Source organism: Natator depressus, chromosome 5, assembly GCF_965152275.1.
Source record: "Natator depressus isolate rNatDep1 chromosome 5, rNatDep2.hap1, whole genome shotgun sequence".
Lineage (NCBI taxonomy): Eukaryota > Metazoa > Chordata > Testudines > Cheloniidae > Natator > Natator depressus.
The window spans coordinates 60,517,468-60,618,762 of NC_134238.1; the positions used below are offsets into that span (position 1 = coordinate 60,517,468).

The window sequence follows — 101,295 nt, forward strand, 5'->3', positions numbered from 1 at the left end:
ATGTCTCAGATTTTAACTCCATAAAGACAACACATCAGAAAGAACTCCAGGTACTGTACAGGGAAACAACTTCCTTTTCTGGTACATCAAATTTAATTTTCTAGCAGCCTTATGAAAAATGACTCACTGTCGATATAGCCCTGGTGTGCACCTCAAGTGCTTTAAAAATGATAGTAGCACTTCAACTACGTAGCTGCACTCAAGACTTATTGAATGCATTTATCAAGCATTTCTACTTGGCCAGAGTCCTACAGCAAAATGTTTTCACTGTATTTGTTCTTCAGTACTAAAAGCGTGAAACTGAGGCTCATTCTCAAGGCACATGTACATCTTTTGAAGTATTATTAAAGCTCATCCATTGAATAATTCCACTTTAAAATCAATAAAAGGCAATACTTTTTACGCCATGTAAAAGTACTTGGTGGAGCTCACTGGCGCAAGGTATTACGGAGGACAAGAACTTAACGGGATTCATTGGGTTAGACCTTTTTATATGGCTAATGATTAGAGCTGTTTGGGAAACTAAATTCTGCAGCAGAAATGGTCTGGAGTTTCTGAAACAAAATATACTCCCCAGAATCAGGCCTCCTGGGCAGCCGGCTGCCCAGGAGCCAGGCAGGAAAGGCTTCTGGGGAGCATACATTGGAAACACCGGAAAGTCCCTGCTGTGAAAGTTCATTTCCCAGCCTTTGACTCTTTGCTTTCAGGCCTTGTACAGATTAATAAAAATGGTGTTTTTAAACCTTTAAAACCCTAGAGTTGATTATAACCAGCTAACCTTTTTAAAGGTGCTAGCATCTAGTATAGATAGTTTTAAACAGTGCTTAATTGGTTAACTAATGTTTTTTAAATTGCCTTTTTCCTTATCTAGACAATGGATTACTATTGCTAGGCCCTTTGCTAGTTAGGTATATTATTTTCTTAGTATCCTGACTAACCTGCCACCTAATCTGAACTGGTTAGTAACTGATAGCACTGTTCAATACTGCCTGGATTCAGAGCACACTACTCCACAAGCCCTGTCTTATCCAGCTGAAGCCAGCCCACAAAAGGTGTTTTTTTGACACACTGCATCTCATATTCTCATTTTATTCTCTAAAGCAGGGTGGTGTGTCAAACATATGGCATATGGGCTGGATCCAGCCCACTAGGCATTTTCATCTAGCCCACAGCTGCCTTTGCTCAAAGACACCTGGGCCACAGCTGCTCCTCTACAGCTTGTCCAAAGGGACCAGGAAGGATCGGAATTAGAGTTGGGAGAAATCAGGAGCTCTTGTCTACTTGGGCCCAGTCACCTGAGGCCCCCCCCCACACTCCCTTGCAGCAGTGGGGACCTTCAGCCTGGGTGCAGACTGGCAGTGGCTCCTCCCCAGTCTCCCCACATCCCTGCCACGACCACTGGACTGTACTGAGTAGTAGCTGCTTCACCGCCAGCCTCTGTTGGACAGAGGCCTGTTTTAAGTTGTCCAATCTGATAAAAGTCCAGCTCAGCAGCTGTTGAAAGTTTATAAAAGGAAATACTGGCTTGTTTAAGTGAAAAGAACTGCGATGGGAGTCTTCAAGGCTCTGGTAAAGTCACGAGTTGGCATAATGTTTTGAATGATTCTAGAAATGGGAGAAGTGTTTATAGCCGACATCCCAAAATGTGTTTGTACTGAAGTTGAGGTTTTCCACCCATGTAGGTATTACTGACAGAGTCAGTGGGATGGGTAGACTGGAAGGAGCATGCCTGCCTGTCCTCACTCTTTCCTGGGACCCAAGCATTCATCATACCAGTATTCAGCATTCAGGGTCCTGATCCTGAAAGGTACCTTAACCAGACCAAGCAAGAGAGGGCACCAAGTGACATCACCTCCACAGTTAAATTCTGATTATTAAAATGTGACTGACATTCCTCCTGCTTCCCTCCCTACTGTATCTTTTTCCTTCCCAAACTTTTTCTCTTCTCTTTTTGCCTTCTCATCTAGTTTTTTATACTGATTATCTAGATTGGTTTACCCTCTAGTGTGGATGCAGTTATACCAGCATAAGGTATGCACACATGTAAAATTTACTCCTGTACTAGAAATCAATATAAGTAGAAGCTATCTCTAAAGAGATGAGTTTACAGCTGTTGTGCAGCCTTATGTAGACCAGCCCTTGCAGGAATCTAGCCTAGCTGGCCAAGACAACTCCTTTTGCAACATTGCTGAGTTTATAATCAGGAAAGCAAGCTAAAAGTAATGCCTTAAAACAGCCTGACAAAAATTTGCCAGGCCTCAGAATGGTTGACAAGTGTGTGTTGTGCCTGTAATTTGCCAGCCATGAGCAAGCTTCAAAGGTAGAAGCTGTATTTCCTAGTGTTGCTGCTATTCTTTTCTCTCCCCCTTGTGTGTTTTATATTATACCTTACAGGGAACAGAATTACACTTAATAGCAGCAGCTCAGGACTTGAGCTAGTCAGGAATTTTTCAACCAAACTTTTGTCAGAAAAGACCAGTTCACAAGAGAAACAAAACTTTTCACAAAAATGTATCAGTTTTGACTTAACTTTTGTCAGGAAGGCTTCTCAGGTCCAGGATGGAATTTCTGGACAAAATACAGGGGGCCGTAGGAGCAACCGAACCTAGGTCTCATATCCCTGCCATGTCCTGATTCAGAGCAGAGACATAAAGCTGTGTCTTCCACACTCCAAGTGAGTGTCCTAACCTGTGGGCTATTCTGCAGTGGTCGCTCTGGTTCTTCACAAACAAACTTTGAAAGGTCTCAGGTTGCCCAGATCCAGAATTGGAAGGTCTTTGAAATCACGAAAATTCACAGAAGGGGAACTGCTCTATTCACCATCACCTAAGCTAACTCTTTTCTTTCCAAAAGGATAGTTAAATGTAGTTAAAAGGTTAAGGGGTGACAGTCTAAGTATCTACACGGAGAATAAATTAGGGCTGTCAAGCGATTACAAAAATTAATGGCGTGATTAATCGCACTGTTAAACAATAATAGAATACCATTCAAATATACTGATTTCAATTACAACACAGAACACTGTACAGTGCTCTTTTTTTTACAGTGCAAATATTTACCAAAAATATAAATAGTATGTTTCAATTCACCTAATACAAGTACTGTAGTGCAATCTCTATCATGAAAGTTGAATTTACAACTGTAGAATTATGTACAAAAATTAACTGCATTCAAAAAACAAAGTCCATTCAGTCCTACTTCAGCCAATCGCTCAGACAAACAAGTGCATGCATCCAATGAAGTGAGCTGTAGCTCACGAAAGCTTATGCTCAAAAAAATTTGTTAGTCTCTAAGGTGCCACAAGTACTCCTTTTCTTTTTGCGGATACAGACTAACACAGCTGCTACTCTGAAAACAAACAAGTTTGTTTACATTTGCAGGAGATAATGCTGCTGACTTCTTGTTTGCAATGTCACCGGAAAGCGAGAACAGGTGTTCTCATGGCATTGTTGTAGCCAGCATTGCAAGATATTTACATGCTAGATGCACTAAAGGTTCAGCTGTCCCTTCATGCTTTAACTACCATTCCAGAGAATGTGTCCATGCTGATGGGTTCTGCTGGATAACGATCCAAAGCAGAACAGACCATCAACACATGTTCATTTTCATCATGTGAGTCAGATGCCACCAGCAGAAGGTTGATTTTTTTGTGGGTGGTTCGGGTTCTGTAGTTTCCGCATCTGCGTGCTGCTCTTTTAAGACTTCTGAAACCATGTTCCACACCTCTTCCCACTCAGATTTTGGAAGGCACTTCAGATTCTTAAACCTTGGGTCAAGTGCTGTAGCTATTTTTAGAAACCTCACATTGGTACCTTTTTTGTATTTTGTCAAAACTGCTGTGAAAGTGTTCTTAAAACGAACATGTGCTGGGTCATCATCCGAGACTGCTGTAACATGAAATATATGGCAGAATGTGGGTAAAACAGAGCAGGGGAGAGACAGTTCTCCCTCAAGGAGTTCAGTCACAAGTTTAATTAATGAGGTTGGTTTTGTTTTTTTTTCAAAAATGAGCATCAGCAGCATGGAAGCATGTCCTCTGGAATGGTGGCTGAAGCATGAAGGGGCATCCGAATGTTTAGTATATCCGGCATGTAAATACCTTGCAATGGCGGCTACAAAAGTGCCACGTGAACGCCTGTTCTCAATTTCAGGTGACATTGTAAATAAGAAGCAGGCAGCAGTATCTCCTGTAAATGTAAACAAACTTGTTTGTCTTAGTGATTGGCTGGACAAGAAATAGGACTGAGTGGACTTGTAGGCTCTAAAGTTTTACATTGTTTTGTTTTTCAGTGCAGTTATGTAACGAAAAAATCTACGTTTGTAAGTTACACTTTCACGATAAAGACATTGCACTACAGTACTTGTATAAGGTGAATTGAAAAATACTGTTTATTTTGTTTATCATTTTTACAGTGCAAATATTTGCAATCAAAAATAATATAAAGTGAACACTGTACACTTTGTATTCTGTGTTGTAACAAATATATTGGAAAATGTAGAAAAACATCCAAAATATTTAATAAATTTCAATTGGTATTCTATTGTTTAACAGTGCAATTAATCGTGATTAATTGTTTTGAGTTAATCACATGAGTTATCTGTGATTAATCAACAGCCCTAGAAGAAATATTTGATAACAGGTTCTTCAGTGTAACAGGGAGAGGTATAACAAGAGCCAATGGCTGGAAGCTGAAGTTAGACAAATTCAGATTGGAAACAAGGAGTGTGTTTTTTATGGTAAGAGTAATTAGTCATTGAAACAGTTTACCAAGGGTTGTGGTGGATTCTCTATCAAGGACAATTTAAAAATCAAGATTGGCTGTTTTTCTAAAAGATCTGCTCTAGGAATTAGTTTGGGAAAGTTCTATGGCCTGTGCTACACAGGTCAGACTAAAAGATGATCACAATGGTCCTTTCTGGCCCCGGAAGCTATGAAAAAGAACAGGTAAGTACCATCTAGTGTAATCTGAAAGGACTATTAAGCAGGGGGTGCCTCCTGTTGAGGCTCTACTGCTAATGTGAAAAGGAATAAGGGCAATTGTTCAAATGAAAGCCTTCATTCTTTACATATCAAATGCTTTAATTGTTGTGTGGTGTTAAAAAAAGATTTTAGTGCTGACTGTTCTTTTGGGAGTTAGAGATAGGTTAGTCTGTGGTTTTGTGTCAAGTTAACGGTTTAATGTCGTAACAATAAAACAAGGTTTTAACAATATTTTATTTCTTTTTAGGCTGGGGATAGCCCCCAATCCCTTTTCAACACGAGCACTATGAAGCCCCATAGCAACAGGTAAAGGAGAGAGCCTCTGTTTCGAACACCGCACCCCCTGCTCCCCAATTTCTACCACCACCAGAAATGAAGGAAGAGGGAAAAAAGGGAGGGGGGAGATCTTAAGGTGGGAAAGAGTGGGGGAGGAGAGGAGAAATTCCCAAACATGAAAAGAAGGAGAGGGCGATGAAGTGCTGGAGTGGGGGGAATGGATAATTCCTCTAAAGTAGAGGATAAGAAGGGGGACTTGACAGCTGCATTTGAAGTACTTCCACAGCTAGAGTGTGTCCCCAGTGCAGCCACTAATATAGTGAACAATCAGAATACTGATCTCCTGCATTGCCCTCTGCAGCATACCCATTAACCGTATGGCACCACCAACATTCCTGCCTGTCTATGTGGTTACACCACAAAAGTGAGCAAATCATTCTGGCGACAGAACTGAGCAGGTTTGTTTCATTGTAAAGATGTAAATAGTCAAAGAAAAAACAAATGTCAGAATTGCAAAGTTTACATTTTATTGAACTTAAATTGGTGTAGAACAGAGGGGCAACAATGGCTCAAGTGTTCATTAGTTAACAAAATGCCCCAGGGTGTTTCACTTTATGACTCTTAACATAGTCTGTGTGGAATTACTGAAAAATAGTAGTTGTTTTAAAACAACGCTTCAAAAAAGGCAGAAAGGGGGATTCCAGCCCTGTTTTTCTTCACATTACCACGGTGCTGTCTGACATTCCCGGTCTTCTTTAGCAATGTCAGTTTGATATCCTTCCCCAAAACTGAAAAGGCTACCAAAGTGCTACCCACATCTCTTCCCATCAGGTACACATGAAGAAATCATTTAGTAACACTTATGAAAATAATTAGCTGTAAGGAGACTTCCAAGTAGCAAAGGCAAACAGCAAGTCTATATGGAATGAATGCACACTTACACTGCCAGAAACAGAGACTGGCTGTGCTATTACTATTATTTCCAAGTAAAAGTTACAGTATTTGAACTGCTTAATCAATCCAATTTTTGTTTAAGGCCCATTAAGTAATGTGCCTCCAACACTTATGTCTGCATATGCTTTACATAGTATCTTGGTTAAATAGTTTGAGGGGGAAATTATTGTAAAACTTGCAAAATCAACTGGATACTTAGAAAAATTAACACCAAATTTTAAAAAAATTCAAAGTAACCAGCAGAGAGAGAGAGAACTTATGTTCTCAAAACCACCACTTAACCTCTACAATTTTAAAAATGCGCTAACTCTCCTCCCCTCAATTCCTCCCATCAGACTAACAACCTAGTAACACTGAAAAATGATCCCCTTTGTGTATGAATTGTTTGCCAATAGTGGGCAGCTATTCATTCCCTTTGACAGAAACTATCAAAATGGTGTTTCAAATGTTTTATCACAGTGTATTTAAATGCAAGACTCATTGGGTTCCCTAAAAGCAGACACACACTGACTCCCCTTCACCATTTCTCTAAAACCTACATAGGTGTTGACTTAACAGTAGCATAACTCAAGCCAAGTTTTGCCACCATTTGCAAAAAGTTGAATCTGTTTGAGTGAGTGGGCAAATTTTACAGGAAGGGCAATACTATTAGAGGCCTTACTTCAACAGGCTCTGACATTTATTCAACAGGAATGTAGACTCCAGGGAAACAGCAGATATGTTGAATTTTGCCATACATAGGCTATTGGGTATATTTGCAAGGCTTGAGAAACGCTCAATGCAAAGAACAAAATTTAAATTAAGGGTTTTACAGTAGTTTGTCAGGTCTAATGATAAACAATGCTGGACCTCTATGAAAGATTAACCTCCAGCTGCAATAGATACCTGTAAACCAGAAGATGTGTGCCAGCACAGGTGACTCCTTTTGCACAAAAAGACAACATGAATGCTTCAATTGCAGTAGGCTAATTTATAAAGTGATGGTATTACAAACAAAGTAGGCACTGAGATAATTACTACACATACTGTCACTGCTCTAGAGTAACAGAATAGATGTTACAAGGCTGTGCTTTGCCCTGCAGTTACATTTCAGATACAAGAACATTTATTGCCTAAAACAGCCCATTTTTAGAACCATACATTATTTGTTCAGCTTGAACAATACAGCCATTGTGATTTCATTTTTGCTGATGGACCAACCTCTAAAGTTGTTATATCAAAACTGAAGTCACGTGACAAGGCATTGTGTTTAAGTTTACACATTACTTTCATAACATGTCTGGGATCTAATTCAGCCCTAAAAGACACATTTATTTCAATGGGAGGCATGCAATTTCCTTTGCATCTTACACTTTTAACATTCAGGTAATTAAAAACTTAACATGGTGATTGTACCAATTACAATTAATCAGGCAAAAGCACCTGAAATCTCAACATATTGTGTTAGAGACTTCAACTCTATACTAAAGCAGTGAAATCTGTACATATCTGTAGTGTAACTGTAACAAAGGTCTGATTACGAGGGACTTGTCCTCTAAGCTATTGAATCTTTCTAGTTAATGTATCAGAAGGACTGACACTAAAGGCAAACTCCACTGTTCCAGTTATTTTAGTGTATACTTTCTGGCAATTCTAGAAAACATTTTCTGGTTTACAGTGATACACAACAATTGTTTTGATGCTGGAGATAAAGTTTATTAAAGATACTACCAAAATTTTGGCAAACATTCCAAAACCAGATTTGTAAACATAATGCTTCCCTTTTCAATTGGCAGCACTTTGAAAAGACAAATACAGTAAGACAAGTAAACAAAAATTAATTCAAAATGCTTAATTTTTTGACCAAATAATTTATGTTCCCACATGATAAAGTGATGGTTTAAATCAAATTAAACCAATAATCTGCATGAAATGAAAGTTTGTGCTGTTTGATGATCACAGTATTTTATAGTTAAATATATCTGTTCTTTGTTATATTCCTGGCACCCAGGAGAAAACTCTTTAAATATACATTTCATGTAGGCAATAGTTTCTTGGCATATCTCTCTTCAAAAAAATACTTTATAGCAGTATATAAATAGGTCACCTACATGTCAAATTTTATAATTTTGCCCAAAAACTATAGATCTGTTTAATTTTTTGTAAAGTATCAATTTCCCCCGACATTAATAAAGCTGACAAACTGTTGAAATGGAAATGCTTTCATCTTCCACAATAGAAGTAAATTTTATAGGAAAAAACCTACAGCAACACTCCTCAGTTGTTTTAACCTGAGCGTTCGGCCTACTTCAAGTAGCAGCTTTTTTTCTCCCCCCATCATGCTCACACCCATACAATCTTGCACACATACAGTACAAGCATACGCTTTCAGACGCTGGTAGGCCACAGAGTGCTTCCCGTTGTTTTAATAAAATGGGAAGCAGTGTAGCTAATAATTTAACTACACTAAGCACACACAAGCAAACACCTTAAGGCAACCATTGCAATGGGGGTTTAAATTGCAGGGGTAAGTTACTGTTGTCGATAAAGAGGCTGTATATAGCTTTCATATATATACACACACACCTCTTTTTAACCCTCCAAAACAATGTTTTCACTTCCTTTAAAAATTTTGTGCAAATTTTAAACCTTCTACCGTTTAAGGCAAAGAGTTTGCATTAACAAGAAAACAGGCTTATATTTATCCAAAAGCATTTCAACTTGCTACATTTTTTTAAATGTGCAGAACTTCAAAAGTCCCCAGTATCTACTGGTAAAATGATTTCCATGGACAAATATAAGTCTTAAGGAAAAGAAGGGACCAGAAAAAAGCAGCTTCAAATATGCAGAGAAGCAACCTCAACAACAAAAGTAGTAACTCAAGTCTGCTAATACTGAAACTTTTGTAATGCAAAAGTTTAATCTTTTTAGAATCTTAGAGCAACTCATTTGGAATTTTAAATAAATAAGCTTAAGTTTATTCACATCATCTGGTCCAAGCAGAGCTTTAGTGCCATGACTCTGCTTGTCGTTGGTCAAATTCACCTATTAGTCTTTTAATATGAGCCAGTTTGTTATGAAGATATTCACATCTGTACTTTTCCTCATGATAGTTGGGACTGGACTGCAAAGAAAGAGAAACAAGTCAGGGCGCAGAAACATTTTTGCAATATTTTAATCTGAATGCCCATCACTAAAAAGGGCATCCAGACCTTGTACACAGAATGATTATGAAAGTATTTAACCTATCCATACTTCCCACCTCCCAGTTGTACACACCTGTTTGATCTTCCGATATTCCTTTAGGACTTCCTCATGAACTACCTGCAAGTAAGAAAATTGAAATAAAGACCACTTGAAGACCATTTCACTGTTGCAAAGTGCAACTGAATATTAAAAGGGTAGAAGAGTGGGATGAAGATTTTCAGTTAAGCCTCGTCTACACAAACATTTAGTTCATGGCAAGCTGGAGTATGAATCTACCCCGCACTAGCCCGCCATGGACTAACTGCCCGTGTAGGTCCTGCTGACGTCCATTAATGCACTTTTAATCCACATGGATAGTTAGTCTGCAGCAAATAGATTCACATCCCAGCTTGTCAAGAAATAAATGTTTGCAAAGACAAACCTTTATTCTCTGGTCACCCTCCTGCTGTGGAGAAGAGCAAGTCTGCAGACAAAGCTGCGATAAGGCCATGGAGGGGAAGTGGCTATGTTTGAAGATCCTCTTGTATAGCCACCTTCTCAATGCCCCCTGTAAAATATTGTGCAGCCACGTGCTACTTAACGTAAGGCCTTGCCTACGTCTAAGGGGAGGGATCTTCTCCCACCCTCCCAAAGCCTGGAAAACCTGTAAGAAAAGTTGTGGAGTTAATATTTCCCGAGACAGTATTAACCTTGGTTGCTCATTGTTCTTTCAGCAAGGTCAGAGAAACTGAGGCCAGTAACCAATAGCAGCATAGCTAATGGTCCTATGGGACTGCTATGGTTGGAGTAAAGATTATAGAGGAACAAATTCCTCTGCACAACAGGACTATATCCACAGTTCAGGAACAGTTTCCTGGCCCATCTGCTGCCAACAACAGGCGCAGGTTATGGGGAAAAATTTAGAGTTGCTGCTCCAGAGACTGTCCATTAATTTATTTATTTCCTCCCACTCATATATTCTGATCCCACACAAGAGCGTGAGCTACAAACAGCACTAAACTTCTCATCTTGCACAAACCTACAATGCCACATACTACACAAACCTAGAAGCATATACTTCATGTCAATAGTTTGTTCGATGATCTGGCACCCTGCAATTTGTTTCAGTGATTAGCCTAGATCTTGGGAGACCACGGTTCATTTCTCTGCTTTGTCACAGACTTCTTGTGAAATGGGGCAAGTCAGAGCCTCCCCATGCCTCAGCTCCTCATTTTTAAATGAGGATAATAGCACCTCCCTACCTTGTAGGGGTGGTGAGAGGACAAATACAGTTGATTGTGGGGCTTTCAAATCATTTGGTGATGGGATCCAAGTACCTGAGACAAAAGATGCTTCTGCCAAATTAAGTGTTTTACTCTACCAAATTATACATTCATCTAAGGATTTTCTGTGAAGTCTGATTTTTATCTTATATATTAGTTTTTAGAAAGTTTGGAGTATTGGGCTATATGCTTAAATATTTGGGGTTTGGGGAGAGGAAGAAGAGGGTGATTTAAAAACAAAGCAAAAGGTAAAACCGGCTCACAAAATGCCTTCTATTCCTCTTTACCTGATACTCCTTAGATCCTGGAGAAAGGAGCTTACGCTGAGCATCAAGTTTCATAAATCTTCTAGTGACATTCTCCATCCTGGCATGTAAGCTTCTGTATTCATCATACTCTGCATTGAAGTCATCCTTGTAACTCTGGCGTTGCTCATATGAGACAATAGCTATATATTTTCTAATGGAAAGAGTACAGTTACACTTATCTTCCATGAAATGCCCTTGGTATAAAATTGTTACAGTTCATTGCAAGTAGCTGGACCATACATTACTAGGCAGTTCACTTCTCAGTAAGTCAAAGATTTGACTAATTTAAAATATACTTCTGTCTTGTTGTGAAAATAGACAAATATTAAACTGTACACTTTGGTTGAGGTGTTTTTTAGAGTCTGTATTACAAATGGTCTTTAATAGAACCTACAATATTTCAATGGCAAATTGCAGTCTATACATGTGTAAGTATTTTGCTCTATATGGTCTTTATTCAGAAGTCATTAGACTATCTACAACTGTAGGTGCATACGCAGAACAGTTAACATGCATTCAAATTAAACAGAACCAATACCTCTATTTAAATAAGAGCGGAGCTGCTGGCAAGTCATTTCCTATGATGGTCCCTTAATTTCAGAATTTGTTTCCCATATTGATCTGCTAGAGCAAAGTGCATTTACCTTCTGGGAACACTGCTTAAGCAGACCAGTTTTTTTCTGGCATTTAGGAGGGTTTGAATTGATACAATAATTTGTTTCAAGATTTGGCAGATGTGTCGCTCTTGAATAGGAATTAGTATTTTATCTTAATAATTGTGCTGTATTAAGTAAGGGTCAAAGTCATCTAAAGAATCTGTGGAACATGATAGGCAACATAAAACAAGCCGTGATGAGGTCTGCAGCTGAAAGGGACTATCACAACCTTGCCAGGCACAAAAAAAAATGCTTCTGCTCACAGTTGCTACCAGATGCCCCAAAGTAGCTGAGGGCCTAGCAAGGCCAAGTTGCCAACCTGTGTGTGTGATTAAAAGTAAGCAAACAATCAAAAGAGCAGATATAATCTTTGTCTTTTTTCCAGGTTTCCCAAATACACTGTTACCTTCGGTCATGTCTGACTTTAGCCTCAGCCAACTGGCCCTCATCCAAACCTTTATTCCGACCAGACACTGGGAAAGCTCATCAACTACTGTGTCCGTGTCTCCAGAGGCACCACAATCCCAAGTGCCCCACATATATCAAGCAGAAGGGAACAGCAGCAGCATTTAGGTCAGATGAGACACTGCCCAGTAGTACTCTCTGGATGCTCTCAGATTAAGTAATGGAGCAGGACCACCTCCATCTATTCCTTTCATGACCCAGAGGTATGTTTATCTTGTGATCAATAATGTTAGAGACAGCTGTCAGATTTTTAAGTAGTCTCTGTTCTACATCCAGGCTCTAAAAAGAATGAGCAGCTGACAGGGATCAAGGAAGTTATTGAGGTTACAGGGACAAACCATCCCGATGCGTAGAAAGAATAGTAAATACGGCAGGCGACCAGCTTGGCTTAACAGTGAAATCCTTGCTGATCTTAAACACAAAAAGAAGCTTACAAGAAGTGGAAGATTGGACAAATGACCAGGGAAGATTATAAAAATATTGCTCGGGCATGCAGGAGTGAAATCAGGAAGGCCAAATCACACCTGGAGTTGCAGCTAGCAAGAGATGTTAAGAGTAACAAGAAGGGTTTCTTCAGGTATGTTAGCAACCAGAAGAAAGTCAAGGAAAGTGTGGGCCCCTTACTGAACGAGGGAGGCAACCTAGTGACAGAGGATGTGGAAAAAGCTAATGTACTCAATGCTTTTTTTTTGCCTGTGTCTTCACGAACAAGGTCAGCTCCCAGACTGCTGCACTGGGCAGCACAGCATGGGGAGGAGGTGACCAGCCCTCTGTGAAGAAAGAAGTGGTTTGGGACTATTTAGAAAAGCTGGACGAGCACAAGTCCACGGGGCCGGATGTGCTGCATCCGAGAGTGCTAAAGGAGTTGGCGGATGTGATTGCAGAGCCATTGGCCATTATCTTTGAAAACTCATGGCGATAGGGGGAGGTCCCGGACGACTGGAAAAAGGCTAATGTAGTGCCCATCTTTAAAAAAGGGAAGGAGGAGGATCCTGGGAACTACAGGCCAGTCAGCCTCACCTCAGTCCCTGGAAAAATCATGGAGCAGGTCCTCAAGGAATCAATTCTGAAGCACTTAGAGGAGAGGAAAGTGATCAGGAACAGTCAGCATGGATTCACCAAGGGCAAGTCATGCCTGACTAATCTAATTGCCTTCTATGCTGAGATAACTGGCTCTGTGGATGAGGGGAAAGCGGTGGATGTGTTGTTCCTTGACTTTAGCAAAGCTTTTGACACAGTCTCCCACAGTATTCTTGCCAGCAAGTTAAAGTAGTATGGGCTGGATGAACGGACGATAAGGTGGATAGAAAGCCGGCTAGATTGTCGGGCTCAACGGGTAGTGATCAATGGCTCCATGTCTAGTTGGCAGCCAGTATCAAGCGGAGTGCCCCAAGGGTCGGTCCTCGGGCCGGTTTTGTTCAATATCTTCATTAATGATCTGGAGGATGGTGTGGACTGCACCCTCAGCAAGTTTGCAGATGACACTAAAATGGAAGGAGAGGTCGATACGCTGGGGGGTAGGGATAGGATACAGAGGGCCCTAGACAAATTAGAGGATTGGGCCAAAAGAAATCTGATGAGGTTCAACAAGGACAAGTGCAGAGTCCTGCATTTAGGACGGAAGAATCCCATACACCGCTACAGACTAGGGACTGAATGGTTAGGCAACAGTTCTGCAGAAAAGGACCTAGGGGTTACAGTGGACGATAAGCTGGATATGAGTCAACAGTGTACCCTTGTTGCCAAGAAGGCCAATGGCATTTTGGTATGTATAAGTAGGGGCATTGCCATCAGATCGAGGGACGTGATCGTTCCCCTCTATTCAACATTGGTGAGGCCTCATCTGGAGTACTGTGTCCAGTTTTGGGCCCCACACTACAAGAAGGATGTGAAAAAATTGGAAAATGTCCAGCGCAGGGCAACAAAAATGATTAGGGGACTAGAACACATGACTCATGAGGAGAGGCTGAGGGAACTGGAATTGTTTAGTCTGCGGAAGAGAAGAATGAGGGGGGATTTGATAGCTGCTTTCAACTACCTGAAAGGGGGTTCCAAAGAGGATGGAGCTAGACTGTTCTCAGTGGTAGCAGATGACAGAACAAGGAGTAATGGTCTCAAGTTGCAGTAGGGGAGGTTTAGGTTGGATATGAGGAAAAACTTTTTCACTAGGAGGGTGGTGAAACACTGGAATGCGTTACCTAGGGCAGTGGTGGAATCTCCTTCTTTAGAGATTTTTAAGGTCAGGCTTGACAAAGCCTTGGCTGGGATGATTTAGTTGGGGATTGGTCCTGCTTTGAGCAGGGGGTTGGACTAGATGACCTTGTGAGGTCCCTTCCAACCCTGATATTCTATGATTCTATGAAGTTTTTTTTACACTCCAAAGTATCAGCAGAACTGCTTTGCCACCAGCTTCTCTCGCTCATTCCTCTTTTTAAGAAACTTAACTGGCAAATTTCTCCTGAAGGAGATTGACAAATTTGTCTATGGTAGATATCAAAAGCCAGGAGAACATGAATCACACAACTGGTCATAGCCCAAAAACTCCACTAGTACTTCCAGAATCTATGAGCCCTGTCCAAGGTTGAAGCAGAAAAGACGCATATTTATTTTCCCAACACTACAGATACAATCTAGTCCAAATTAAGAGCGATTTAGGAAGTAGTTTTCAAATGCAACTAACATTGTTGTCCTAAAAGCTGCTGCTTAATGTTCTTATAGAAGATGCCCAATCAACACAGTTTGTACCCTTCAACTTTTCAGGAAATGCTGATGAAATGGTAATTTTGAATAAGATGAGAACAATAGTGTCTTTCTACATTAAAATTCATATTGTAGGAAATATAGGCAATACACAAAATCAAGACCAACTGTAATCCAACAAAGAATAAGGCAAGAGTTTTGAATGTTGTCAAGACTTTTGCCTATCTACATCAGCTGGTATTCCACATAAGACATCCTCCACATAGACTACTCTTTCTTTAAATTTAATGGGCTTGCTCTGTTTAGTAATATACCTCAATCCATGTTTATTCATCTCCCTTTGTGACCTATTTTTGTATAATCCTAGGTTGTTTTGCTAGAAGCAGTATGTTATACTACATATAGCTGGAGTTAGTATAGTCCATTTAAAGAACCATTTATTGTTAGGTTTTATTGAATTTAACTGGCACAGTAGAGACTGATCCACTGCAACTATGGTGATTTGCAAGCAGGGATTTCATATGGGTAAATAAGATAAAAGCAAACTCTTATTTTGCAGTAAGCACTGAATCGAGTGCTTAAGCAAAGTACTACCATTACTGTACATCAGAAGGAGCCCACCTGAAGAGGAGGGTACACTAGAGTGGAATATAGACCTGTTTTATTTTATTGCTCCTAGATCTATGCAAAAGCAAAATGAAGTCACATAGGTCTTATCAACTCTGATCAGTGTATGAGTGTCATTAAGCTGGACAGTATTTCTATGCTTACTCCATGTATGTGTTATCATTGCCTTAATGTAATAATTATAGCTGGTCAGAAAAATTCCAACTACACAGGATTTTTAATGGAATTTGCGTTTGTCAAAATCAAATTGCTTTGTGTAGACCACTCAATTTTGGAAATCAGGCTGGTTTATGATGACACTGCCTGCTTTCCTGCCAGCTTGCTGATCTGGTTCCTTGACCACAGCGCTTCCAGGGTCTGCCAAGTGGACTGCTCCATCCCCTTTTGCAGGACATTTCTCATTTACATTCTGAATCAGAACAGAAACAAATTTGAAAAAAAAGCAAAATTCCTACGTGAAGTGGAATATCCTTCTCTTCCCAGCTGTAACAATGTTATTTGCACCCAACATGCCAAGTTGTAAGTTAGCTTTGTCATTACCATGCTTGGGTGGTGACTTCATGGCTTCACCCTTGCCCCATATATGCATCTACTGGTATTATGGTACTTGTCTTTCTCTGCCATATTAGTTCTGTTGGAGGGGCAGGATTATCAATTGCTCCAGGGGGCATGGAACTGAGAGAGAAAGGAGTTTGAAAGCTGGGCCAAATTTATTTTCATTCTTTTCATGCATGTTTATCAGATCCATCTTTTATCGTGTTAAAGATGATGGTACAAGTTAAAAAGCTGACTGTTAGAGAAAGCTTGCCCCCAGTTGGGACTGAACTCATCTGCCTGAAATAATGTTGCAGTTATTCCTGGTTTAACTGAGCTATAGCTTAATCAGAGGGCAGGATTAGCAAACAGAGGAGCAGTCCTGCCAGACATTTCACCAGACATGTATATGCAGGAGAAGGGGCATGTGCTGCAGTGACCACAGGGCTCATTGCCAAATATATCAGCTGATATATTTGAACGTGCAGGCAATGAGATTCTATCACTGAAGTCATATGTACACTACAATTAGTCACTGTTTTATATTCTAGCAGCATGCTAGTTAGGGTTGAGTCAGCATTTCAATTCTGGCCACTTTAGAACGGCCACCAAAAACCTCACTCCTTTCTCCTTTAAGTTGAGGAATGAGTTTAAGAAAATCCATGCTGACTTTTTTTGTAGTTTTTGGAATGAAAAAAACTTCACAGAATAGCAAAAGAGTGCTTTGTTAGTAGCACAACTAGCACTGGGTAAGATGTTATCTGATGTTTACATTTTGAAGAAAAATGTAAAGCCACCAATAAAACTGTAAAAAAACAGCTGCTGAGCATCTTCAGAAGCTATATGTAGGATTTTTAGAACTGGTCCAAGGAATTCTGGTAAATATTGATTTTTAAATGTTCTAAAAATACATATTTAGCCAACAGATTGGCTCTGTTACAATAGTTGTTTCAGTCTGAGACAAGTTCTTAAATTCTAGAAAATGTTCAACATTCAGCTGTGCCAAGACAAGAGTTACACAGCTAAATCTTACATTTTTGGCATATTGAAAAATTTCACATAATCTTCTATGGAATGAGTTAAGGAGCTAAAATTAAGATTTATTAGCACTTCTCAGTTTTTCACACCTATTTATTCATTTTAATATGCTCACCACTCTAGTTTCTAGGTGCCATATGTAAGTGGAAAAATGTGTTTGCTGATACATTTTTACTTCTCACTATGTACAGTCATAACCAAGGCTCTCTGTACTCTTCAGAAAGCTCATCCTTAATTCTGAATCAAGGTCCCCTGATTTTTGCAGCTCGCTGGTGAGCAGTTTTATGGTAAAATGGATATTTTCTGCAGCAGTTACAAGTTCAGCCAGTGGTCAGGCTGCATCAAAGCTTTAATAGCTTAACACAGTTTGAGTGGATGACATCTGATGTAGCATTACAATATTCTCTGAAGAGTCTTTTTAATTTTTTTTTTAAATCCAAGGCAAATTTGGAAACTATAAACTATGCCAGGGGTGGCCAACCTGTGGCTCCGGAGCCACATGCGGCTCTTCGTATAAGCACAGACTCCAGGGCTGGAGCTACAGGCGCCAACTTTCCAATGTGCTGGGGGGTGCTCACTGCTCAACCCCTGGCTCTGCCACAGGCCCTGCCCCCACCCCACCCCTTCCCATCCCGTCCCCTGAGCCTGCCATGCCCTTGCTCCTCCCACTCCCCCTCTGAGCCTCCTGCATGCCATGAAACAGCTGACTGGGAGGTGCAGGGAAGAAGGGGGAGGCGCTGATTGGCGGGGCTGCTGGTGGGTAGAAGGCACTGAGAGCAGGGGGGGAAGCTCATGCGGGGCTGCTGATGTATTACTGTGGCTCTTTGGCAATGTACATTGGTAAATTCTGGCTCCTTCTCAGGCTCAGGTTGGCCACTCCTGAACTATGCACTAGATCACAAATCTCCCTCTTTAGAAATACATCACATACTGTGTTTCACTAAAAAAGTGCTGACTTCCAACTATTTTCCTATTACAGGTGGTGCTGCTTTAGTTTCAGTGACCATTTAAAAAACGACCACAAGGGCTTCAGGCTCCTACAGGGCTAAAACCATATGTCACAGAAACAGAGAAGTGTTCCTATGATTTAACTGTAATTGGTGTTCTTTTCATGCCAGATAAACCTAGAACATTCATTCAGGGTGCAGGGAATGTAAAGTTGTAGTTAGATATACGTAGCTCATATAGAAACATACTGAGCTTATATTTCATGATCATTGCTAATGTGTGTTTTGTACAGATATTTTGTACACACGTTAGCCAAAGTTATATTATTTAACTGAAATGCAGCAAGGTTACAGTTATATATAAACTGTACAGACATGCACGCACGTACACACTCTCTATATAATGTTATAGTGACAAAGACCATTAGAGACAAAAAGGTTGACAAATTCAACTTTAACCTACTGTACAAAGGAACTTTTATATTGGTGAAAGTATTCAAACATTCACTGATATCCCTCAGTCACGTTTTAGTTTCTTTCATATTTGTAGCAATACAAAAAGCTATATTTAAGCCAGGATTTGTTTTGTCACAGCCCATCCTCTCCTGTTATTTAATCTTGCAAGGACATCAGTCCTGCATTTATTACATCACAACCTGTTGTGGAAATTGTGAAGTCCTAAACACAGTGTTATGACTTCACTGGAATATCAGAATGCGAACACAGGTGATGAGGAAGACATCTTGCTCAGAATAAATCAGATATATTGAAAGCAGGGCAGAAAACACCACCCACTCCACTTACAGAGTGACAAACTGTTCTTTATCATAGAAAAAACATGAAATGCTAGGCCTCAGATTAGGAGGAGACTCAGCAGGAAGCAGTATGCTAAGGTGTATGGCGTGACTGGCCAGTTCCTTCATTGGCCCCAACACCAGACAAACTTGAGCCACTCTACAACACAAGGCCCCCAGCTATGTGAAGGACAGTACAAACTCCCAAGGTGCACATTAGCCTAGGGGATCACCAGTCCTCAAGCACCTGCCATTGTTCTTTCAACATTTTCATCTATGCTGAGTGAGGAGGAACATTTTGTCTTGTGGAAGTCTTTGGGAATAAATGGAGTCAGTTTAGACGTCACAAAGTGAGGCTTAGCCATAATTTGATTGCAGGTAGGGTTAAAAAGTTAGTAGACAGTTTTATACGTATTACAATTAAACTGTTAAAGGTAAGGGCTAACAGCTGGGTGCAAATAAAGTAAATGTTATAGGGAAAAAAGTAAAAAAAATGTTGTCATCTTTTCTATTAGTGCTTCATCAGTAGGGCCCTACCAAATTCACGGTCCATTTTGGTCAATTTCATGGTTATAGGATTTTAAAAATCATACATGTCTTGATTTCAGATATTTAAATCTGAAATTTCACAGTGTCGTAATTGTAGGGGGCCTGACCCAAAAAGGACTGTTAATCCCCCAGCCCACCCCCTGGTATTTTTAGTAAAAGTCAAGCACAGGCCATGGGCTTCCATGATTTTTGGTTTGTTGCCTGAGACCTGTCTGTGACTTTTACAAAAAATATCTAGGACAAAATAACCTTAATCACAGTAAGCATAGGACTTAATAGATTTGAAATTTCAAATATAATGTAAGGCAGATTTTAAAAAAATATAATTCAGTTTTTAATCCACGCTGTCTGTAAACTCTTTGATGCAGAATCGTTTAACTATACATGTTCCATAAAGAGTATTTAATATAATAGTAAAAAATATTCAAAGCCAAAGATTCCAATATTTAAACTTTCCTGCTGGGCAATTTAACCACTAAGCTGGGAGCAAGTCTACCACCCACTTTGTTGCTTTATTTCAATACCCTGTCTGCTCAAGAACTTCACTTTTTAAAGCACTTCTGAAAAAAATATTCTTAGATATTTAATGCATAGAGTGGCACTACTTTTAGAACCAGCAGCACTGACATGGCCCTTTAAAAAGTTACATTTTGGTAACTCTTCCATTTTCTAATTACATAAGACCTTTCACAGTTGATTCATGAACTGCCTGTTGGTGCATGGCATGAATTTTGTCAATCTTAGGCCTAATTTTACTTACACAAAGTAGTCTGGTAGTTCACTTGTTGATGAAGGATCTGTAGAGTCAGTGCAAGTCTCTTTAACACCTATATGGAAATAAAAGGCTGACATATAAAAAGATTCTAATATACCTAATGTGATCCAAATCTGAAGCGTCTGGAACACTTCTTCCCAGGAATTCTATTCTGTTGTCTCACCATGTAATCATGACTAAAGCGCACAACTGTTTACAATAGGGGCCATACGACCAACTCTACAATAGGCAATACCAGGAGTTTAAAGCACATTAGCTACTGTAGAATCTGTACAACAAAATAATGCAATCTTAACCCAGGGTCAACCTTATATCATCAAGATAAATTGTGGCATCTGCACAACAATTCAAAATCTGAGGTGGCAGATGTGGCCACACAATAGGAGCTAGAAGTTTTACATCAATATGCAACTCTCACGGGACCAAACTAAAGGACAATAGGGTGGAAAGCCAAAGTGCTTTTCTTGGTGCAAGAATGGTCCCTCTCCTCTTCCAACTATGGGTAAGCAAAGTTTATAATTTAATTTGAATACTTTCTATACAAAAGAAGTCCTTATAGCATTTTATGCAAATCTAATTAGCATTCAGACTTTAATTCTGAACAGAAGATTTCCTCATTAATATGGCAACATTGGTTTTTACAGGTAAAAAAGCAAGTCAATATGTTGCTCTTCAGGAAGGTGTTATGAAAGTAATGTAATCCCTAAATAATCCATCTGTTTGCAAGCAATACAAATGGGACTATTTCCTCTACTTTAGGAAGAGCCTGTGTTTTAAATTCTTCTCATATTCCTAACAGAATGTTAGGAACCATTAGGAAAGGGTTAGATAATAAGACAGTAAATATCATAATACCACTATATAAAACCATGGCAGACCCACCCCATGCATTCTGCATGCAGTTCTGCTCGCCCCATGTAAACAATGATATATTAGAATTGGAAAAGGCACAGAGAAGGGCAACAAAAATCATTAGGGGGTATGGAACAGCTTCCATACAAGTAAAAAGATATGGACTGTTCAGCTTAGAAAAGAGACAATTAAAAGATAAGAGAAGGGTCTATAAAATAATGGATGATGGGGAGAAAGTGAATAAGGAAGTATTATTTACCCCTTCACATAACACAAGAACCAGGGGTCGCCAGATGAAATTAACAGGCAGCAGGTTTAACACAAACAAAAGCAAGTACTTCTTCACACAGCACAGTCAGTCAACCAATGGAATTCGTTGCCAAGGGATTTTGTGAAGGCCAAAAGTATAACTGGGTTCAAAAAAGAATTAGATAAGTTCACAGAAGATGGGCCCGTCAATGGCTGTTAGCTAAGATGGTCAGGGACGCAAGCAACACCATGCTCTGGGTATCCCTAAACTTCTGACCATCAGAAGCTGGGAGTAAAAATAACATGGGATGGGCCACTCAATAAATTGCCCTGTTCTGTTTATTCCCTCTGAAGCATCTAGCACTGGCCACTGCCAGAAGACAGGACACTGGGCTAGACTGACCACTGGTCTGACCCAGTATGGCCATTCTTATGTTGTTATTCATTAAGTATATTTTCATATGTGGGATTGGTATTTAGAACTTACTGGCAAAACACAGTTATAAATTTAGTTTTGCTAGCAAGTTTATGAACATACCACCCCACATATGATAAGTTAGTGTTACCCTTAAACTGTAGAACACTGAGTTATTTTGAACAACAGAATATTCTGGCCAAAGCACTCACTCAGGCTCCAACAGTTAGAGGTCTGTAAGAATATATATGATTCAGATCAGAAGTATGTGAGTAAAGCAATTATATTTATACCAAGAGATTACTCTTCCTATAAATGGCATTCGTTGTACTACAGAATCAAAGGACTGGAAGGGACCTCAAGAGGTCATCTAGTCCAGTCCCCGCACTCATTATCTAGATCACCCCTGACAGATGTTTGTCTAACCTGCTTTTAATAATCTTCAATGATAGAGATTCTACAACCTCCCTAAGCAATTTATTCCAGTGCTTAACCACCTTGACAGTTAGGAAGTTTTTCCTAATGTCCAACCTAAACCACCCTTGCTGCAATTTAAGCGCATTGCTTCTTGTCCTTTCCTCAGCGGTTAAGAACAATAATTTTTCTCCCTCCTCCTTGTAACAACCTTTTATGTATCTGAAAACTTATATCCCATCTCAGTCATCTCTTTTCTAGACTAAAGAAACCCAATTTTTTCAATCCTTCCTCATAGGTCATGTTTTCTAGACCTTTAATCATTTTTTTCTCTCTTCTCTGGACTTTCTCCAATTTATCCACATCTTTCCTGAAATGTGGCACCTAGAACTGGACACAATATTCCAGTTGAGGCCTAATCAGAAGTGCAAAGTTTAATAGGAACTATCAATTCCGTGAGAGATACAAAATAAATAAATATTATACAAATAAAACCTATGTTATCCAAATTTCAGTACTATGAACAAAAATCCAATTTTAAAAAGGAGTATTTTTTTAAATAAAAATTTTTACACAACGAGGTCTTCCTCTGAAGGTGCCCAGCAGGTTGTGGGTGCCCTAGCAACATAAATATCAATTTAAGGCACAGTATAGAATTTTACTAGGCATTTAGAATTCTGTAACTGACTGACAGTACCCTGAATGCTACCATATACTGGTGTACTGAGCACAAAGATTTTCAGGAACATATATTCCACCCCTGCAATGGCAGCCATATTGTGTGTCTAAATGAATCGGAAAGATCCAGGTTTATCCATCAGCAGTCTACAAAGAGAATCCAATCCATACAATCAGCTCTGTTTCCAGAGATGAAACAGTTTTAGACTAGGTGAGGGCTGAATCTGACTTCTGAATTAACAAAAGATACTTGAAACGTGAAATGCAAGGTTAAAGGAATTGCCCTTACTTACACCTGATATTTATTAAATGTCAATATTAAAAAACTTTGTAGCTCCAACTGATATCTTATGGATTTTGAGTTAACAGCCACATTCCACAACCTTTTAAAAAAAATAGTATTAGGAAAGCAAATATATTTGGTAAGCTTTCATTTGGTTTTACAAGCAGGATTTTAAGATTTTTTAATATCCTCTCCACTACTGCTTAAAGTAGTTGTAAGAATAATTTCTGGAGCAGGAAAGAGGAAGGAGAGAAGTGTCCAAATTGAAACTTTAGTTTACATCTGAGTAAACTGCAAGGTTTTTTGTAAAGAGAAAACAGTCTCTTCCCAACTTTCAGAGATCTGGAATAAAGATTCACAATGCTAGATTTTTTTTTTTTTTTTTTAAAAAAAACACAAAATTACTCTACAATTGCTACTGTACTATAATTAAAAATAATTTGCAGTTAAGTGTATGTTATGCAACATTATCTCTTCCTTTAGTATGTACTTTTACTTGTTAATTGCAAAATTCATTAATTTTCTGTGGGTTGGTCTTCCAGCCACTGAAATGAGAACATTGTACTGTATGATTCAATAACAATGTTTACTGTATGGGCAATCAAATTTCAGTTAGTTTGCTTTTTCTTTAGAAGTCATTTCACAGCCATGAAGTCACAGTTAGTTCTCTGAAGAATGCAGTAAACATTAACAGTACTGATGCCCATTGATAAATTGATTTGACCTAATACAGTTAATAATTAAACTGCCCTGCATTCAAAGTGGTATGTGAACACCTTATAGTTTATAAAAAAACCAAAGTAGTATTCCTTTTTGTTCTCTCCTTTTGACTACCCAACACTCCATCCAACAATGAATTGTTTATAATTTTTTAAAAATATGAATTATTCCTGTTATTCAAAAGCTGAAGTCAATCTTACCAAAAATAAAATTGAACAACATTTTGTCTGGAGTGCCAATATAGCTGTACTTGTGTACGTGTCATTCCTCCCCTTTGTTTTTGTATAGCCTGAAAGCTTAGTAAGGTAATAATTTGCACTTTGGTTCAGGTGAAAATTGCTATATGTAAAGGCAGGTAACTATCATTATTCCTATTTTACAGCTATGGAAGAAGGCAGCAGAGAGAGGTTAAGTAACTTGTTCAACATTTAGTGAATCAGTAGCAGTTAGGAGTGGAACTAAGGCCTTATTTCTGGTCCATTGTTTTACCCACTAGATCAGTCTCACTTATCCATAAAGTAATTTAAAGTGCTGCTTTTTTAAATACCTTCACTTGAATCCAAACTGGAATTTTTCAGCTTGACAATTTCTTCTTTCTTAAGGTCTTTCTCCTTTTCTTCCATACTCTCCATGTTATGTTTTTTGATTTGGTCCTTTTCCTTATGTTTTTTTGACTTCTTTTTGGACTTTTTGTGCAACACTGAATGTACCTCATCTGTTGACTTTGGACATGCTAACTCAACTGCAGTGGGTGCTGGCATTTCCAAAGGAGTCCTAGAGGTATATTTTTCTTGCTGGTCCTCAAAGATGGTGTTGCCATTCTGACTAAAACTATCAACAGGCAGGTCTTGAGTCCCTCGGCCTTCAGGAGTGCTAGGGGAATTGGAGTTAGAGTTCACCGGCTGAGGAGGATTTGAAACAGGAAGGCGAGTTGAAGGAAGCGTTGGAGGAGTTGGGGTGGCAGCAGCTGCAGGGGGTGGTGGTGGTGGTGGTGGTGGTGCAGTAGCTCTCTCGTTGGAAGCAGTCAAGTGACCATTTAATGTTGGTTGAACTCTATTGGTCAGGTGAGATATTCTTGGTTTTTTATTCATTAAAGGATCAATAAAATCTGAATCCAACAGCCGTTTCTGCAATAAAAAAAGACCATTAGTTTCCATTTAATCCAATTCTAAGGTATGTCTACAACAAACTGATTAAAACCTAGTCTCTTATGCTTTCTAGTTTATCTTTAGATAAGATGAAGATCATGACAGCTAAACATGTGCTTTGTTTCATGCTTAAAAAATAAATCTAGATAGCTTTAAAAATTTGTCATCCTGAGAAGATCCCCTTCAGATCTGTGACCAAGACTTTGGAACCACATAAGACATTGTCTGGGGAAGTATCACAGTCCATGCTGGAACATGACAGGTTAGTCAGTACTCTAGATATTTGTGCAGTGCAGATACATTCAGTAAGTAAACAGTTGCTGCCTCTATATAGTCTGTTTTATTCAAGCAGTTCCAACCCATGTGGAACAGTGCGCACATCAGAAAGCCTAAACCTCAAAGAGGGGCAAGGAAAAATCAAGTTTCTGCTATAGGGAGCCTGGGGTCTAAATTATCCTCAGAGACTACTGGAGTTCTTTTGAAATACTATCTGACTCATGTCAATTTGCTTAACAAGCATATATTGCTTATGTTTCAGTACAAAGCAGTGCCTCTGCCCAGAAGTGCCAAGCAGAGCTCTGTACCACACAGCTGAATTACTTCCAGATTCGGTGTGTGTGTGTTCGAGCAGATGAGAAGACGGAACCACACAATTTATACTATTTCACTACCATGAGAAACAGTAGCCAAAGTTGGCAAGAAACAGGTATGTATTTATTTCTCCCTGTCCCAAATATGTTAATGACCTCAGTACAGGATGTTCAGTACTTCGTTTCACCTGTCCCAAAACAGCAAATGAAAGCACCACCCAATAATTTTTAGAATGCTCTTCTACTGCCTTTGCTATAGTGCTATTTTATATTTTTACTGCAATCTTAAATAGTGCTTTTCATCTGAAAGTCTCCCAGTGCTTTATTAAAGTGGGTATTATCTCAATTTTATAGATGAACAAGGGAAGCATAGAGAAATAAGTGATTTATCCAAGGTCTCAGACATCTGCAGCGAGGCTGCATCTAGAACCCAGGTCTTCTCACTCAGTTCCATCCTTTAACCAGTGGACTACACTTAATCATAACTGATATCTGAACAACACCCACAACAAAAATAAAATATTTTTTCCCAGAAACAATATTGCTGCCCTAAAACACCTTATTTCTGTCCTGTCCAGCGTAAATACTGCATTTAAACTAAGGGTTAAAAGGCTGCAGCATAAAAATGCCTGCATGACAGAAAAATCAAATATCAAAACAATATGACAGTACAGATAGACCGAACACCCACAGCATATGCCAGGGTTCCTTCCCCACTCTGAATTCTGGGGTACAGATGTGGGGACCCGCATGCAAGACCCCCTAAGCTTATTTTTTACCAGCTTAGGTTAAAAACTTTCCCAAGGCACAAATTCCACCTTGTCCTTGAACAGTATGCTGCCACCACCAAGTGATTCAGTCAAAGAATCAGGGAAAGGACCACTTGGAGTTCCTATTCCCCCAAAATATCCCCCCAAGCCCTTACACCCCCTTTCCTGGGGAGGCTTGAGAATAATATCCTAACCAACTGGTTACAAAGTGAACACAGACCCAAATCCCTGGATCTTTGGACACTGAAAAAAAAAAATCAGTTCTTAAAAGAAGAATTTTATTTAAAAAAAGAAGAGAAAAGGTAAAAATCCCCTCTGTAAAATCAGGTTGGAAGATAACTTAACAAAAGATGCACAAAACACAGAGGAACCCCCTCTAGCCTTAGTTTCAAAGTTATAACAAAACAGGGATAAACCTCCCTCCAGCAAAGCAAAAATTCACAAGTTGAGAAAACAAAGATAAACTAATACACCTTGCCTGGCTGTACTTACAACTTCTGTAATATGAGAGACTGGTTCAGAATGGTTTGGAGGACATGGATTGATGTCCCTCTTACTCCCAAGAGCAAACACAGAAACAAAGAACCCAAAACAAAGCCTCCCTCCCCCGCCCCCAGATTTGAAAGTATCTTTTGTCCCCATTGGTTCCTTTGGTCAGGTGCCAACCACGTTATTTGAGCTTCTTAACCCCTTACAGGTAAGGAGGAATTTTAGGCTACTCTTATGGTTATGACAGCATACAACAGGGTATAAGAGTTAAGTAATACAAATATCTTGCCTTCATTTGAAGTACCAAGACACACCAAGATAAATTCTTTGGCAATATATGAGGTATATTTTTTGTCTAAGTATTTAACAACCAGAAAGTGATTGACACCTAAAAAGTTAAGCCTTTGAGGACAAGTTCAACCGTGAGTAAGGACAGAACTTTTGCCAACATGCTATTAATAGTTATATTTTGTATGGTCACTTACGAGTTCAGATACCATAGCAATAGGCTATATTTGAGAATCTATGTTCACAAAACATTTTATGAGCCATCTACGTAGAAGTCTGGTTTACTACAACGCTATTTGATCTCTAAAAACAGGGTTATTAAGTTGAGGTTCTTAGGAACTACATGACAAGAATTTTTTAAAAAACCCACACATCAGTTCCACAGTCTTCCATGGTGCAACTATTTTTTTAAGTTTTATTCTATGCCACCATCCAATTACCTAGAAATAGTTGCTTCACCTTCTTCATACATTAGAAGGGGTACGGGTGCTTCTCATTACATGATTAAAGCTTTCACACCAATATAAAACTTGTATGTATTAAGTCTGACTGCATCATATTGCAATATAAAGAAAATCACAAATTAAATACCTGGGAAGGAGAAGCAGATGCAGCATCTTTAGAAGAACTTAGAGGAGATTCCAAATGACTGGTGCTGGTGGCATTCTGAGATGAATTTAGTTTTCTGTAAAGATCACCCATATTCCAGGTTACAAGGAAAAAAATCAAGAAAAAGATGCTCTAATAGATCTTACATTATTTGGGAAGAAAGAAGCCTGTTACTTCTCAAACAATGTATTCTTTTATTGTTACCATTAAAGAAAAAGCTTGAACTTACCTAGAAAGTACTAACTCCAATGACTGTTTGTCTATCTCATTGTATCCAGGCCAATCTTTTTGGATCTCTTTAAATACATAATCCTTCAGAGTGTAAGAGTTGTCCTTGGGATTCAAGTTGGCTACCTACAAATATATATTTAAAAATACAAATATTAAAGCTATCTACAAGTTACAATACTAGAAAAGATTGGACAGTTTAAATATAGGTTGAAAATATAACCATGAAAAAAATGTATTCTGTATTTTCTAGCCTTCGGCTTTAAAGGCAATAAAGGACAGACCTTTCATATAGTGAAAATTTTGGCATACAAAAAGTTTCAATCTTGGGTGTGTGAATTTAGGTACTTATAAAAGAATGGCCTGATTTTTCAAAAGATCTGAAGGTCAATGTACATTAGTCAGGCTTATTCATATTTACATGACTAAATACAAATTTAGAATTCTAACTTTAGGCGTTCAAGTTCGAACATTATAATTCAAGTGTTTATTTTTCCTGTATTTCTAATGGAATAGCAGCCAACACAGTTCTGCTGACATCAATATTAGATCACAAAAAAAGAAAATTGGCACAGCTTTAGGAATAGTGGTAACTCATACTGCAGTGCCAGCAAGAGCAGCTTTTTTATCTAGCCAAATGACTATGACAAAAATAGGTAGCTTTTCTTGTTTCCCAGAGACTGGGTCATGGAGTTTAGTACATTCACACTTCCTAGAAACCACATGAAGTTGTTGCATTCCACCGGAGAGTGTCAAGATAGTACAACACAACACTAAATTTTCCCTTTAATGAAAAAGGGACCAAAAACTGTTGTAAGTTTAATGAGTGACCTTTTTTTTTTTTTTTTTTTTTTTTTTTAAAGTATACCTAAAACATTTTGGTTTAATGAAGATGTAAGGCAACTTCAGCCATGTGTATCAAACACATTTTAGTCATGCAAGAAGGGTACAAGTAAAATTTTGCAGAAATGTAACTAAGAAGGGATGTACATGCCCTGTTCCACACCTAATTCTATGATAAGCCCCAAGCATACATGCAAAACAGATATCCATGAATTCCAGGAAAAAATGTTGTACTCATAATTCCATACTAATTAATGCCTTGTTGTTTATTAGCCTATACATCCTATTAATGATCTGCTTTAAGACAGCTTCTGATAGGTCCCCCTTCCTTTCCTGAAGAGAAATACATTGTGTATTTGAAAAGAGTCATGTTGGTAAAAATCCATGCTCACTGATGCCTGCCACATCAAAGCATTAATTTGGCAACTTTTCCCCTTCAAATCTCATTTTAGACCTTCAAACTGTACTATTTGTAACAGACCTCTGAAGTTCAGAAACCGGGCCTTTGCCTGTTACTCCTAGTCAAGATATTAAAGAGAGCCTTGTAGACTGAAAAGCATATGACACAATCGTGATTTATGCAGATTTGCCCTCCCCTCCCAAAAAGTTTGGACTAAGTCTCAAAGAAAGAGGGTATCTGAACGTGTGCTAGTGGATCAAGTACATTAGGTATGTTTTGTATTGTTCCATGTCTCATTTTTAAAGTGTTTTATGTATTCTGTCATAGCTGGTTGTGATATTGTATTTCAAAAAACAAGTAGTAGGACTTGTATATGCCTATATTTTGCCTGTAAAGAGTTTTAGTGATCCACCATATTGTCTGAAACAAATAAAATCAAACTAAAATCAAAGAGAATAGACCCATTTGTTAGGAACAGCAAAGTAATAGTAGTACTTTCAATAAAAAAATGTTTTCTTACATGTGCAAACAGCAACTATGTTTAGCCTCCCAGTTTCAGCCCCTAGCTAAAAGTTAAGACACTTGCGTACTCAAGACCATTTATGGCAGGAGTGGGCAAACCTTTTGGCCTGAGGGCCACATCGGGGAATAGAAATTGTATGGTGGGCCATGAATGCTCACAAAATTGGGGTTGCAGTGAGGGAGGGACAGGGGATGAGGAGTTTGGGGTATAGGAGGGTGCTCTGGGCGGGGACTGAAGGATTTGGAGAGTGAGGGGGCGGGGGAGAATCAGGGCTGGGACAGGGGTGTAGGTTCTGGCTGGAGGTGCGGGCTCTGGGGATGAGAGGTTTGGGGTGCAGGAGGGTGCTCCAGGCTGGGATCGAGCGGTTTGGAGAGTGGGATCAGGGCTGGGGCAAGCTCCGAGTGGCACTTACCTAAAGCAGTGGCATGTCCCTTCTCCGGCTCCTATGCAGAGGTGCAGCCAGGTGGCTCTGCATGCTGCCCCATCTGCAGGCACTGCCCCTCCAGCTCTCATTGGAGCGCGTAGAAGCCAGAGCGGGGCCATGCTGCAGCTTCTGGGAGCTGCATGATGCAGCCCCTGACCCTGCGCCTGGGCCGGAGCAGGGCTGAGCCATGTGCTGTGGCTCATGGGCCAGCTTAAAAAACAGCCCGTGGGCCATAGTTTGCTCACCCGATTTATGGTGTAACACTTTCTAATAAAAGGTCTATAGAACTTTGCTGATGAAATGATAGCATTACTGAACTAAAAATAAAAACTTTGTAGTGTAGAAATAAGATGAGTTAGCATTATACTGCTGGCTTCTGAAGGCCAAGTAGTAATTAAAGCGCTTTGCATGGCACACTTTTCTGAGAGGTGCAAGCGCTGGGGACGTAGCAGGCATTGAGACAGCTATTCCATACCACAGTCATGGAGGAGGATGGATTGGAGAAAAATCACTGAACCCATCTCCTCCTTCCCCCACTGTGCACTTATGCAGGCCTAGCCTTTAGAATTTTACGTTAGCGTCAGTAGGTTCTACAAGGGGACGGCAGTGTTATGGTAAAAAAGATACAAGTACAGCTTATGACTAAACTATACAATTAACTGACATCTGACCTCAAACATTTTAACAAAAGCACTATTCAAACTTGCAGTTTATTGTTCTGGCAGATGTTCAAAGTTTATTAGCGATCCCTTTCTTTGATCCAGGTTAAAAACATGTCAACGTTTCATCTAGGTCCAATTTCTTTGCTATGCAGCTACACCATGGCTGACGATTCAGAATCTGTCATCCTAATCTCTTAGAACTATTACAGTAAGATACAGAAAATGACAATTGCTAACACTTTAACAGTTGCATAAAAATACTTCAGTCTACATACACTTAAAATTTACATAAATTTAATCTTACTGTCTGAAAAACTGATTTAAGCATATTTATTATTGCTCAATTCACAAATGGACAACACTTATTCCTGGTTTAAAAGTCAATGAATTAACCATTATGGAGATGGAAGTTACAGTAAATATGTATGAAAAGAATTCTGTAAGTGGTGGATTAAGCCATACCAAAATTTTTTCATTTTAACTAAAGCCTATTTTAGAGATGAATAAAATGGAGAGACTAAATTTACAGCATTCTGGTAGTCAATGTGGGGATAGGCAAAGCAGAGTGTTAAAAAGGTATCCCAGCAAGCATTTTTTTCCCCAACAACTCTTTATAATGGGACATGAAATGAGAACTCAACCCTTTGAGTCCAGGAGTCCAAGAGCATGCCTAAAATTACAGAATGCAAGCTTAAGGATAATTTTGGTGAAGAAAAAAAATCCACTACCCTCTCCAAAAGAACTAGAACTCTGCTACAAAAAAAGTTACGTTCATGGAGAGAACAAAAGATGAACACTATATATTGGGGAAAGTCAACATGGCTTTTGCAAAAAGAAATCAAGCCTGTCCAATCTATTAGAATACTTGGAGGGGGTCGACTAATATATGGACAAGGATGACCCAGCATCTTGTATCTGGGCTTTTCAAAAAGCCATTGACAAAAAGCCACACCAAAGGCTCTTAAGCAAAGTAAGCAGACATGGGATAAGAGGGAAGGTCCTCATGGATCAGTAACTGGGTTGAAAAAGATAGGAACCAAAGGAATAGATGGTCAATTTTCACAGTGGAGAGAGAAAAATAGCAGGTTCCCCCCAAGGATCTGTACTGGGAAGAGTGCTGTTCAACATATTCCTAAATGGTCTGGAAAAAGAGTAAACAGTGAGATGGCAAAGTTTGCAGATGATACAAAATTACTCAAGACAGCGAAGTCCAAAGCTCACTGTGAAGAGTTACAAAGGGATCTCACAAGACTGGGTAGCAAAATAGCAGATGAAATTCAACGTTGGTAAATACAAAGTAATACACATTGGAAAACATAATCCCAACTAACTGTACAAAATGATGGGGTCTAAATTAGCTGGGGTCTAATTAGCTGTTGCCACTCAAGATAGATCTCGGAGTCATAGCTAATTCTCTGATAACTTCTGCTGAATGTGCCGCACCGGTCAAAACGGCTAACAGAAGGTTAGGAACTATTAGGAAAGTTCATAATAAGAAAATATCATAATGCTACTATATAAAACCATGGTACACCCATACCATGAATACTGCATGCAGTTCTGCTCACCCCAGCTCAAAAAAGATATTAGAATTGGAACAAGTACAGAGAAGGGCAACAAAAATCATTAGGGGTATTGAACAGCTTCCATCTGAGGAGAGATTATGAAGAGAGGGACTGTTCACCTTAAAAAAGATGACTAAGGGGGGGATAAGATAGAGGTCTATAAAATCATGAATGGTGTGGAGAAAGTGAATAAGAGTGTTATTTACCCCTTCACATAACACAAGAACCAGGGTCACCCAATGAAATTAATAGACAGCAGGTTCAAAAACAAACAAGAGGAAGTACTCCTTCCACAGATTGTGCATTATGTGAATTTGTTGCCATGGGATGTTGTGAAGGGCAAAAGTATAACTGGATTCAAAAAAATAATACGTTCATGGAGGAGGATATGTCCATCAATAGCTATGAGCCAAGATGGTCAGGGATGCAACCCCCTGCTCTGGGTGTTCTTAAACCTCTGACTGACAAAAGCTCGGAGTGGATAATAGGGAATGGATCACTCGATAAATTGCCCTGTTCTGTTCATTCCCTCTGAAGCATCTGGCACCGGCCACTGTCAGAAGACAGGATACAGGTTAGATGGACCATTGGCCTGACCTAGTATGGCCATTCTTATGTTCTTAATAGAGGTTAAAGACGTGAAGGAATAATGATGACTCCAGACAGAACTGTAATTCACTCAAGGGGCTCCGACATCCAAAGCTACCAGTGCACAGCTTAAGCAGTGTGTGAACAGTGCAGTGTAAAAAGGGATTTCTTCAATTTCACGGCTATCTTTGCATGCATATACATACAAGAAAGTGTGCAGTACATGTGTAATGTTACAGATATATTTTCTTTTGCAAAGAGATATGAAGTTCCTTCTAAAATATCATTCATGTTTTTAGTGAAGAATGAACTATTTAAAGAAAATTTTCTTTGACAGAAAGCAAACACCAATATTTTCATTTACTGTAACATTTAAATAAGAGTTTCAATCCCAGGATAGCTAGTTAAATATTTTGTAATAGAACTCAATGAGGTTAGGCACCAACTTATAGGCCACTACACTTGATTATGCAGATTTTTTCTCATTTTAAACATCACCCCCAAAACAGCTTTCCTCTTTATAAAAAGGGCTGGTAAACTCGTCAATGGAAACAGAAGTTCCTTAGTGAATTAGTCTGAACAGTTAAGAGAAGAAAAGTTAAGAGAAACTATGTTCACCAATTAAGCAGCTTGGAGTAATAAGAGTAAGCCTCCTGGGGAAAAAAACTGCAGTAGGAAAAAGATAGCTAAAAATATACCCAGCAATTGTTCCCTATCACTCATGAAGAGCTTTAGAAGTCTTCAATAGTACAAACTTCCCCTATAAACTCATTAAACTTCCAGTTTGTTTTGTTTTAAGTACTTACAAAACAGGGCAGCTTTTCAAGAAGACTGTCAAAGAGCGAATATCAATAAATGTGTCTGCCATTCACCAAAGTGAACCCTCACTTTTTTAGATGAAATATGGCAGTAAAATCCTGAACTGTATTAAGAAACAACCAGGAGAAGGAGCAGAAAGAGCAGAAAAAGACATCCTATCCAGATGTTCTCACCTGCTGAAGGATAGCTGCAAGGGAGTTCTTGTCTTTTTGATTAACGCCATCTCTCTGCAAGCGAGCAAGTAGCTCTGGTTTCTTGTAGGTCTTCAGTGCCAGTAAGTGAATCACCCTGTCTCTATATGGTCGCTGAGAAACACTGTTGTTTACGTGGGTCTTTCGTATTGTATTTGCAGGATTGATGGGTGTTGACCTTTTCCTCTCGGGCGCTGCATCTGGAATACTTTGTGGTGCTTTCCGAATCTGTACTCTTTTACCTAAGTCCAGAATTTAAAAAGGGGGGGAAATTAATAGCTCGTCTGATTGATAAACATCTGATTTTTCCCAAAGTTTAACTCAGAGTGTTATATGTACAAGTACTGTTTAGTCCCAGGAGGGTATCATAAAATGCATCGTTTTAAGAACTCAAGAAGTTGGATATGAAATTACTCAAATATAAATGATATTGCTAGGAGGGCAAGATATGTTGCTTTGTTATACAGAGGCATGCCTTCAATATTTTCTTAAGTAATTTACAGGCTGAGAAAAGTTCAACATCAAACTAATGGGATATTTTATATTTTAAATGAGGACAAAACTCATATGAAACTAAAGTACTTCCTGTGACTAAAATGTTCTCCATTGGTGCCTAAGGAACCCAAATCTACATATTAACAGCACCATAACTTGGAAGTGAATATACAAGCCTGGTTGTGAAATTGGGGGAAAAAACAAAAAACTTACATTCAACACCAAGTACTGAATTGATTAATGGAGTGTCACCAATCATTGGTGCCACACAATTTCAAAAATGAAACTATTTTGCCTCCATTATCCAAACAATCCATGTAACTGACCTGACATTTCTCACTAGAAAGAAACTGTCAAATGCAACACCTTTGCAAATCAAATCCATAGACGTTTCAAAAATGCTCTGTTTCTAATAAAAAGTTTTACATGCCTAGAAAACATTGCTTCCCAATAAATTCAAGTGATGCTGCATGTTTGTAAAGGCACCCCTCCAAAGATAATGAAGTAAACATGTTCAACAGCTTACTTAATCAAACAGGCTATTTTTCCATAAAGATAAATGGTTAGTAGCAATAGCTCTTCCGCACCAGAATCAAAGCGAAGTGGCCAGGTATTCTTTTTTTAGCACTTAAATATTTACCACTACAGTCAGGACTCAGCATCAATATATCTAAGAACTTTACTGTAATAGGTTTACTATTTTGGCTCCGATCAAGGAGTAAAGTTGAGACTTGCTAAAAGCTGATCATTCCTCCAAACCCAATTCCTTATAAGTTTGGTACATAGAAGAGACTTTCAGGGACACAACAGAGTGGTCCCATCGGCAGTCTGACACCTTCTGTGCTGTTGAAGAAAACGAAAATATCAGGGGAAAAAGATCATCAAGCTGGAGCGGAGGGAAACTCTCCCGTGGCTGGGACCCTCCTTCCAGATGTCATGTCATGTCATGTCATGTCTCTCAAACGGAAAATAGACTTCTGAGAGGGGACTCCAGTTATTAGAATGAGACAGGTAATAGTAAAGGTGGATACGATTATGACAAATATAGATAGTTTGGTTTATGATGATCGGGAGAACCGCATGGTGAATTGCCTGCTGGGTGCAAAGGTTGCGAACCTTTAGACATATCTAGATAGATGTATGTGCAGTGCTGGGGAGGAGCAAGTGATCATGATACACATAGGTGCCACTGACATAAGGAAAGGTAAAAAAAAGAGGTCCTGAAGGCCAAATTTAGGCTGCTAGGCAAGAGATTAAAGTTCAGGACCTCCTTGATAGCATTCTCTGAAATGGTTTCAGTTCCACACGCAGGGCCAGTTAGACAGGCAGAACTGCAGGGTCTCAATGTGTGGATGAGATGATGGTATTGGGAGGAGGGTTTTAAATTTATTAAGAACTGGGGAACCTTCTGGGAAACGAGGCGCCTATTCAGGAAGGATGGGCTCCACCTAAACCAAAATGGAACCAGATTTCTAGCATGTAAAATTAAAAAGGTTGTAGAGGAGTTTCTAAACTAAGGGCTGGCGGAATGCCGACAGGCATAAGGCGTATGTGGTTCAGATGGACATCCCTTAGGGGAGGATTTATTGATGGGGATACTATATATCCTAGGAAAGAGGTGAGGATAGAAGTTGATAAGGTACAGGCAGGAACTGAAGAGAAACAGTCAAACAAAAAAAGAATCCCATTCAATTACATCACATGAAGGCAGACAACTAAATACTGACAAATATTGTAAGTGCTTATATAAAAATGTAAGTCTAAATATCAAAAGGGGTGAACTTGAGTGCCTGTTATTAAATTAGAATCTTGATCTAACAATAGGCGTCATAGAAACTTGGTGGAATGATGATAATCAATGGGACACAGTAATACCAGAGTACAAATATATAGGAATGAGAGCAGATTGCACTGGTGGGGGAGTGACACTATATACGAAAGAAAGCACAGAGTTGAATATACTGAAAATCTTAAATGAAGCAAAACTTCCATAGAATCTCTCTGGATAGAAATTCCATGCTTGACTAATAAGAGTACAGCAGTAGGAATGTACTGCTATATCAACCATCTGACCAGGATGGTGACTGACTGTGCAGTGCTCAGGGAAATTAGCTACAAAACCTGAAACCCCAATAATAATGGGGGATTTCAACTATCCCCATATTAACTGGGAATATGTCACCTCAGGATGGGATACAGAGATAAAATTTCTTGACACCATTAATGACTGCTTCTTGGAGCAGCTAATCTTGGAACCCAAGAGGGGAGAGGCAATTATTGAGTTAGTTCCAAGCAGAGCATAGGACTAGGTCTAACAGGCGAACATACTTGAACTGATCAGTATTATCAACCATAATATATTTAAATTTAACATCCTTGTAGGGAGGAAGAAACCAAAGCAGCACACCACAGAAGCATTTAACTTCCAAAAGGGGAATAATAATGAGGAAGCTAGTTGAATGGAAATTAGAAGGAACAGTCACAAGAGTGAAATGTCTGCACGCTGCATGGAAACTATTTAAACACATCAGACCAGGGGCTCAAACTAAATGTATACCCAAATTAAACACACAAAAAAAGTAAGAGGACCAAAAAAGGCCACAACAGTTAAACAGAGTAAAGGAAGTGGGTTTTTGTTTGGTTTTCTTTGGGGAGAGGGGAAGGAGAGGGAGAGAATCCTTTAAAAATCGGAAGTCAAATTCTACTAAGGAAAGCAGAAAGGGGCATAAACTCTGGCAAGTCAAGTATAATTAGGCCAAAAAAGAATTTGAAGAGCAACTAGCAAAAGATAACAAAAAATCTGTTAGTTTTTGTGAGTACTTCAGAAGCAGGAAGCCTGCCAAACAATCAGTGGGGCCACTGAACTATCAAAGTGTAAAGGAGCACACAAGGAAGACAAGACCATTGTGGAGAACCTAAATGAATTCTTTGCATCAGTCTTCACTGCAGAGGATGTGAGGGAGACCTATTCTTTTTATGGTGACAAATCTAAGCAACTGTCCAAGAGTGAGGTGTCAATGGAGTAAAAATTGATAAATTTTACAGTAATAAGTCACCAGGATCTGATGGTATTCACCCAAGAGTTCTGAAGGAACGCCTATGAAATTGCAGCACTACTAACTGTGATCTGTAACCTATTGCTTAAATAAGCCTCTGTATCAGATGACTGGAGGATCGCTAACGTAAAACTGATTTTTAAAAAAGGCTAGAGGCGCGATCCTGAAAAGTACAGGTCAGGAAGCCTAAATTCAGTACCAGAAATCTGGTTGAAACTATAGTAAAGAACAGAATTATCAGACAACACATGAACAAGGGGCCACCCAATGCAATTAATAAGCAGCAGATTCAAAAACATACATAATGAAGTATTTCTTGACACAACACACAGTCAACTTGTGGAACTCATTGCCAAGGGATGTTGTGAAGCAAAAAAACAACTAGATTAAAAATAATTAGAAATGTTTATGGCTATAAACATCAATAGCTATCAGCCAAGATGGTCAGAGATGCAACCCCATGCTGTGGATATCCCCAAACCTTGATTGCCAGATGCTGTGAGTGGATGACTGGATGGATCACTTGACAACTGTCCTGTTCTGTTTCTTCCCTCTGAAGCATGAGGCACCAGCCACTGTTAGAAGACAGGATACTGGGCTAGAGGGACCAATAGTCTGACCCAGTATGGCTGTTCTTATGTAGGAACATAGAAATCTGAGTGTGTTAAGACTCCTGAGGCTCTGGCCTCTTCCTTCACACAGGTTAGATACTCTTTAATCCAGAAAACAGGTTCTTAAATACTTTCTTTGACAACAAAACTTCACACAAAACCACTCCATTTACCGTATGAAATCAGCTATGTTGGCTGTCATCTCCTGGAATAGTAAAAATGTTTCCATTTTGCAGTGTAGACTAACCACCATTTTTAACTATTCCTAGAATCACATTAATGTCTTAGATCTGCACTTCTGGTTTCAAAAATAACCATAACTATGTGAACAGATACATCTTTGCATTTTTAGCACAACAGTATTAATTAGTGAGTCATTTTAGTTTCACACAATTGTGATCAGTTAAATTCCTCATTGCAACCTAGTCTTAAATCTGTAGCGTATTAAGATCCTTCCATACCCATACTAAAATGTCGGCCTATCATAACAGGAATTAGAACTATCCTTGTCTCAGCTTCTTCAAGGAGGGAATAGCTACGTAAGGTTGAAAATTCAGTGGAGCTGGGGATATACATCCTGCGAGACTGACATAGGGCTGTTGAACCTAGTTTTTTATTTCTTTGTGGTAAGCACACTCATCTAAAAGCTTGACGACACGATTTATAAGGCTTATGTAGCCAAAGCGAATGGTGTGTTCAAAAGAACACAATTTTAAGTAAATAGGTGAATATCCCCTCAGAATGTTGAAAACGGAATAAAATAGTAAAAAACCCACCGGCATCTCAGTCGGTAAAGCAACAAAAGGCTGTTCTTTGAAGGCAGTCTACAGGAAGAAGGAATTTTGATCCTCACTGTACAGAGGAGCAGAAGACAGTTCCGGTACAAGCAAATATGCCTTCCTGGAGTCTACAGTTCAGACAGCATATATTCAGTTTTGCGTTTCAACAGGCCAGGTAGGTGCCTATTTAAGATGGCTTGCTGTAGGCCAACTCAGCACTGCAGTATAACTGGACTTGAGTGTTAAATGCAGGCAGCGAAGTACTGTTTTAAGATTTAAATATCTTGCTCTTTCTTTCCAGATTTTCAGAGGTCACTGCTGGATGAAGGAGGAAGAAGAAGAATGTGGAAGCTGGAGCACAGCATGGTGAGAGTGCCTCCTGAGGTCATTTGCTCTACACGTGTTAAGGGAATTCTACATTCCAATATGGCAAAATTCACACCCAGATATTGTTACTAAAGAGGGTCACTACAGTTGACTAGATCACTAATATGAATAAGGGAGCAGGGACTTCAGGCTTACGTTATTAACGATCAATTTGTAAGCACCTAAAGGATAATAAAATGGTAAGTAATGGTCAACATGGATTTGTTAAGAGCAAGTCATGCCAAACAACGCAATTTCCTTCTTTGATAGCATTACTGATCTAGAGGATGGGGGGAAGCAGTAGACATGATCCCGATTTTCACAAGACTTTTGACACGGTCCCACATGACATTTTCATAAGCAAATTAGGGAAATGTGGTCTAGATGAAATTACTAAAAGATGGGTGTACAACTAATTGAAAAAACACTCAAAGAATAATTATAAATAGTTTACTGTCAAATTGGGGTGATGAATCTTCCAGTGGGATCCCATAGGTGTCTGTCCTAGCTCCAGTACTATTCAACATTTTAATTAAAGAATTGGATAATGGAATGGAGAGTATGCTTATAAAATTTGCAGATGTCACCAAGCTGGGAGGAGTTGCAGCCACCTTGGAGGACAAGATTAGAATTCAAAAGGACCCTGACAATTGGAGAATTGGTTTGAAATCAACAAGATGAAATTCAATTAAGAGAAGGGCAAAATACTTCACTTATAAAGGAAAAATAAAATGCACAAATACAAAAAGGGAAGAGTTGGCTAGGCTTTAGTACTGTAGAAAAGGATCTGATGGTTACAGTGAATCACAGACTGAATATGAGCGAACAGTGTGATTCAGTTGCAAAAAGGCTAGTATTATAGGGTGCATTAACAAGAGTGCCACATGTAAGACACAGGAACTAACTGTCCTGCTTTTGACAGGAGCACTATGTCCAGTTTTGAGTGCCACATTTTAGGAAAGATGTGGACAAGCTGGAGTGACTCAGAAGAGCAACAAAAATGATAAAAGGTTTAGAAAAACTGACCCGTAAGAAAAGGTTAAAAAAACTGGACATGTTTAGTCTTCAGAAAAGACTGAGGGAGGGACCTGATAATGGTCTTCAGATAGTGAAGCGCTGTTTAAAAGGGGATGCTGATCAATTATTCTCCTTATCCAATGAAGATAAAAGGGAGAAGTAATAGCCTTAGTCTGCAGCAAGGGAGATTTAGGTCAGATATTAGGAAAAGCTTTCTAACTATAAAGGTAGCTAAGTACTTGAATAGGTTACCAAGGGAGGTTCTGGAATCCTCATCATTGGAGGTTTTTAAAAAAAGATTTATTTGACCCTGCCTCAGCATGGGAGTAGGGGGCATAGACAAGATGACCTTTTGTGGTCTCTTCCAGCTCTGCATCTCTAGGTTCTGTGATCTTGGTACTATTTCAAACCAGCTTCAGACTCTGCCTAACCACCATGCATGGAATGGTTTATATTGTCATGGATCTCTATATAATAAGAGCAGACTATTTGAAGCACAACAACCTTCAATTCTAAGTACTACAAAATCCATAGGAAGGCATCAATTCTGTGATCCTGTCAGTGTTTTCACGAAAGCAAAGAATTACTGTCCCTGGTAAATCACTAAATCTAGCTCCCATTATAACCCTGCTAATAAGGTGGTCAAGCTACTATCAGAGGAAACTGCGTTCTTGTTAAAAGGATTTTTAAATCAAGATACATGCATCACACTGCATACAGAATTCACTTTTCTGTTGCTCCTAGGTTTATGATCTTGTATACCAAACCTTCACTGTGTCACTTTTCCAGACTACAGGTTAAGGCAATATTGATAGCTTTATGAATTGAAACACTGTAGGTCAATCCATGAACACATGTACTATTTAAACAACTTGTAATGGTAGTTACAAACAATGAGACTATTAAGTGTCTAAGAAGGGAAGGAAATAGTCAAGGAGCACAGAACTGAGGAAATGGATGTACAGGGTTCTGGGAAAGAATGCAAATCCAGGAAGCATGTACTGGGGAACAAGGAGGAAGCATAATAAGGGAGAAAAAGGAGAACGAGTGAGTGGGGCACTGTGAATAGATGTGAAGCTGTACTACCAAAAAAACTGAGATGCTCTGATGTAAGCAGTGTCAGTAGACTAAACATTTATGATCCTGAAGACGGTCAGAATTACTACCTTCTAATTGTCTATTAGATTAAAAAGTTAGATACAACCATACCTACAAATGGCCCACCAGGTTTTATGACCTTTGTACTGCGGTTGCGAGATTCTTCTTCTGCCTGGGTCATGCGTTCTCTTGTCATCTGATAAGAGTCGTTTGTTGCACATACTGTAATTTTATCCTGTATAAATCCCAGACAATTGAGCTGCGAGGCTCCAGAACTATGAAAGTATTAAAAGAAAATACAGTTTCAAGAGAATAAGTACTTTATTCTGAACTCAAACGTATCAATACAGAATAAAAATTAGGGGCATTTATGGCAAACCTTAATGGGCAAAAAGGTGCATTTTTCAATCCCTCTAGGCTACGACACAGCTAGCTATCATCTAACACAGCTTCAAATGTGTTTTATGGCATCTCTACACAGATGTTATACCATTAACCAAACAAGTACAGTTAAATGGTAGAACCCCCCCAATGTGGACACAGTGATGCTGGATTAAGACAACCTTATACTGCTATTAGAGGTTGTAAAACAGGATAGCTATTTCAATTAAAAAAAGTCACCTGTCTAACCAAAAGAGTTATATGGTACCAGAACGCTACATAAAGCGTGCCTTAGCTGGTGTCTTAAGCATTCAGAAGACTTTTCAAATTATGCTAAACTCACTCAACTGAGTTAACGTAAGTGAAAAAGTGACTTTTGGCTGTCAAAACAGGGCCTTAATCATTCATGAAGTTCTAGTTAATTCTCTCCAACCTTTTAAGGAAAACCATCAACCTAATTCTCAGTGTCAATTTTACCATTACCCGTAGCCTAAGATTTCTCTAACCCTTCAGTTATTAAACAATTCTATTTCTCAACTTGCTTAGTTTGTGCATTTGACTGCACATCAGAGAGTCTATTTTCATAGTTTACACATTTGTTTCTGTGGGTCTTACATATAACAGGGGACAAATGTGAAAAACAGTGACGTGTAATAACAAAACCACAAAAACTCAAGGCCAGGTGTAGTACCTTGTAACTTGTGTATTAAAAACTGACTAGATGTGAAGTTCAGTATCCCTTCAAGCATTATAGTGTGCTTTAAGAACAATGAAGCCTACATACCTGGATTAAAACTGTGCTACTCCTATAAAAATATTTATAGAGACAGTTGTTCCTCAAAGAGTTTTAATATAAAAGTTCCTGTTCCATACTGGGCAGGGAAGACTATTCAAATTCAAAACAATGACGATGTTTTAAACACTCTGTGACAAGTACAGCATAAATGCCTAGTTAAAACCATGCTAGTTCCAGTGGTATCTGAGTAGCTCTGATCCCACAAAGGACAGTGACTCTAGCTGACCTGCAACATTTCTGAAAGCAACTCCACAATTCTCTGCTTAATGTTCCAAACAGAATGGGTAAGGAACATTCAGCACATCGTTTCTCCTTCACTTACCATTTTATTTTTAACTCCCCTGAAGTCATGCCAGCTAGGTCAAGCTCAGCTTTAACAACCCAGAATACATTTAAGATTTCACAGCTACTAGAGTGCCCCACTAGAGCAGGGTGCCATTTCTACTATGGACAAAATTTAGTTGTATTTTATAATACTGTGTAACTTCCAAGTTCTTTAGTTTGTTATATCTCAAAGAATGCACTAGAATATTGAAAAGCCAAGGTAATATCCATTCCATTACCCAAGGCAAATTGCACCCCTTGGGCTTGACTTCTTGAATGCTGTCTCTAGCCTTCAATTGGGCACAGTATATTTTTTCAAGTTATGATTCAGTTTATCCTTTGGCATTTTAACACCAAAATGTTCATGTTAACGAATTTCTTGATAAACACTTTAGTTATGTCTTAAACAAAAATAAGTAGGGCACACTATCACTTACAAAATGGCCACTAATGGTTAATAATTGTGTGTGGCCTAATGAGAGTGGAGTGGGAGAGAGAAGTAAAGGAGACAAGGGACCAGAGAAGAAAAGGGACTGCTGGGTAATTCTGCAGCCTGGGTTGACCAATTGGCAACTCCAAACCATGGCAGTTTAAAGTTTAAGCTTCTCAACTCCAGTGATGAAACTTCAGGAATTTTTTTTTTTTTAAAGTGTCAGTTGCATTTTCCATCATAATTCATAGGATCTTCTCAAAACTGAACAAATTAAACATTGTGTGAAATTCCAACAAGAAGAAGTTTCTGCACAAGTGTTCTAAAATCATAGAAGAACTGGTATGTTGACTCTAGTAGTTTCTCTACACGGGTTTAAGAACTTCAGACTTTTAGCACTGCCTAGATTGAGAGTAGAACTATGTCATCTATGCCCATGTATAAGCATAGCTGTTTATTTGCAGAGTTTTAGCTCAATTTCCCTGATCGGTATGCATAGCTGTTTGTCTGCAATACATGTTCTAACACTGTAAATTACCCAGGGAGTTGGTCTATAAGACAGGATTCATCTACAGTACCAGAAACACCATTTTCTTTGGCCCACTTGTAAGTTTCTACTCCAGAATGGTACAGCAATCTTGCCTGCATAGATGCAAGTGAATAGTATAAGCCTTGTTGCAAACCCAACCATACAGTGTCAAGGAATTGCTGTGTTGCAACCAGCTCCTGAAACAGGGTAGTCATGCAATTGTGGATAAGATTTTTAACTAGTGTAGTAGTTCTTAAAATCCTTATCCATCATGGTCAGAGAAACCATGCTAGAATGCTGCCAGGTATAACAATATTTAAACAGTAATAGCACTGATCTGATCCAAGCATTGACAATACTGCCTACTTTTCAAGTATGGCACTAGTGAGGTGAGAAAGTACTCAGAGGTTAGTTTTTGGAAAGCAAAAACAAAAAACAGTGATATGTAAAAGCAGGTATTTATAGTTTATAAGAGACCATACTCTTAACTAGAGGTTATATTTTACTTGTAGTTTGAAGTTTTACAGCCTTTCACTGTTTCTGTTCTATAACACACAACCAACGTAGTATTTTCTTTTAGGACAAATTCAAGTATTGCTTACCTTGAGACAGTTTGCTGGACACAATCAAAGCTTCCCTGAGGATTATCTTTGCCAACATTTGACAAGTAGAAGTTAAAGTTATGCACTTCATTTGGGAGATCAGCTTTAGGAATTTTGACAAGCTAAAAGATAAATATAAACTGAAGTTTTACATGTGCCCATCAATGTGATTTGTATAGTACTTTTTTTTTTACACTTTAAATCCAAGCGCAATGATAAAGTGTACTTAATATTTGTAATATGACTGACACTCAAATGATGAAGATATAATAAAATGAGTTAACTCTGGCACACTTTCCTCTCAAAAATAATCTTATCAGGACACAAGACTATACCTATAGTTATACAAGTTGAACCCTGCTCACGTCTACAAAAAACAGCCCTAATTCAGCATGGCACTTAAACACTTATTTAACTTAAGTCATGTGTAGAGCCCAACTGACTCCAACAGGACTATTAGTGTACTGAAAGTTAAGCATTGATTAGGTGCATTACTGAATAAGCAAAAGCCTTACTGTTTGGCCAAGCAAGCAAACAGAACAACATAAGTAGAACCTACAGTACCTTGTTTCCTGGCTTTTAAATGACAGTTAATCTTAGCAGAATTTAGACAGGACTAGATTTCTAGAATAAAAATCAAGGCACAAACCAAGGATGGGAGGAGAGAAAACAAGAACATTAATGATGATAAGACTTAAAAATAGCTTAGTTATATGGATTTGTTTAAACTCTCCTGGACTAAAAGCCGGTCAGACAAATACTTATCTATTTTAAATCACGTTGCTTGTAAAAATACAAAATACACATAGCTTTTTGTACAAGAAATCAGATGATAAAACTTGCTTTCCTGGTTCAATACACTCATCCTATGCTTTGTGCATAGTACAGAACATTCTGTATTCTGGAGATTTAAAAAGTATCAGTTTCACGTGATCAATAGAAAAGCAAAGCCATGTGATGCATGCTTTAACATGACGTTCTACAAAAGCAAAAATAAAGCAGATGTTTTTGAGTAGTATATATTTTAAGTTAAACTTATTTTGCAGTTTGACAAACTCTTATTTAAGAGTGGAATCTATTTAAAGGTTCAACACATTAAATAACCTATCCTGAAGGAAAACGTTTACTTAAAAGCAACATTCACAATGCCCTTTTTGGAATCCTCCTCTGGTACACACCTTTTATTTTGCTTATAAAATTGGCCAATAGTCATGATTGGTGTTAAATCACACATTGTACTAGTTGTGTAAATTTCTTCCTTGAAATGAAAGCCTAGGAAAAAAGTCACTGCCATTTATGATTTGATCACCCATGTTGGACAGAGCACAGCAGCATCTTGGGACTACTGCTGGCCTCCAGAGAGAAAGATAGGGACTAAATCTGCACACTACTCAGCTATTTAAACTCAAAACATGTGTATTTGTCCTATTCAATAGAGCGCTATACACTAAAGAGAAAGGATTTAAGTGAAGTAGTTTAATTAGCAGATACAAATCTTGGATTATGTATCAGAACCTGTTATAACAGTTTATCTTCCCAATTGGGAGATTAATAATAAAACATCAGCTATATAAAGACTTATTGTAGAGGCCATTTTTGATCCCGTATCACAGATTTATCTTAAGAGTCTGCAAGACTACTATAGAACACTAAAAATATTACTATGCAGAATTTTTTTCAGCCTACTATTGTCCACTAATTACTATAATTGAAATAAAAATATTTTCCCAAGTTTACTGTGTGTAATCTGATAGCATTGTGTCGAGTCAGTTTCATGATTTCCCACTTGTATGGTCCTTTTCACATTTTAAAGACTGATTGTAAACTCAAGAATTGGCAAAGTTCAGATACAGGCATGGTACCTGGAAATATTTAAAAATAAAACAGACTAATTTTCATTTGCGTGTCCTTTGCATGATTGATAATTCTGTATGAAATTCTGTTAGATTTTGACCTAAAGAGTAAGTCTCCCCCTCCCCACACACAGCTCCATGTACTTTGCAGACTGTTTTGGCTTTCTCCAAACTCTCCATTGATGAGAATCTTCCTTCCATTTAAAATTATACTTCAAGAGTATTTCCCCCAAAAACAATGAAATAGATGGAAGCAGATGACTGCAGCCACGTATGCTTCGAGTTTACTTTGAAAGTGTATATACCTTAATATATTAATTCACAGTCTTTAAAAAGTGCCTGGTGGAGACACCATATTAGACAGTAAAAGCATTTACAGAATTAATATTCCAAAACAGTTACTGTGGATAGTACAGAAGACAATACCAAGATGACACATCTATCCATTCCTTCTATTACAGTTTGAAGGTTGATGCATTTAATAGAAAGAACAGTTATGCAGGAGTTGTTCATTACGTTGCTTCCCTCATCGCACTAGCATTACTTCAGTCTCATCCACATTAACTGTCAACCAGCTTCTCTTCATCCACATGATGATCTCAGCAAGGAAAGCTTGGAGGTAGTATTTTCAGATGTAGAGACTATACAGAATTGGGTGTTATCCATGTTACTGCTCACACTTCAATCCATGTTGTCTCACTAGCTCTCCCAATGACTTCAGGTAGCCATTGAAAAAGCTGGGAGAGAGAATAAAGCCTTATAGAACACCATAAGGCAGAGCAGTTGCCCAGGACAACCCTTTGGATTAGCTCAGGTGCCGCTTGTCTCTGAAATGTCACTCTGGCTCCTTCTACTCCACCCTTAAACATGCAGTTGACTTCCATATCTCTAAGCAGCATTCCCAGCTGCCTCTCTTTTCTCATACCTCCAGGCTCTTTAGTGGGTACCACCACACCTTCCTCACTTCCAATTCCCTTCTGACTCTCCTATCTGGGATCTGGTACCCCAAATGTTATATTTCTTTTTTTACAACTTCAAAAATCGTCTCTGCCTTTGTACCCACAGGTAAAACTCTGGTCTGTTCCTTTAGTATCTCTCTCATTTCTGGTCTCTTGACTTTCATCTGTGGTTTAGTCAAGATACTACAGCTGATTTTTTTTCCGCTGGCCATTCTGATAGTTTTCAGAATGGAGAGAGGTAAATAGTGTCCCCCCCAGTCCTATTCAACATATTCATAAATGATCTGGAAAAAGGTGTAAACAGTGAGGTGGCAAAATTTTCAGATGATACAAAACTACTCAAGATAGTTAAGTCCCAGGCAGACTGCAAAGAGCTACAAAAGGCTCTCTCAAAACTGTGTGACGGGGCAACAAAATGGCAGATGAAATTCAATGTTGATAAATGCAAAGTAATGCACATTGGAAAACATGAACCCAGCTATACATATAGAACGATGGGGTCTAAATTAGCTGTTACCACTCAAGAAAGATCTTGTGAGTCACTGTGGCTAATTTTTGAAGACATCCACTCAATGTGCAGCGGCAGTCAAAAAAGTGAACAGAATGTTAGGAATCATTAAGAAAGGGATAGTTAATAAAACAGAATATATCATCATATTGCCTCTATACAAATCCATGGTATGCCCACGTCCTGAATACTGTGTGCATATATGGTTGCCCCATCTCAAAAAAGATATAATGGAATTAGAAAAAGTTCAGAAAAGGGCAACAAAAATGATTAGGGGTATGGAACAGCTTCTGTATGAGGAGAGATTAATAAGACTGGGACTTTTCATCTTGGAAAAGAGATGACTAAGGGGCGATATGATTGAAGTCTATAAAATCATGACTGTGTGGAGAAAGTGTTATTTACTCCTTCCCATAACACAAGAACTAGGAGGGTCACCAAATGAAATTAATAGGCAGCAAGTTTAAAACAAATAAAAGGAAGTATTTTTTTTTTTTTTACACAACACAGTCTGTGGAACTCTTTGCCAGAGGACGTTGTGAAGGCCAAGACTATAACAGGGTTTTTAAAAAAAAAAAAAAAAGGTAAGTTCATGGAGAATAGTCCATCAATGGCTATTAACCAGGACGGGTATCCCTAGCCTTTGTTTGCCAGAAGCTGGGAATGGGCAATAGGTGATGGATCACTTGATGATTACCTGTTCTGCTCATTCCCTCTGTGGCACCTGGCATTGGCCACTGTTGGAAGACAGGATACTGGGCTAGATGGACAGTTGGTCTGACCCAGTATGGCCGTTCTTATGTTCTCACTATCCCTTGCTGAGTCCCGTAACTTGACTTCCTACTTCATTCCGTACAGAGTTCAAATCAGTCCTCACATACGGAGCCTTGACTACTCTATTGTCATCTTTTCTTTTCCCCCCAACCTAGTGCACTGTACTCTGTCAGCTCCACTAGCCTTACCCAATAATTTCTCTCTTCCTCCCATTTTGGTTTCATGGCTTTATGCTGTACCTTCACATGGAACAGCTTAACTCCTCCAATAAAACAAGTGACCTCTCCTCTTTCAAGAAGCTCCCTTTCAAACTAGGCATTTCCCTAAGTCAGGATTTAAAGTAGTAACGTTAGAACATGTTGACTACTGTGTGCTGAAAGCCTAGTGTAGAATAGACCGTGTCTACTTTAATGTGAGCTAAAATGGCTGGGTAAAAAGCCTGGGCTCTTAAAAATTAGACGGCTAATTTAATCTGTAATACACGTTCTGTTGCAGCTGATCTGTTAGTTATCTGTCCTGGTTTTGTAAGGAGATGAATTTAAAGTCAGACTGGTACGTAAATGTCAAGTCATTGTGAACTTCACAGAAACTTTACTACACATTTTCTTTTTATTAGTCGTGCTTTCTTTAAAATTAAATAATCCTCAGAGAACTTCAGTGCACAAGTCAAGGACTTCTGGGTAATCAGAATGAAAGTACAATGTTTCAACGCAAGATAAACTTTTGGACATTTATACTGTTTGTTTTTCCTATTTGATGTACACTTAGCAGAAGGTCAGAGAGCCATAATTTAAGAATTCTTCAGTCAACACTTGTGTTAGCAGGAACAGCTTGCATGTTCTATTCCTTGCTATCAGGAAGCAATATTTTTTTTGGTTTTAAGTTCTATTGAAAGACTACTGTATATACCAAACTGATTAATCTTTTTTACAATAAAATAAATCCATGTAGATACTTGGTATGCAATGCATTTAAAAAGAATGTTGTCTTATTCCCCTTACATCTCATTCCCACAGATTTCCAGATTAGCAAGTACTGTATCTCCATATGTCAGAAAGCATAGATCCAAGGTAGTACAACCACCAAAATACATTATCTTTACCTCCTTCTGAAAACAATGAAATCCTTGCCTCAATAGTTATTAGGCCTACTTCGTCCTTACTAGTTCCCAGCCCCCCAAAAAGGCAATAAAAGATTAGAAAGTTCTGCAAAGTCTCTGGATGCACATTCCATACTATCACCAAGGTCTTGTCCAGACTAGGAAAATAAGTAGTATTTATATACAAGTTAGCTAACATGTTTTTCCCCCTAGTGCACAGTGAAATTAACTGTCTATCCCTCTACTACTGTCCTCTCTCCTCCAGTTCATACTTCAACAGGTGGGTCTCTTCAAGGGAGAGTTATTTAATATGACATTTTCCCAGCGAATAAGTACTAGTGTGGGAGACCAGAGCCTTTATTTTTTCCTCCTGCATCATTTCCTCTCATCCCCACAAACTTATAAGTGGGATATATCTTCCTTCCCATTGTTTTCAATAAACATGTATTCCAAAGCATGGACAATTTCTTCAGTTACCATTGTGTACAGTGTACAACTGCTACTCCTCAGAAAGATTGGGCCTCCATCAAAGTACCGGAGGGGATCTCCCATGACCCTTTGCTCTCCTTGGACAATTTCTAACACTTGAAGCAGGAAATTCAGCCTTTGTTTCCAGCTGCCGCCGCCTCCTCCTCCAGGCAAGTAACTCAGCTTCTCTTCTACATTCAGCCCAAGCCCACTGCCAAGACCTTGTATAAGTGCTTCTCTCAGTTCATCTTTTGTATCTACATTGTCAGCTAAACTGTGCCCAACAGCACCCAATCCTGAAAGCCAGGAAATTTTCCTAGACAATGCATGTAAATACAGAAGCAGCTTAAGCAGTACTGCTGCACTGGGGTATGTGAGAAGAGGTAAAATTGGACCTACCCCACTTTGGGACTGAACTATATAAGGGAGACACCCATTTTACCCGCAGACCCCATTTGGTGCAGCCCCTCCCCTTAGCTATACGGTGTTTTGGAAAGACTGCAGGGAAGAGCCAACCAGAGACTGAAGCCAGCAGAGCAGCTGCACAGGCACCTTCAGCTGGGACCAATGGACAGATATTATCTACAATTTTGACTGGACTTTTTCTGCCCTGTGCCAACTGGCTGTTTGCTTCAACCCCCTCTAATCCTGTCTCAGGCTTGGTCTACATTAGCAATTTATGCTGGTATAAACTATGTTGCTCAGGGGTGTGGAAAATCCACACTCCTGAGCGATACAGTTATACCAACACAACTCCCAGTGCAGAAAGCACCTCTTAGGAAGGTAAATTATCTAGGTAGTGTCTTCACTGATATGCCACAGCAGCTTTTTAAATGTAGACAAGCCCCCAGTCTCTTCACCCTAGCCTCATTCCACACCTCTCTTCTGCCTTCCTTTCCTCTCTTTTCTCACCTGCTCTTTCCCCCTTGCCACTCTCCCTTCCTTTCCCCTTGTCTTTCTGTTTAGACAAATCCCTCTTAATGAACACCTAGTTAACCAGTGGAGCAACTGTGGAAGGTAAAAGAATCTTGGGCTGATTAAAGACAGTGTGTCTAAACATTCAGGGATTACTAGAATCACAAATTTTTGTATTACTTTGATTAACAGAGGAAGAGTATGCAGAGGTGGCCAATTACAGGGTATTAAACATTAATTAGTGCTGAATTTGGATCTTTATAGTTTACTGGATATGAAAAAGTTTGTATTTTTCTGGAGGTGACAGGATCTATATAGGAAGTGAAATGAAACTAAACATGAAAAGGGAGAAATCCGAACTTAATTAGGCAGCAGGAGAAGAAACTGTTTCTGGTACCACTCACTCCTAAAGTTTGCAATTTGGGCAAGGCGGAGGAGAAAGGAAGGTAAGATTCAGTCACATTTGTATGGAGATTCACCACACCAATGAAATTAATCCCCTATTTACTCACCTACAGGAAGTGTTGAACTGGAGGACTGAGTTCCTTGGTTTAAAGAAGCAAATCTATTTTCTCTGCATGACTTAAGTCCTTTTAGAAAGAGAGAGGAATGGGAGGGTGGCACACAAGGAGCTTGTGGGGTAGAATGGAGGAATGCAAGGAGCCCCTGGTGTATGTCATAAGACTGTCCTACAGAAGATACAAAGTGTGTGATCCTCTAGTGCAGTGCAGGACTGTGAGAGAGTGAGACTTATCTTGGAAAGGTAGGAGTTTTAAAACGTAGACAAAATTGGAGGGTATAGAGGATAATGAGCAGACCCTCCTTTTAGTCATCTTACTGCACAATACCGTAACAAGGAAAAAATGACAATATAGTTAGGAGTACTCACTATCATAGGAGATCAAAAGAAGCATAACTTCTTAGAAGTCTAGATAGACAAAGGCATAAGAGACATGTGGGATTACTGATCTTTCTTATTAAAAAGTTTTACTCTGAACCCTCAAGTGATGCATACAGCTAGTCCTTGTAACTTGGGACAGTAATTCAGCTTCTTTCCACAGTCTTGGTTCCGTTTGTGCTTTGTGGCTGCTTGCTCTGTATATAAGAATTCCTGTACTAGATTGGATCCAGTATCCTGTTTGACAGTGGTCAGTAACAGCTGCTTCCGAGGAAGGTGCAAGAAACCATGCACCAGGCAGTTCTGAAACAACCTGCCTCCAAGGAAAGTTCTCTCCTAATCTCTATTAGTAAGGAGTCGGTCATACCCTGATGCATGAGTGTTTATATCCCCGACAAAACTCTTGCATATACGTTTAACATTTACTCTAGCAACTCTATAAATGCTTATCCATTTGCTGATCAATGATTTTTCAAATCTTCCTAAACTCTCAGCATGATATCTTATGGCAATCAAATTTACAGGCTAATTTTGGGTTGTGCGTGAAAAAGGATTTCCCATTATCAGCTCTGAACCTGCAACCTTTTAATATCATTAATTGTTGTTTTGTATTAGGAGAGTAACTAGAAGTTGCTGTACTTTCTCCAATTACTGTGGGCGCTAGACTCCTTCAGTGCAATCAAGTTCTGCTCTTCAGCTGACATTTTGGTGGGGGCTGTGGCTGCACAAAGTAGAGAAGTATATCCCCTCAGGTTCTAATGTTAGGACACCCTTTTGAAAATAGGTGATATAACGAGTGAACATAAAAACATAAGAATGGCCATGCTGGGTCAGACCAAAGGTCCATCCAGCCCAGCATCCGGTCTACCAACAGTGGCCAATGCCAGGTGCCCCAGAGGGAGTGAACCTAACAGGTAATGATCAGTAATCTCTCTCCTGCCATCCATCTCCACCCTCTGACAGAGGCTAGGGACACCATTCCTTACCCATCCTGGCTAATAGCCATTAATGGACTTAGCCTACATGAATTTATCCAGTTCTCTTTTAAACCCTGTTATAGTCCTAGCCTTCACAACCACCTCAGGCAGGTGCACTGTGTGAAGAAAAACTTCCTTTAATTTGTTTTAAACCTGCTACCCATTAATTTCATTTGGTGGCCCCTAGTTCTTATATTAGGGGAACAATAACTTTTCCTTATTCACTTTCTTCACACCACTCATGGTTTTATATACCTCTATCATATCCCCCCCCGCCCTTAGTCTCCTCTTTTCCAAGCTGAAAAGTCCTAGCCTCTTTAATCTCTCCTCATATGGGACCCGTTCCAAACTCCTAATCATTTTAGTTGCCCTTTTCTAATGCCAGTGTATCTTTTTTGAGATGAGGGGACCACATCTGTACGCAGTATTCAAGTTGTGGGTGTACCATGGATTTATATAAGGGCAATAAGATATTCTCCGTCTTATTCTCTATCCCTTTTTTAAATGATTCCTAACATCCTGTTTGCTTTTTTGACTGCCGCTGCACACTGCGTGGATGTCTTCAGAGAACTATCCACGATGACTCCAAGATCTTTCTCCTGATTAGCTGTAGCTAAATTAGCCCCCCCCCCCCATCATATTGTATGTATAGTTGGGGTTATTTTTATCAATGTGCATTACTTTACACTTATCCACATTAAATTTCATTTGCCATTTTGTTTCCCAATCACTTAGTTTTGTGAGATCTTTTTGAAGTTCTTCATAGTCTGCTTTGGTCTTAACTATTTTGAGCAGTTTAGAATCATCTGCAAACTTTGCCACCTCACCATTTACCCCTTTCTCCAGATCATTTATGAATAAGTTGAATAGGATTGGTCCTAGCACTGACCCTTGGGGACAACCACTAGTTACCCCCTCCAATCTGAAAATTTACCATTTATTCCTACCCTTTGTTCCCTGTCTTTTAACCAGTTCTCAATCCATGAAGGGATCTTCCCTCTGATCCCATGACAAATTCATTTACGTAAGAGCCTTTGGTGAGGGACCTTGTCAAAGGCTTTCCGGAAATCTAAGTACACTATGTCCACTGGATCCCCTTTTCCACATGTTTGTTGACTCCTTCAGAGAACTCTAATACATTAGTAAGACATGATTTCCCTTTACAGAAACCATGTTGACTTTTGCCCAACAATTTATGTTCTTCTATGGGTCTGACAATTTTATTCTTTACTATTGTTTCAACCAATTTGCCCGGTACTGACGTTCGACTTACCGGTCTGTAATTGCCAGGATCACCTCTAGAGCCCTTTTTAAATATTGGCATTACATTAGCTATCTTCCAGTCATTGGGTACAGAAGCTAATTTAAAGGACAGGTTACAAACCATAGTTAATAGTTCCGCAATTTCACATTTGAGTTCTTTCAGAACTCTTGGGTGAATGCCATCTGGTCCCGGTGACTTGTTACTGTTAAGTTTCTCAATTAATTTCAAAATCTCCTCTAGTGACACTTCAATCTGTGACAATTCCTCAGATTTGTCACCTACAAAAGACGGCTCAGGTTTGGGAATCTCCCTAACATCCTCAGCCGTGAAGACTGAAGCAAAGAATTCATTTAGCTTCTCCGCAATGACTTTATCGTCTTTAAGTGCTCCTTTTGCATCTTGATCGTCCAGGGGCCCCACTGGTTGTTTAGCAGACTTCCTGCTTCTGATGTACTTAAAAACATTTTGTTATTACCTTTTGAGTTTTTGGCTAGCTGTTCTTCAAACTCCTTTTTGGCTTTTCCTATTACGTTTTTACATTTAATTTGTCAGTGTTTATGCTCCTTTCTGTTTACCTCACTCGGATTTGATTTTAACTTTTTAAAAGATGCCTTTTCATGGTTAAGCCAAGCCACAATGGCTCTTTTTTAGTTCTTTTACTGTGTTTTTTAATTGGGGTATCCATTATGGTGTCTTTGAAAAGTGTCCATGGAGCTTGCACTGTACCTTTTAATTTCTGTTTTAACTAACCTCCTCATTTTTGCATAGTTTCCCTTTCTGAAATTAAATGCCACAGTGTTGGGCTGTTGAGGTGTTCTTCCCACCACAGGAATGTTGCATGTTATTATATTATGGTCACTATTTCCAAGCGGTCCTGTTATAGGTACCTCTTGGACCAGATCCAGCGCTCCACTCAGGACTAGATCGAGAGTTGCCTCTCCCTTGTGGGTTCCTATACCAGCTGCTCCAAGAAGCGGTCATTTAAAGTATCAAGAAATTTTGCCTCTGCATTTCATCCCTGAGGTGACATGTACCCAGTCAATATGGGGATAACTGAAATCCCCCACTATTATAGAGTTTTTTATTTTGATAGCCTCTCCAATCTCCCTTAGCATTTCATAGTCACTGTCCTCGTCAGCTGGTCGATAATAGATCCCTATTGTTATATTCTTATTAGAGCATGGAATTACTATCCATAGAGGTTCTATGGAACATGTGGATTCATTTAAGATTTTTATTTCATTTGATTCTACATTTTCTTTCACATATAGTGCCACTCCGCCCCACACCCGCATGATCTGTTCTGTCCTTCTGTTATATTTTGTACCCCAGAATGATTGTGTCCCATTGATTGTCTTCACTCCACCAGGTTTCTGTGATGCCTATTAGATCAATATCCTCCTTTAACACGAGACACTCTAGTTCACCCATCTTATTATTTAGTCTTCTCGCATTTGTGTATAAGCACTTTAAAAACTTGTCACTGTTTATTTGTCTGCCCTTTTCTGATGTGTCAGATTCTTTTTTATGAGAATGTTTCTTGTCTGAACTGGCCCATACTTTATCCTCTTCTATCCTCTCCTCCTGACTAAAACCTAGAGACTCTCTATCAATAGGGTCTCCTCTAAAAGAAGTCTCTGTCCGATCCACGTGCTCCTCTGCAGCAATCGGCTTGGGGTCTTTTTGGTTCCTAGGTTAAGGCCAAAAAGGACCATTGTGACCCTAACAAACAGGACTTTTCTAATGAATTCCTGTTTGAACTAGAGCATATCATTTCTAACAGCCATCTAGGTTTAAAAATTGCCAGTGATTAAGAACACACCACAGACCTTGGTAAGTTGGTCCAATGGTTAATTACCCTCACTGTTAAAAATGCGTACAGTAAACACAGCCTGTATTCTGTGGAATTAAAGGAGACCACACAGCACAACATCTGAATGCAGAACGATGCAATTTCCTGATATAACGTGCATGTTCAAGCTTTTCTTTCTATCTCATTCTCACAGTATCGGGTTCACTAGGGCTTAAGTATTCTCTTGAAGTATTTCCTGGAGTCCCACACACCTCCCCCATTCTCCACCTACCTGACGGGGTGGTTCGGCTAGGGGGCTTCTGCTCTGCGATGGGGTGGTGGGGCTAGGGACTTTAGGCCTGCAGGGAGGGTGCACCAGGGCTCAGGGCTTCTGTCCTACAGGAGGGCCGGGAGCGGCGGCAGGGTTCAGGTGGTGCTAAAGCCCTGAGTCCCAGCACCCCAATCCCTGCAGGGCTAAAACCCTAAGCTCCCTCCCACAGTCAGGTAGGCAGAGAATTGGTGTGAGGAATGTGGGCTCTGTGAGCTGCACTTTAACTGTAGAAGAGAAGCATGTGGCTCACAAGCCGTGGTTTGGCCGCCTTCTGGTCTAAAGCATTTAGTTTTGGGGGGTGGGGGGATGGAAGGGGTAGATACCTACAACTAAGACAGTTTTTAGAACTTCTGTTCTGTTATTGTATGAACAGTAGTACTAAACAAATACTATTTGTTTCATAAGAGTATCTTCATGCAACATCTTAATGCTTGCTAGAGCAAACATAGGAAACTTCCAGACCCTAAGTCATTAACAAAATACACATTAAGAAATTACAAATAGATTTATAATGATCACCTGAAGTGCTTTTTTCTTGAGAAGCAAGCCCAGGGACTTGTGCATATTTCTCCCAAAACAAACAGCTGAGGTATTTTAGCAGCTGCATTCTTTATTCTGTTTTAGAAGTTAACTCTGGCATCAACCACATCAATGGAAAGAAAACCCCAAATATGGAATTCAGTCACAGAACAATTAAGTGACAGATTAGTCCATTTTGAATGACAGTGTTAATATTTGTTAAGAATGTTTATGTCTGCATTACAGATTAGTGATCTTTGGATTTTTTTTTGATATTTATTTGTAAGTCTAGCAACTGCAAATCAATCAGTGCTTTTGCTGACTTAAAATGAAATTTGACAAAAACAAATGCTGCAGAATACTGAACAACACTGCTAAATCCTTTCTTTTAAAAAAAAAAAAAAAAAAAAAAAAAAGCTTGGGAAACTTTTGAAAAACTCTGCTGAAAGGATACATTTTGAAATAACTACCAGAATAGCCTTAAAACAGAATTGGTGCTTTATTAGTAATGCCTCACAATGTAAGTATATCCTCGTGAATAGAAAATACCAGCACAAATTACATTCATTAAAAAACATAAGGATACATGAAGGACTAGAACAGTTACGTAAACATTTTACCTTTTCTCTAAGTGTATTTTACTGTTCTGTTGCATGTGGAAGAGAATGCATTAATGATGTCATACTAATAAAGTACTACATGTATTTAATATGACTCCGAAATTTTAGTAGCATTCAGTACACAGAACACACATTTTTCCTCCAGTGTACTGCAAAGGTCTCTTAAGGGGAAGGGAAGAGGCCTCCAAAACACTGTCCTTGATGAATAAAACTAAAATATACATTAAGGTCTTCTGGCATTAAAACTGTTTAGATGGTAAAGTAGGAAAATTGTCTTGGAATCATTCACAGATTACACATGTTAAGAACTTCATCTATATAAAAAATTCAGTATCTGACATACCGTGATAATTACCCAGATTTTAAGAAGAGCTTGGTGTAAGCTCAAAAACATGTCTCTTTCACCAAGAGAAGTTGGTCCAATAAAAGCTACTATCTCACCCACCTTGTTTCTCTAATATCCTGGGACCAACATGGCTACAACACTCCATACCGATTTTAAGTGTTAGCATTAAATGTATCACCAATTTAGTAACCTCATAAACCTTCCCACTGCTCCTTTGCAGCAATTAAGAAAAATCTCAGTAGTGCATAAGATCAGTCACATTAGCTTCTGCACAAATGGAAAGAGACAATGGGAGAGGGGGCTGAGGGAGAGAATAGGCAATTAAGTTTAGAATTTAAACACTAACAAGTCATTAACCATATTGGCATGAAATCCAAAAAAAAAAAAAAAAAGCTCTGAGCCTGTTGTAGAACTACAAATTTATGAAATGTTTTTTATTGTCTGTCTATTTCCATAGAGGCTGGTTACTGTCCACCTTAAGAAAATCATCTAAAACGCTTTCACTTCATGATACTATTTCTGCAAATCATAACCTGAACTCAAGTTGATCTCCTGCGCTAAGCTTCATACTGTTTCATTTAATGGACCACTTCATAAGAGAAGGATCCTTTCATAGACCCCATTTCCACTCCCATCCTCAGCTCAACCCTTCACCAGCTGGCCCCAAAAATGTTTCATTTTACAGACCTCCAAGAGCAGCTTACATCACTGATGGCTCAGACACAATAGTTTAACTCCTCGCCTGTCTACACTGTTCTCAAGCAGACTACATTTGTGATTTCTTCTGATCCCACTCTAATTCTATTTAAACTGTTGATTTACAATACAAGTTAACTCCTCTCCGTGTTTAGGGTTTAAGGGAAAACACATGCCAAATATCTCAACCTATTTAAAGGAAAAGGAGTTTACTCAGGAGGTAACTGAATCTTTTCTGAACTATTTGTGAGCAAACATTAGCTGTTCCTTTTGCATACGTAATTATGAACACTTCTAGAAGAAAAAAGGCAGACGTGCAAGTAAAAACTCAGCTTTATGTACTGCATTATTTTTATCTGCCAAGTTAAAAATTAAAATAAAACAACTTACCCCTTGGAGTCCTTGAAATTGGATTGAGGGTCGAGAAGGAATACGATTCTATAAAAAATTTTTTTTAAAAAGCAGTGAAAAAACTCATTAATATTTTAATGAACTTCATAATTCCAACCCAGAATGGGGTTTGCCATTACAAAATGATCTAAACAGACATTTACAAAGCTGTATTCCTTTTAGTAACAAGAGAAAGGTTTGCTAAAAGCTACATGTTTTATAATCTGAAGAAATGTAAATACATTTGACCTTGAACTTCAATCCCTAAATGAAAATAGAAGTGTTAATAAAATGAAAACCTGAACCTTTAGGTAAAAGAAATACTTGTATATTGTACCAAGTTTGTTTAGCACGCCAAACCTAGTGTACTTCTAAATTTATAGAAGTTTGATGAAGATGTAAAGCGATTTCCATAATCTGTAAATAGCTATATGTGCCATAACACCAGTTAGAAACCAAGCAAAGGTTTAATATGCATTAAATAATTTCTCAAGATTTTCAGCATGGATCCAACTTTTTTCTTTTAAGAGCTATTTGCTTTGTCAGATGTAACCTAACATTCTTCCATATGTTGAGCTGGTCACTGAACTGCACAGACACTAAAGTTTTCAATACAGACATTACATGGTTTAAAACCAAGTTATAGTTACATTGAATTATCCTTCAAATTATATTAATTTTAGTCAGAGTACAACTGTAACTGAGGATCTTCTAAGATTACATATATTTAGGGCCCTACCAAATTCCTGGTCCATTTTGGTCAATTTCACTGTCATAGGAATTTAAAAATCGTTAATTTCATGATTTCAGCTATTTAAATCTGAAATTTCACAGTGTTGTAGTTGTAGGGGTCCAAAAAGAAGTTGGGGGGTTTCGCAAGGTTATTCTAGAGGGGGTTCTGGTACTGCTACCCTTAATTCTGCGCTGCTGCTGGAGGCAGTGCTGCCTTCACAGCTGGGCAACTAGAGAGAGGCGGCTGCTGGCGGGAGCCAGCTCTGAAGGCAGAGCCGCCGCCAGCAGCAGCAGCGCAGAAGTAAGGATGGTGTGGTATTGCCATGGTATTGCATGGTGTGGTATTGCCACCCTTACTTCTTCGCTGTTGCCTGCAGAGCTGGGGCCTCAGTAAGCAGCCACCACTCTCCAGCCACCCAGCTCTGAAGGCAGCGCAGAAGTAAGGGTGGCAATACCACGACCCCCCTGCAACTCCCTTTTGGGGCAAGACCCCCAATTTGAGAAATGCTGGTCTCCCCCGTGAAATCTGCATAGTATAGGGTAAAAGCACACAAAAGACCAGATTTCACAGGGGGAGACCAGATTTCATGGTCCATGATGCATTTTCCATGGCTGTGAATTTGGTAGGGCCCTACATATAATATTAAATGACCTAAAAGGGTTAACTGTAACTCAGCAATACAGCAACCTCACCCAAAATAAGAAAAACGAGGGCTTTTTTTAAATGCCTGTCACTCGTTGCTAGATAGATATTTAGCTAATATACAGTAAGAAGCTAACTGCAGATCATGCTCAGCAATTTAGTACCGAGAGAACTAAACTGACTGGGATTATATGACTGTAGAAACATGCTGTTCTTGCATGTCAAAAAACCAAAGAGAAGCAGATTACCCAACATAAAAGGAAGGAGAGTCTTTCATCATTCTTTTAATTGACACTTACATTGTTGTAAACTTCAGTGTTAGGAACACATTAATTGAAACCATGAACAAAGAATTCCAAAAAAAATTGAACACAGAAAGTCTGTTTCAGAATTTGTCCTGAAAGAGTAGTTAGAGACAACTTAGATAGCATTTTGTGAGACCAGGAGTGGGACAGTGAAGTGTCTGTTAATTTGTAAAACTAGAGTTCTTGTTTGAAGCTTCATTCCACGACTTTTTAGTTCCAATAATTAAGTGAAAGTTAAAAGTAACAGCAAAAAATAGCTCATTTTAAAAACTGTGTTAAAGCCCATTCAAGTGTTCCATAAGTTTACATTTACAAATTACATAATAAAAAGTCTATAGTTTCTTGGTTTCCTTAGATCAAAATATAACAAACCTAAAAAATTGAGAGAAGGCACTTGAATATAGTTGGGCAGCAGTGAAATTTTACAGAAAGACGACTAAGGCAATATAATTTTGTCTTATAACAACTCTGGATGCCTGTTAAAGAATAAAGAGGCATGTGTTGTGGCAGTGCATGTAATCATTAACTCTGATTCAGAATGTTTTAAATATTTTAAAAAGATGCTTAATGGCACCCTGTTTTAGTTGCCTACACAGTATTGTTTATTTTAATCAGAAAAAGCTATAATAGAGACTCTAAAAAACTGTGGGCATCCTAACACTATATGAATGGAAATTCTGGGATTGATCCAAATACAACGAACTAGAGTAAATAAGCTCTTCACCGTAAAAATACTACAAATGTAGCCAGTCTTGTACACACTAAGAGGCAAAAAAATATACTCAAATCTGTGTTGAGAAGTCCCATGTAATTTTTAAAGTTACTGAAATTTAAGTTTTAATTTTAAATTAGACTACAATGTTAAAGTGTAGCTTTTGTGCTAAAAAATGCAGTAAGGCATGCCAACTAATGCTCAACATTCTACATAATAATGCCAACTCCAAATTCAAAAAGCTTGAATCAGATCCCTGCAAATCATGAGTTTTTTAAAAATAAAAATCACATTTCCTGGTCTGATTCAACTCCCTTCCTCTCTCCCCGCTCCAAGGAAATATTATTCGATTGAAAATTGCATACATTTTCAATCTAAAGTTATCAGATTGTATGATAATTACATTTATTTCTTCCAAACAATACATAATATAATAAAGTCAGTAAATATTTATAGGTATAGCTGATAGCATTGCCTGTAGTTATGGCTATTCAACACTTTCCATAAGGCTTTGTTTCCAGTTGCTTATAAATTTGCCAAACTTTAGCCATTCAGCTGACATATTCCATGCCAGGTATGTTTCAGAGAGAATTTGGGAAATTTCAGGCAAAATATTTCAGATGTTTCCAAGTACAGGGTTAGGGTAACAAAAGATTGTTTACCCATGGGAAAAAAAAACCTTACAACCATTTCACTGGAAACCTCTAGGGCCCCATGTCTTGTAGCAGGAATTTGAAATTTCGTAAGAGGTCACCCTGGTGTCAGGTATGTACCTGTTGCTATCACTGACAAACTGTCTAAATTTGGCCAAGTTACAAGTCTCTGAAAACTGCAGTTCACATATGCTCAGTAGAAGTTTGTTAGAGGCTGGTAACTAAATTTTCTGAAGATTCGATCCATAAGGATCATGACCCATCCCTACATAGCTCCAATATATTGGCCAGACCACTCATCTGTCATCACTACAAATCAACTGAGACGTGCCCCAACCCAGGCTGCAAGGGACTGAGCACAGTTTCTCCTGAAATTGCTCCTCCTACTGCCTCTGTGGCTGCTAGCCATAAGAACTGAGAGACAACTTTCCCCTCCACGCTTCCTGACTCAAGTTCGGGGGGAAGGAGGCTGAGAAGTGCAGAGAATGAGGGGTGACAGACAGGAGTTGGTGAGAGGGAAGGGCAGGGCAGAACAGAAACAGAGGAGTAGTGGCAGAGTGGGGTTTGTGGTGATGAGATAGGAGCAGAGGAAAAGACTGGATGGTAGTTCCTGTGGGAGGGAAGATGAAAGCTTCCACATGCACAGGGCTAAAGATTGTGGTAAAGAAGGAGCTCTTCATATTATTGTGAGTTCCTGCAGCAGGGCTAACAATCATAGGACTCTGAATTTGAGAATGCTAGCAACACTGCTACAGCCAAAGAAAGCATTGTCAAAAAAAACCTTCATGTTGATGGAATTTTTATGCTGCTCCTAATAGTAGTGTTCAGAGTAGCAGCCGTGTTAGTCTGTATCCGCAAAAAGGAGTACTTGTGTTCCATTTTGTTGGGGAATAGGGAACACACTACTATTAGAAAAGGAGTACTTGTGGCACCTTAGAGACTAACAAATTTATTTGAGCATAAGCTTTCGTGAGCTATAGCTCACTTCATCGGATGCATCTCCAAACCTGTTGGAGGGTTTTTTTGTGTGGATTGTATAGGGGATCAGGCTAAAACCGAGGTAAGAGTCTGGATTAACTGTACAATGAAGACATACCCTTCATTTGATAGGCCTGACGTTTCACTGTGGAAGCCAAGAAAGAGCTACCAAGGGTAAACAATTAAAGTTTACCAGTTTCTTAATACAGAAGACAATTTAGTTGGTTCACCTAACTTTGACCACTTTGAAACAAGCAACAAGAAAAAAAATTTCAATGAAACTTAAGGAAAAGTTAGCACATGTGACTCCATTTTGGTTTGGGGCCCACCATTGTTTAAATGCCAGCACATCATACACCAGGAGGAGTGATCCTTAGATACTGAATCCCTGTGAAAATCCTCCTCCTTGTCTCCAGCCTGCCTTGACTCCCAGTATCTGGTTTTTGTTAGTCTCTAACTCCCTGTCTCTTGGCCTTGATGTGAGGCCTCCCATCCTGATAATAAAAGTTACTGATGCATGGCTTTAGGACCATGCTGTGTAATTAACATACTGGTATAGCACGAGGAATGCACCAAGCAGGGATAGGTGGTAGATAAGACAAGGGTTTGTTTATTGGCTAAGGTTTCCGATGCACGAGGGCAACATGCTTTGCTAAAAAGTATATAACCTTTGTATAATCTGTATTTAGGGTCCCCTCCTGGCTAGCGGGGGGGGGGGGGGCACCACGCTCGAGCATAATAAACTTAGTGTCTTTTGGGAACTCTGCAGTTGTGGACTTTGTTTCTGTGCCTCAGCCTAGATTCGAACTGTGTGTGTCCTACCAGGTATAATTCGCAGCACTGGTGTGCGTGTCCTACCAGGTATAATTCATAACAAAACTAAGAGAAAATTGCAATGACGCTAATAGAAATTCTGCTTATACCATGTTCCAGTTTTGCTTAGCCATATTTCCATCCTTGTAGCTAAACATATGCACCAAGCAGTGTTTTGCCGACAAAAGTTAATTTTAAGACTTCATTCAGAACTACGTGAAGCTTCCAAGGTCAAGGATCTTGCCTCCACACTGAGTTAAATAGTATCAAAGGAACTTGGGAAATTTGTTGTCAAGTGATATGGGGCTAGGTGTCTTGTGAACACTTGAGATACTCCAAGCCACCTTGTTTAAACAACCCTCAAAAACCATTACCAGAATGTAACTGACGCAAAGATATCTGTGACTTTGTCTTTACTAGGAAGAGAAGGTGTATTCTTAATTCCAGTTAAAAATCTAGTGAAGATAAGGCAATTTGTAGTTTTCACACAAGTTACAGGTCAAATTAAAGACTCTGGGGGAGCCTAGTCATTAACTCAACCTACTTGTGTGTGTTAAAATTAGACTGTTTTGTCTTTGGCCATAGCTTCACTGCAAAAGAACAGGTCCTTTTACAACAGGATAGCTAACTGAAATTAGCTATCTTGCTGTAAAATCCTCACAGAGACTAGACACAGGGAGTTTTTACATTCATGTAGCTAGTCAAGATCAACTTCAAATTGGAGAGAGTGGCATTCTGTTGAAATTTCCCATTCACACAAGCCTGCAGAACTCAAAATATGGCCCATTTTAATGTGTTCTTCAGGTACACTTTTGAATGAATATATCGAGTCAGCATATATTTATGGGCCCATATCAAGTATCCAACAATTCAAGCAATCCACTGTACTCTGAACAGTTTACATGTAACTGGTCCTACGTAATAAAAGTTCCTAATGTTGGTGTCTAGTAATGTTCCCTGCAAACTGCATGGCCATGTGGCAATCGCTGCATCCGAGAGTGCTAAAGGAGTTGGCGGATGTGATTGCAGAGCCATTGGCCATTATCTTTGAAAACTCATGGCGATCCGGGGAAGTCCCGGACGACTGGAAAAAGGCTAATGTAGTTCCCATCTTTAAAAAAGGGAAGGAGGAGGATCCTGGGAACTACAGGCCAGTCAGCCTCACCTCAGTCCCTGGAAAAAATCATGAAGCAGGTCCTCAAGGAATCAGTTCTGAAGCACTTAGAGGAGAGGAAAGTGATCAGGAACAGTCAGCATGGATTCACCAAGGGCAAGTCTTGCCAGACTAATCTAATTGCCTTCTATGACGAGATAACTGGCTCTGTGGATGAGGGGAAAGTGGTGGACGTGGTGTTCCTTGACTTTAGCAAAGCTTTTGACATGGTCTCCCACAGTATTCTTGCCAGCAAGTTAAAGAAGTATGGGCTGGATGAATGGATTATAAGGTGGATAGAAAGTTGGCTAGATTGTCAGGCTCAACGGATAGTGATCCATGGCTCCATATCTAGTTGGCAGCCGGTATCAAGCGGAGTGCCCCAATGGTCGGTCCTTGGGCTGGTTTTGTTCAATATCTTCATAAATGATCTGGAGGATGGTATGGATTGCAGCCTCAGCAAGTTTGCAGATGACACTAAACTGGGAGGAGAGGTAGATACGCTGGAGGGTAGGGATAGGATACAGAGGGCCCTAGACAAATTAGAGGATTGGGCCAAAAGAAATCTGATGAGGTTCAACAAGGACAAGTGCAGAGTCCTGCACTTAGGACGGAAGAATCCCATGCACCGCTACAGACTAGGGACCAAGCAGCTAGGCAGCAGTTCTGCAGAAAAGGACCTAGGGGTTACAGTGGACAAGAAGCTGGATATGAGTCAGTGTGCCCTTGTTGCCAAGAAGGCCAATGGCATTTTGGGATGTATAAATAGGGGCATTGCCAGCAGATGGAGGGACGTGATCGTTCCCCTCTATTCGACGCTGGTGAGGCCTCATCTGGAGTACTGTGTCCAGTTTTGGGCCCCACACTACAAGAAGGATGTGGAAAAATTGGAAAGAGTCCAGTGGAGGGCAACAAAAATGATTAGGGGACTGGAACACAGGACTTATGAGGAAAGGCTGAGGGAACTGGGATTGTTTAGTCTGCGGAATAGAAGAATGAGGGGGGATTTGATAGCTGCTTTCAACTACCTGGAAGAGGGTCCGAAGAGGATGGATCTAGACTGTTCTCAGTGGTAGCTGATGACAGAACAAGGAGTAATGGTCTCAAGTTGCAGTGGGGGAGGTTTAGGTTGGATATTAGGAAAAACTTTTTCACTAGGAGGGTGGTGAAACACTGGAATGCGTTACCTAGGGAGGTGGTGGAATCTCCTTCCTTCGAGGTTTTTAAGGTCAGGCTTGACAAAGCCCTGGCTGGGATGATTTAGTTGGGGACTGGTCCTGCTTTGAGCAGGGGGTTGGACTAGATGACCTCCTGAGGTCCCTTCCAACCCTGATAGTCTATGATTCTAGGATTCCAGTGATGCTTATGTCTCTGTGTGGCCCTGGCATGAATGTGGTGTGGCCCTTTAAGAACCTGCTCTTCCCCCTCCTCTCGGACCAGGGTGCATGAGGAGCAGTCTCCTCCCTGCAGAGGAGAGGACTAGGAGCACTTCAGGAGGACAGAAGTCTCACAGACATGCTTGCACAGCTGGGAGAAGGCAGCAGTTCTGGGATGCCCCATGCACATGAATTTAGGAGAGAGGGCTGCCTGGGCTCTCCGCTGACAATCCAGGTCAGCAGTTTTCAGAACAACAGCTGTGTTAGTCTGTATTCACAAAAAGAAAAGGAGTACTTGTGGCACCTTAGAGACTAACCAATTTATTTGAGCATAAGCTTTCCTGAGCTACAGCTCACTTCATCGGATGCATACTGTGGAAAGTACAGAAGATCTTTTTATATACACACAAATCATGAAAAAATACCTCCTCCCACCCCACTCTCCTGCTGGTAATAGCTTATCTAAAGTGATCACTCTCCTTACAATGTGTATGATAATCAATATGGGCCATTTCCTGCACAAATCCAGGTTCTCTCACCCCCCTCCAAAAACCACACACACAAACTCACTCTCCTGCTGGTAACAGAGTGAGTTTGTGTGTGTGGGGGGGGGGAGGGGGGGCGGAGGGTGAGAAAACCTGGATTTGTGCTGGAAATGGCCCAACTTGATGATCACTTTAGATAAGCTATTACCAGCAGGAGAGTGGGAGGAGGTATTGTTTCATGGTCTCTGTGTGTATATAATGTCTTCTGCAGTTTCCACAGTATGCATCCGATGAAGTGAGCTGTAGCTCACGAAAGCTCATGCTCAAATAAATTGGTTAGTCTCTAAGGTGCCACAAGTACTCCTTTCCTTAAGGGGAAATAGGTTACCCTGCATAATGACGTAGCCACTCCCAGTCTCTATTTAAGCTTAAGTTAATTATATCCAATTTGCAAATGAATTCCAATTCAACAGTTTCTCGCTGGAGTCTGGATTTGAAGTTTTTTTGTTTTAATATTGCGACCTTTAGGTCTGAGATCGAGTGACCAGAGAGATTGAAGTGTTCTCCGACTGGTTTATGAATGTTATAATTCTTGACATCTGATTTGTGTCCATTTATTCTTTTACGTAGAGACTGTCCAGTTTGACCAATGTACATGGCAGAGGGGCATTGTTGGCACATGATGGCATATATCACATTGGTGGATGTGCAGGTGAACGAGCCTCTGATAGTGTGGCTGATGTTATTAGGCCCTGTGATGGTGTCCCCTGAATAGATACGTGGGCACAGTTGGCAACGGGCTTTGTTGCAAGGATAGGTTCCTGGGTTAGTGGTTCTGTTGTGTGGTATGTGGTTGCTGGTGAGTATTTGCTTCAGGTTGGGGGGCTGTCTGTAGGCAAGGACTGGCCTGTCTCCCAAGATTTGTGAGTGTGTTGGGTCAGGTCAGCAGTGGCTCTAGTCTGAAGGGGCCAAATCCCCGCCCCCTTGCCCAGCAGTTGATTTCCAGGGTTGTGGCAGTTGCTGCTGCCACTGAGAAGCAGTGGAGAACCTGGCCGGAGGGTGTGTGTGTGTCTGACACACCCCTCCCCCCCAACTGACTCCTGGCAAAATTCCTAAGGCTGCAAATGGCAGGGACAGAGACTAGTGTGCAATACTGGAGAGGAATCACCCTGGGGCAACCCCCCCTCACCTCCACAACACAGCGCTCATCCTCACACAGTCCCCCCCCCTCCATGCACACAACTTGTGTGTGTGGGGGGGGGTGAGGGGTGTGGAGGGGCAGGGGGATGACAAATACAAGCTAACACTTGCCCGAGGACAAAAATGTAGTGGTCAGTGGAGTTAGTAGCCTTCTCAGTACAAAGAAAATTTAGAGGAAACAATCCACTGTTTCAATTTTCTGGAGTAAAATTTAGTTTAATATTCTAAGTAAAAAGTTATGTATCAGGGTTCCTCACAAAGCATCAAGTCAGACACTAATGCAGTGACTGTGTAGGCTAATGCAATAGCCATATGCTATTAGACAAGCTCACAGATTTTGAAATATAAACCAGCTTTCAATTCAGCAAAGGAATGCTGGCTGACACACTAGGTTATCTATTTCAACTGAGAAAATGCCACATAAGAACTAAGTTTCTAATCACAGAGCAACCCAAAATGAGCAAATGAGAACATAACATGTTATCTAAATAAAAGGACAGAACCATTCAGAATGCAAGCTTTCTTCCCTCAATCCCAACCTTCAAAAAAGAGTTCTGCACTGCAGTAATTTACCCAGTGTTAATCTCAAATTCTGATATGATAGCAGGACTTTCTGATCTGTTTTGTAGCATGATGAACTATCATGAAGGACCCAAAGTTCAAATCTTAAATTAGTGGACTTGCAGCTGCTAAGTGGAAGCCTAAGTAGGGTTCAGGCTTTATTGCTTTGCAGCACCCTTGCCAAGTAAAATGATCCAGTAGTTTGTGTGGTCAAACAAAGAAGCCACACATACTTTGCACTAAACGTAAGAGGCCAATAGCAATAAGAAAGACAGAGATCACCAAGAGAAAATAAAATACTGAGGTATTAAGTGCAGTATGAGTATAACTCAGACCTGCTTGTGAACACAGGGAGAAACCCTCTGGCAGGATTGTTCATGCCTATACAGCTATGATGGACTTTATTCAGAGCATCACCACCTTAATGTAAAACAGGGGTTCTCAAACTGGGGGTGGTGACCCCTGAGGGGGTCGCGAGGTTATTACATGGGGGGTTGCGAGCTGTCAGCCTCCACCCCAAACTCCACTTCAACGCCATCATTTATAACAGTGTTAAATAAATATATAAAAAGTGTTTTTAATTTATAAGGGGGATCACAATTAGAGGCTTGCTGTGTGAAAGGGATCACCAGTACAAAAGTTTGAGAACCACTGATGTAAAAGTTAAATCAAATGGCAATAAAAAGTAGCTTTTGTCTTTCAAACATTGCTACAGTCACATTTCACCCCAGGGTGAAAAAAAAGTTTCCAGCTAAACATACATTTGAGGTAAAGAATGAATACAAGCCTGTGTAGCAGAATGTCACAAAAACAACTGTAGTTGAACTGCTCCATGCAATTACCCAAGATCTAGTTTTGGGAGGAAAACAAAACCACCACCAAACTTATTCTCTTCTAGGTTTACTGTTTAGTTTATCAAGAGATCCTCTGGGCAGAGACCTTGTCTGCTCACATGTCTCAATCTCCATGCACAGGTATCTTCCACCCCCTCAATAAGGTTAATTATGTACCACCATTTTTCTACCAAGTTGGCTCAACAGATGCATCAAAATCTCTAACGTGCTTTTGTTCTATAAAGAAACCTTCTGTACTCTGACAGGTCTTTAAAAAAAATGGTCAAACTGGAGAGGACTAAAGAGCAGAAAGCCAGTTGAAGGTAGTTGAGGAAGCATGGACCACAGAAATCAAAACAAACCTATTAGGTATTTTGGTCCATGTTCCTGCCAACGAGGATTATTCCTTAGTGTACATTTTCAAGTGATTTGTCCATTCAAGTGAAATCAAAAGCCTCACATGGGCAAAAACACTGCCTAGAAGAATTTTTTTAAAAAAAAAGATTAGCTGCATGAGTTCCATAAGCGCCAAGTGTAAATAATATAAGATTTTATACTGGACTCACGTTATTAGCTACTCTGCCTCTGCAACTGAGAAACTTGAATGACTACTTAGTTTTTGAGTGAAACCAATCTAAGGTAGTAGATTTTTGAAATCTATGTTCTCAACTCTATTCTCTCATTGGTCAGGACTAGCAGCAATTACCATTGTCATTTGACAGCTATGTTTGAGATTTTGAAAACTGAAGGATTTTTCATTAAAAGGCACCCAGAATAATCTGCAGCATTCACTCTACTTTTGCATGGGGAAGCAAACTAGTATTCCATTCAGCTCTACCTTTGAAATGAATACTAGTGTGAACAGGGCTCAGCCATTTTCACTATCATGTTGCCTAACCCCACACATATCAGGATTACCTAACACAGCAGTAAGAATGCCAGCAGCCACCTGAGCCTGTGTACACTAGTGCTCCCACCATTGCTACCAAATGTGGTAGTATAACAGTGCAAGATTTTATCCAGAAAGTGTGTGTGTATATACTTGGCCTTATAAAAATGTTAAAAAGGGCACTCCATATGCTCTAGGACCTTTCCATCATAGATTACTGCTGGCCCCATCTCCTACATTTTCATCCCAATCTGTGCATGCCAAGTAAAGAATCAGGATTTCCTGCAACATGAACCATGCTGAAGAGATTCAGTTAACAGTTTTGTTGCAGTTATGACTACGTTTGTTTTTTTTAAAACCAAAATATTAAGAATCCTTGCATTAAGAATTCAGTTTATGTGCAAGGAGGCAAACTTTTAGTTTAGTAGCTATAACAAGGGAGGGTGCTTTTCAGTCACTTTTTTTATGTAAACTATTTGAGTATTAAACACAAGCGCAATACTGCTTTGCAGCCTACTAACATGGTATCTAGACACTACAATGATGGGTTCACTAAGACTTTTCAGGGTTATCCTTGACCCTGACCTCTCCTCATAGCTCCACAAGTTTGGCTACTGCCGCCTCTGAAATGTTGCTCATGTGTATTACACCGAAAGCCTTCAAAACAAGAATTGGTAATATTAGGGAGAGCAGAGGAATTATAGGTTCAGGTGAAGAGAATAGAAATTTACAGCATTCCTCAATTCTATGCAATACAAATTCTAAATTTTCAATAAAAAAGTTTCCTATTGCAGAGAGTGCATTCCAAAGCCAAGCAAGTGTTCTGATAGCCTAGATAGATAGGTAGGTAACAGACAGGTATTACCAGCTTAAAAAAAAAAAAAAAGCAGCTGCAAGAGTGAGAACTCTTCATTCCCCAGCCATCTCAATGATTTGTGAATTGCAAGACATAATTGGGACCATTTAGATGTTAATTATGAAGAGTGTCTCCTTTTTTCTCCACCCAGAAACTGTAGTGATATAAAAAGATATTCTAATCAATTGCTAAAATACTGAAAGGCATCTGAAATATAATTCAATAATCAGGAAGCATTCTGATGTAGATGACTGCTTGGGTAGAAAAATATCGGAGTTGTTATAAGATTATTTAAATTGATCTAATCCTTTAAAACTAGTCAGGTTTCTTTAAACTAGAAATTTCAGTGGCTAAACCAACTTGAAATTTGTTAATTAAAACAAAATTAGTATTATGTAACAGCTTTGTAGTTCTTTAACTTGCCATCTGTTCAAATGGTGACAGATCCCCACCCTCTCTCATTTTGAATTCCTGCTGTATTAAACTGCAGCTAGGGAGTTAGTTTCCATAGAGAGAATCCCACTCACATTTATGTTACGGTGTGTATGGTAACACCCATTGTTTCATGTTCTCTATGTATATAAATCTCCCCACTGTATTTTCCACTGAATGCATCCGATGAAGTGAGCTGTAGCTCAGGAAAGCTTATGCTCAAATAAATTTGTTAGTCTCTAAGGTGCCACAAGTACTCCTTTTCTTTTTACTCATATTTATGAAGATAATAAAACAGCAACATGTACTTATGAAGACATTTAATTTTTCTTCAGATTTTTCACTCTTTTGTTAATACTTCAATTTTCCTTTAAACTGCAGAATAATGAAGCCTGATAATAAAAATATTTTTCTCGGTATATTTTGTGAAAGACCACAAGAATTGAGAAACTGATTTTCATTTAAAAATAAGGTTACAATTTACCATAATTGTTTGTAAGTCCCAGGCAATTAAATCTCATTCAAGATGCATTTACTTGCAGTGAGGAAAGCAGTTTTACTGCCATCAGCAGAGTGTCCAAAATGTCATCTGTTCTAACACGCAAGTGTCAATTTCAGATTCCAACATTATACACCATATTTATAGTTTATACACACGAAAATTACTTTTTAGAATTAAATTTGAATATAAAATATTAACTTGTTTAAAAGTTATAGAACTACCTTAAAAACCACATTTGAAATATTTTCCTTATAGTCAAACTTGATCTGAGAAGTACACATTTCACCTGTTATATGGACCAGTAAGAATGTTTCCTTCCTTCACTACCACAAGCAAGACACTTTGAATAATTACCTTAATGGTCACCGGACTCCTTGTTTTTGTGGATACAGACTAACACGGCTACCCCGATACTTTAATTGTCTTTATGATTTTAACAACTTGGAATATGGCTGCAACTTCAAATATCAACAGAAACTTTAGTCATTTAAATACACGTGCATTGTGCAAGTTTGCTTTAAACCCTTTAATGACATTGCTAATAGATTTTACAGCCCTCCCATATACTTATTTAACTTGTTGTGACTTTCCAACAGTGGGGCACAAAAACTCAGAAACAGTTTATATAGGTAACAAACACAATTTAGTCAGTAGTTATAAGGAAGAATGCTGTAACTTACTTAACCAAGTGGCACTAGATGGAGCCTTATAAGTATTTCTAAAGTTCTCCATTTAACATCTGCAAGTATCCTTAAGCCACTGGTTCGCAAGGATAGCTGTCCCTTTAAAAGTTTACAGAGTATTAGTGACCATTTTAACCCTGCCCAGACAGGACTCATTCTGGGGCTGTGAATAATGCATAAAACCCAGGGAAGCAAGGTTTACACATAGAGCTGCAGGAATTAAGTCCAGCACCAGGCTAAAGGAAACCCCAACTATTCATGCCATAGTAATAGCTGCAATTCCCCAATCATATATAGGACAAGTGGCAATTCAATGTTTGATTCTTGTTCTGGATTTGGCAAAAGTAAGCCAGTTTTACAGCCAAAAAAAGACAAGCTGTGGTATAATTATGTAGCACTGGAACCCAGGCTGGCTAGACATTGCTAAATGGTAAGAGTGCAACATGAAAGCAAGCTGCCAAACATGTTAAAACAAACATAAGATGCCAGCACATCAGAGGAGACAGAGCACAGCACACTAGAACACTATTTTAGAGTAAGCTGTTTATTATGGAGGAAGGAGAAGCAGCTATTAGTCATAGGGAAAGGCTCAATTTGGGGGTCAGTTCTGGGAAATCCAGTTCTGAGTCAGCCTTTAGCGTGAAGAAGGCTGTAAAGGAAAAGAGTAGCCGGGTTGGAAGAGCATCTGGTGTCAATCAAGAACCTGTTACAGCCAAGTCATCACCCAGCTTCATCTCTCCTTTTACTGTGACCACTTATATATATATATATATATATTTTTTTTAAAAGTTAAGAAGCGTTTCTAGAAGCTGATTCAGTGAGTGAAAGAGGTCTTTTGGATGAAGGCCTGCTGGCACTTAAAGCATATTCAGAAAAGAAATGTTCAATCAGCAGCTTCCCCTCCCCAGGTCCTGCATTACACACTACAAAAAAATTACACAGAAGCCCCACCAATTCTCTTTTAACCATAATGAAGTGAAGGGATAGGAGAAAAGACAGGTATTTAGCTTGAAATCCAATGAAAGGACACAGTCTAATTAGAGCTTAATCCTCCTTCTCCCGGGGACATAATGTAGCACGTAGCCACTTTTAACTTCCATTAAATGCAACTTGAGGTCTCAAGTTTCAACTGGAAAACTACAGTCAGGAAAAAAGGTTATGGGCACCATCGCCCTGCTGCACAAAGTCTCTAAAGAAGGGTTTCAGAGTAACAGCCGTGTTAGTCTGTATTCGCAAAAAGAAAAGGAGTACTTGTGGCAACAAATAAATTGGTTAGTCTCTAAGGTGCCACAAGTACTCCTTTTCTCTAAAGAAGGGTTTTTTTTTTTTTTTTTTACACACACAAGATGTAAAATGCTGCCTGAAACTTTACAAAAACTTCCCATCCAGAATTTAAAATCGGTTTAAACTATACCAAGACACACCTAAGATCAATTTCCCCCTCTAGAAAGATATTTAAGGACAAAGAGACAAAAACGACAAGACCCTCACCCCCAAAAAGGCAGGTCACCCCAACTAGCAGCAGATCTATTGCAACTTTAACTCTCCTGTGTTGAACAATAGCCCCTGGAGGCAGCAGCAGCCATTGCCACTGGAGACATGGGGCATATCATAATCTTCCAGGGCTGCCTGGCTGCAGGGAGGCCCAGGGAAGGAAGGGGGGAGAGCTGCCATAAAAGAGTTTTCTTAGCAGCATTATAAAGATGTGTAATAAAACTGTCATGGATGGCATTGTCACTTCAGCCCCACAGCCAGCCACCTCCCGCTTTCCCTAGGAGTCAGGTCTGAAGGGGGAGAGGAGGAGGAGGAGGAGACTGGAAGAGCCAAACACAGACATGACAGCTCAGCGAAATCTGCCCCATCTGGGAGCTGCTGGCTCCGGTCACCGCTGGCTCCAGGGACACCAGCTGGCACCAACAGGGGAGGAAAGGGCTGTGTTGTTCCCGTGCCACGGGAACTGGCTCGGCAGCAGGCGACGGAGGAAGAAGGGCCGGTCCCACTGGGACAAGTCCCCACCGGTAGGGGCTTCAGGGACCGGCCAGTGAACACGGGAACCCCCAGGGGCAGAGGGGAGCCCAGCCGGACCCCTTCGCTGCCTGGCAGCCCCGCAGAGAGACGTTTACTCCTCACTAGCTGCCGCCTCCCGGGCGAGCGGGCAGGACGAGCGCCGGGCAGGGCAGCCGAGCCCTCGCCGCCTCCCTCCCCGGGTTCATCCCCGCCAGCGACGGGTGCCAGCCCCAGGAGCGCGGGGCGCCCCTCACCTTGTTGCCCTGGTAGCTCTCCAGAGCCCGGAAGGCGGTCTCGGTCAGCTTGACGTGCAGCACCGTGATGTTGTCCTGGATGACCCTGCCGCAGGACACGCCGTACCTGCCCCCCTCCCGCAGCGCCGCCATCTTACACTGCCCCCCGCCCCGCTGCTGCCGCCACAGCCGGGGCCGCGCTGCCTGCCACCGCCGCCGCCGCCGCCGCAGCTACAGCCATCCCGCCGCTGACGTACCAGCCATCCAGCCAGCGCGCAGCCGCCGCCGCGCCCCGCCCACTCAGCACAATGCCCCGCCCGCTCCGGCGGGGACACGCCCAACGGGCCCGCCCACTCCGCCTATGGCGCCGCACGGAGCCCCGGCAGGACACGCCCACGGCCCGAGCGGAGCCGCCCCGGCCGACTGAGCCAGCGGTCCGGAAGGCCAGCACGAGCCAGGCTCCGCGCGGGGGGACGTGCGAGGTGCTGACGGCAGCAGAGATTTATTTAATCACGTTTGATGTCATTATTGACGCTCCCAGCGAGTGGGCTTGAGCCTCCCACGTGACCGGTTCCTGTCCTTCCCCCGCAGCAGGCGCCCTGCCCCGCCTCCCCGAGCCCCCGGGGTGGGGCAGGGACACGGGAGGAGGCGGGGACAGAGGCCCACACCCGGGCCCTCCCCGCTGTCCCCGGGGCTGTGTCCCTGCGGGCCGAGGCGGCGTTAGTCGCAGACCCGCTCGCGCGTTCCGCACGCACCCCGCAGCAGCCCTGCCCCTGGCGTGCGCTCGTGTGCCATCACCTTCCCGCGCCTGCCCCAGCAGGGGGGCTGCCCGGGCTGCGCCGACAAGCGGGAGTCTCCCAGCGCTCAGGCCGGGCAGGGCGCTCCAGCCGCCACTGCTGACTGACCAAACAAACCCTTTGTTCCTCCACCCGGACTCCTCCTTGTTTTTGCTGATACACACTACCAGGGGTACCCCTCTGAAATCTTGTTCTTCCAGTGTTTGCAAAGCTGCCATAACAGGAGGCAGATAGGGGAGCAGCGCTGTTCTTAGCTGCCCCAAGTGCCCCCGCGGGTGTTGTGACTCCCCAGCAAAACTCGTGCACACCCCCGGCTGCCTGTGACATGCCTCTTCGATCTGATTATCTGGTCCCTCTCTCTTTTCATGCTTCTTCCCCTTTCCTGTGCTGTCTGCTGCATTGTTGAATCCACCTTCTCCCACCCAACCAAGGGTTCATGTGTAGCTGAAATGTGATAGAGAAATGTAAACCTTGGCCTCACACATCCATGCTGCTGCAACTCTTTGCTGCTGCTTCCTCTAGAACATCACAAAATCCACGTTTTCCTCCCCAGACCCTAACCCAAGTGCCCAAACCACATCAGTGGTTTTGTTGTCTTCACCACCTAATTTGTCTCCTCCCGCCTCCATCACTTTATCATCCTCTTGGGTTTCTCTAGACAAGTGTCATTTAACTTGAGTTAATTGAGTACCACTCTGCATCTACACGAGGGCTTAGGTTGGTGTAGCTATCTCGTTCAGAGGTATGGATTTTTCACACCCCTGACTAATGTAATTATGTTAACCTAGATGCTGAGGCCTGGTCTACATTAGGAAATTAGGTTGGTACAACTATGTGGCTCAGGGGTGTAAAAAATCCACACCTCTGAGCGACACAGTTAAACCGTACTAACCCCTGGTGTAGACAGCACTAGGTTGATGGGAGAATTCTTCCATCAACATAGCTACTGCCTCTCGGGAAGGTGGCTTTACTACAGCAATGGGAGAGCTGTTGCAACAAGTGTCTATGCTGAAGTGCTACAGTGGGGCAGACATGCAGCTGTTGCGTTTTAAGTGTAGACATAACCTTAGATTGTGAGTTCTTTGAGGCAGGTGCTGTCTTTCTTTACATGGGTAGCATCTAGCGGATTGTGGCATTATTGGCCAGGTGTCAATTTTCATATTTTTAAAGAGGTCAGTCTCTAGCTGCTATGGTTTTGGAGAAAGCCTCAAAAATGTGAACCGAGTGTAACTGAGGCTTAACTGTGCTATGGGTATGATTGCACAGCAGCTGGCAGGGTGCTTTCCAGCCCAGGTAGACAGACAAGTGCTATCTCTGCTGAACTACTATGCTAGGCACCTGAGCACAAACCCACCTGACCCCCTGGGTAAATACTCAGGCTGCTTTACACTGTTTTAGCTGAAATGGCATCCTCCCCACAGTGAAAGCAAAATAAACTATTTCCATAGAAGGCAACTGATAACTATGTCCACACTAGGGTTTACGCTGGTATAACCTTTTTGTAAGAAAATCACACCTCTAACTTATGCCAATATAACTTTTCTAATGTAGACTCGGCCTGACACACAGATGGCTGTATAAGTCTGCAGTGAGCCTGGAAACCATTAACAAAGATGCCCAGTGTTGATAATTTAAATGTCATCTATTTAATTCCTCCTGTAAAAAAGGAGAAGGACAGTTACAGAACTGTACTTCTTGTTTAGGTGACCCAAGTCATCCAAATCAAGAAAGAGCCAAGCACAAGGAACCTAGGCATATTTAAGCCCCATGGAGAAGGAGTTGAGTTTAATGAGCCCACAAAAGGCAACACAAATCATATTTGGAATATCTGCACAGGCTACTGATTTTGGTGTCTTATGTTGGCAGAAGCACATTTTGTGGGCAGAACTTGGAGGAGTACCACTACCTTATTTTTTTCTCCACTCTAACCCCAGCCCTATGGTTCACTCCACCCAACTGATGTGATAAAATACAACTTACCCTGTCTGTGCTAGAGTTTTAAAACGTGTTAGTTAAAAGGTGTTACCTAACATATTTTTAAAATATGTCTTTTGTCTTAGGGTAGATGGCCCTCAGTGTCCTTTTGTTAGCTCTGAATCTCCTTCCGCAACAAATTCAACTCTTTGTCCTCTTCATCAAGGTCCTGCATAACTTGACTTTCACCATTGTCCTGCTCAGACACTGCACACTACTAATTCTGCTTTCTTCTGCACCCCATTTGTTCCCTTCTTCCACAAGTGGCTGCACTTTCTTCTAAGCTTCCCCCTATCTCTGGACTGTCCTTTCTGATCCTCCATGTCATACAATCTCCCTACTCAAAATTCTTCCTCAATATACACTTCTTTTGGCTTCTCTTGCCAATGATAGACCCCACTCCTGGGTCAAATTAGTAAAAATAAACTTTAGAATAATAACACACACACACACAAATAGAACACACACAATACATATGTGAAAAGAAATAACCTCTTGAATGTAAAATGTGTAATTCTCTGCGTGTAAGTGTTTATCTCATGAAGGCTCCTTCTCAATCCTCCAAAGACCTTCTTGTTGGTATGCCTCTGTGCAATGCCCCATTGAAATCAAGTCTGTCGATACACATCTCTTTGCAGGACTGGTTTCCTAGAAAGAATGTAAATCTTAGCAGGACTATGTCACTTAGTAAAAATGCAGGGACAAGTAGGATATAGGTAGTAGACATAGCCAGTGGTGTCTTATAAACCAGGGGTTCTCCATCTTTTTCTTTCTGAGTCCCGTCCCCCCCCCCAGCTATAAAAACTCCACAGACCACCTGTGCCACAACAACTACTTTTCTGCATATAAAAGCCAGGGCTGGCATTAAGGGGTAGAAGCAGGTCAATTGCCCAGGGCCCCACACCACAGGGGACACCACAAAGCTAAGTTGCTGAGGCTTCAACTTCAGCCCTGGGTGGTAGGGCTCGGGACCCTGAAATATTCCTTGCAGTCCTGCGTGGCGGGACTTTGGCTTTTTGCCCAGGGCCCAAATGAGTCTAATGCTGACCATGCTTGGCAGACCCACTGAAACCTGCCCATGGCCTCCCAGGTGGCCCAGGACCTCTGGTTGAGAACCACTGTTATAAACAACTCCATATATAGGAAGTCATGGACTGTGTCATAATATATTTAGGTAATGATAATACAGACCACAGATAGAGGAAGAGATAGAGGGGAAAAAACACATTGCCAATGTGGCTTTTCCCACCTGGGAGAAGCCAGGGAATTTCCCCTCCCCTCTAAATCATCTGTTCCCTTACTCTAAACATTACTTACCCTTGCACTGAATGTATTTTCCCCCTCCTTCTCTTTCCATTTTTCTGTGGCTTGCATAATCATTTTCTCAACATTTTGGAACTATTTACCTCACTTAATGACTTCAAGACTTTTCTGCTGCTTTTCCCTCTAGGACTCTCTCAAACATCTCACTGCAGGAGCCCTGGCAATAAGACGGACACGTTCTGTCCAACCCCCTCCTCCAAGGAAAGAAAAAAAAAAAAGCCTTGTGTGTGTGCTATGGAGCAGAAAATGAGATTTGATTAGATAGTGATCTTTGTTCTGATGAAAACAAACATATCTTTAGCAATTGCAAAAGGAAAGCATGTCCCACATATAATCTGTTTTTTGTTTGTTTGTTAATTTCCCCATCTGAGGAGATGCAGTTACCTAAATAATCCTGAGCAGAAATGTAAAGTTTCAGGTCATTCGTTCATTCACTTCGGGCCTGATCCAAACCCTATTTAAAGTCAATGAGCTCTCATTGATTTCAGTGGACTTTGGATCAGGTCCAGAAAGCTCACAGACAAAGTGTGTCTCTTGAATGGCGATGGACAGCTGGGAAAGCTGATGATTGTATCAAAGCTTTTTGTTTTGTTTTGCAAAGTGAGACCTAAGGGCCTGGTCCTGCAAATGGATCCACATACGAGGATCCTGCATAGAGTTCCACGAAGTAAATGGTCTTGTCTGCTTTCTACCACAGATCCAGGTCTTCTTAGGGCTTGTTTGCACAGGGAAATAGACCAGAATAGCTATTGGAGAATACATTTCCACAATAGCTATTCTGGTCAATTTCCCCATGTATCTAAGACCTTTGTAAATTTGGGAGCCATAATTTTGTGGCTACCACTGCTTCTGGATTTTTAATCACCATCTCATCTAACCCCGCTCAGAGCAATTCATTTAATTGAAACATAGTGCTTAAAATGTCATTGGCAGCCTTTCCCTTTCAGTATAGCTAATGCTATCACTGTTTTAACTGAACAGGTATTAGCAATGGTGGGGAATTTTTGCAAAAATTCCCTAGTGTGGACAGAGCTAATTGGATGCTGCAAGGGAGTCAAGGTTCTCGTTTGTGGATCTGATTGCAGGATGAGCCTATGGTTTACAGGCTGCAAGATTATCCACTCTCTTTTTTCATTCTAGGTTGTATTTATTTTAAGAAAGTTTTTTTTAAGAGAAAGAATCTAAAGGCCTGGTTTGCACACAAAGGTTATGTCTGTACAGCCTCTGGGAGGTGTAATTCCCAGCAGGGGAGATGTACACGCACTAACTCTGCTTGACCTAGTGCCTAAAATAGCAAGGTGACTGCGGCAGCTCAGGTGGCAGCCTGGCCTAGTCACCCATGTACAATCCCACCCAGTCCCCTGGGTACACACTCGGGCAGCTACCCGAATGGCTGCCTGTGCAACTGCAGCCACACTATTCTGAGGCACTAGCTTGAGCAGAGCTAGTGCGCGAACGTCTACCCCAGCTGGGAATTACACCTCTCAGTTGCTTCATAGATGGATGCAAAGTTGTACCAGTTTAAATAAAGGTGTGGTCTTAAACTGATGTAGTTAAATTGGTGCAGCATTGGCGTGGACACTTAGAAGTTTAAAGTGCAACTTCTAGAGGTAGATGAGCCCTAAAATTTGTACAGTCTATCCCCTTTCTAGTAACTGATTAGTTTATTCATGAGATGGTATCATATAGTCACCAGAATTAAGAAATCAACTTCCAGTTAAAAAAAAGGTATATTGTTTCTTTCTAAAGGCTGTTTTTTATAAGCAGACGGAAATCTCTTAGGATATTTCAGGCTTCTTTTTGAAGTTGGGAGGGGGAAGTATGGTTGAAGGGAGGGGAATGAGTTAGGAGACATTCCTGTCCCTTCTCCCATCTGTTGCCACTTTTGCCCGGGGAGAGCTGCAAGCTGTGGGGCAAGGAGCTTTTCAGTAAAAGGGTCAGTAGTTTGGTCACTGAGGCATTCCTCCAGTGCCTATGCCTGCATGATAGATTAGTGCATATGCAGAAGGGACGAGGGAGGGAATGTGGAAAAAACAGATGTGATCAGAGATGCATGATTATACAGATTGCAAATTTAAAAAAAAAAAAAGGAAATTTCTCTTGCCAACTTTCCTTTGTTTTATTCAACACTAACGTGAGCAAAAAGTTTTAAACATTTTGCAACATTATAGATCATTTAAAGAAAAGATAAAGAACATGCAGTAACAACAATCACAAGGCACTTACGGTTTTTTAGTTTTCACTATGCTACAGCATTTGATTTACTTTACTGTCAGTAAGAAACGGGCTATAGTTGCTGTATTGTCATTGCCAAATGGCTACAAATCAGGATTACTTTGTTTAGTGTACAGAATGGGACAAAGATAGAATCCTGCTTTGGAAACTCCTTTTGTTTGTGGCAAGGGGTCCCCTAAAGTATTTTAGTTCTGAGAGGGAGAGTTCCCATCAGGAGAACATTGCTAAAGTCCCATTAGTGCAAGAGAGTGCAACATCAGGGGCTCCCAAGAGATTGATGGGACCATAACATAGGAGACATTAACTACAAAAGAGCTTTTACAATGAAAAGCCGTTGGTCCAATCCTCCTCCCTTTGAGGTCAATGGCAAAACTCCCACAGATTTTAAATTCTAGCAGGATCAGTCCCTAGTTAGTTAGCTGGACCTCTGTTCATTTAAAAAAAATGTTCTACAGTTTTGTCACTTTAATCAGAAGCGGGGCCCAATCTTGCAAGTACTTATTACTGTGTATAATCATAGGCACAGTCACCAGGAATAGGGGCACAATCATTTTAAGCACTACTTTTGTCCCCCCCAATATTTGTCACAGTCCATTTCTCACATGGGTTTTGTCTACATTCATTTTTTAATTTGAGTTAATTGTCATTCAATCACTTTAAGTTAAAAATCCATAGAATGCCCAATTTCAGATGCACTTGGGTGAACAAGATCCCTAAGGTCCAGATGACTGCCCCCTAATCTAACAAATAAAGGTTTTGTTTGTTTGTTTTAAATTTAAGGGAGTCTGTGTTGGGAGAAAACTATGAAATAGTCTGTGTATGGGTGGGAGGAACAACTGAGTATTACCAGAAAGCACCCCCTTTCATCATTTGTGCACTGTTAGGTACACTGTGAGAACCTTGTAGCTTAGGAGACAACAGGTTCTTCAGGTGAAATTCATGATGCTGGTGAAGTGGTGAATGATGTGGGCACATTTTGTGGTCTGTCAACTAAATATTCATTTTCTCATCTGAACATATTAAAAAAATGCCTCCACAGGTACAGGTCTCTGAAATAAGAGTCTCTGAAATAATATCACTGACTGTTTTAAATGTACATATGAAAGATTTGATCTTACTGATAATCTTTCAATAGTAATATAGTTTCTAAAAAAAGTTATCCACAGCATCTACTTTTGGAAATGTCTACTTAGAATTTCCAGGCAGGAGGCTCTGCATGTTGCCCCCACCCCCACCCCAAGCACTGCCCCCACAGCTTACATTGACCGGGAACCGTGGCCAATGGGAGCTATATGGGCAGTGCCTGTGGACAGACCAGTGTGCAGAGCCGCCTGGCTGCGCCTCCACGTAGGAGCCAGAGGGAGGACATGCCACTGCTTCTGGGAGCTGCTTGAGGTAAGTGCCGCCCAGAGTCTGCACCCCTGACACCCTCCTGTGCCCCAACCTCCTGTCCCAGCCCTGATCCCCCTCCTGCCCTCCAAACCTCTTGGTCCCAGCCCGGAATACCCTCCCACACCCTGAACTCCTCATTTCTGGCCGCACCCTAGAGCCCTTACCTGCTCTGGCACCCCAACCCCCAACTTTGTGAGCATTCGTGGCCTACCACACAATTTCCATACCCAGATATGGCCTTCAGGTCAAAAAGTTTGCCCACCCCGATCTAGAAGATAATACAGTAATAAGTAACAGTCAGCGTGGATTTGTCAAAAATAAATCGTGTCGAACCAACCTGATAGCTTTCTTTGACAGAGTAACAAGCCTTGTGGATGGGGGGAAGCAGTAGACGTGGTATATCTTGACTTTAGTAAAGCTTTTGATACAGTCTCGCATGTCCTTCTCATAAATAAACTAGGGAAATGCAACCTAGATGGAGCTACTAGAAGGGGGGTGAAAAACTGGTTGGAAAACCATTCCCAGAGAGTAGTTATCAGTGGTTCATAGTCATGCTGGAAGGGCATAACGAGTGGGGTCCCGCAGGGATCAGTTCTGGGTCTGGTTCTGTTCAATATCTTCATCAATGATTTAGATAATGGCATACATAGTACACTTATGAAGTCTGTGGATGATACCAAGCTGGGAGGGGTTGCAAGTGCTTTGGAGGATAGGATTAAAATTCAAATGATCTGGACAAATTGGAGAAATGGTCAGAAGTAAATAGGATGAAATTCAATAAGAACAAATGCAAAGTACTCCATTTAGGAAGGAACAATCAGTTGCACACATACAAAATGAAAAATGACTGCCTAGGAAGGAGTACTGTGGAAAGGGAAGTGGGGGTCATAGTGGACCACAAGCTAAATATGAGTCAACAGTGTAACACTGTTGCAAAAAAAAGCAAACATCATTCTGGGATGTATTCATAGGCACTGACTCCGTGGGTGATCCGGGCTGGAGCACCCACGGGGAAAAATTAGTGGGAACTCTGCACCCACTGGCAGCCAAACTCCCCTCACCACCTCCTCCTCCCCTGAGCGCACCGCATCCCCGTTTCTCCACCTACCTCCCAGCGCTTCCTGCCCGGCCGCCACCAAACAGCTGTTTGGCAGTGTTAGCACACTCGGGGAGGGAGGGAGGAGCGGGAACACGGCACGCTCAAGGGAGCAGGCGGGGAAGAGGTGGGGCTGGGGCAGGGATTTGGGGAAGGAGTTAGGATGGGGACTTTGGGGAAGGGATTGGAATGGGGGCGGAGCCTCATGGAAGGGGTGGAGTGGGGATGGGGCCGGGGTAAAGGGGGGGTCAAGCACCCACAGGAAAGAGGGGAAGTCGGCACCCACGGATGTATTAGCAGGAGTGTTGTAAGCAAGACACAAGAAGTAATTCTTCCACTCTACTCCGTGCTGATTAGGCCTCAACTGGAGTATTGTGTCCAGTTCTGGACGCCACATTTCAGGAAAGACGTGGCCAAATTGGAGAGAGTCCAGAGAAGAGCAACAAAAATGACCTATGAAAACATGACCTATGAGGGAAGATTGAAAAAATTGTTTAGTCTGGAAAGAGAAGACTGAGAGGGGACACAACAGTTTTCAAGTATGTAAAAGGTTGTTACAAAGAGGAGAAAGAAAAATTGTTTTTCTTAACCTCTGAGGATAGGACAAGAAGCAATGGGCTTAAATTGCAACACCAGCTTAACATACCCTCTAGAGTGCTGGATTTGGGCTTGCATATATTTGGGATTTTGTAATTTAGTGTCTCTACTGATCATTGATTTTGTGAAATTAAGAGGTAATATCATTGTTAAATTCTAAGAACTCCAAGAGAGATATGGTGGGTGTGCTAATATATTTTATTGGACCAACTTCTGTTAGTGAAAGAGACAAGCTTTTGAGCTCCACAAAGCTCTCCTTCACTTGTATCTTTCACCATCAGCAGTTGGTTCAATAAAAGATATCACCAGCCCTTCTTGTCACTCTCATATCCTGGGACCAACAGCCTCAGATGGGTACAACAATAGTGCAAAGAACTCCAAAAACATGTAGTCTAGTAGGAGGCATATTAAAAGAACAGTGCACTATTTAGAATGTAGAATTGTTTTATTTACTCTTATGCAGTGTTAGGCTGTTCCCCTAAAATTTAATTTGTAGTTTAGCCTATGAGTATAATGCTTATTCTCAGAAGGTATATATTAAAACAGACAGGGATCCTATTTTTAAAAAGGCTGATGAAAAGAACAATAGCTGGAAATTATTTTGTGATTATGTAAATATAATAGTCATCACTTGGGTGTTTTTTTTTCCAGGTGATTCAACAAAATTGTAGAAGAAAAGGTAAATGGGACATGAAATGAAATGAAACTGTTCTTTATTCATGCAATTTGCTCTACCATTAAATACAATCCTTTGCTTTGTGTTGCTTAAAAAGAGTAGTCTTTGAAATTAGACCTTTGTAGATAACAATCAATTTATTAAATGCTGTGTCTTAAAATAGCAACATTACCTATCGACATGATAACTATGTGAAAAGTCCTACCTTGCACAGCATGATGTGCCTTCTTTCTTTTAGCAGATGTCCTATAGCTCAGAAACATTTTAAATCCCAGTGGATATGGGAAAGTTGCTAATGTAACCAAGCTTTGGATTTAAGAAGTAGGAAAAACCAATCAATAGTTTATCTGGAAAATAACTATTACAACTTTTGGAGTCAATTATATACAATGTAATCATGACATGACAATTTGACTTCTAGGAATCAAGACGTCTAATCACAGTTAGCAATATTTTTTTGTCAGTAGGAATAAATTCTTGTAGCTCATGGATTAAATTAGCGAGCACATTGTGACTAAAGTATTGCTTAAAAGATTTCAACTAGGGAGAGTGGATTAAAAGAGAGGGTAATTTATTTAACAGGGTGGAATGAAAATATAATCAAGTCAATGATAAACTGAAATAACTATACTTAAAGCTTCTGTTGGAAGTGCTGAACGCAATGGAAGGTTAGCTCAAAGAATGATTTTTTTAACAGTGTTTTTGTATTTAGCTATTATTTTGTATTTAGCTATGTATTTGCCTATTAACATTTTAGGCCATGATTCTATAAACACTAGGACTACTTATGTGCTAAAAGTTAAGTACATGCCTGCTGGATTGGGGCCCTATTTTAACAAAGGCAAATTTAAGGCATATGTTTCTAAAACATAAACATTAATAAATATTTGCTTCTTGTCCTCAGAGTTACATTTAATTAATCTAGTCATAAAGATGAGCAGGCAAGCCATTAACATTTCTCCCTATATATCAGAATATGTCTTTCATGTACCTTGGCAGTGATGGTGAAATGATTTTTTTCACTTGTTAAAACAGTCTTCAATGCAGATGAATAAAAAGGAGATGAAATGTTTAAAAATAAATCTGTTATATACCTTGGTTGAAGATTATGGCCTGGGTCATCACACGCCAAATTCAAAGTGACCTTAAAGCTGGCACAGTTGGTCATCGGAACATAACCTGAGTGTGGGATAAACACTAATGGTATAGAGATGGTGTGAGAGCTCCTGCATCGCACCTATGGCTGGTTATGGAGGTTGTGGTTGGGAAATAGAGAGATGGCCAAGATTTCCCTACATCTTGCTGATCCCCAGTTGCTATATTGGCCCATTGGGGAGATTTACTGTCAGCATAAATTACATTGGCCTTCACACTACTTTCAATTTACATTGAAGGAGCTGTCTGGCACACAGCTGGCCCAGCACTGGGAATTGCAGAAGTGGTTTAAAGGTGAGGCTCTGAACTTTATGTTATTTTAGCTTTTAACTAGGGGATTTCTGGTGTATGAGTCTGTGTTGTTATTAAAAGTGAACTGCAAAGCAAAATGTTTTTGTCCTTTCATACGTCTATACGATGTATAAAGACTGGTCAAACTTTGTTTCGGCTTTTCCTTTTTAAATAGTAGAAATGTTAGTTTCTCGCTTCCCACCTTTTGCTGGAGGATCTCAGTAAGATTTTTGGAGATCCTGAACAGTGATGTCTCAAGAAGCTGCAATATGAGTTGTAGGTGTCCCTCTCCAACGTATATGAAAGTGTAGAGGTGCTAATTCATAGATAGCATAAGACTCAGCATCCCCTTTCCTCTCAGGCCTTGTCTATGTTGAAAAACTTGCACTGGTATGGTTAAGATCAATGGAAGAAAATGATCATCTTCTTTTCAGTTGTCTTTGGATCTGGCATATGGGGAGTGAAGTGAGGAGCCAATGTTTCCAACATTAAAAATAAGGAGAGAAACTTTAAATAACTAAATAAATAAAAATAAAAAAAATACTAAAATTGGAGGCAATTTTTCTACATCAAAAAGGAGCAGTCAAGAGCCCAGAGCCAAACTTTTACTTTTCAGTTCACCTTTAAAATAAGAATATACATTCTTAATTATTCTCAGTATTCTACATATGATTGAAATATATATAACTAACTTAGAGACTAACCAATTTATTTGAGCATAAGCTTTCGTGAGCTACAGCTCACTTCATCGGATGCTTATGCTCAAATGAATTGGTTAGTCTCTAAGGTGCCACAAGTACTCCTTTTCTTTTTGCGAATACAGACTAACACGGCTGTTACTCTGAAACATATAATTAAACTTGTTGACTTTCCGTAAAGAGTACTATACAAGTCAGAATCCTATTAGAAGACAATAGTGATGATTATTGCTTAACTTTCTACATGGTGTTCTGAATGAGGAGGAAGGAAGTGGTTATATTTGTTTTATTTCCCAGTTCTGGGAAAACATGACAGTGAGGATGCAGTATAAGACACTAACTAGAAATAGAAGGACTTTTTTTTTTTTTTTAAACTGTGTGAATAGGAAATTATCTGCAATTTTGTGTGTTTAGGGCATCTTTGCTGTGTTACATGTTTTTCTTGACCTTGGCCTTGTTTCATATTATTTGGTATAGAATTTCACTGTTTTAGATTTGTTATTTGTAAAAATATTTTAAAATTATGACTATAAAGGTTATTTAAAAAAATGTATTCCACTTCACTTTTGCATGATTACTAGCATGTCAACCTCGGTATACTTTTCCAGTAGTAGAGTTTATTTGTTAAACTGGTTCCTTGTTAAAATACAATCAGATTTGTTGCATTCTCATTATAATTTTCCCATACATAGAATTTCAGTCTTTTTGCAGTATGTGTCTTATAAACCTATATTATACTGGAGAATCATTTAACCAATTAGAGGAATATATTGTTCCTAACTATAATTTCTTTGAGTCTCCACCCTGTAATTTAATATGTAGCAGACATTTGGGTTTCTTCTCTTTTCCTGCACCATTCTTATTGTCCCACAGGTTTAGATACCGTTCCTTAAATAGGAACATGCTTCAGTGTGTTTTCTTTACAAAATAGCCCTGTTTGCTATTATAGTAATAGTGTTTGTTTATCCCATTTGCTATAAATAGTTGTAGTCACCACTCACTCCTACGCTCTGTCAGAATACCACCACAGTTATAACTTTTGACTCTTAGAACTGTACATCCCACTCTGCGATAAAATAATTGCAAGCTTATAAAAGGCCCTTCCTTGTTTTCCACGTGCATTTTTAAAGATATCTGATTTTGCTGTCCCATATTTTATAATAAAATGTCTCTTTTCTTCAATTGTACGTTTTTTATTTTGTTGAAGGGACGTTTAAATTTAGATTTAGGCTGGAACTGGTGAAAACAGCTTATTTATGTTCATTGGTTTTGGTTTACATTTGCTCTATGAAGCTCATTCATTCATCCACACCAGTCAAGTCTGACTAGGAATGATTGCCTGCCACATTAGTTTCCAGGCTTTAGATTTGTGCTATACATTTGAAATGAAGACTTGTGAGTTTTGTGGAAAAATCAGGTATCTAATGAGAGCCATTGTATTAGACAGATAAATATATTTTACTGTGTAATTAAAAAATTACAACTATCAACCAAAGAAAAAGAAAAACAAATACAAAATCACCCATTCCTTTAAAAAGAAAATATGTCTTATGAGGAATAGTAATATCATAATGTACTAAGGGTGAAATTCTGACTCCATTGAAATCAATGGGATTTTGCCATTGACTTTAGCGGGGCCAGGATTTCACCCTAGGACAATGCAGAAAAACATTGGGATCAGGGATGAGGTTATTGTAGTGTGATGACTGAGGGAGGGGGTATAGCAATGTCGAATATGGAATCAGAGTTTGTACAGTGCCTAGCACAATGGATTCTTGGCCCATGACTGGGGCTCCTAGTCTCTACAGTAATAATACATAAATTAATAATGTGATTGAGTAGAGAGACCTGTATCTTATTATGCTTCTGCCACTGACCATGGGCAAGAGACATAACTTCTTTGCACCTCATTTTTACATCTAAAAATGGAGATGAGACTTAGTTACCCACCTTTGTAAGGTGCTTTGAAATCCTGTAATGAAAGGAGCTGTATAAGTACAAACATAGTATTTATTATGGAATTCACTTATCAGTGAAAATTGTCCATGTAAAGAGCTATAGTACAGAGATGAACTTGAAGAAAACAACAGGCTGGAACTTATGTTATACTATATTACATTAGTAAATTTCAGACTGATCCTGCAAACCTTTTCTTATATGAGTAATACTTATTTATGGGAATAGTCTCATTACTAGAAATCCAGTAGACTTAGAAATCTACTCTTATTTCTACTCTTAGAAATCTACTAGATGTAAAAACTCCTCTCCTTTGACTTTTCCCACCTGGGAGGGTGAGCATGAGGGACTATGCAGCCTTTGGAGAGGGAGCTTATGGCAACATGGCTCATGAGTGAGCTTTACTATAGGGGGAGGGGCTGGATCTTCAGGAGTGGACCTAGATTTTCATGCGACACTTTAGGCTTCACACAGCTTAAAGTCACTATTGCCTTGTTATGTTTGAAATTAGGGTATGGAGAAGTGGTTCTGAGCCTTAGAGGCACAGCCCTCTAGAGTCTCTCAGCAAGAGCTGATCTACTTAATTAGATCACTAGGTCTTTGTAAATGTAGCCAAATTTAAGAAATTATGATAAATGTTTCCTTTATTCCTCAAAAATTCCAAGAAAGAAAAGTGTATGTTGGTTTTCATTAAGAAAAAGTAGCTAATTGTTGGACAGTTTTCTTTATATCACTCTAGGCCTTATAGTACTGGTCATGGTCACTGCAACAATCAAACAAGAGGGCATCAAAAGTAGCTAATTGGTGGGCAGCCCAAGTGACTAGCTAAGATTGTTAATACAATCAAACAGGAGGTTCTGTCTGTTAGCTCCTCCTTCAGCACTGTGCAACAAATCCTCTGTGGGCCCATTAGACTCCAATGTATCCTTTGGGGATGTGCTGGACCATAATACAGAAAAGGTCTTGTACAGAAATGTCAAGCTTGCAGATTCTCAGTTGGGAGCCACCATTTATGAATTTTACATTTCCAGAGCATCCATAGAATGAATCTCACAGCTATAGTCAGATAAAGTAGTTCCCTATGGAATCTCACTAGCTTCTTTCTAAGTCAATTATTGCCATCTAAACCCTTAATGACTTTGCTCAGGATTTCATTAAGTTGGAAGCAAATCTAATTAGCTCCTTGGTGTTACCAGGAGGGCCCTGTAGCTCTGCCTGGACCAAAGATTTCAGTGACAAGATAAAATTGATGTCTCCACCTTTCAAGGACACCTGCCATTTAGGGGACATAAATGCTGCTAGACTCTGTTCTAAAGGAATCCTCAGCAAACAAAGACATACTCTTAGCGGATTCCTCCTCTTGCTTGCTGTAGCTCCTATGGGCACCTGTGGCCTAATTTGTTAATGTAAAGTGCCCTGTGAGGGACAGACCATCAAAACTCAGGTTCCCCTCCCTCCTCCCATTCTTTTCATAAATTAGGACACGCTGCTCAACCATCCAGTCAGTCCAAGCAGACAGGTAACACATCCCACTTCTTCCTCCAGCTCATTCTTAAGAGGAGGTAGGATGTTCAGAATCAATACAGAATGGCTATTTTTTACATAAGGAAAGGGTTTTCTTTCTGGAAGCATTCCTCTCTATCCCCTATTGCTCCCAGCCCCAGAATAATCTCCTCAGCAATAAAGGTTTCCTTCCTAGATATCATTCAACATCTCCTAAAAATAGTGCTTTAGAGAGAACCTTGAGAGAGCAGGAATTTTTTTGGTGTTTATTCCAGTTCTCTGAGACCTGAAATGGTTGAATTAGTGAGTATACAATCAGAATGTAAATATGGTAAAGGGACTCAGCTCTGTATGGGTATATATGATGTAGGGTGTGTTCAGGGTGAATGCACTGTAATTTTTCAATAGAGAGGAGGTAGCCTGAGAAAGTGAGAGGAAGTGGCCCCTCCCCTCAGAGTAGGGGAAGTGACAGAGGAGAAGATGGGGGTGGAGAGACAGCGGCAGGCAGAAGGGAGCCTAAGAGAGAGAGATGGAGAGAAACAGAGAGTCTGGCAGTAAACTGAGAGAGGCAGGGGAGAGAGAGAGGGCAGCTAGAGGGATGGAAGAAACCAGCCTGGAGAGAAACTGAGAGTAAGTGAAGAAACTGAGGTAGAGCAGCACAGAAAGACATGCAGAAGAGAGTCCCTTTAGTTTAAGGTTGGCTGGTCAGGTCAGTCCATATTTGATAGTTTGTTCCTGAGCATCCATTCCCGTTTGTTCCTGATCATTGGTTCTGATCGTCTCCTATCATTGGTCCCGGAGATCAGGAATAGGAGAACCAAAGGTCCATCAGACCTCATGGGTCTGATCTAATGTGCACTCCTGCAAGTAAGCATTACTGGAGTTGAGTCCATCGCTTCAGGAAGGCACAAGAGGTGCTTGAGGCTCAAAGACAGAGTTGGGTATTAGAGAGAACCCAGTGAGATATTTGGGAAAAGGGGAACCTTGAATTAAACTAAAAATAACAACATATTATATAATAGTCTGTGCATACAGCGATAGATGTAGCTATATTTCTTTATTTAGAGGGTTATATTTAGTTATTGCTGGTGCTGCAGTGGTACACTTAGTAGTAAGTTACAGTGGGTGCATATAACATATATTTTCAAATCATTTCAATTATATATATGCTTCATCTCTTTAATGTTATTGTAGGTAGATGGAATCCAGTTACATTTGTTCCGGTTTAAATAAAATCCCTGTTATGTTATTTTTTTGACAATCAGTTATATTGTCTTGTCTACTATTAAATAACCTTTTATCACGGTGTAACACGCCAGCTCTCACCTGCTGAATAAATTATATCACCATTACTAAATCTTGGTTGGTGGTTTTGGGATGCGGTGATCCTTGGATGCATTTCAGATTATAACACAATAGCCCTACTCTGAGAAGTCTGTTTACAAGAAGTTGGAATTGGACTCTCAAATCCACTGCAGACCAATGTTCCCTCTAATTTTTGACAGGCCGTGTGCACAAAAAATTTCTTCTGTGCAAATTTTTGACAGGCTGTGTGTGCAAAAAATTGCTTCTGTGCAAATTTTTGTGGATGCGGTGTTTCGCCGTGTGCACGGGGTTTAGGATCTGTGTGCACGCGCACATGCGCACAGCTTATAGGGAACAGTGCTGCAGACCTTGACTTCACTACAACAGTTCAGCATTACCACAACCATTGCAAGCCCCTGGCATGCTGGTAACATACCTTACACCATCATACATTTTTGTAACAGTGCACAGATGATGTTTATACTACTTTTGCATTTTTTCTGAGCAAATTTCACCACCAGCTTATGCTACACCATTATAGCACTAGCAATAAATGCAAATATTGCAGCGGTAAAGGTTCCATTAATTTTACCAATGGAGTCCCACAACACTCCTGCAAACTCTTCAGGAATATTTCTGTTAGCTCAGTGTACTGTCTCCATCATTTGTCAACCTACTCACTCAGGCAGGCTCCGAAGCACCTGAGGCAGTACTTGGCTGGTCTCAGTTTTGCTTGCTACCCTTCATTCCCTTTGTGGTGGTTATGCACCCATCCCAATCAGGAGAAGGCTAACAAGCTCAATCCCTACCAAATAGACACACCTGCAGAGCCTGCTCCAGACAGAGGAAACAAGCTTAAAAAGGAGAGCTGCTCAAAGGAAGAGTGGGCAACCAGGAAAAGGTGCTGCATCTTGTAAGGAACTGACTCTTGTTACAAAATAGCTGAGAGGAAAACGCTGATAAGCTTCTGCTGCTTACAAAGACTTGCTAAAACCCCAAAAGACATCTGAAAAGGGGAAAGGTTTCTGAAGCTGCCTGAGTGTGAGCCCTGACAAAGGCCCTGCCTATCACACCCCTACTTTTTACCTCCCAGTTTAGGGCAAGCCCTACTTCCAAATGGCTAGAGCAGCAAAGATAACACGTAACACAGTTTTGTTAGTAACTTTTATAACATGAAAACCTGAAGACGAACTCTGAGTAAGCTTGAAAGCTTGTCTCTCTTTCACCAACAGAGATTGGCCAATAAAAGATATTATTTCAAACACCTTGTCTCTCTAGTCTTCTGGGACCAGCACAGCTAGAACTACACTGCAACTCATAGACATTCTGTGGCGGGAGATATGGGATAGATGCAGCAATCCACAATAGGTCTGTGACAGGACAGCCGTGTGTAATTATCCAATTTATAATTTTGTATTCAACTTTAGAGGCTTTATGTCATTTCTATATGATTATCTTGGTGTTTTTTGAACAACTGATGAAGCACTAGTGTTTTTTGAACAACTCAAAAAAGTTTGCTTACTTCATGCATTCAGATTTGGATTTCCAAAGATTTTGGAAGTGGCTGAGGAGGGCAAGGCCATTTTGAAAATGTCATTATTAGATGATTAGGACTGATGGCAGGACAGGAGTGGGATGGTCAATGAGGATGTTGTTTACAGTCCATTCTTGTTTGGAGGTGAGATGAAGGATGAGGCAGACCCAAACTGATTTTGATGAAGGAGATAGCAGATGAACTTGTAGAGTTACTGCTAGGAGGGCCAAGGGCATTGTTGCAGCTGCAGTGACAGTGTTTTCAGTCTATAGCAAGGACGCACTGCAATGGTACAATAACCTAATGCAGCTGTGATGAGAGTAGCTCCAAGCAAGTGCATTTGCTAGACATAGTAAATGTATGAATATATGTTTTGAAATTACATATGCAGAGACATTCCTCAACCACTCCTGAGCCAAGTCATTATAGGTGGTTCATTTCTGGTAGACATTGTGGCAGAAGTCAATCTTGAAGGAAGAGAGGATAGTCATAGCAGATGGAACACTGGTACGATGTCCCATGCACCATTGCAAAAACTTTTGCATGTGGTCACAAAGGCCCAGATCTAATGGTGTATTAGGGCATGTTAGGGCCAGGACTAAGAAACAGCCAGTATGTGCCCATAGGCCATACTGGCACCACGCTCAAGCTACGGTCTTGTTCCCTAGAGTCTCAGATTTCATTTTATAGAAGAAATAAGTGTCTAGCTCATATGGTTGCAAAGAAAATGTCAACAATGTGAATCACATGTAACTGCAGAGACATCTGTGTGAGGACTGATCTACGCTGGGAACTTACATAGGCATAGCTATGTCTCTCAGACCTTGTCTACAGCTAGGATATGTCTATACTAGAGAGCTTACAGTTGCATAGCTGTACTAATGCAGCTGTGCTGCTGTAAGATCTCACAGGTAGCCGCTCTATGGTGATGGGAGAGAGCTCTCCCGTCAACATAATTAAACCACTCCCAATGAGTGGCCCCAGCCATCCCCAATGTCAAGCTCTCCCGCCGACATAGCATAACTTGTTTGAGGGGTGCTTTTTCACACCCCTGAGTGACATAAGTTTTGCTGACATAAGTGGTAATGTAGACATGGCTGTAGAATGCTACAGCAGTGCCACTGTAGCACTTCATTGAAGACACTACTAACACTGATGGGAGGGCTTTTCCCGTTGGCATAGGTAATCCACCTCCTGAGAGGTGATAGCTAGGAATTTTCCCATTGACATAGTGCTGTCTATGCTGGGGGTTATGTCAGTTTAATTGTGTAGTGCATTTTTCACACCCCTGAGTGACACAGTTATACTGACCTAATTTCCTAGTGTAGACCAGGCCTCAGGGGTATGAAGAATCCAGATCCCTGAGAGATGTACTATTCCATCCTAACCCCCAGTGTAGACAGTGCTAGTATGATGGAAGACTTCTTCCATTGACTTAGAGCTTGTCTGCACTACCACATAAGGTCGATCTAAGATACGCAACTTCAGCTATGTGAATAACGTACTTAGATCTACTTATCGCGGTGTCTTCCCTGCAGTAAGTCAACAGCTGATGCTCTCCTGTCGACTCTGCTTACGCTTCTCATTCCGGTGGAGTACTGGAGTCGACAGGAGAGCGCTCAGCGGTTGATTTATCACATCTATACTCTGAAGTTAGGAGAATAAGATATAAACTTGTATTACTGATGTAAATATGTTAAGTGGAAGCCATTAAGGGTGCTTCAGAATCAATGAACTGTGAATGGGTTTGTTTACCTGCAAGCCTTCCTGTATACGTGTCTTCCAGCTACTAGGTAATGAAGAAGGAGGTCTTACAGTGACATGTGATCATGTCACCTGAACTGGAATCCATCTTAAACCTGCTGGTTTTCCATTTAGAAGGAGGGGTGGGGATCCAGAGAGACAAAAGATTCCTGCCTTGTGCCAAAGCTATAAAAGGGGGTGGAACAAAACAAAGGGTGGGGAGCAGTCATGAGAAATCCCCTAGTTACCACCTGAGCTGGAACTAACAAGGACTGTGCTGGCGAAAGGATTGGGCCCAGACTAGGAAGGAGTCTAGTCTGTGAAAGAAGCTTACTGGAACATCTCAGAGTAAGACTTTACCCGTGAACAGATTCTTAATGTATTAGGCTTAGACTTGCGTGTTTTTGCTTTATTTTGCTTGGTAACTTACTTTGTTCTGTCTGTTATTATTTGAAACCACTTAAATCCTACTTTTTATACTTAATAAAATCAGTTTTGTTTATTAATTAACCCAGCGTAACTGATTAATACCTGGGGGAGCAAACAGCTGTGCATATCTCTCTATCAGTGTTACAGAGGGCGGACAATTTATGAGTTTACCCTGTATAAGCTTTATACACAGTAAAACAGATTTATTTGGGATTTGGATCCCATTGGGAGCTGGGTGTCTGGGTGCTGGAGACAGGAGAGGTTGGAGAGTGGCGTTTACTGTGGGGTAAACTAGGCAAGGTCAACCACAGTCAGGTATATAGTGTTGATCTCGCCTTGCCACTTTATGGTAACAATTACAATGTCTTGTCTGCATTAGGATTTTACAGCATGGTAGCTAATGTACATTCGTTATCCCACTGTAAAAAAACCCTATTTTTTGTTTTTACAGTGAAGACAAGGTCTGTGAGCCTGTCTGTTTGTACCAGCATATTTTATACTGGCAAAGTGCTCCTAATGTGGATGCATCTTATACCCGCAAAAGTGTGCTTTCGTCAATATAGCTTATTCCACCCACTCCAAGCAAAACAAGCAATCCAGGTAAAAGTACAATTTGGCCTGTTTAACTACGTCTACACTAGGGGCTTTCACGAGCACAGCTATATTGGTCACAAATCACACCTTTTCACACCTCAGACTGATGTAGCTATGATGACAGAAGTCCGTAGTATAGTCACCATCATACCAGGATAGCTGTAACTACATTAGGGCTTGTACCATTACAGCTATAGTTACACACCTGTAATTTACAAGTGACTTTGTAGGCCATTAATCTGTAAAATATAGACTAGTCCTATCTGAACTACAACCCAGTCTTGACAATCCTCAATCGTGTGAAAAATTCTGAAGGGAATAGTTTTCCACTGAATTTGTGAGTAAGAGTTTGCATCACTAGGTCCTGTATTAGTAAATGACTTTCCAAAAAGGCCATTATTGTATTTAAAAAAGTGTATGGAGAAAATATATAACAAGGATTTTTAAGCCTAAAAGTGATTTAGGGGGAATTTTTAGTGGGTTATACCAAAGTTAGTTGTGCAGCATCAGAGTGATTTTTCAGGGCTAACTCCAGCATAGCAGAGTGAACTTACTCTTTAGCATTATTTGTTCATGAGAGCTCTTCAAAATTAAAGAAAAAATTAAAAGAAAAATTATATAAACTAAACGTGTTAAAATAACATTACTGGATTAATTTAAATCAGCAAAAGCCAGGAAATTAGAAGTTAAGATTAACTCATTTTGTTTTGCCTAGAGATTGCAGTTGTCTCTAAGCAATGGGCAGTTTTACATACCACATGCTGCAGTAACTAGACACAGGGCTAAAGATGGAATTTCAGATTCAGGTTTGAATTTTTTGACTTCTGGGCTTGTCAGCACTTAATGTAAGACTTTTGTAAATATTTCCATTGTGCTAGTCACTTTGAAGATTTTGATTGATTTATCTCTCATAAGTGTGATTTAATTTCCTTAGGAAGGTACATAAAATAGTAATTGACACAGCTTCCTTGCTATGCCAATGTTTGTATTGGCTTTTTAAAGGCTAGTATTGCTTTCAGCATACAATACTTTTGAAGCATACTGTGATTTATTCCAGCTGTTTATGATATATTGGATCACAGTATATGTAACTGCTTCTACAGCTAAATGAACACTTCAGAAGTATTCTTTCAGTTTGCCTCAGCGTATACACAAGAGATAAATAGCTGCTGTATTGTAGGCTGATGAATGATTAGACATAGCACATTTTATTGCAACTAATCATCTCTGAATATAACCTGAAGTAAATTATTTCTATTTGTATATCTTTAAAAATAGTATTTGGCGAGTCTGAGGGAAATTTTTATCTCAGTGAATTTTTTTATTTTTGTGGCAGGGACCTTTAAATATTTAAAAGCCAACTTTGGACTAGACCAGGAGTGGGCAAACTTTTTGGCCTGCGGGCCACATCTGGGTATGAATATTGTATGGCGGGCCATGAATGCTCACGAAATTGGGGGTTGGGGTGTGGAAGGGGTGAGGGCTCCAGCTGGGGGTGTGGGCTCTGGGGTGGAGCTGAGGATGAGGGGTTGGGGGTGCAGGAGGGTGCTGCAGGCTGGGACTGATGGGTTCAGAGGGTGGGAGGGGGGATCAGGGTTGGTGCAGGGGGTTGGAGCAGGCTCTGGGGGGTGCTTACCTCAAGCAGTTCCCAGAAGCAGCAGCATGTTCCCCCCTCTGGCTCCTACGTGGAGGCTCAGTCAGGCGGCTCTGTGCACTGCCCCATCCGCAGGCATCACCCTTGCAGCAGTGGTTCCCGGCCAATGGGAGCTGCGAGGGTGGCACTTGAGGTAGGGGCAGCGTGCAGAGCCCCCTGGCTGCCCCTATGTGTAGGAGCAGGAGGCAGGACACGCTGCTGCTTCTGGGAGCCATGTGGAGCGGGTCAAGTCCCTGACCCTGCTCCCTGGCGGGCACTTGAGGGCCAGATTAAAACGTCTGGAGGGACGGATGCGGCCCCTGGGCTGTAGTTTGCCCACCCCTGGACTAGACTGTGCATGGCCATTTGTGAGTGCATGAGGGAGCTTTCCTCACTAGCACCCTCTGCACAATGCCTGTGGTCAGGTGGCACAAACTATGGGGAATCACCTGTATCTCTTCTTCTATCCCCCAGCAATTGGCATAGCTACCTCTTAGGTCATTCTCTGCAATCCTGTTTTAGAGGGTGCTGAAGGCAGAAATGGGGTGTAACTAAAGTGCTTGGCCCTCAAGCTATCTCCAGCTGGTGAACAGTCCCTTGAAACTGCAGCCAACTTGCATAAATTAGAGCAGGTCCTAGATTAGTGCAGCCAAGGGCGGAGCAGAGCAGTGCAAAGAGCTGGGAGCTGTAACTGGCTCCCTTACGACCATTCCTCCGTGCTGTACTGAGCAGATGTCAGCTACAGCAGAGAAACTTGATCCTAGTTCTTTCCTTATTCCAGTCTCAAGATGCTTTTGGTATTTAGGAACTTCTGTTTTGTTTGGGAGCAGCACATCATGCCCCATTCCTACAAACACTTGTTTGACAGAACACAGGAACAGCTCAGGTGAGACAGTTACAGAATGAAAACTGCATTACAATTTTGTATGCTCAAGAACATAAACAACCAAGCATTTCAATTTTTTGTGTGTGCAGTGATTCAGAGTGTATGGAGATTGAACCACCTAGTGCTTGCTTTCACTTCATGCCCACTTTGTATCATTTCCTCACATTACTTCAACTGCAGAGAGTTGCTAGATGAGTTCACAACTGCTTTCTGATCTGAAAATAGACTAGTCAATACAAGTCTTCATTTTTTTGGACATGTTGCACTGTTATGCTTGCTATACAGTGTAATAGCACAACTTACCTAAATGACCATAAAACAGGCTCCCTGCTGATAGAATAAAGTGATTTAACTTGTTTTGAGCTACGTATCCGGTATTAGTTCACACTGCTGCTTTCCCAGCTGAAATAACACAACACACTGGTGCTACTTGGCCACTCTTTATTACTAATCCAAGAATTTGCAACAAACAGGACCAATAGTTTGGTATCCAACTAAGATCTATCTATCTATTACAGTATCTATGGTATTTAGAGTGCCTATTGCTGAAAAATCTAGGTGCTAAATTCTCTCTCTCTGAAATGTGAGTGGATTAAAATACCTTTAAATGGTATGAAAGATTACGTGCATAATTGTACTGTGTTTTCTGTAATTCTAAAATTAATTTGGAAAAATAATGTGAGGATATTACAGGGCTTAGGCTCTGACTCTGCACTTACTCATTTGGCTACTGCAAAGATCATTGTATGAGTTGAGTCAGTAGACAAATATAATTCATGGAGGTATTATTCCATCATCGTATGGTAATTCAACATATGGACTGATTCAAAAGTGAAAGTCCCAGTTTATATGGACTATTGCGCAGTGTTATTCTTGTTTTCACAACTATGTAGATTTACACAATAAACCTACAGAAGGCATAAGGCAGTTCTCTATGCTTATTCCATGTAGTATATTTATCTTTTCCAAGCACTTTTCTCCAAGAGTCTTAGTACTGAAATTCTGGCAAAGGATAATCTGTACTATAGTTAAAGGAAAAAAAGCAAGACTAGGCAGCCCAGTTTGGTGAACTAATCCAAACCACCTTTATTTACAATATTGTTAACGCTTGACAATTTTTCCTTTAAAATAAAAGCTCGTTCACCTGACCCTATCAAAACATTTTTGATGGATTTAGTGAAAGCTTAACATATATTTTATGTATGTGACTGGGCCAGATAAAGACAAAGGCACTATGGGCCAGTGCCTATGGCACCTGCTCCTAGAACAGAGATGGGCAAGCTATGGCCCGTGGGACCCTCCTACCCGGCCCCTGAGCTCCTGGCCTGGGAGGCTCACCCCCAGCCCCCTCCCCTGCTGTTCCCCCTCCCCCGGAGCCTCAGCTCACTGTGCCACCAGTGCAATGCTCTGGGTGGCGGGGCTGCGAGCTCCTGGGGCAGTGCAGCTGCAGAACCCAGCCAGACCTGGTGCTTTGTGCTGCATGGTGGCGTGGCTGGCTCCAGCTGGGTGGCACGGCTGTAGTGACGCCAGCCACTGGTGCTCCAGGCAGCGCGGTAAGGGGGCAGGGAGTGGGGGGGTGGATAGAGGGCAGGGGAGTTCATGGGGGCAGGGGTGTGGATAGGAGGCGGGGTGGTCAGAGGGCGGGAACAGGGGGTTGAATGGGGGTAGAGATCCCAGGGGGGCATTCAGGAAGGAGAGGGGGGGTTGGATGGGGAGGCAGGGGGCAGTCAGGGGCAGGGGTTCCGGAGGCAGTTGGGACAGGGAGAAGGGGTGGTTGAATGGGGCAGGGGTCCCTGGGGGCAGTCAGGAATGAGAGGAGGGGTTTGATGGGGTGGCGGGGGGCAGTCAGGGGTGGTGGTTCCAGAGGCAGTCAGGGGACAGGGAGCATGGGGGAGGATGGATGGGGCAGGGGTCCTGGGGGGGGCTGTCAGGGAACAGGGGGGTTGGATGGGGCAGGAGTCCCAGGAGGGGCCATCAAGGGGCGAGAAGCAGGGCAGGGGCTGACCCACGCCTGGCTGTTTGGGGAGGCACAGCCTCCCCTAACTGGCCCTCCATACAATTTCCGAAACCCAATGCGGCCCTCAGGCCAAAAAGTTTGCCAGCCCCTGTCCTAGAATCATATTTGAGATCATAGTCTTCACTTTCATGATAAAGAAAACCAAAATCAATTCAAATAAAAACAAACAAAAAATTCTAGACATCATGGTTGTGAAGAAAAGTTTGAAAATGAGAACAGAGTGTAAGGTCTTGTCAACATGGGAATGCTCTTTCATTGTAGCCTAAGGCGTCAGTTTAAGTGTTACGGTTACACTGGGATAATTCTCCATGCAGACATTGGTATTCTGGTGTAAAATTGCCTTTTTTTCAGTTTAGTTTGTTTCCTGGGGAGGAGTTTAATCTAAACAACAAACAACAACAACAAAGCCCTCATAATGGAATAAGTGTTCACACGGGGCGGGAGGGCGGGAGAGGTAGATGTGTGTATGTGTCAGAGAGAGAGAGCTAGGGAGATGCTGGTATAATTTTACTAGTACAGCCAGTAAAACTTTCCCATCTAGCTAAGGGCTAACTGACATCTGCTTGAGTGTGCAGTTGGCCTGAAATAATAGCTACAACTAAATGAACACTTCAAAAATATTCAGTTTGACTCAGAGCGTACACAAGAAGTGTTAACTGACCCATTCATCTTGACTCTGAAATCTGTAAAAAGAAAAGGAGGACTTGTGGCACCTTAGAGAC

At 40.5% G+C, this 101,295-nt stretch overlaps 1 protein-coding gene across 2 annotated transcripts; it reads right to left on the minus strand.

The window, feature by feature from the left end:
• Positions 1–5,663: 5,663 nt before the first annotated feature.
• On the minus strand, positions 5,664–74,915 carry ELL2 (elongation factor for RNA polymerase II 2). 2 transcript variants are annotated; one of them, XM_074952871.1, is made up of 13 exons: positions 74,761–74,915; positions 58,694–58,741; positions 44,285–44,406; positions 41,334–41,497; positions 33,783–34,042; positions 27,787–27,911; positions 27,540–27,633; positions 24,211–24,790; positions 20,038–20,104; positions 10,947–11,118; positions 9,819–10,040; positions 9,470–9,514; positions 5,664–9,314 (listed from the first exon to the last, which is right to left on the minus strand). In XM_074952871.1, exons 1-13 carry the CDS (start codon positions 74,890–74,892, stop codon positions 9,198–9,200), a joined length of 2,148 nt encoding a protein of 715 aa, XP_074808972.1. In that variant the 5' UTR covers positions 74,893–74,915; the 3' UTR covers positions 5,664–9,197. The 2 variants fall into 2 exon arrangements, with proteins under 2 accessions (XP_074808972.1, XP_074808973.1); XM_074952872.1 differs by lacking the exon at positions 9,819–10,040 and having other exon boundaries at positions 5,666–9,314; positions 74,761–74,913.
• Between the last annotated feature and the right edge of the window lie 26,380 nt (positions 74,916–101,295).

What these genes read in the sequence shown, in the direction of transcription:
- ELL2 (XM_074952871.1), bottom strand. Translation starts at nt 74,892, where the DNA reads ATGGCGGCGCTGCGGGAGGGGGGCAGGTACGGCGTGTCCTGCGGCAGG. An exon ending in TTGGAGTTAGTACTTTCTAG is followed by an intron (nt 27,634 to 27,786) that starts GTAAGTTCAAGC and finishes TGATCTTTACAG; the next exon opens with AAAACTAAATTCATCTCAGA. An exon ending in CAGTTTGGATTCAAGTGAAG is followed by an intron (nt 20,105 to 24,210) that starts GTATTTAAAAAA and finishes ATTTCCATATAG; the next exon opens with GTGTTAAAGAGACTTGCACT.